At 39.4% G+C, this 144,179-nt stretch overlaps 4 protein-coding genes, 1 long non-coding RNA gene and 1 pseudogene across 6 annotated transcripts; all 6 read left to right on the top strand.

The window, feature by feature from the left end:
- Window positions 1–9,184: 9,184 nt before the first annotated feature.
- Window positions 9,185–10,822, top strand: LOC121318068 (potassium voltage-gated channel subfamily A member 1). The gene has a single exon (XM_041254321.1). The coding sequence runs from the start codon at window positions 9,328–9,330 to the stop codon at window positions 10,807–10,809; it is 1,482 nt and encodes a 493-aa protein (XP_041110255.1). The 5' UTR covers window positions 9,185–9,327; the 3' UTR covers window positions 10,810–10,822.
- Window positions 10,823–68,091: 57,269 nt separating this feature from the next.
- Window positions 68,092–70,209, top strand: LOC121318065 (potassium voltage-gated channel subfamily A member 2-like). Its single transcript, XM_041254320.1, has one exon. It carries the CDS (start codon window positions 68,161–68,163, stop codon window positions 69,853–69,855), a length of 1,695 nt encoding a protein of 564 aa, XP_041110254.1. The 5' UTR covers window positions 68,092–68,160; the 3' UTR covers window positions 69,856–70,209.
- A 3-nt stretch (window positions 70,210–70,212) lies between these two features.
- LOC121318067 lies at window positions 70,213–142,502 on the top strand. Of its 2 annotated transcripts, none has more exons than XR_005950574.1 (3): window positions 70,213–71,121; window positions 129,161–129,274; window positions 138,717–142,502. It is a non-coding gene; the product is annotated as an uncharacterized LOC121318067 (long non-coding RNA). The 2 variants fall into 2 exon arrangements; XR_005950573.1 differs by lacking the exon at window positions 70,213–71,121 and adding an exon at window positions 103,369–104,549.
- On the top strand, window positions 76,246–78,260 carry LOC121318063 (potassium voltage-gated channel subfamily A member 2-like). Its single transcript, XM_041254318.1, has one exon. The coding sequence runs from the start codon at window positions 76,408–76,410 to the stop codon at window positions 78,103–78,105; it is 1,698 nt and encodes a 565-aa protein (XP_041110252.1). The 5' UTR covers window positions 76,246–76,407; the 3' UTR covers window positions 78,106–78,260.
- On the top strand, window positions 88,330–90,472 carry LOC121318064 (potassium voltage-gated channel subfamily A member 2-like). The gene has a single exon (XM_041254319.1). The coding sequence runs from the start codon at window positions 88,620–88,622 to the stop codon at window positions 90,315–90,317; it is 1,698 nt and encodes a 565-aa protein (XP_041110253.1). The 5' UTR covers window positions 88,330–88,619; the 3' UTR covers window positions 90,318–90,472.
- Window positions 101,342–103,204, top strand: LOC121318066 (annotated as a pseudogene).
- Window positions 142,503–144,179: the final 1,677 nt, after the last annotated feature.

The raw sequence follows: 144,179 nt of genomic DNA, 5'->3' as shown, positions 1-144,179 counted from the left end.
TGTCCATTTCACCCCAGCAGCGTCTTCGGCAAATAACTGTGTGGAAAGCAAAATGGTCATTAGGGGAAGCGCCTGGAAAGAAGCGCCTGAGGGGTGTGGACAATTTGACTACAGGTGCAATGGCACAGGAAGTGCAGGTCAGTCTGAAAGCATGGGTTGCAAACAGAGATTTCTTCGTCTAGTGTACTACCAGATATCATGATTTATAATAAAATAGTGTAGTGAATGGATGTGCATGGCAAACATTTTTGGAAATATTTTGTTAACTACAATGACTTTAAGACGGTGGTACTGCATTGTTATTATGTTAATTTTTTTTAATGAATAGAGGTATCCCAATGGCATGTACCAGTGTTCAATAGTTCTTTTAAATGCATTATACTGCCCTTCCATTATATCTGCTAATGGTTCTGATTTCTTTAAGGCAATACTCTGCTATTGTAATGGTAGCCTGTCAGGATGTGAGTGGTGTGGGGTAGAACAGAAAATCCAAACGGTGGTATATTTAAAAAAGGTCCCGTTTTATTTTCACAATGCTCCCTTCTACCATGACTGGTATTGGGGACAAAGCGGTGGTTTGCAGTCCCAAACAAAATAATAAAACAATAACTCCAATATCTAATCAACACATTCACACACAGATTGAGATGGTGGTGAAGTGCAGATGCTTCCAGGGAAAGTCCCGGTGGCTGTGCTGTGGCAGTGCATATGCTCCCAGGGAAAGTCCCGGTGGCTGTGCTGTGGCAGTGCAGGCGCTCCCAGGGAAAGTCCCGGTGGCTGTGCTGTGGCAGTGCAGGCGCTCCCAGGGAAAGTCCCGGTGGCTGTGCTGTGGCAGCGCGGATGCTCCCAGGGAAAGTCCTGGTGGCTGTGCTGTGGCAGTGCAGGCGCTCCCAGGGAAAGTCCTGGTGGCTGTGCTGTGGCAGAGCAGATGCTCCCAGGGAAAGTCATGGTGGCTGTGTTGTGGCAGTGCAGGCACTCCCAGGGAAAGTCCGGGTGGCTGTGCTGTGGCAGTGCAGGCGCTCCCAGGGAACGTCTTGGTGGCTGTGCTGTGGCAGTGCAGGCGCTTCTAGGCTGTTTTCATGATTTCAACTTTAGATTACTGGAACTATTACGTTATTTTAAGTAATATTTCAGACGCTCCAATAAGGATGTCAAACACTGCTAATGATGAAACAGCTGACTTTTAACCCACAGAATTTTTGGTTTTTACAGAAGGTGTGACTTCAACCACAGTTCAGTCAACAACTGCAGTTCAATTGTAACCTTTTGTGTCACTTTGGGATTTCATATTGATTTCATGTGCATCAGTTTCAGAAATGCTGCAGGTGCCTTGTAATGTAATCTAACAGCCAGCGCTCTGCAATATCTGAGGTGCTTGACGGTCTACATGCTGGTTTCTAAGGTGAATAATAATAAATAAAGTCCATGCAGCTTGGTTCTCCCCACTGCATGTTCAACTCTTTTGTATTTTTAATACTGTACTGATATTGACCCACTGCCTTCCCCAGCCTTCACCCTGACACTAATAGATTGAGTCCGTGTCTCAAGTGGCCTAATCTGAACTAAATCCCCTCTGACTGATTCCCATCTTAATAAAATATCAAAGCAATCAAATTAAAAAGGTGATGATTCTATTAGAAATGAGCAAACTTTCCCTACCTGACCCCTTCTGATTTCAGCCCTCAGTGACAGTGGCATATACTGTATATTAGCTACATTGCTAATATTTTATCTTCATGTGTTACGACTATACAAAGGGAGGTACTCTGTGTTTAGGCATACAGAGCACATTTATACAATGCACTATATTTTTAGTAAAGTACACTATGTCCCTTATAAAAGTAGACCACAATATTTTTGCAGTTTTCCCATGATTTTACTAAGAATGTACCTATGGTGTGTCATGTTTAATATGCTTTGTTTTATTTATTGACTATCACTGTTAAAAAATATTTTAGAGGAGTTAAGGAAAAGGATTGAGTAGCTTCAAATGTAATTTTAATGTTTGAAATGGGTCTTTTATGTTGCCTCAATGCTTCTACCTGTCTTTGAGCTTGATTTGTCATACAGATGCCACCACTGGCATGTATTCAGTAATGGAATAGAAAAGCTGGGAAAAAAAAAAAAAAAAAAAAAAAAAAAAAAAAAAAAAAACTTCTCCCAAACTTTAAGTGCTTCATGTGGTTATTGGTTTTGAGCAGACACAGTGATGGTCTGGTAGGTGTGGCTGCCCTGCAGTCTGTTTCTCTGCAGGCCACATGTTCTCTAGCTCCTCCTGCCTGCGTACAGTATCTCCCTGCAATCTGCCTCAACTGCTTGACTCAGCAGCTCTAGTGTAGCTGCGGCATCCAAGATCATCAATCCAGACAGCAATTGTCAATAAAGCCACATCAGTGTGCTCTCTGATTGGATTAGGCACAATACTTTGGTTAAGAGAACCATTAGCTTCTAATATCAATCCTACATTAAAAACATTCCTCTCTCCATCTATCTTAAGGGGTTAGACAAAAAAAAAAAAAAAAAAAGACATGTGATATGCAGCACACACTTGTGTGTATACGGACTGTCCCTCCCTTGACTGATTATTTTCTTGTTTGACACGCCTGGTAGACATAAAACTGCATTTATAAATCACTTTAGATAAGACTGCAGATCTAGAAGCATGGAGACACAACTAGGTAAGCTGCAAAACTACAGTTCACATGGACATTGGTAATCTTTCTGAAGAGGGCTTTAGCTGCTGCATGTAGTATGCTTTGCAATGTCTAGTTTGTTCTTGATTTGAGATGGGGAGACTGAGACATGAACCAACAATGACTTTGACATTGATACAACACATTTTCATTTTGTGTTTTCTTCACTAATCATGATCTGGTAAAACCATCAGAGCCAGAAATTAAGTCTGTCTTATTAGTGAACGAATGACCACTGAAATAGTAGCAATACAGTACGTCTTGTTTCTAAAAATTTGCAAAGACTGCAAAATTTGGGTAGAGGGTAAGCGGGCTGCAGGTATAATTATAACAGTGAGCGAGGAGCAGAGTATTACAGTATCCCAGCTAACATTAGCAGATAACCTGAACATTATACAACACAAGGGTAATGCATTGTTTTTTCTATTGTTTCGTTCCCATGACATTCTGAACACGTTATTAGCTCAATCCGACAAGACATGCAGAAGTCTTATCAAGGCTGTAGGGAAGTCTTAGACTTTGTACCACTGGGAACCTGTTAAACAGACCACCCAAGCGACCTGCATTTCATGACTGTCATTGCACATCTCACAAAATAAAATGTATATGTAAAATCACTGTCTGGGTGAAGTAGAAAAATGGAAGTTTGCCATTATCAGCATATGATTGTATGTACAGGCAATTAATTGGTGGGTTCATAATTCAAGTTGCAAATTATATAATTTTAAATTAACCAATGTTTTTGTATTATTTTCCTTTAATTGATTTGAAATGTAATTAATAATTTAGGTTAGATTAATCTGTCCAAAATGTTATTGAGGAAGAGGGATTTTCTTGTTGTGTGGTGGATTCAACAACTTGCAAATGGTACCTTTTTTTGATAATAGTTACAATGTACTTAGTGTGTACATTTTTTGCATGATATTCTTAACCCTAAACCTAACCCTACCCTAACTTTTAACCTAATCCTAACCCTAACTCCTTTCTGATACAATTGTGTACTTGCATATACCGTGCAAATAGATTTACATGTAAACTACATAGTAACTATGCATAATAACATTGCAATTATGTGTAAGTGCACATGTAGTTAATGCCGGGTGTTTTCATTGCTATTGGATGAAAGGCACAGACTTTATAAAGGGGACGGGAGGAATCACCTGTAAATAATGGCCATCTGCGTTCAAGGTCTATGCTTAGATTATCCTTTGAGTTTCTGTTATGCGCAGGTCTGACTGCATATAAAAGTGGTGCTATTACAGCTGGACGTCCTTTAACTGATCCTCAAACTGGCACGCAAGGCCTTCTATAATCCCAACAAGTTATCTGAGAACAACCTATCCCACCCCCAGTTGCTTTACAATATCTAAACCTGTGCTGGAGTCCTGATGTCTTCAACTGCTTGTCATCGAGGGTAAATTTAACCCTACACACGCAAGCGGGTTGTAATAACCGTACTGGACAGGTGGACAGGTCTATATATATATATATATATATATATATATATATATATATATATATATATATATATATATATATATATATAACGGGAGCTTTGTCGTTTGACTCTACCTTGCCTCTATATACTTTTTGCATTCATGGGTTTTGAAATCCAAACAAACCTAGCCAGGAATAAGGACAGGTGTGGTGTTGTTTTGTGTATGTGTTAAAACATGGTACCCCATGGACTGTGCATGCCGGGGCATGAGCAAATGATTTTAGCTCAGAAAATAAGGAAAAGCATATCTGAATGGGGTACGAGTTTCACAATTCAGCGCATTTATGTGACTTTAACTGATGAGCAACAACTTGGGTTATCTAAAATTGTAAGTATATATGATTTTGTGGGTGATCTACATTTTGTCCTGTTCTCAGTGATTTGTGCAGTCGTCAATCACAGTACTTCCGAATCAATGTACCCTAATTAGAGCCTTATATGGCTGGAGATCTAATTTTAAAAGGTGTCAATGTAACTTTTTAAATTATTACCACAAGAGATGTGCATTTTAAATGCAATATGCCTCAAATTTTAAATAATGGTAATTGCCTTTTATCTATTCATGGCACGCTCTTTTTATTCCAACGAGGAGACTCCCTCAGCCTATTTCTTGCAAACAGACGTAGTAGCGTAGTTCCCAGCAATTCTCAAGTGGAGTCCATTCCACAAGGGGGTTTGTTTGTTTGTTTGATCATAGTATACTGTCGTTGTGCAAACATTTTATTATTCTGTATATTTTTCCTTTTTTGTTACGCATTTCATGCATCAATATTAGCACTGTACTCTTGAACAATTACAATAATTCTCACAACTGATACTATCTCTGGCTTTATGGCATATATTATGAATGTGTGTATGCGTATTTTGGACTGCAGTGAAGTTCAACGAGCGGTCAACATGCTGATTAGGCTTCATAAAGTGAAGGCTCCTGAAAGAGTCAAGAAGGAGGATAATTGATTTGGCATGAAATTTCAATGACTCGCCTTGTTTATGATATAATCACTTTTATGACATAATCTCATGTGAGGGGAGTCAGGAAATATCACCACTGGACTTCCCTGATGAAACACAAATGACAGTGTTATATCATTAGAGCCAGGATCAACTGTACATATTGTAACAGCGGGTCCTGAGGTGGGCTGGTGAGATGGGCGGGGCCAGTGTGCTGACTACTTGTTAACAACCCGGAAGAGCGCACCCCGCAGGTCGGGGCGTGGTCAACGCGCTGGAGTGAACGGGAGAACTCAGCCCGTACTTTTCTATCCAGCGAGGTTACCTGCACTCAGGCTGGGGCCCCGCCACCTTTCATCTAGAGTGTTCCAATCCCCAGACTGAGGCACCTGGGCTTGGGGGACTTCCATACAGCTGTCATTCTGGAACCTTCCAGCAGGGTGAGGTGTCCGTTCTGGATTGGTTGGAATGGGCACTGCCTCCCTCCAACTGTCCTATAAAAGGAGCTGACAGCTGGATCGTGGGGTCCTACTGAGAAAAGGAGAACAGGGTGAAGAGAGAAAGAGCTAAAGAGAGAAAAAGCTAAAGAGAAGAGAAAGAGCTAAAGAGAAGAGAAAGCCGATTAAGGCTAAATCAAATAAAAAGTTTAGCCTTGAAACCTTGTGTCGCGTCCTTCTTGACAACCGCCACAATATTAACGTTGCTTACATCTACATGCTGACATTCCTATATAGAGTGAATAGGTATATTATAAACACTATTTTTTTCTCCAAACTTTATTATCTAGTGTGGCAGAGTAGGGGGAGAAAAGATGTAGTCCAGGCATTGATGCTTGACTACATCCCCCAGAATGCCGTGGAGTTGGCATTTGCCAGGATGGGAAACACCTGACTTTACAAGTTAATTAGGGACACACCATATATAAAGCAGGTCGAATGTTTTAGAGGGGTCTGTGTGAAGGCTGGGACCTGTGTGGATCCAGTCTGGGTACAACCTTTGTGGGCAAAAGGTACCGTGTGTGTTTAGGAATGTTTTTGTTACTGGCAAATGGCTTAGCCATCCAGTGTATTAGTTTAAACCCTTAAAAGTTTAGTTAGCGCGCCAACTTGGAGTTAGGCTTTTGTTTTGTTCATTTGTGTTTGTTAGTAAAAGTGCATGAAAGTGCTAAACATGCAGTTCTGGTGTCTGAGTGAAATATTTCAAGAGCGCAGATCAGCCTTGGCAGGGCTTTACCACACTAGCTAAAGCCAACATAACATATCCAATATCGAGTCCTTGGTATACAGTACACCCAGGCAGAATGCATATACATCTCATTTAATACAATTATTATATATTCTATCCATCAGTTTAAATGAGGGAATACAATCATAATATAGATTCCACAAGCTTAAATCTGCAAATTGTATTAACGTAATGTTAAAATCTGTAGCAATTTATGAAAACAACTAATGGTTCTAAAATGTATATATTTAAAGCAAACATACATCAGTAGCCTATGCAACATTTTCTTGCTTCACATTGTACTGTAGGCTATACCGCTATCAGTGTATATATTGGAAAACAAAATAAAAAGAACTAGTACATAAACTGACACATGCATTAAAAGACTTACAAAAATACAAAAGTACCACTTTTTGACAGTGGACAATTTTCTGACCTTGCACAGGTCACATTTTGGTGTGCCTACCACATTCTGACAATGAATTACATTCTGACAATGATCCACTTTCTGGCCCTACACCTGTATAATTCTTCTACTTTTTCAACTGCATAAGCTGCTCAGCGCCTGATACTAATAAATGCAGATTCTAGTCGCCTTTTGGATTACAATACAGCCCACCATAAAAAGTCACGTCCTATAAGTGGAGTTTGCCTGATGCCACATATGCAAAGTTTCTAACCCGCATTTGTCGGTGGAAATCGATGTCTTGTCTATGACAGAATGCCAGGTACCAATGAGTATTGTCCCGCCCCACACGCACCCCCTATTTTTCTGTACTCTCTCTGCCTACAAATCTCGTGAATCTCGTGGAGTATTAAACAAATTGCAGTACTGTAGCGACAACCCAGTGTTCAATGATGACATCCTAGGTAGACTGCAGTATTAAAATTGTAGACTGCACTACTACTACTACTAATAATAATAATAATAATATGGACGTGGGCATTGACTATGAAATTGTTCCTAAATCAAGAAGAACCGTCTCGTCTCCTGCGCACTGAGGAAACTAAGTTTTACTTTATAACAGGTGCGATAACGTCTCTCTCTCTGTGTGTGTGTGTGTGTGTGTGTGTGTGTGTGTGTGTACAACGAATACCGGAATTAACCCCCCACCTCCAAAACAAACAAACAAACAAACAAAAATGCTATTTATCTTACACTTAACAGCAGTGAAAAGGCAGTTGCTTTGCAGTGGGCTGAAATAAGAGCTATGTGCCTTGGTCACTGCGGTGTTTTGGCTTGCAGAAGTATAAGTAAAGAGCATCCCTCCTTTTTTTTTTTGCCAGCATGGCTGCATAACCCGAGATGCTCGTAATGCAAAACTAGAAGACAATTTGGAATACATCAGTAACCCGCCCTAATCAGACATAACTATTACAATATTTTTCATAATTTAATTGCAATTCCCCCAACCCCACCCCATGGGTACAGAGGCATAGGTGATCACAGGATACCGCTATCCATGTAAACCTGTGCTGTAAAATGTTACAGCACCGTTGCCTTCTGCTATGCCATGTTGTCTTTATATATGAGGTGTAGAAGAAGGCATATGTTACTAGGTCTGTTAGTACAGCCTTCTGCATTGCGTCTAACCCCCCCCCCTAACCCCCCACCCCCCCCCCCCCCCCCCCCACACCCACCCCCCACACCCACCCCCATCTCTCTCGAAATCATGCACTAGGTTTTAACATTACAACGGCGTTTTGTTTGCTTTCCATTGTGTTTCTGTCTTTCTTTTCTTCACACTTGACCTACAGCTCATGTGGTGCTGCTGTTCCTGGGGACGCACGTATCGTATCAATCTGCAACAAACAGGAAAAAAAGGATCTCCAATTTCTGCTGATACTGCAACGTCAACAAACAGCTAGAGTTCGCTTATTGCCCCTTAATGTATTCAGCCTCCCCATTCGCACCATCATCATTTATCCTGCTGTTTAAGGACATAAAGCTACAATAGTGCAGCTGGTCTGCAGTCAATAGATCCTCTGGAATTGTTTCTTTTATTTCTTTCTTCTCGCTGAATATGCTTTCCTATGGCTTGGACAGAGACACGACCCTACAGTTTTTTTTTTTTTTTTTTTTTACCAGTTTTAAGAAGGATTGGGCGCACCGATCAACGTTAGAAACTAAAGACATGTAAATTCCGTCGATGTATACTCACACAATATAGTCTATTAATATTTCAGTAGACCTCATGGACAACGGATTGTAACGTGATAGCCATATAAAAACAGCGCTCGGAGGGTAAAGTTATAGCTTTGGATTTCGGTGCTAGCCGAGTGGACACATTCCTCCACAGACTGACCGCAGGTAAGGGCCATTTAAAAAAAAAATAATAATAAAAAAAATAAACAGTTTTGCTGTACAATTCTGCAGATAACACTCGCTCCCCTAGAGCTCTACTGCTACTCCCGAGCCTCCAACGATGAAGCAGCTATTTGACTAAATGGAAATCTTTGCGTGTGCAGAATTTGTGTAAAGGGAGTGTGGGTGGGCTATTGAAACTGCATGCAGTGTAGGCAGAAAAAAAAACACCGCTCTTTTCTGTAGAATGTTGTGTTTTGTACTCGTATTTTTAAATATTTTCTTTTCTGGCATTTTGTATTCTGCAGCATCCAACTACTGTACTGATTGAGCTCTGGCCACCCTACATCGACAAGCATAAAAAAGAAGCAGTGGAAATTGCTGAGCTGACAAAGATCTCTTATCTTCGATCCATTTTTTTCCTCAAACTGTGACAACAGCAGCAGTATGGTAATGGGCGAGTCAAGGAGAAAGGGTGAGGCACTCACTAGCAAAGCAAACTAGCCCTGAGCCAGGGTGGATTGGGGGGGTGCGGGGGGTGGGGTGAAATAAAAAACAAAACAAAAACAAACAAAACAAAACAAAAACTGGAATACATAAACCCTATTTAGCTCAGCTAAACACAATTCTGCAGTGTTACCAATTTAACAACAGAGATGACAGTGGTAGCAGGTGATAACATGGATGAGACGTCAGCCTTGCCCGGGCACCCTCAAGACAGCTATCAACATTCTGACCTCGATGACCACGAGTGCTGCGAGAGAGTGGTCATCAACATAGCCGGGCTGCGTTTTGAAACTCAGCTTAAGACGCTAGCCCAGTTCCCCAACACATTACTGGGCAACCCCAAGAAAAGAATGCAGTATTTTGATCCCCTGAGAAATGAGTATTTCTTTGACAGAAACCGTCCCAGTTTCGACGCTATCCTCTACTATTACCAATCGGGAGGACGACTGAGAAGGCCTGTGAATCTACCTTTGGATATGTTTACAGAAGAGATCAAGTTTTACGAGCTCGGTGAGGAGGCAATGGAAAAATTTCGCGAGGATGAGGGTTTTGTCAAAGAGGAAGAGCGCCCTTTGCCGGAGAAAGAATTCCAACGACAAATCTGGCTTTTGTTTGAACACCCTGAAAGCTCAGGTCCAGCTAGGGGAATCGCTATAGTATCTGTTATGGTAATTCTGATTTCAATCGTCATATTCTGTTTGGAAACTCTACCTGAACTAAAAGAAGACCCTGCGGGCAGGATACACACTGTGGGGAATATGACCTACTATTACAAACCAAATATCTTTACCGACCCTTTCTTCATCGTGGAGACGCTCTGCATAATCTGGTTCTCTTTTGAGTTGATTGTCAGGTTTTTCGCTTGCCCCAGCAAAGCAGAATTCTTTAAGGACATTATGAACTTTATTGACATCGTGGCCATTATCCCCTATTTCATCACGCTGGGCACTGAGCTGGCAGAAGAAGAGGATGGAAAAGAACAGAAGGGAGAGCAGGCAACATCGCTGGCCATCCTCAGGGTTATTCGTCTGGTCAGGGTTTTCCGAATCTTTAAGCTGTCTAGACACTCCAAGGGGCTGCAGATTTTGGGACAGACCCTCAAAGCCAGTATGCGAGAACTGGGGCTGTTGATTTTCTTCCTTTTCATTGGTGTTATCCTGTTCTCCAGCGCAGTGTACTTTGCTGAAGCCGAGGAGAAAGAGTCTTACTTTTCCAGCATCCCAGAAGCATTCTGGTGGGCTGTGGTTTCCATGACCACTGTTGGCTATGGGGACATGTATCCAGTAACTATTGGGGGTAAAATCGTGGGATCATTGTGTGCCATTGCTGGAGTGTTGACGATTGCTTTACCTGTACCTGTGATCGTATCCAACTTTAATTACTTCTATCACAGAGAGACTGAAGGGGTAGAGCAGGCTCAGTTACTGCGTGTTAGTACCCCCAACTTAGCTTCTGACAGTAATTCAAGTCGTCGCAGTTCATCCGCCATCAGCAAGTCTGAGTATATGGAAATTGAGGAGGACATGAACAACAGTATAGACAATTTAAGAGATGCAAATCTCAGAACTGGCAACTGCACTGTAGCCAACCAAAACTGTGTTAATAAAAACAAGCTGCTGACTGATGTTTAACAAAACAATCAAAAGAAAAAGCACTCACAGCTGGGGAGTCAAGTGACATTGTCACTCTTTGTAGATACTGTACTCATCTTTGAATGCTTCATTTACCTCGTCAATGCATTGTTGAAATGCGATTGTTATGGTCAGTGATTAAAAAAAAAAAAACACACAAAAAAAACCCAAAAAACTAAAACAAACAAAAAACAAGCTTTCAGGATACATGAAAGATTAATATTTACATTTATTTTTAAATGGGATACTTCAAGTAAGCAAAGGATACATCTTTTAACTAGGGTTATTATAAGATGTTGTACAACTCTTAACAGGGACTTCCATTTATTTACTTGACAAACTTGATTATCATTTTTCTTAAAGAAAGAAAAAAAAAAGTTATGCATGGATTACAGTACATTTCAGCAAAGTTTCACAGTGCATCCTAGAATGTGCATCAGATTTTTCAGTTCTGCTGGAACATGCAAGCATCTGCAGTTATCAATCTACTAAGTATGCCCTTGTGATAGGTCACGTAATTACTTGAGATCTACAAACCAGCAAAGCACCTTATTATAAAAATTTTTAAAAAAACCTGACCGGTCTCTTGCTGCAGATCTATGATGTAAGAACTACCAGTCTTCAACTCAAGACATCTGCAATGCTGCTATTTTTCTGCGGATCTTGTAACTCAAATCTTACACAATGGGTAGGCCTACCATAAGGTGCCCGTTTAGATGCAAGGCAGATCAATGGAACTGGTTAAATATAAGCATGTTCTGATAGTCTTCATTTTAATATTGGCATGTGTGAAACATTACCTCATAGAATGGGAAATAGGTTTTCATTTGTTCCTGACTTTTCTCAGTTTATTTTAGTTTTTTTATTATTATTATTTCTCATTTGCGTTCATCAAAAGTGCACTGGTTATTTATTATTTACGTTATTAATAATTTAAAGTATTTAAGTACTGAATGTTAAATTTTATGAGACCAGCAACTTTTGATCCATAGCATGTTCAAATACTCAGCATTATGCCCTATTGACTAAGGTACTGTGTATCTCAGTATATGTAATGCATGACGTCAGTATTAAACCATTTGTTGTAACAGAAGGACTTTTGACAGATCTGATGGGTTTCCTGCCTAGTTTCAGGGAAAATGAGTAGGTTTCTCCTGATTTTGCCTGAACTGTGACTGAACATAACCAATTTCCTTCAAGGGACTACAGACTTTAAAAATTAATATTATCAAGATATAACTATAGTTAGCACTATCTGGTGAAAAAAAACAAAAAAAAACTTTTTCAGTGGTGCTGTGCATGAGCAGTCTCAGAATGTGCAAAGTTAAAACTATGAATTAAGTGATGCATCCACATTGCAACCGGTTTTACCTTTTTTGTTACTGAAGATAAGAAGATTTGAGTTTCCTGAATAATTATTTCTGAAAATCAGCAAAATGATTTTAGTTAGTTGCTAGTGCCTTTGACCCACTCGTCCACTGGATCGTTGAAAGTGCCTCCATGTACAAAAGTTAAACAGGTGCAGTTGTGTTTGCCTGTGATGCACTACAGTATGTGTCACCATTATGTTGTTTTACATTCACTTAACGGTTCTGAAAACACACACCCAAGCTCGTTTTGGAATGTTCAAGTAGGCCTAGAAAAACAAAGCAGTCATAAAGTTGAATTATAAAAACACCCTGGCCTGGACAGTAAATGGTTTACTGGAAATATGGAAAAGCCAATAAGAACTTTAGATATTTAGCTCGTTGCAGAGTCTACCAGCTCACATTCCCACTATACCTTGTAAATAACACTCACTAAAATGTGGAAAACATGTTCCTTTTTTCATGGCCAACCATTTTAATTTGCATTTTACCATAACGAGGCTTTGGATGTCTACCTCAGCACGGTAAAAGAAAAAGACAAAGGGTGGTCAAGTGGTGCAACTGATCCCAAGTGGTGTACAACAAAGATATCCACGTGGTTTTCCTGTTTCTATTTTATTTATTTTTTTAAAACCAAGTCTTTGGATTATCCAAAACTTTAAATTTAAGGAAGGCACTTAAACCAACAAGCATTCATATTCCCACAGCTATGCAGAAACAAGAGCTGACAGTTTTAGAGAATGACTTGATTCAAAGTTGTAACTGTATGGACTTTTGACGATTTGACACAGAGCGAGGAACCTTTTGACTGCTTATAAATACTGCATAGCAGGCAACAGGCATTAACTTCATCATTTAGAAATGATTTAACGATCCATAACCTGGTTGTCCCCGACCTTTCCATGTCAGAAAACAAATTTTGAAGTAGCAACAAAACAAAACTTTCCTTTTAGTTACTTGAATGCTGCACTCCATACAATCAGCAATAACCGATCTGATGCTGTGGGACTGATTTGACAAATATAGATATAGCCACTGGTAATTATGTTCACTTTGGCAACTAGATTCATTAAGTTATTGGGTAATTGCACATTACGTTAGATAATGGACTGGTTATTGTGCATGTGAATAAGAAGAGAGCTGCATGCAGTGTTTTGGCTTGGCTTGCTGAAACCGGAGTGGGGATAGTTAAGACAGAATATTGTAACATATTTATATACAATCTTTACAGTAGGTTAAGAAACACTGGGAACAATGAATAATTCTATTAATGCTAATAATCTGGTGTAGTATAGGCATGTGGTTCTGGTCAATCCGTTTTGCAAAAGATGTGACCGATTGCCCTATCTGCACTAAAATGTCTTGGTATACCTGAAGAAGCACTTGAACGTTGTGTGCACAGCTTTTAGAGATAATGCAATTTAGTACCCTGTACTGATTTTTAAAACTCCTGCAATCACATAGTCTCAGCATCTGAAATAAAAGCTTTCCCTGCTGCAACCAGCACTAAAATGTCTTTTTTTTTTTTTTTTTTTTTTTAACAAACTGTAAACACTTATATATGAATAGGGCCTATATATATGTGAAGCCTTCAGCAAATGTATTATTAAAATAATGTATATTTTTTTAGTGCCAGTGAAAGCTTTCTGCTGCATTACGTGTTTACCAAATATATATACATGAAATAATTAAACAAATAAGTAACGCAACTTTACTTGGGGAGCATTGTTTTAAATATGTGTTTATTTAGTTATGGTATTTCATTGTTTGTAAAGAGTTCTTATTATTTATTTCTGTATGTATGTTAGGCTAAGTTACCTACACAGGTGCACCTCTAATACCGGGTATACAGTATAATTAACAGACACAGTGGTGTTGTTACTAGGCTTACGGTAAAAGAGTTCCTCAGTACATTTTAACACACAAGTCACTCCATAAGTAGCAACAACTCATGTTTAGGGTTATACTGTGCTACTGAACTTTTATTTATTTATTTAGTTTTTTAAAAAATATTTTTCTAATAATGTCATTATTTCAAATTGCACGGTTCAATGGCTACCTTAGAAAGTTCACTGAAAGGCTACTGCCTAGGACAGGGGTCTCCAGCCCTGGTCCCGGAGAGCTACTGTGGCTGCTGGTTTTCATTTCAACCAATCTCTCAGTTACTTCATTGAACCAATTATTGGCTTATTTAGTCAAGATTAACAGGTGTCCAGATGTTTAGTCATTGATGATGTAGAGACACCTAGAAAACCTGCTGGATCAGGGCTCTCCAGGAGAGAGAGAGTAAAATGAAACTTGAAAAGATGTCCCCTCATGTACGTATCATATCCTCTTGAAACGTTTAAAACGCATTATAATATAATAATAATAATAATAATAATAATAATAATAATAAATAATAATAATAATAATAATATACACTAGTAAAAAAAAGATGAAAGGGGTGAATTTGATATGCATTGACAGGTTTAGCACACATTTGACTATCCTCAAAGGTGTCCTTACTATGTTACTATATCTTTATTATGCTGTTTGTATATGCACTTACCTTCGGTGGTTACAACCCACGATTCAGAAACAGTTTGCACTTTTCTATGATATATATAAATTAAAAAATCAAAACAATCTTTAAAATATCAGTTATTGTTTTTTTGCTCTCCAGATGCAATGTAAAGAATCCATTCAACCAAACTTTATATATAACTATGATATTTAACCTAAGATGCCCCCCCCCCACCCGTGGACTTCCTTGTAAACAAGGCCTCGACATTAATGTGTAAATCTGCTGGTTAAATAAATAAATTAAATAAAAAAATAAACAGATGAAGTACAACATGCTTGTAGTGTTAACCTTTAAACTGCTTGTTTTCAATTCTTCAGTACCAATTACAGAGCAGGTTGGTTGATTTCAGAGAGAAAATAAAGAATTAAAGAACTGAAACACAAGCATCTTTACACAGTGCATCGCAGGACACCAAGAGCATTTCAGCATTTCAAAGTGAACGAGTAACTGCTGTATTCATGAAAAAAGGACTTTGCAGGCTCTTATGCTTTCAGGAAAGTCAGTTGCTCATTTGTTCCTAATGCTTTATTTTACAATACATTTTAATTGTGTCTACATTTGAAACAAGTCTGCTATTTATATATGTACTATATGTTGTTGAAGGCATAGTCTACAATCTATGCAATTGTATTTTTTGTTCTGTCACTTTATCGTTTCTCCATATAGAGCACAAATTAAAGAACATTTTTAAGGATCTGATTATTGGGGATTTTCTGAGTGGTTATTTTTGCTTCTCTCTATATATAGGGCAACTTGCACACACAACTGTCAAAAGAAGTCACACACTCAATTTTATTTTTGCCTTGTATGATTTTTTTCTCACCCAAAGTTGCTGAAACAACAACACCTTCCTGCCAGTCATACTTCGAGATTTAAAGATTTACAATGCCATCATCCATCATTGTGTGTGGGTAAGACCACTGCTCTTAATGGGGTGCCATATCCATTCTGTACACCACATTATTCATTCATTCAAAATGCCTACATTTTAAGATTGTTTTTAGTTCAAATGTATTAGGATTTAGTTAATGGCATGCATGTCTGTTTGTAAAATGCTTTAAATACAGCAAAGGAAAATTTAACAGGCAGATTTGTATTCAGATTTGTCATGAGTTATTCAAATATTGGTATATTAGAATGTAAATGAGTACACTGCTTTCAAAATGTAGGTTACTAGGGACCTGTAGCCTACAGAGGTTCTTTCGGTCTTTCCCTTGTTTTGTTTTTGATTTTATAAGAACCATTTTTATCTGTTGATCAACAGATGGTTTATTAGAATGGTTTTAAATATGAGTATATTGAATTAGGGTTTGAATAGGTGTTCTACACACGTAGCATCTAAATATGGGACACATTTAAAACTTTTTGGTTTATTTTTGCTCATTTTGTATAGAATCCTCTGTTGTTCAGCATACAATTTATTTATAGAACCATAAAAACTAAAGGGGCCCATACAGAATGCCTTGGAGACTAATTGGCATTCTTGAAAATCAGCCCCAACGTATTCAGGTCGTTTTTACGGAAGGTTTTTTTTTTCTTTTTTTTTTTTTTGCCGACTGTAGTCTACATTTTTATTTGGGGAGGTTCACACAAATGACTGGCTTGTTACTGTCTGATTAAAAAATGTATAGTCACAGAGTCAGGCCATCAAAAACCGTGTTTGTTTTGATTTCTTTGTCAGGCTGATATTATATACTTGTTGTGAACGAATGGCTAAAGGCGACAGGGTAAGATGTCTGAACACATATCATAAGTATTGAGTAGCCACTCATTCGTATGCCTTCTAATACTAAACGAAGGGAGGGTTCCGGATGTTTTCCGTAGAACAATGTGGTTCAGTTGGGATTTTTGTGTGATTTCGATAAGGAAGTTCTAATTAAGATAAAGAATAGTTCAATTAAGAGTTATATTAAGAACTTGATAACTCAGTTGGAATGAAAAGTGAAAGCCTGATCTAAACTATGTGCCCTCTTTAAACAGCAACAGTCTTCGGTATATTGTTTAGCATTATGAGATGTGATCCGTTATTAAAGATGATACTGCTTATAGAAGACGTGTCTCACACTGAAAACAAATGAATGCAAAGTAGGAACAAAAAACTTCCAGTTAGTGGCCTAGGATTGATACAGATGGAAAAAGTATACCATATGGAAGTCCCATTATAGATGAAACAACTTTCACAGTAAATATCTCACTTTTGTCCATCACACAAGATTCTCATCTTATAGACCCTTGTGTTTTGTATTTCCCTGGATCGCTTTCTCCCCCAGTTAAAGGCTATTGAATCAATACCACAGGGAATGATGCAGGTAGTATAGTGCTGCAGTATTACTTGACTGAATCCACCCCCCAGTTGAGTGATTTAAAGTTGTGTCAGTCTACTCTATCTTAATGCAGCCTGGCTCTTTAGCATAGCAGACACTGATCTGAACCTGGAGAACAGGGGTGTGATCCCCAATCATTATGAGGAGGATGCCAATACACATCTCCAGCAGTTCCTATCATGTGCTTAACACAGAATATATGAATAGCTTTCTTTAGTTTTTTTTATTTTTTATAGCGCCTTTCATAGTGGACCACCATCACAAAGCGCTTTACAGAAGTAGGTGTGAACTGTGCATTATATGCTATCACTTACAATAGGACACTGATTTAACATCTCATATGCAGGATGGAGCACAAGGAGGTTAAGTGACTTTCTCAGGGTCACACAGTGAGTCAGTCAATGGCAAAGAGGTGGGATTTGATCCGGTGACCTTCTGGTTACAAGCCCTGGACTTTAACTACTGGACCATACTGCCTCCTTACAAATATATCCAACCTTCTAACATCTAACATACTGCTCTATATTTTATGTTTGGCAGAAGTAGCCTGAAAACCTACTTCTGTTCTGCTGAGTCCCTTTATTACTCCTCAGTAATAAATCAGCAAGGATGACTTTTTTTTTGTTCGTTTGTTTCTATTTTTAAAAATACCCTACCAGTCAGCACTGCAAGTTCGGATTCCCCTGCTGATTCTTCCAGCAGTCACCACTCACCATTACAGTACTGTGACTGCATAAAAAAGGTAATGTTGATGAGTTTAGATACGGTGGCACTGCCGATATTACATGAATGATTTTTGGTGCCACTGTATATACTTGAGGTAAACCATGTTTTAGACCTGAAACATTGGAGCAGCAATAGTTTTTTATTTGATAATCTCCAAGGTTGCTGCAATAGGGTAGCCAATAGTGAGGCAGATTGGCAGATAACCATGCAAAACCAAAGAACGCATAAGAAACAAACAAAAGCAGAAGCTTAAACACAGTTGTGTTAAAAGCAAACAAGCCATCACACCCTTTCTACTCTTGCACTATGCTGAAAGCAGTCTTGTAAATGTACCTGCCTAGTAAGTGAACCAGTTAACTAAATCACAAATTCACTGACCCAGGTTAAGAACGTGGCTGAAATGGAGGTAATCAGGGAGACCATTTTTAACCCTACCCTGCCAACCCACCACTAAAACACACAATTGTCTTTTTTTTTTTAGCACACCTTTATCCAAAGGTTTTGGGTTAATCAACAGGGAGAATCTAGTTATATTTCCATTATTATGTTAACTGAGACAGAATGGAATATAGGTATTTGTAAATAAAAGTCTGGACCACATTGCTGTTGGCACTGTGATAGGACATTCAGGCATCAAGATGACCCGAGACATGCATTTCATACACAATGCATTCTGGAACTGAAACAGAATTGTATACAGGTTTCAAGACTCAGGGTGTGACAAACTAAGCCCATAGCAATCTAACCCTGATGCTTTCTAAGTAAATTTGCTCCTTTTCACTGTTTGGTTTTCGGGGTTCCCAAAATCCAGTAATAAATGACTTACCTTTTACAGTAACATAGTTATTTTTAAGCCGACTCAGGTTCATGAAGTCTGCTAATTGTGGAGCATCAATGCAACATCAGCAAACGAAACAAGGCTCAATCAGGTCTTACCCAACTCATTCACAGTGTGTCGTCAGCTCAGCTGATTAGAAACGACTCATAAACTGAAAGTGGTGAACCCTGTTGAATCATGAACAAGTTTCATGGTGTACCAATGGCGAACCCCAGTACGCACTCTAAAAGTGGAGTGAGTTATAATGGTATTTTGTGATCCCTGTAAAAATAGACATTGAAAAAGACCAAGCCTATTATACAGTAAGAGAGGGCAAAATACAATTGAATACAGGGCCACCAACAAACAAAAGAAAAACATTCATTCTGTATTAAAGGATGTACATATGTAACTGCTGATTGCTCTTGAATGTAAAATCTCATTAAATAGCAGGTGTCCGACACAATAAAACATTGGTTCAGCTCCTCTCCTCTATTCATACACTGCGAAATTGATTTCAGATGAAACCCAACCTTGTGATTGCACTTGTCATGGCTGTTACAATCCGCTGACCTTCTGTTGCTATGATGATTGTAACGTTGTAGGCCACACTTGTCAGTTCCTAATAAAAAATAAAAACATGCCTTTCCCTTTTATGTTGGTATAATCATGAATACCTTTTCTAACCAGAGGACACTTTTGCTTCACAGTTGCTTTTTTCAGAAAGGTTCATGGGAAGACCTACTTTTAGCCGAGCTGGATTACAGAGCCACATTCCTACCTCAACCTTCCCTTGGTTCTCTGTTATGTAGGCATCTGTCAACAGCGTGGCACGTGGTGAGAAGTTCTAATAAGGTCCAAATATTATCAATATGAGGCCTGAGGGACACACTCAGGAACAAACACTGGCCTCAGCTTAAAGGACTGGCTAACTAGCTATGGTGTTGTAATGCATTATTTATTTATTGTACCTAAAGGTAGAATGGAAAGGGTTTAAACCTATGTATTATTCTCTTACCCATGTCCATTTGTGTTATTTGGTTTCCAATTCTTGTTTTGTTTCTGTTTTTTTTTTTAATCACAAATTGTTTTTGAAAAGTGTAAGCACAAGGATCATAGCCATTTTTAGACTAATAGCCTTTCAGTTCAGTATCTCACAAGGGCTTGTTGCATCATCAATGCAAAACTAAAGGCTAGAAAGTGAAACTAATTTGATCTTTAACATTAAACTTTGCTGCAGACAATTGCGTTGTGATACGCTGCATGGGTTAGCTGCTGCTATTAACAAGATCCAGTGAGTCTGGTGTTTTTATTTATTTATTTATTATTATTTATAGAGAGAAAGAAATACTGTAAAAATATAATATTTCTGTAGTATTGAATCTCAAAGAATGCTCGGTTGTTTGTATTGATTTCATTTTGAGCTTAAACTCTTTAAACAAACTCCACCCTCTGCTGTACTCCACATATCCATCCATTCATTCCCACTGCAATTCTCCTCACAAACACTCATTCCGTTTGTCTTATATAGCATGTGGCCAGGATTAATTGACAATCAATAGATCAATCAACACCTGGCCACATTCCACACCTTTCCAATAAAGTAATTACCCAATTACACAAACCTAATTGCAACTATGTGGCTGTGCAACTGTGGCCATCTTGACTCCAGTCTTTTTGCCCCCTCCTGAGCCAAGGTGGCTTTTTCAAAAATTCCTTTCCATACCTCTCTGTGCTTTACAATACTTACCTGTTTACTTTTATTGGAATCAACTGAAAGGACAGTGTAGGGGCACGAGTCAGTAACCTTAGTTTGTCCCTTTGCCAAGAGGGAATAGTGCTGCATGTGTCACCCGAGAAGCTATCCTACAGCGGTCTCATCCAAGCTATTGGTGCTCTCAAACAACACAGGCATTAACAGAGCCCCAGAACTGCTATTCTGTATTTCCCTGCTCTGCATGCTTCCCCTATTGTGAAACTTTAGACTAATTTCCTAGATATCTCCAGTGCCAAATGGTACCACTCAAAATGCCATTAATATCCTGGCGACTTTCAGCTGTTCTCACAGAAACGCCTTTTCCAGCTGGGTATACAACCTTAAAGGTGCCTCTTTAGCATCACAATGTACGTTTTACAACCTGCTGTGTTTTTATTTTTTGTTTTGACCAGGGTAAAGCCTGTTCATACTGCCACAACTAAATAAGCTGGTATTAGGATCCAAAATAGAGTGTAGGACTCAAGTGAGGCTCCTTTTACCTGCTGCTCAGGTCACACAGCCTTTATTGTAATTTAGTGGCATTTACACTGCCTGGCCTGTAACTATACCTATTATCAACCATCGTTTGAACATCCTTGACATGACTTGGCATAGACTCCTCATAGTGCTGGGAGGTGTCTCAAGGGAAGTCATTTATATTTCAGACTTGACAAGCCTCTCTAAATCTCTTCTCCCACTGTCCACCAGAACTTTTTCTCTTGGTGTCCACTTTCCCTTCGTTTTGCAATGCTGATACACTCTGCTAACGATGTCTTGGAGCGGCCTCCTGCCTGTCCCCATTTCTGGTAGACTGCTTGCAATTGTGCTGCTCCCACAGTGCCACAGTACTGTTCAACTGTACAATAAACTTGGTAAATAATTGAATACTTGGATTACTTCTAGTGGCTGTGGATATAATAATACTGATATCAGCTTAAGACACACACTTGCCTCTCAGCTACAAAGCTTGCTCTTTAGTTGAATGGTAGGATGCTGTTTTTTTAACTATATGGTTTTGCGGTTTGCGCTAAACCTTGCCTTTCTATTTGATTGAATGGGCTGAGATGCCAATTAATTACAAACACAATCCAAAAAGCACAGTACAAAACAAGAGCAGATAGTCTATCAAAACTGAAGACCACTGAGCAACATAATAGAACCTTTACAATTCTCTTAGCGGAAAACACAAAACAAGAACACAGTGAGGCTTCTTCAATTCATCTAACCAGTAATGCAATTATAATAGGACCCTCACTGGTATTGTGACATCAATATAAACATGTCAGATGTTTAGATTTTCAGAACTTTGATACATAATGGGACCATTATTACTGATCTAAACAGTAATGGTATTTAGATCAACTGAAGGGACTTGTTTCTTCATAAATTTTAATTGGAATGCTCTGCAACAATGGGGCCCACACAACACAACATATTGACGTGTGCCAATTCTGAGTTATTTTCCTCAGACTGTATATTGTAGATCAAAACAATGTTGCAGTCTATACCATTACTGGTAAAACCCTGATGATTTATTTCAAACCCCACTTGTGCTAAATATATTAAATATTTCACATACCTACCAAAGTGATGGCGTTCTTACATGGACTGCAATGCTTAGTAAACTGAATCTGCTTGCGTAGTAGTTTGCAACAGCAATGCTGTTATTATATGGTAGTAGCACAAGGGCAGCTATTGGTAGTTTGTTTAATATTATGATTCAAATGGTTCAATACATTTACTCTTACCATTGCTATATGCTTTATTTAATCTACATTTTACTAATAAATCATTTCTTACCTGGAAATTTGAAAATCTCTATACAAATCAGTGGGGACGTACATTAGAGCTGCACCCTTCTAGTGGTCATTTATCAGTGTGAAGCACAAAGCAATAATACATGGTAACCCTAGTTAATACTGATCTCAGTAGAAAGAATGATAATGAATGGGATATTGAACTATGAATATTAAGACTATTATATTATGAAAATGTTGATGAAAAATGTATCTCTTTAGGTTTAAATCCACACGGCTGGTGCCAAAGCCGGGCAAGTGCCCTCCTTCCCTTCACCTTCTATCCGCCCACTCACTCCCCCATCCTCCCTCCAGTCTTGATGAGAAGTGGTCAACCTCTCCTCTTTGCATACCACCCCTTCGTTTTTCTGCCCACTCAGTTATTACATAATCGCTTCTAGTGTGCCTGTGAGACCTGTTTAATAATTAAGAGCACTTTCAGCATTGCATTGTTCAAATGGAAATCTGTGAGCTGATCTTGGTGAAACCCAATCTGATATATATTTACCCTCCCCACAATGCCCTGCTAAAAGCAATGAAATAAGTACATTAAAAAAGATACACCTTTTCAGCCTGGTATAGTCAGCACTACTGTAGATCGGCTATTAGAAAATTATTATATGCTCTATTACTGTACCTATTGTTGCAATATTCAATGTTTTTTATAGTTGAATAAACACTTTTTTTAAGGTAAAAATGAAAAACAAATATCCCAAACACTGCTCTTGTGGAATGTCCAATTTAGGCTGTCCAATTCTGTTCCCTCAACACAGCAATTACCCACTATAGTTCAGGAAAACTAAAGGTTATTGTCCTCCAATCCCATGACAAAAACAATTGTTTCTCTACACTCAGGAGTTTGAGACTGGACAGACTGGGTGTTGGCCCCTGAGGGGCAAAGGCCAGCCCTGCAGGTACTACTTGAGCTTACCAGGCACCTTTGCTAGTAGGGTTCGCTGTAGTGCAGTTAGGAGAAACAGCCCCTGCTGGTTTTGCTTTTCAACCCAGGGGAGCACCAAAGCCAATGCAATGCTCCCTGTGGAATCCCTAACGAAGACTGGGAACTTCACACAGGCTAGACATGTTTGACTCACCCATCACTCCAATACTAAGATATTTAGTTAGTAAGCGGTATAATTGGGGCAAAGCAGGCAACAACTTCCCCCCACCCCCCCATGCACCACACTTCACTAGAGGGGTCCCAATACAGAGCGAACCAAAGGCCTGGTTTCACCTTCAGCCCTGAGCTATATCCCTCTGGGGATCACTGCTCGGATATCACAGAATATGATGTCATGCAGAAAGTTTAGTCTATGATGTCATGCAGTTTGTTTCGTCTATGATGTCATGCAGTAAATAAAAAGCTAGCAGTAGTCATAGAAAGCTCATTGCTGTTGTTGTTATTGTTGGTGTCCATTTTTTTGATTACACTGGTCTTTGTGGATTTAGGGTAAATGTTCAAGGCTTAGAATGCATCATTATTTCTGTTGTTATTGTTTTGTTAACGTATGTGTGCAAGGTTGCAGAGGGCCTGCATTTCTGCTTTACACGTTTTGGGGACGTTTGTTTCTATGAAAGGAGGTGGAATGAAACATACATAACTGCAGAGTGTTATAATGTCTCAGAACACACACACACACACACACGAAAAAAATTCCCCTTCACCTTTTCATTTTGTTCATTATTGCTAAGACCCACAATGCTTAGCTCGGCTTGTTGGTTTTCTGTAAGGTATTGGTAAGTAGAGACTTGGGGACAAATAACACTGTTCTGTAACTTTGTATTCATCCTGCTCGTTTTTTCTCCAGGGTTGGTTAATTGATGCATTTATTAACATTAGTATGCAGCTCCGGCCAAAATGATTGTTATCACCTACAATTTTAGGATTGAGAGATCATTTATAAAACCGATATAATAATTGACTTATTTTATGTAACATTGTGTAATCAAAGAAGCTACACCAATATTGCAAACGTCTACCAGAAGCCATAACAGTAGTCAGTATTTCATGTTAGATTTCGATGTCACATTTTTAAAGTTTTGTCAGTTTTTTGCTACGTATATGGAAAACTACAAAGTAGTATGTAATTAAAGTAACATTATTCAGAAGGTTTCATTCGACTTTATGAAGTAAAATTAGTTCATTCTATAAGGTGATGCAAAACATGTGGCCATAGCTGTGTAGATACTGAGCCATTCCCTTTACCAGTTTTTAGGTATTAATTACATTGAATAAAACCTGTTAATTATAAAACACAAAACAAAGTATTCCCTAATATTTGCTTGTCTACCCTATTACTGAGTAGCAGTCAAGCAATCTGATAGTGTGATTTAATATAGAACCTGTCTATATTAAACCTGTCAGTGTTACTGGATGCTCAGCTAATTGACTATCCAATTGCAATGCTATTATGTCATTGTTGATATAACTTGTTGTAATCCTAACTTGTTGCGTCCTAGTTCATATTGTATTTTAGTAGTATTATTTGCACTTACTGTAAACTATACTGTATTACATATTAAGCTTGCATTGTAACCCTGTACTGTTGTGTAACACTTGTAAGTCGATGTCGTCTGCCAAATAAATATAAATACTAATAATATAACTCATATATTATGTCTTACCGTTCTTTCATCCCGTTGATATAAAAAACAATTCATTTCTTGATTTTCTCTTTGCCATTGCGCTTGATGCCAGTATGCAAAGCATTATGGGGCTTAAAATATGGTAGAATGAACGCCTGTTGTTCATAACAGTGGCTTAGTGGCTTAGTGGCTTTCCATGCAGTTTAGAAACTCCAAAATCTCTCTCCATTCTTGTGAGAATATGACATAGTGCACACATATCACACACATTCCTTACACTACAGGAAGTGCGTGGCCAAAACAGGGTACAGCTAGACAATGGTAGGTAAATCTCACGCTAAAAAGCCATGCAAAGTGACCAAAACTAAAGTGTTTGTACATGGCAACAAGTTCAAAAGCTGTACCATATATTCACAAGCCAATATGTTTTTTTTTTTTTTGGAAAAAAAAAATCACTTAATTCTAACTTCTCATGATTAGACAGCTAACAGTACAGCAGGTCATTGTGTCTTCTAAATGCTTCAATGTTGACTCTAATGTAATATTCTTTCACATATATGTTGAGATTCTTCTGTCACAAGATTGGCAAACAGTTTCAAAAGAGAAAAACTTCCATCTTTGTCATGTGTACAGTTGTCATGCTGATGCCTGTTGACGTTCATCTGCATCATTTAACTATGCTATATTTACATTGAAAACCCCTGGATCATCTTCAATTACAAATTAGGCACTAAAGAAGGCTTTTGTTTGCCTGGGGCTTTTCATTTGAGATTAAAGTTATTCCTTGCCTTGGAAAAATAGATTAGCGTCACTTTTGCAGCAAGGATGGGTATAAAAGAATGTCATGCAGTCTTTTGCCAAGTCGTTTTTTGTTTAAAATGCCACTGAGCTGTTAGGATTGCTTTGCTTGACACTACTAAAGGCTATGACTTTATGATTCAAAGCCTGATAAATGATAATCAGTTTATTGTTGTGAATTAAATACTGTTTTATCAATTACACATTATAAAAATGAATAACCTTAGCGAGACATATGATTATTGTGTGACATGCTTTCATATAACTAATCATAATCAAAACAAATATGTCAGTAACATAGATGCCTTGCTATGATCATAAATTCAAAACAAGTGCCAGTGCTAGTGCCAAGTTTCATCACCACTATAAGAATTTTTCCTGATATGGAAAAAACAAAAGTGTTAAATACATGTACCTAGTGTATGTACGACCATGTAATGTAATGCATCTAAACCAATACCAAATATTAGGTTGCCGTGTTATTTTAAAAAGCAGTTTTTTAGCACCTAAACTGTGGAATAATGTACTACTTAGACAAAGAGGAATTCAACTGAAAATACTTGTGGGACACATCCTCTTTTTTATAATGTATCTAGTACAAAGTTGTCTGGAGGTCACCTTCAAGCCTTTAAGATATTTATGTAGAAAGAGCCTTTTGCATTGGCCACCAAGGTTAGTCAAGGACTGTGAGATAACTGTGAGCCCAAATCTCTCCTCCCAGGACAGCATTTGTGAACTTGCCAAAGAAAGAAATAAGCACGCTAGGTCCCTGCTGGTGACAGCCGTCCCTTAGTCAACAAAACATGCTTCCTTTCTGTGTTTGTGTGCTAATTATGCCAACTAGTCTGCTTGCCAGCATGTGTTCAAGTTACCACCAGTTACCAGTGATCTTCATTATGATCGTAGTCACGGTTTGAGACAGATGGTATACAGCTGTAGTGGGTAGTTTTGGAAGTGGTTGTTTCCAGCCTCTTCACATTTGATCTCTCTGTATTTTTTCAATCCTTTGTTTCAGGTAGCTTTGTGCTTCTGAGGTCATTTCACCTGAAGAGGTAAATTGTACCCACCACATTAACGTCTTCATACCTCTCATCAACCAACCAGCTGATTCCTCTATTGACTGACATGCTTCAACCCCCATGACACTGCTGAGTTGAAGTTGCCAAGGAAGTGAAGCAGTAACAATCTTCCTGCAAGAAAGGCAAGCAAACTGAGAACTTACTTTAACCTTAAGGAGTATCAACGATCGTGTTTTAAAACGAACATCATCTGCAGATTAAATTTAATTTAATGCACTGTCTGCAGACTATGTATTTCTGCGCTGCAAATTCTGGATTAGTTACCTATTATGAAGGTAACAAAGAGTGACTGGGCATTAACTACTGGAGAAGTGAATACCAAAGTATAGTTTTAGTGTCTGGTTTCACAGACCTCGATTAGCACCAATGTTAGACCGCAATGCCTTACCTAAGGTATTATTAGGTAGTTCATGATTAGTGCTAATTGGTGTCTCTGAAACCAGAATGAGAAAACAAGGGTATTATGTGAGAAAAAGGTATACGAGACAAAACTTTAACTCATTTTTTACTAAAACCTTCTGAGTGTTTACCTGTTTTAAAAATCACAGTGCAAGGATATTGCTGACCTGGCTTTAAAACTTGTTTTGTGTAAAGATTGAAAAGTGCTTAGAAATCAGCTTTTGAGGGTATTTTATACAGCTAATGGTGCGATGAACCTCTTGGCTGAATGGCCTCTTCTATTCCATATTTTTATTTTTCTCATGTTCTTGTCTGCTCTGGTGATTTTCTTGTTATTTGTTTTAGCAAACTCACAGTTTTGTTTGGCTAGCATGACATTAAACAATGAAGCGTACATCATCACAAAAAGCTAGATGTTTTTATTTTCTTCTTTTGTATGAAATGCTTGCCACCCAAGCGCTTTTTCTCAGCAGTTTGCTGACTCACGTCTTAAACTGCCAAGCTTCAGCTTACCATCCATATGGCAGACCGGCTTGCAAACAATAGAACTACCTGTGGGGATATATGCAGAAATGATTTTGTCTATTCACACAGTCTTATATTTTTTATATGCTTTACTACACTTTGCTATGCTTTTACCATGTGAAACTTTTATAAGGTTGTCCCAGAAGTCAATCAGATGGACCTATCAAATTCCACTGTGTCAGAATAGGTTAGGTTTTATATTGCAGTTCAGGTCTGGACACTGTATGATGCGATTTCGGACTCCTTCAATCCTATAATGGAATAACCTGGAACATTAAAAGGGGCCAAGTTTCATGAGCTGCCCATAGCGGTTTTAAAAAAAAGAATAATTTAGGGGCTGGTTTGGGAGAGCACCACATGACTTGCAGAAACTTAAGATCCCAAGAATCAGCCATGCATTATTACATTAGGGAGGGTTACAGGTGGGGAAAATGTGAGAAGCATCATATGTCACCTGAACTTCAGGTTTGGCGATACTTTGCATATAAATATGACACAACAAGAAACAGGACACTTGGATAGGTAGGAAAGTACTAGCCATCCTAGCAGTTCATTTGTGAGACAAGAGGCTAATCCAAATTCAATCTTCTCTGCTACAGTGGACCTGGACAGATCATACATGCTCCCAAATGAAATAGCTTGCACCCTGAAACTGAGAACATCTACATGATAATAATGTAATGCCTGATTGTGACAACAATCCTCTTATATGACGGAGGATAGGATAGAAACTCAAAAACACAGCCACCAATTGACAGTCAAGAAAAGTACAATTCATACAACACGTATTTACACATTGGTGAAATAAACCCAATCACCTGGGTCATATTAATATATAACTGGCGCAGAGTAAGAGGACTCAGAGCAAACCACGTCAATCTCTCTTCAGTGCTGCCTGCTGGAAATAAATAAAGAGACTAAAATATTTCAGGGAATGTATTATAGCTGTGTCAATACAATGGTCGAAGTCATTTCAGCCAATCAGAACACATATATCTATTCATTTAGCAACAGCACAAATCCAAAAATTAAATATAATCTCTAAATGTAATTATAGCCATGTAGTTAATGCATACTATATATACATTGACTTTTCCACATTTTATTGTGTTACAACATGGAATCACAATGGATTTAGAAGTTTTTGCCACTGATCAACATAAAAAAGTCCATAATGTCAAAGTGAAAAATAAAATCTACAAATTGTTCTAAATTAATTACAAATAAAAAACAGAAAATAATTGATTGCATAAGCATTCACCCCCTTCAGTCAATATTTGGTAGAGGCACCTTTGGTAGCAATTACATCCATGAGTCTATTTGGATAAGTCTCTACCAGCTTTGAACATCTGGGCACTGCAATTTTTGCCTTTTCTTCTTTGCAAAATTGCTCAAGCTCCATCAAGTTGGATGGGGACCTTTGGTGAACAGCAATTTTCAACTCTTTCCACATATTCTCAGTTGGATTGAGGTCTGGGCTTTGACTGGGCCACTCCAGGTCATTGACTTTTTTGTTTTTAAGCCACTCCAGTGTGGCTTTGGCTATATGTTTGGGGTCATTGTCCTGCTGGATGATGAATCTTCTCCCATATCCAAGGTCTCTTGCAGACTTCAGCAGGTTTTCTTCCAGGAGTTCTTTGTATTTTGCTGCATCCATTTTGCACTCTATCTTCACAAGCTTTCCAGGACCTGCCCCAGTGAAGCTTCCCCATAGCATGATGCTGCCACCACCATGCTTCACGATAGGGATGGTGTTCTCAGGATGATGGCTTGCGCCAAACATATCGCTTAGCGTTGAGGCCAAAAAGCTCTATTTTGGTCTCATCAGAACATAGAATCTTCTTCCACTTGGTCTCAGAGTCTCCCACATGCCTTCTGACAAACTCTAGCCGAGATTTGATGTGAGTTTTTTTCCCATAAAGGCCAGTTTTGTAAAGCACCCGGGCTATTGTTGCTGTATGCACAGCAGTGGAAGACTGTAACTACATTAGAGTTGCCGTAGGCCTCTTGGTGGCCTCCTTGACTAGTGCTCTTCTCCCCCGGATATTCCGTTTTTGAGGACGGTCTGTTCTAGACAGATTCACAGTTGTGTTATATTCTCTCCATTTCTTAATAATGGAGTTTACTGTGCTCCGGGGAATATTCAATGCTTTGGTAATGTTTTTATGTCCTACCCCTGATTGGTGCTTTTGAAGAACCTTATTCCGGATTTGCTTTGAATCTTTGCTTCATCTTCATGATGTAGTTTTTGTTAGGAAATGTACTAACGAACTGTGGTACCTCCCAGAGATAGGTATATTTAACCTGAAATCATTTGAAACACCTTAATTGCACACAGGTGGACTCCATTCAACTAATTATGTGACTTCTAAAGACAATTGGTTGCACCAGAGCTTATTTAGGTGTGTCATAGCAAAGGGGGTGAATACTTATTTTCTGTTTGATATTCGTAATTAATTTAGAACAATTTGCAGATTTTATTTTTCACGTTGACATTATGGACTTTTTTGTGTTGATCAGTAGCAAAAACTTCTAATTGAATCCATTTTGATTCCATGTTGTAACACAATAAAATGTGGAAAAGTCCAAGGGGGGGGTGAATACTTTCATATATATATATATATATATATATATATATATATATATATATATATATATATATATATATATATATATATGATTATTATATTTGTTTTATCGCATCTGATATGCATACATATCGCAAAAGGGGGGATGACTTATACAATGATTTTCATGGTAGTTCAGATTTACAGGAATTTTTTTATGAGCCGTGTATATACTTTAAATCCTTGGTCATGGCTCTGGGGTTAATAAGGGACACAGCAGGTCACAGAGACCAAAGTCAGGCCTTATGGTGTTGATATCTAGCTCTGTATCAAACACTCACCCTCTCACCTTTCACAGACACCAGATTTTAACACTGAACATTTCTATAAAAGCGTATCAGTTGCAGATACATGATAGCTGAAGCATTGCCTGGGTTGTGTATCGTTCATGTTTTCACATATAGCCAGTTGAACAATCATGTTGATTTAATGGAGCTTCAGATGAGTCATGTGCTTTGTTTGTAATATACTTGTCTAACAAACAATGACAAATTACTGCCTAGTTAATATATGCATTTTATATCCTATTTTTTGAAAGCAGAAAAAAAAATCATATTAATGTAACAAAATGAGTTACAAAACACTTGAGAGTGCTTAAGAGAACTTATATATACATATATATAACTTAATTGTTTGGTTTTAGTTCTATAAACTGAACAGGTGTTTTACCACTTTAAAAAAAAATAGGAGTTAATTAAAGACTGGAGTGAAAAAAAAAAGTATTTGCATTTTATACATGTTTTCTAACTGCTGTACACCTACATGAACTTCTGGTTGTGCAGTTGTGCTTGTTTTCAGACTTTTGGGAAACAGCTTTTCTCCAGTGAAAAAGAACAAGATTTAAGAACATAAGAACATAAGAACATAAGAAAGTTTACAAACGAGAGGAGGCCATTCGGCCCATCTTGCTCGTTTGGTTGTTAGTAGCTTATTGATCCCAAAATCTCATCAAGCAGCTTCTTGAAGGATCCCAGGGTGTCAGCTTCAACAACATTACTGGGGAGTTGATTCCAGACCCTCACAATTCTCTGTGTAAAAAAGTGTCTCCTATTTTCTGTTCTGAATGCCCCTTTTTCTAAACTCCATTTGTGACCCCTGGTCCTTGTTTCTTTTTTCAGGCTGAAAAAGTCCCTTGCGTCGACACTGTCAATACCTTTTAGAATTTTGAATGCTTGAATTAGGTCGCCACGTAGTCTTCTTTGTTCAAGACTGAACAGATTCAATTCTTTTAGCCTGTCTGCATATGACATGCCTTTTAAGCCCGGAATAATTCTGGTCGCTCTTCTTTGCACTCTTTCTAGAGCAGCAATATCTTTTTTATAGCGAGGTGACCAGAACTGCACACAATATTCAAGATGAGGTCTTACAAGTGCATTGTACAGTTTTAACATTACTTCCCTTGATTTAAATTCAACACTTTTCACAATGTATCCGAGTATCTTGTTAGCCTTTTTTATAGCTTCCCCACATTGCCTAGATGAAGACATTTCTGAGTCAACAAAAACTCCTAGGTCTTTTTCATAGATTCCTTCTCCAATTTCAATATCTCCCATATGATATTTATAATGTACATTTTTATTTCCTGCGTGCAGTACCTTACACTTTTCTCTATTAAATGTCATTTGCCATGTATCTGCCCAGTTCTGAATCTTGTCTAGATCATTTTGAATGACCTTTGCTGCTGCAACAGTGTTTGCCACTCCTCCTACTTTTGTGTCGTCTGCAAATTTAACAAGTTTGCTTACTATACCAGAATCTAAATCATTAATGTAGATTAGGAATAGCAGAGGACCTAATACTGATCCCTGTGGTACACCGCTGGTTACCACACTCCATTCTGAGGTTTTTCCTCTAATCAGTACTTTCTGTTTTCTACATGTTAACCACTCCCTAATCCATGTACATGTGTTTCCTTGAATCCCAACTGCGTTCAGTTTGAGAATTAATCTTTTGTGCGGGACTTTGTCAAAAGCTTTCTGGAAATCTAAATAAACCATGTCATATCCTTTGCAATTATCAAATATCGATGTTGCATCCTCAAAAAAATCAAGCAAGTTAGTTAGGCACGATCTCCCTTTCCTAAAACCATGTTGACTGTCTCCCAGTACCCTGTTACCATATAGGTAATTTTCCATTTTGGCTCTTATTATAGTTTCCATAAGTTTGCATATAATAGAAGTCAGGCTTACTGGTCTGTAGTTACCTGGTTCAGTTTTGTTTTTCATGAGCTTTATTGAGTGGTTTGAATAGCCATGTGGTTACATTGTAATGACTGGGTATTTATGAATAGTTTAATCCCCTTACATGGTAACCTGTGATCCAAAGGTCAACTCAATGATTAAAGAAAGTTTTCATGTAACCAGAAGCACGTTTTGCAAGGTAAGGTAAGATTGCATAGCTGACTAGCTGACCTTGCTAGGAGGTCTTAACTTACCAATGATTGTGTCACAAGTTGATGTGTCTATACATCCTGCAAGGCCAGCTAGTAAGTGAATGCATTTTGCTTTGTTCTCAGAAACACACATTTATAGCTGTTTCAGAAAGGGGGTAGTTCTAATAATGTATTTGAAGCTCTGGCATATACTGTATGTTACTGAGACCCCTCACTTGTTGTCTCTCATATACAAAAGCACTCTGTTTCATTTAGGGGACTGATGGTAGATGCTTGGTTGACAGGTGTTTCCTCATCTAAGACAGTCCAAATTATTGATGTTTTAGAAGAAGAAGAAGGTGGCTATTGTGGGCAGTTCAAGGAAAAAGAAGCAATAATCATTGTAAAATGTTCATGTATCCCTCCAGAACTATTGCAACACCGGACACACTTGTCTCATTCAATTGGTGCAGCCCTGACTGCTGATAATGGCCCACAGCACATTAACAATGTAATATTTTTTTTCCTTGTATTAGGAAATTTAGAACATTTGTGGCTTGTTTCTTAAGTATGTGTTTTTTGTTTCTTCTTCTCCATCTTCTGAAACTACTTATGATGATGAGGATGGTGTAATATAAGACCAGACCTACTGAAACAGAAGCAAGTTATGGAGATATTGATTTACAAGACTGGACAGAACCTGAAAATGATATACAGTAAAGTAGCATTAGTGTCACTCCACTGAACTTACACACTGAACTTTGGCTATTGTCTAAATGCTAAAGTTGAAAAGATCCATGGGGACTTCTCAACACCTGTAGTACCATGTGATCCTAATGCTGTTACTGTTACACTGGAATACATTTTCCATGGTCTAGTGTTTCTCAAAGCTTTTAGTCTGCTATTCCTTTGTCAAACCGAGGTAGTAAGATTTTTATCAATTAAAAGGCTCTGTAGTGTGATACTGTGACACAGAATATATTTGAGGCAATATCAGCTTTACATTTTGAGAAGCAGAGCTTTAATGCCATACATAATTATTTCACTGATAAGCAATTAACGATTTATTGAAGTTCAGTTGCATATTAATATAAGGTCAATTGACATGCAATTCGGTCGTGTGACAATATAAAAAATGACAAACTAAAACTTAATAACCTTTAACTAGCATGCAACAGGGGGATGTATTACGTGTGTGGGGTTGTCACTGAATAATCAGCACTGGGTGTTGATATGCCACACAAGCACGCAGATTTAATAACACACATGCTGCCACTAGGGTACCAACAATTGGTAGCCCTAGTGTCAGATTTAATAAAGAAAAGAAAACAAAACAAAGCTAAAACCCTCTCTATACTGGTTGGGATCAGCATCCCCTAAACAAACCCACTGCTCTTGCTCCCGAAGTCCCGGCCTCCCAGCGACTATGAATTGTTGCGACAGTCCTGGCTGAGCAGAGCCTCACAGGCTCCATAACTTGCTCCTGCAGAGTGGACGCTCTCCTCCTCGATGTAAACAAAGTGCCCCTCTGTGTAGCATGGCAGTGCAGTCATCTCAAGCTGTGGCACAGAATCCACAGATGCCCTTTGAGCTGTGGCGCAGCATCCCCAGGCACGGGGATGCTTGCACACATCTGCACAAGAACCAATATAGCAATATAAACCTTAATAAACATACTCAAAATAAGTATGGACTATGAGTGCAGAATTCAATGACATATATTAGAAATACTACAAATCAGCTATTTGGTGTGTCTCAAGGATATCAGCAGTCTGACAGGTCATTTAATGCCTCCTCTCATTTCTCAGTGAAAACAAGTGCTTCAAATTCTGCTTCCTTTAGCTAAAATTACTAGAGGAGAAAAGAAATCTTGGGAAAAGGAGCTGACATGCTAAAAAAGCAAACAAACAGAAAACCAAAAAACATGCCCTTGCCTGAAGCTGGAGAGCCTAGGACATGGGAGTGCACTATAAACAGTTTGGACGTAACTGTACCTTATTCTGACACCAAGAAGACTACAGAACATGTTGCAAGATCAATGAATGACTAAGCAATACGTTCTAGAAAAGTTACCAGTGCAGGAGTTGATTTCTTATCTGTGACAAGCTTGCAGCAAGCTTCAATATATTTCATTTCACTGAAGTGTCTTGATAGGAAAACCCCCATGAGCCACCATTGGGCAATTTACAGATCTGTGCTGCATGAAAGGGAATGAGACCAACTAATTAGTGATGTAATCTGGGGGGGGGGGGCAGTTGAAGGATTATGATACATGTAAGTCATTGGGACTTAATTCAGATGACAGGGGATACAGTATATGTTTAAGGATGGTAAAGAGGTCATAAAGCAGCAGTGTCCCAGATTTCTGTTTACGTATACTTCCACACATTTTGTGCACTCAGAGCAGATTGATGGTCTAGTTTGTTTACATTCCTGTATTGGGGTACGCCCGCCCCAATGTTTATTATTATTATTGCTGTTGTTGTTATTTGAATGTATTTTGTTTGTGCTGTTGTTTTGGGTTGGCAAGGAAGGGTTAATTGCCTTCCCTGCCAAAGATGTGTGGCAGCCGGGCAGGGTGAAAGCCCAGCCAGCGCATGGGTGTGTTGTGTAGGAGTATTGGGTGGTAGGGAGGGAGTTCAAATCCTCTCTGCAAATGTGGCTGGAGAGTGATCACGGGTGTTAGTGAAGGAGTGCTGAGAATTAATGTCGGTGAAGGTGAAGGTGAGGGTTTTGTGTGCTGAGTGTTTCTATAAGAAATATTGTTGGGGTTTATGGGAGTTTTTGTGAAGCCGTATATTGAGTATTTAAAACCGACAGCTCTGTCTAAAACCACAGTATTTTAAAATATGTATTCTGTTTTGTTGAAACTGTTTGTTTGGCCCTTGTGCCCGTTTGTTTTGTTTTGATTATTATTTATAATTAAATAACAAGCGCATTTGATTCTCAGCCCTGCAGCACTGAGAGTCTGTGTATTTCCTGGTCTGGTGACATCACCACCAAGGTGCCTTGTCACAATTCCCCAAAAGCACATTTATAGTGTTGAAAGAAGCATACCAGTGCACCTGCATCATAGTAAAAAATAAAACTGGTAAAACTGCAGAACAAAATGATACCGTGCTCCCCCTGTATAAGTCAACATGCTCGGGGATGCCTCATAATGCCATTCCACAAGCACTTTCATTTTCAGTTTAAGGCGGAACACAAATAGCATGGTATCAAATTATTACAGTAGAGCTAACTTCTGAAAACTGGAAAAAGGTACCTAGGACACAGAGAACCTAAGAGCCTGGGTAATGCTATCTGGAAATTTTTAAAGAGATAGCTTTCATTCCAAGTTGTGTAAACCAAGAAACATTAGAAGAGGTGGCAGTGGTTTGTTGTCACAAGAGGCGAGACGTTTGGAGTTCCTCAGAACTGCTGTAAAGTAATGAGCAACTAGCCAACAGTATCACAAGTTCATTGACCCGATTACTCTTGCCAGCACTCCAGTCATGCTGCTATGGTTTCAGGGGTCCAGATAATTGAGTTTCTGATGTCTCTTAAACCATCCTGACTTCCTATGAAATCCGTAAGAAAATAGTTCATGTATGAATGACTGCCCAATCCTATTATACTTGATCACAAAGAGATGGCTCAGAAGTGATTTCTGTGAAGTGCTCGTGTGCATTCTGGTTCCACTGACCATCTTCTGCCTGGGGAAAGCCTTACTGACAGAGCTAAGAGCCATGTGGAGAACATGGATACCTTGGGCAGTGGGATCTAAGACTAACGTGCAGTTATGCTGGTGTCTGAAATTAATTAAAGCTACAGTGCCCAACAGTCCTATTCAATTGGACATATATAGGGCCTTAGGGCCTTTTCTAAGTCATGACTGTTGACTGTTTTTTAATTTTTCTATAGAAAAAATGAAGTTTAAATTTAGTTTCTTTATCAACAGGCCAGAAAAGTTATAGGCATGCAAAATGTTTATCGTGTGCCTGTTTGCTACACCCATGAGTTGGCCTTCTGTGGATTATACTGACTACTGCAACTCTTTTTTTTTTTGATGTGGTAGATATATACATTCAAGATCATCCATTTTTATATTAATGAATGCCTGCATCTCGTGCACAGCAAAGCGAAAGGAAGCGTGTTTGCAAAGTGGCAGACCACCAGATGGTGCTGGCTCTTACTTTTGTAAAGACAGCTGATCTAGCCTAAGTTACATGCTGTATATCTATGGCAATAGATCTGAACTGAAGAGCAGCTCCTGAAGTTTATCAGAAGGCACCTTAATACAGACTGATCCAAAAATAAAAAAGGGCAGTAATTAACTAGGAGCAGCTAGTCTTCAGCTCACTCCTTCAGCATTGTACCACTCTGTAATATTAGCACTCAGAGTTAATTAACCATGTGAGACTGACTTCCACAGCTCCCACTATGCAATCAATTACAGCTTTATTATCAGGGGTTAATTTGTGCTGGATCACACCAGATCCTAAATCCGGTATCTTTGTCTGACAGGTGAGAATTATTTGGAAATGAACCATATGAAAAAAAAACACTATATACATAACAATAACAATAATAATAATAATAATAATAAAAAAAAAATATATATATATATATATATATAATATATATATATATATAGTATATATATATAGGATATATATTATATATATATATATATATATATATATAGGGTGTTTCTGTTCCATAAATTGAATGAGGAAACTGTACCGTACATGTGCTTCAGACCCTCTCCTTTAAAGTGACCTACATGCTGAACAATGAGAAAGAAAATTACTAGTTTGTTTTTTACACCCCAAACGACCAAACGCTAAAAAACCAGCACTCTTAACAATTCTACAGTCCTCCAGATTAGTCGACCTGCCACTGGTATTGTTCAAACCTGAAGTGTTTGTCAAAACATAGGCAACATGTAGCTACCTAACCCAAGCAAGGTACCAATTCCTGATCCACAAGCAACTATATATAGAAGTTACTGTAAATTAAGGTCAGTACATTAGATCTTTAAACAAATTAACCCTGGAATATTATGTTTAGCTAAATTCAGAACTCTATGTCAGTCAGATAAGCCACATTATGTAACGGGTAGTGCTTTGCAAACTTTAACTTCAGTAAAAACCTTAAAACACATACAGCAGTAATAGTGTGTAATCCATTATATAACGGTGACAGATTGCTGCCATGATAGTTGCCTGCCTAAAAATAATACTGTACATGTTATTTCAGGATATGTTATTAGCCTCAAGTTGACATTGTTAAGGTATGGAACACAGAAGGTCACAGAACTATATGATGCACACAGTAGAGCCTCTGATCTGTGTAAATACATTGGTGCTTACCTTGAACACAAGTGGAGCTCAGTGGGTAACAGATGCTGCTTGGACATTATTGATTATTGGAAGCAGTGCCCTTGCTGAATAGCTGGGCATGTATTGGCCTTTTTATACCACTCAAACTCCTTACTTAACAAATATCTTGATATCCCTGAACAGATAATCATTTCTTCTTTATTCATTTTTAGGAATGTAGAATGACTAGGGTGGCATATTTAATGCTTAGTTTTTTCTCACTCTGTCCCCTTTCTCACTACATGTCTTGGGTTCTTGGAGTATATCATTCTCTCCTCTTTAAATGTATTCAAAATGAATTAAGAATAGGTTACAGCCATATCCCAAATATTATCAACTTACTACCAATGCAGAATGACTGTGTGGTACAATTGCTCTTCATTTTACCCCGAAACATGTTTCTTCAGTAGTGACTTCCACTTCTCAAACGGGTCCAAAAATGTACACAACTTTAGCCACATGTATACAGGTCATAAATATCCAGACAATGTATGTTTAGAACCAGAAATCTAAAAATGGGAGTTTTTGTGCACAAAAACAAAGCAGCTCTGTTGGCATCCCTGTTGGGCTATGTGGCATCAGATTGAATGCTCTGTAAAATGTAAATCGTGATACACTGATGTGCCCCTTTAAATGGTAAAGAAGTGAGAAATCATTGAAACTATCTGAACATTCTGTGAATTTCCTGTGTTTAATGTAAGGCTTTTTCAAATTCTCGCCTAGCCCGAAATACCTTCATGTCTGAGAATCATGATAATAAATCATGTTTTTTCATGACTCAGAGAGCAGTTGTGACCTCAGGCGGATGATCTTGTTTTTGCATGACTTGTTTCTGCTTGAAAAGATAAACGAAAACTGATTCTAAATCATAAACTTCTGCTAAAAGTGGCACTATAATTTTGGTGCTGTTGCATGGAATGCCTACTAACACACATCCAGTAAAGGGGGGCCAACTCTGTTCATAGGTGGAGTTCCACTCCTGGTAGGCAATCATTTCTAAGTATATTAATTCTTGGAAAAGGTATTTCATCGCCCAAATACTACCTGTCGAGACCTGTAGTTTTACCTGCAGCTTTGTTGCTCAAGATTTCACCTGCTGAGATCTGTAACTGCTGTGTCTGTTGGACAGTATAAAAAGGACCAGGGCTGCCTCAGGCATAATGGGCTCAGCTGCAGAGGCTTGCTTTTCACTGACAAGCCAATCTGTTGACTGTGTAAACGGTAACATAGCAAATGTTTTTTCCGTAATTTTAATTGGCATAAAGAACTATCTTACTGAAATGGAATTACTCAATTATTGAAGTTCACTTACATGTAACTGGACATGCAAAAGGGAAATGTAACTGTATGAAAATGATAAAATAATATTATTATTCCAATATATATATATATATATATATATATATATATATATATATATATATATATATATATATACATATATATACACACACACACACACACATACACATTTCATGCTTTCATCAAAGAATCCTTCATTTGCAGCAATTACAGCCTTGCAGACCTTTGACATTCTAGTTGTCAATTTGTTGCGGTAATCCGAAAAGATTTCACCCCTTCCTTCCTGAAGCACCTCCCACAAGTTGGATTGGCTTGATGGGCACTTCTTACGTACCATACGGTCAAGCTGCTCCCAAAACAGCTCAATAGGATTGAGATCCGGTGACTGTGCTGCCGCTCCATTATAGACAGAATACCTGCTTCTTCCCTAAATAGTTGTTGCATAGTTTGGAGCTGTGCTTTGGGTCACTGTCCTGTTGTAGGAGGAAATTGGATCCAATCAAACGCCGTCCACTGGGTATGGCATGGCATTGCAAAATGGAGTGACAGCCTTCCTTCTTCAAGATCCCTTTTACCCTGTACAAATCTCCCACTTTGCCACCACCAAAGCACCCCCAGACCATCACATTGCCTCCACCATGCTTGACAGAGGGCGTCAAGCACTCCTCCAGCATCTTTTCATTTGGTCTGCGTCTCACGAATGTTCTTCTTTGTTATCCGAACACCTCAAACTTAGATTCGTCTGTCCATAACACTTTTTTCCAATCTTCCTCTGTCCAGTGTCTGTGTTCTTTTGCCCATCTTAGTCTTTTCTTTTTATTGGCCAGTCTGAGATATGGCTTTTTCTTTGCAACTCTGCCTAGAAGGCAAGCATCCCGGAGTCGCCTCTTCATTGTTGACATTGAGACTGGTGTTTTTACGGGTACTATTTAATGAAGCTGCCAGCTGAGGACCTGTGAGGCATCTGTGTCTCAAACTAGACACTCTAATGTATTTGTACTCTTGCTCAGTTGTGCATTGCAGCCTCCCACTCGTCTTTCTATTCTGGTTAGAGCCAGTTTGCGCTGTTCTGTGAAGGGAGTAGTACACAGCATTGTACGAGATCTTCAGTTTCTTGGCAATTTCTCACATGGAATAGCCTTCATTTTTCAGAACAAGAATAGACTGATGAGTTTCAGAAGAAAGTTCTTTGTTTCTGGCCATTTTGAGCCTGTAATCGAACCCACAATTGCTGATGCTCCAGATACTTAACTAGTGTAAAGAAGGCCAATTTTATTGCTTCTTTAATCAACACAACAGTTTTCAGCTGTGCTAACATAATTGCAAAATGGTTTTCTAATGATTCTGGGACTTTACAGCACATTCCGTGTTGTTGCCATCAAAAAGGATGGCGACCATTTTTTTGTGAATTACGCCCTAAAGGTAGAATTGCCACGTCACAGAGTGAAGGAACGCCGAAGGAACACTCGGACCTATCTAACATCCCCCAATTGACCACACTCAAGAGAAAAATAATCTGCATTTTGGTGCAATTTACCTGCTCGATGCTGGACATCAAAAAAGAAGGGCTGCAACGTCAGGTACCATTGCGTTACCCTGCCATTCTTGTCCTTCATAGTGTTCAACCATTTTAAAGGGGAGTGGTCTGTGACGAGCATAAAGTGACGTCCCAGAGATAATATTTTAATGTTTCCATGGCCCATTTTACTGCTAAGAATTATTTTTCTATCACAGAATATCTAGTTTCTCTAGGGAGAAGCTTACGGCTAAGAGGTATGTGTTCTATGTTATCTTTCACCTGAGACAGAACCGCCCCCAAACCTACCTCAGAGGCATCGGTTTGGAGGATGAACTCCCGACTGAAATCCTGCACAATAAGTGCTGGGGCCTGACTAAGGCTTGTTTCAATAGATTGGAAGGCCCTCTGACACTCTGATTAAATCATTCAACCAGCCCACCCATATGTGGATGATAAATTGAGGTTTTAATTGAGCGAATTTTAAGCAATTTGCATAGCTGCTGCAGACAATCAGACATAAAACTGGTACACTGATCACGAGAATTTCTTTTGGGATTCCCACCCTTGAAAACATTTTTGCCAATTCTTCCGATTTTGTTCTAGAGTGCATAGTGCATAAAGGGACTGCAAAATAGCATATTAGCATATAGTAGCATAATCCACCACCACTAATATGTACCGGTACCCAGTTTCACTTCCTTCCAGAGGTCCCACCAGATCTATGCCATTTCGCTCAAACAGTGCAGAAATAATTGGCAGTAGTACCAAGCGAACAGTGCAAACTTGTTTCAGGGCTGCTAACTGTCAGTTAGGGCATTCTGAGACATATCTTTGAACCTGAGTGTAGAGCCCGGGCCAATAAAACCGGGCCAGAATGCGCTGCTGGGACTTTTCGACCCCTAGGTGATCTGCAAAGGGTAAGTCATGTGCTAATCACATACTTCAACCCGAAAGGGCCCAGGAACAACCGACTAAGTTAGGCACTCTCCGGTTCCATCTGCCCAGGTTACTCTATAGAGTAAGTCCCCTGCTACAATAAAGTACGGAAACGTCTCAGGTTGACTATTATTTAAATCCTACCCCTCAATGGACCTGATTTGCTCCCTAGCAAATTTTAAAGTGGAATCATTCTGTTGTTCCAATACCAAATCAATATCTCTGTTCCACAATTCAGGAACATTGAGAGGAGGAGGAGTCTCTACCATGCCTCCGTTACCAGTAACTCCACCCCTCAGGTCACACTGAATGGCCATTATCTTGCCAGACCATTTAGTACTTTGGCTTACAAACCTGTCAGTTCCTTCCCTTAAACGAGTTAATGTACTTTCATGACGCTCTGCCCTACGCTCACAGCGTGTCTTTCATAGGCGGAACTGGAAATAAAACAGCTCAGATTGGAGTGGGAAAATTTTGCCAATTGTTTTCTCCCACTCACGGTTGCATTGCTGACTTGGAGCTATAGCCACTTCTCGACCTAGTATTAAGTCAAAGAAGGGCCAGTCTCTTCCTAGCAATACTGGATACGCCAGCGTTTCTGCATCAGCAACTTTAGCGTACGCTGTCTGACCACCAGTGGTGATCGTAACTTTAGTGATAGGGTGCGTCCTAGTTTCGCCATGAATACAATCAATAGCCACCTTGTCTTGTGGCTCCCAGTTTACACCCTTGAACACTTCTTGCCTAATTAACGTCTGCGCGCAGCCAGAGTCCAGTAACGTGTGTGTTCTCCAATTTCCGACCTGTATATTAAGACAGTAAGGGCCCTTCCAGCCTACCCCATTTCCCTTACCTCCTGTCAGAACCCAGGTCTTGACAGCGCTGTCCACCTCCATACTGGGACAGTCACAGACTAGGTGTTCAGTTTCCTGACAGCGGAAGCACCTGGGGGTAGATGGCTGTGAAGAGGGAGAGTTGGAAAGTGGCATTCTGTCCCGTTGGTCTGAGACCAGCGGGTTTGGGGGTTTTTCTCTGGCCCACCGGGTTGCCAACCGCGGTCTCCACTCTCTTGGAGATGGGTTGGACCCTCTGGGCTTAGCTTTGGAGTCAACTGATTCGGTCCAGGTAGATGCTTTTGGAATCGGCTTGACAGTCGGCAGGTCAAGGGGTCCCGGGGCAGCATCTTCATATGCCTCAGCCAAGGCAATGGCTTCCTCAAGGGTTGTCAGGTGATGTCAGCGAACCCACTCACGACTCCCGTCATCGAGGACAGTGGTTAGTTGCTCCACAGCGATGATCTCGGCCACCTCCTTGGCAGTTCTCTGGTCCGCACGCAGCCAGCGGGAGCACTGATCCCAAAGGTAGGAACCCACCGCTCTCAGCCACATCCCCTCCGGTCGGTGGTAGTTGAAGAAGAGGTGGCAGTAGGTTTCTTCAGTAATCCCCAGCCTTTGGAGGATGGCAATCCTTACCCCTCTAAGGGGTATGCCACATCAGATTGAATGATCTGTAAAATGTAAATGTGAAAAAGATTGCATCATTGATATAGGTTTGTAAGGTTTAATATAAATAGTGATGCACTGATGTGCCCCTTTAAATAGTAAAGAAGTGAGAAATCATTGAAACTATCTGAACATTCTGTGAATTTCCTATGTTTAATGTAAGGCTTTTTCAAATTCTCGCCTAGCCCGAAATACCTTCATGTCTGAGAATCATGATAATAAATCATGTTTTTTCATGACTCAGAGAGCAGTTGTGACCTCGGGCGGATGACCCTTGTTTTTGCATGACTTGTTTCTGCTTGAAAAGCAAAATGAAAACTGGTTCTAAATCATAAACTTCTGCTAAAAGTGGCACTATAATTTTGGTGCTGCTGCATGGAATGCCTACTAACACACACCCAGTAAAGGGGGGCCAACTCTGTTCATAGGTGGAGTTCCACTCCTGGTAGGCAATCATTTCTAAGTATATTAATTCTTGGAAAAGGTATTTCATCGCCCAAATACTACCTGTAGAGACCTGTAGTTTTACCTGCAGCTTTGTTGCTCAAGATTTCACCTGCTGAGATCTGTAACTGCTGTGTCTGTTGGACGGTACACAAAGGACCAGGGCTGCCTCAGGCATAATGGGCTCAGCTGCAGAGGCTTGCTTTTCACTGACAAGCCAATCTGTTGGCATTTATCAGACTGTGTAAATGGTAACATTTTTTTTCCGTAATTTTGATTGGCATAAAGAACTATCTTATTGAAATGGAATTACTCAATTATTGAATTATTGGACATGCAAAATGGAAATGTAACCGTATGAAAATGATAAAATAACATTATTCCCAAGCATAAAATTATATATATATATATATATATATATATATATATATATATATATATATATATATATATATATATATATATATGATTGTCACAAATAGCTGAGTTGGGTGGAGGCATAAAATAATGAAATCCAGACAATGGTGTGATAGTCCAGAGTTTCTTTTCTTTTCTTTATTCCTGTCTACTGGCAATAGAAACCAGTAAACAAAAAAAATGTCCAAACAGAGGAGAAACACTAACTGAAATGTGGAGAGCCAAATAAATAAACAATAAAATTATCCAGGCTCTGAGTGGTTGCTCTTGCCTTCCCGACCTCATGGTTGCTTGTCTCCATTTTAAGGCAGTTTGTTCAGGTCTGCCAAAAAATCACAGTTAGCATTATTTTTATAATGGACAAAAAAAAATCTCTCTGCACCTCTCCCATACTTCTCTGAAGCTTCCAGAACCAGCATCAACTGCTACAGCACAGCCCCCTTTATGTGCTGCGGAACACCCCCTAATCAGTAGAACACCAATCAGAGATCAATGTTTTAATCGCCTCCCAATTCTGGGACTTTCCAGCACATTCTGAGTTGTTACCCTCAACAAAGATGGCAACTGTCTTTTTGGGACTTCAGCCTCAAAGGTGGAACTGTCATGTCACACCATCTCTTTTGGGGCTTTCTAGACTGGCTCACAGACCCCTGGCGGCTGGGAGGGTGGATTACAGCACAGGCTCGCTTTACCTAATATATATATATATATATATATATATATATATATATATATATATATATATATATATATATATATATATATATATATATATATAATTGTGTAGTTTTGGCTATGTGCTTTGGGTCGTTGTCATGCTGAAAGGTGAACTTCCGTCCCAGTTTCAGCTTTCTTGCAGAGGGCAGCAGGTTTTCCTCAAGGACTTCTCTGTACTTCACTCCATTCATTTTCCTTTGTATCCTGACAAGTGCCCCAGTCCCTGCCATTGAGAAACATCCCCATAACATGATGCTGCCACCACCATACTTCACAGTAGGGATGATGTTCTTTGGGTGATGTGCTGTGTTGAGTTTGCGTCAATCATAACGCTTTGTATTTAGGCCAAAAAGTTCAATTTTAGTTTCGTCAGACCACAAAATGTTTTGCCACATGACTACAGAATCTCCTGAGTGTTTTTTTGCATACTTAAAACGGGATTCAAGGTGGGCTTTCTTGAGTAATGGCTTCCTTCTTGCCACTCTACCATACAGGCCAGATTTGTGGAGTGCTTGGGATATTGTTGTCCTATGCACACTTTGACCAGATTTGGCTATAAAAGCCTGTAGCTCTTGCAAAGTTGTCATTGGCCTCTTGGTAGCCTCTCTGATCAGTCTCCTTCTTGCTCAGTCATCCAGTTTGGATGGAAGGCGTGATCTAGGCAGGGCCTTTGTGGTGCCATACACCTTCCACTTCTTAATAATCGTCTTGACCGTGCTCCAAGGGATATTCAAGGCCTTTGATATTTTTTTTATACCCATCCCCTGATCTGTGCCTTTCAACAACTTTGTCCCAGAGTTCTTTTGAAAGCGACTTGGTACTCATGGTTGAGCCTTTGCTTTGAAATGAACTATCCAGCTGAGGGAACCTACAGGAACTACTTAATTTATCCTGAAATCATGAGAATCAGTACAACTTAACACAGGTGGAGGCTACTTAACTTGGTGTGTGATTTTGAAAGTGATTGGTTAGCCATCAGTTAATTTAGGATTGCTATTACAAGGGGGGTGGACACTTATCCAACCAAGCTATTTCAGTTTTTATTTTTAATTAATTTTCTACAAATTTCTAATATATATATATATATATATATATATATATATATATATATATATATATATATACACACACACACACACACACACACACACACACACACATATATATATATATATATATATATATATATATATATATATATATATATATATATATATATATATATATATATATATATATATATATATATATATATTCATGTATAAATATATATATATTAAGTATATATATATATAAATAGTAGTAAATTACCAATATAAAGTCCTAATAAACATATTAAACATTCATATGGACGATGAACACAGACTGGCAATGGCAAACCAAGGGTCAATACACACAAGCACCCATGTTGTATATATCTTTTGACTGTGTATTAACATGTCATTGAACAATACATGTTTACTTGCATTTCAATTAAATGCCTTTTTGTGCCACTCAAAAGGAAGCGATACCCTTTTTATTGTAAGATTCCCGGAACCAGTGCTGCACTTACAATGAGGCAGTAGCTGTACAATGACAATGCAAGGACTCTGTCACAAAGGGCAGTGCTGGCACAATGGCATATTTTGTTGTACCAAAAAGAAAAAGGACACACTACATTGCTGATGCCAAGGTATCAGTTCCAGAGTCATACAGTATCGGGAACATTTGTATTGCCATTGCTCATCATACTGTGTTCTGCTAATGGTTCCGCTTGTGCGAAAAGAACAAGCCTGCATCAGCATTTCAGGATGGCAGCTCCATCATCATTAATACTAAACTCTCTACCCAGTGAAAGCATTCAGATGAAAAAGCCTTTTCAGCAGCTGGCTTTACAACAATGATTGGTATTGACATTTTTTAGTATTTGTTTATTTTATCTCATGGATCAAACTGCTTCATGTAACTTTCAAAGCACGTCAATAAATATAAGAAGCAGCTGGTTAGCTAAGGACTGGAAACAAGGTGTTGACAATTTCACTCTGCAGGTAAAATTTAAAAAAAAGAAAAATGCAACGCTATCTCAAGGCTTGCAAACAGTATGGTTTAACTTGTGCATCAGATATGATTTTTTTTAAATGAAAATATATGTAATGCGTGCATTTTGCATCAGAATATGAATGCAATTATTATTTTTAGAGTGACTTCATGCATTAATTTCTGATTCATTCTAGTTGTTGGGGTGATGATCCTGCATTGCTGAATAAAATCCATTAATGTTTCTTGCTATAAAGCCACCTTCTCCTCAACACTACTTGAATGCAGGTAGCTGTGGCACAGTACAAAGCAGCTCTTTGTAATCAAAGAATGTGTTTGGTTTCAGAGCAGACACTCAATGACGCTCCTCGAGTGACACACATTCTGTTTTGATAAGCGAGGTTACATTGAACAAGTCATGCTGTTGTTGTTGCTTTGAATATTCCGAATGTAGCAGGTGAGATCATTTTATTAATTGTTATCAATAACAATTATTGTTACGCTGTTCCTAACAATTTGCACATCTCTATATAAAACACGGCATTTTCATTTCATGAATTAAGACTGCTGTGGTTGCTTTGGTTTATTGTTTTTGATCTCTCTGCTGCTCCTGTGAACGATAAGATAAAGATCTATCGCTTTTTCTATCCTGCTTTGTTTATTTGTGTGCTGGTCACTCCTGTTTCTAAATGCTTTTACCCTTTTTTTTCTCTTAGTATTAACTTTCGTTGAATTTCTAGGCGCATTTGTGAGTTTCACTGTAATCAGCATTACATCAGCATTGTCTCTCTATCAGCATATGTTCCCTAGCTACAGAGGTAACCAGACCTCTGTAACCCGATCTCATTGACCTTTCACGCAATCTACTGCCGACTATAAAACACTCCCATTTTATCGAGACGGTCTCCTTTGAGTTTGTTTGTAGTTGCTGCCATTTCCTTATCTGCTATTTTCATTCCTGGTTTGACCGTTTTTGCTTATCGACTACCCTTCTTTGATTATTCCTACCTGTTTCTGTCTGACGTCTCTCTCTCTCTTCGGATCTCCCTTGCTAATGGATTTACGACCATTCTTTTGGAATACCCTCTTTTGCTGTTTTCCTGGAAATGGAATCGCCGATCACAGATCTTCTTCCATCCAATTTGGAAGACAGCCCCCCTGATGCCGACGGCCCAGCCCTGCCATGGGAAGAGAGTTGCTCCCTGCCGGCTGGCGGCAGAGCGCTTTGGTTTTACTGCATCTTGTAAAGTGCTTTGTGATGGTGGTCCACTACGAAAGGCGCTATATAAAATAGACTGATTGTACTGAGTGACATTTAGAAATGGAGAATAATAATTCTTTGCTTGTTTGTGTTTCTGAGGTGATGGTAGATGAAATGACCCAGTGTGAAGTTACTGTCCCCTGCTGTACCTCAATGAGTTTGGCGCTCTGTTTGGACTGAACCTCATATCTGGCTGTGTTTAATACCAACAATACCGATATTAGTAATGAAAATTATGAATAATATTAATACTACAAGCCTAATAATAATACATTAATAACTGTAAAACAGCTCTACATTTTTTTTTAATGAAATTAAATGATACAAATTCAAAAACAACAATTTCTACCATCTTATTAAGCCAATTAATACATAACTTCATAAGTCGAAACCAGTTCATCGTTCTTGACAGACGTATCTGTCAATCCTGCCTGTCATCTCCACTTGTTTCCTGCAGGTGGCCATTCCGTTCGCTCACTCTGATCACTGATGAGAAATGCTCAGGAGTGCCCCGAGCGGCTCAGCAGGAGCGGAACTGAGGAAGTCGTTAAGTTGATTCTTTTACTGAGCTGCTCACTTAACGCACCCACTGCAATCTTTTTTTGGCTTTCTGTTGCGGCGCTTTCACAACTAGTGAGGGAGAATTCAACACCCCAAATTGTGACATCTAAATACTGCAGCCTCGTCTTGTAGACCTACGTTAACTTATTCATATACATGACTAACTGTCCTAAAACATGTATCCAAATATATTGTACCCTGCTTCACTCATGCCAAAGGTTTTAATTCCAATCACAATCTCTTAGATGCCAGTATAACACCAAGTTCTAAGCCAGTTTGCTATCGCTGCGAAGCTCGCACACGTCAACTTTTCTATCCATTCCTGCAGTTTGTTGTCACTCGAAGGGATTCTCAGGAGTTCCCCCTCCTGCCTCAACCTTTTGCCTACCTATATCAACTGACATTCTTCAATTTCAGTTCATTCCAGGTGCATTGTTAAATTCATCTGTGCTCTGCCCAGAAGTGACAGAAGTCGGAAGTGACATCACTTGGTGCTCATAAGTGAGGGGAATATAGCAACAGTTTGGTGACTCAACATAGCTGACAATAATAATGGAAAGGTTGCTGCTGCGGCATGCAAGGCTGTGGTTGACCTGTGTGAGCTGAAAGCTTATTGGGACGAAGGTTTAGTTAACTTTAACCGACTAAGTAGGAGCTAGTTTGTTATATTAAAATATAGAAAACAGCTAGTCTGAAACTCTAAAGGTGAATCTATTAATGGATACACTTTCAAATACAGTTTGCCCACTTTTCGCAACTTTGTAACATATTTGTTCATTCCATCAATGTGAGCCGTCAGTCAGATACGGTAGCCATGTTCTATGGTTATCAATAATAGACAATATACTCAGACTGCTCCTGACCAGATCAATAGGTTTTGCAGCAGCCTCAGAGCAACTCATTCTTCATCTTCTCAGATTCTGCAGTGGCCTCAGATCTATGCATTCTTCATCTCTGTCCAAAGACAGCCTCATCTCCAGCTCCATCTAAACCACTTAACACTCAAGACCAATATCGACTGCATTCAGCAGATCTCTGCTCTCTACAGCAGGTCACTACACACTACTGACAGCACTCCATTATTTATTTCCTCAGATCTCTGCACTGTTCAGCAGATCCCGCCCTCTAGTATTTATCGCTCCTCCCTACAGCAGATCTTGGCTCCCTCTTCATATCTGCTCACTATTGCAGCATGCAAAAGTTGATTTAGTTTACTGTTTAAATCTGCAACTGCACTCCTCCAGACCTTGCAACGCTCCAGCTTTCCTCCAGTATGCAGATAATTTCTGCAGTCAAGGCTAATGCTAATCCCCATCTAATCAAAATATAGGGTGCTTGACATCCTCGGCAATCTATTCATATGTCCGCTCATCCTCTCAAATATTACAGCTCTAATACATATTGAGACGTGATACGAGACTGGAAAGCTCTCTTGATTTATGAATTAAGGCGGTTCACTATTAAGAGAATGACTGAACGATAGGGATATGGTAATTCCAGCTGGATTGGACAGGAGCGTGATGTTCTTTATGCTCTGCGAAGTCATGTCTACCTCATCTAGGTGTCCAAATACAGCAGCAACTTCGGCAAGTCAGGATCCAGACCAGCTGTCTGCTACAGAGGCCTGGGGCGACATCTCCAGTACAATCTGGCCTCAGCTTCTGCTGCAGCTCGGCCCACAACAGTGACACTCTGTATCACTCCTACTAAGACGTCAAATCATTGAGGGGTCTCCAGATTCCACCATCTCATGCCAGCCACAGCCGCTCACCTGCTGCCACCTCCTCGGTTCTACCAATTTAATCATGGATTAAATGCATCTCTTTCTAGACTACTACAACCCATCCAGGATTATATGTCTGCAGCCCTGGCTCCTGCTACCAATTCGTCATATCGTACTGCATGGAATGTGTACTCTCGATTCTGTTCTCAACAGCAGATAATCTCGGTGCAGTTCAACCACACCAGGATCCTGACATTCATTACTCACCTCCGAGACAAGAGCCACCTTCCTCCTTCCTCTATTCGTTCCCTTCTGTCCGGAATACAGCACCACTATCTTCTTCAGGGCATCCCGGTGCCCACCCTCCTCTCCTTGCCTACTGCCAGTCTGCTCCTCTGAGGAATGGAGAAATCCCTCCCTCCTGTATATCCCAACAGGTTGCCAATCACGATGGACATACTCTTCAAAGTGGTCTCCATCCTTCGAGGATGCTTCAGTTCCTCGGATGACATAGTGATGGAAGCTACCTGCATAACGGCATTCTTCGGATTCCTAAGATGCAGTCATGAGTGGACAGGGGTGGGGGGGAGGGGGGTGGGACCCCCCCCCCCCCCCACCTCCAACTTCCCATCATCAGGAGTTCAAGTTGGAGACCGTTACTGCACATAAGATCAACACTTCATACATCCTGAGATCATCAAAAAAAAAAAAAAAAAAAAAAATAACAGATCAACTTCGCTCTGGTCACTGTATTCAACTGTAAGATTAACTCTCCTTTATGTCCCTACAGCTCTCTAGCAAAACTCCTAGCAGTTAACAACCCCATTAAATCATTACAAAAAACTGGTTCTCCTCCAATTTGTCATTCCTCATAACTACAGCAGGACTGCCACAACAATTCTTTACTCTACACTCCTTCACAATCAGAGCGGCAATTTCCTCTGCAAGAGCAGGCCTTAACCAGCATACTATAAAATCTCTAGGTTGCTGGACAGCGTCAGCAGTCGAATCATATATTCGAACAGTTCCCTTGGATATTGTTGCTGCCCAACAATCCCTTGGTAGCTTGCCCAGAGTGGGGGCACCCTCTCTGCCGGGACAACCAAAGGTTTCCACCTAAAGAAGGTGGTTTTTCCTCTCCACTGCGCAGATAGCCTTCCTTTAGGTTGTCAAGTTATTCTGCTATGTCTTGTTTGTGTTACATCCTAGAATGTTGTCGGGACACAGTCTTATCCCCCCCCCCCCCCAACCCAACAGGTGCAGAGGGCTGGTGGACCAACTTTTCTTTTTTTGGGGTGGGGGGGGTAGTGATAGTGATCACACTTCCTCTAGCCTCCTGTGGCATCCACCATTATCATCTCCAGGCTCTCTAGCCAACGGGACCCCCGGCCATAAATAATTCTGTCCTGTAGCAGCTCATGCTCTATAATGCTTTTATTCAATCTATCGTTACTGTCTTTCCAGTCTTATTCATATAACTGTATACTAACCATATATATTTCCTATTCAGGGTACCTCTAAAGCAGATGCCAACCTAAACATTGGGGTCTCTCTATCTATTCTTTTCCTTTTCAAGAGCACAATTGCGAGTCCATACTGCCCTGCCAAGACCGGTCATCTATCCTCTTCCCCTTATGTGTTTGCATCCGCATTCCAGGTTGCTGCCACGGCTCTCCAGTGAGTAGGGGACTAACATTTTATGGTTTCCACAGTCATCAAGGTTCCCGAGACTTGCTTTCCTGTATTCAGCCTCCATCAGATCACACTGCCCCCTGGTGTTTGTATTTTTGAGCACAATTAAGATTTGTTGGCACTTGTGTTGTTCTATGTGTTGGTTGTATTTTGTTTTCTTTCCTTGAGCACTTTTCCCTCCAGGCACAGTGACATCTGAGAGGGGCTGCCCTGATGTTCTTGTGTGTTAACAAACTTACTGTTGCCTTTCTATTAGGGTGGACCTACTGTATCATAACAACTGTTAGCGAAGAAGATATGTACTACAAAGCAAACATTTGTACAATTTCTGTTGCTTTCTTTTTTCATTTAATTGGAAGGGACTCAAGCAGGGATCACAATATAGGAGATCTGGTATCTTGGAGCTCCCCTTGCTCCTGGTATAATTGAGATGTGGCGTAGTCAAATCAATAGTCCTATAGGCTGAGTGCCACACACAATTCAATGACAGCTGTATTTGGATATCCACCGGTGCAATTTTTATTTGTTGTAAAGTGCCACACTAATTGGATAATACACTCTTAAAAAATGAACCAGCCACCCAACTACAGCATTCAATATGGCAGACCAAAGCAAGTGTTGTAATGATTTATTTAGAATATAACTATACCCACGGCCCTTGATCTCACCTTTCAGTCTGAACGAAGCTACTTTCCTTATGAGGGTTAAGATGACTGACTTCAACCATGGCTAGGTGTACACTACGCAGGAATATAGGGGGAGAGGCATGGGTCAGTATGGTTCTATTCTTTTCCACCCATAACGCAATCCAAAAACTGAACAGTAAATAAGTCATAATAATCTAAAATTCACTCATATTTTATCCTCATCATTGACAGGTTGCAACAATAACCTTTTTGAGAAGATTTTTATAATCCCTTTTTTCTCATATACCACTTTCTGGTAACGAATGCCTCCTAATTGGGTACACAGCTGGATCCCTCTACTGCTTTGGACACTAGATAACATTTGTTAAATGAACATGTAGCATCCAATTCTCAAGTCCTGATTAACTCTGACAGTCCAGGAAATCTATCTGTCCTTTAGAAAAACAAACAGCTGCTGCTAAAAAGTTCACAGCTTGTATTATCTTTGGAGGAAGTACAATGAGGGCTATTGCCTTTCTGTATAGAGATTCACTTCCAGGATTGACTTGCAGGAGGCTGTGGAGTGAATGTGCTGAAAGGCTGTTGATGTGCAACCCAGACAGAAAGATTTCAGAATGAAAGGTAGCTCCAAGCAAAGCGCGACTCTTATAACTGGTACTTGGGCTCGGGGGGGTATACGTAATCTATTTGTTTTTCGGTTTCATCGCGCTTCAGTCCATTTATCATCAGCTTCTTCTTCTAACAGATGTGGTGATTCCAGTGGTGGTATTGTGAGCACTGCAGGGATGTGCCGTACTGTAGACTGTCTTTAAAAACAGCACCGAAGACTGGAGCTTTGCTACCATAAATAAGGGGGTTTGTGCGCAGGAGTGATAACCAAGGCTTTAAAATCCTTATGATTTTGATGAGATATGATGAGAAATGCAACGTTATGGGTCACATGTTTAAATTGCTGCTTTCTTGTCCTAACTCACTTCCTGTGGTGTGGGTACAGGGCCAGATTGTATATCAGTGGAGTGAATCTGGCCTGCAGCACAGGAAGTGAATAGCTACAACAATATAGCAGCCACTTGTTATTTATCATGTAAACACCTGCATGTATATTAAAGCTAAATAAACAAGCTTAAAAAAATAGCTTCTGCACAAGAAGAGGACAAGTGATAATGTTGCTCATGCTAATACTCGGTAGCAGAATGGATTTTAAAGTCTTGGTTATCAATCCTTTAACAATCCTTAGCAAACGACCTTAAATTGAAGTGCTTACAATTATGTTAAATGTATTTTGCACTAAAATTCCATGGGGTTCCTGATTACTACATTCTCTCATAGTTAGCCTCCTGTGCATTCCACATCTTCAGAGAACAGACCGTGTTGACCATTTATGTTCTGTTAAATCCCTCAGATAGCACGTACCAGTTAATTCAGTGTGTGTGTGTGTGTGTGTGTGTGTGTGTGTGTGTGTGTGTGTGTGTGTGTGTGTGTGTGTGTGTGTGTGTCTATATATATAAATTAAAAAAAAACCCATAACTCTTCTGCTCTGACTGGAATGCAAATCAAACCTTATTAGTTTGCAGAGGGAGTTTTTGAAAGATTTTGTCTGCCAAGGGCAGTTACGCTTTAGAAATGAGTCATAGCACTTCAAATTAAATTAAAGCAGATGTTCTTTTTGATACATTCACTACAGAGGTAACACCAATTGCCCTTAAAATCTTCCTGTCTGTACATATAAAGCTACAGTTATAACAGCAGATACTTCCTCCTTGAAAAACTTCTCTGGTTATAGACTGCGAAAGGTTTGCATGTGTAAACGTTAGATAGATTGTTAAAGTAATTATAGCTAACTAAATATTTCCATATATTTTTTTCACCATGTACATCCATTTGTTATATAGGTCTGTGACAAAGTGCCCGCCCCTGTGTATATTATCTGTTTTGCGTTGCGTGTGGTGTGTTTAAATGTTGTATAGACATTGGTACACGGGATATAAACGGGTCTGCGTAACACGAGTGTTTAAAATGTATATTTGTATTTAGGCACGAGGATTGCACAGCACTTCACGTGCAAGTAAAATGTAGTAATATGTGAGCACGAGGAATTGCACTTTATTAATTCACGTGCTGGGATTCAAGTGAATAATTAATAGGTAATTGAATCCCAGCACAACAGTATATATAGATGCACGTTGTCACATATTCGCGGTTGGGTGTTAGGTGAGTGGAGAACGGGATAGGAGACGGAGGTAGAAGTAATAACAAAAGTAATCGTTGGATAGAAGCTCACCGTGTTTGTTTTGTTTAGTCCGTTTTGTTTGTCTATTTATTTTGGTGAATGTGCCGTGTCCTGTTTTTGTATTGTTCCAACCGTTTATTTTCTGTCTGCCTGTTAATTCATTAAATGCTGAGCCAGACCATTCGCTCAGCTCCACCAAACTCCACCTCTGCCTTTGTTTATTTTCCTGCTTCTGGTCTGACGCCACCCACTACGGCCGTCTTTGTGACAAGGTCTCAAGTGTGCAATTTTGAAAGAAACACCTGTTACACTTGGTTAAATAAATCTCTGGTTGAAAATTGTCCACACCTCGTCATTGGCTTCTTTCTGTCAGTAACTAATCAGATGCTTCCCTATTGACTGTCGTACTTTAGCCAAGTAACTTGCTTTGAAACAGGTGAAATAATAATAAAAAAACTTTCTGGAAGGCAATGCAAACCAAATGAGAACTTCCTTTAACCTAGTGTAGTATTGGGTAGCTGTTTAAAAATGAAAATATATGTTTACTAAAAATGTTACATTTGAGACTTATGTAGCTAATGGAAAGGCAAAATGGGAAAGATTTATGGAATAGTTTTGTCAGATGCAATTACTTTAATATTAAGTTCATATTTATTATTGTTATTGTAAGTTCTCTGTCAGCCACCAGTTCGGAGGTATGAAGCAGCGTAATTGAAAGATCACCCACTGGCAGATCTGATTGACAAGAAACAAATAATCTTGGACAAACATGTGTGTTTGGGTAAAGGAGGTCGACGCAAACAACCTTGGGAAGGGGATTATAGAGTTTTGAGGGCACAAGTAATGTTTTTATTAACATGCCTTTTTCAGAGTTGAAAATTGTCTACCAAAAATAGACTCTGGCTGAACTCACATTGCAACTCATTATGTTACAGTGTTGCCTTTCAGATTCCACAATGAGCTTTCCAAGGACAGATCCCACTATTTGTGTTACTTCTAAGAACTTAATCATCAGGTGTGCACCTAACACACACACAGCACACACACAGGATCTAAATGTTGCTGCAATTTGACTGTATAAAGTTTTTCAGGTAGGTTTTGAAAACAACATAAACAGTATACCTACTCAATTTTTTTCTTTAGATTTTATTTTAAAATTTTTGGAACATAGTATGTGCTATGTTATGGGGGGGTCAAATAATAAGGGGGTCAGCTAATGTTGGCAGTCGGTCCCATTTTAGCAGCCAAGAAAGGTTGGGCCTAGTTAATACTTAAGCTGTGTTTCCACATTCATCAAGCCAGCCGCCAATCACATGGTTTAATAGTGTTCAATTTCAACACAATTTGTCCTAAAATCTTTCGCTATTGACAGTGTAGTGGCAAGTTGCATACACATCACGAGAGTCAAAGTGAAAGTCTACAAAAAAATATGAAGGGTCTTCACCCCTTCAACTGTCAAAATGAGTGAAAGAAAAACGTTGATGTGAGAAAACATAATAACTTACTCAATGTGTCTCCAGCATGGGGCTCTAACCTGCTGTGTACACTGCTAACCCTCTTTGTGACTGCCATCCTTCTGCACTGATTAAATAGGGTTCTATCCCAGTGAGGATGGAGAGTCTCCATGGTGCTGCAGAAAGTGGTTGGTGCATCTGTACAGGGCACCCTAAACTCTTAGCCAGAGCTGAACCAATACCCAGCATGATGCGAGTCTGCACTGTGCAGCTGGGTGAGTGCCGTCCTTCAGAAAATGATAAACTGAGGTCCGGTTTAGTCTGTGAACATTATAGATCCCATTTACGTCTGTTGAAGACGAGTAAGCAGTGTCATGGATACACTTTATTACACATCGAATAAATTCATCCCTGGTTATTTCTTATAATGAAATAAGGCTTCGACATCGCTGTAAACGAAGTCTCTTAATTTCACGAAATACAAGAAAGATGCAGTGGAAGGATGTCTGTAAAAAACAGTTTCCACCCCAGTGTTATGTAAGTAGCTTCTAGCTGCAGGGCGCTGCCTCGGGTTACTGGGAATGAGTCTGTACTTACACTCCTTTGTTATTGCCTGTTTTGTGTGGTCTGTCTGCATTCTAGACAGTTTAGTTACTGTACACTGGATGTATGTCTGCTGATGTTTTTTTTTTCTGCCTGCCTCCTAATAAAACTATTATGATTGTGTGGCCTGTCCTTGATATAAGTTCCAGAATTGGGAAGCTGTCCTATTCTGGGCTGCAGACATCTTTACAGTGAACAGTTAAAGGTTTTACTCTGAATGCCAAGATCTATGATGTCAGTATTGTATGAATTTTTCTTGTCCTGAAATTAATCATTGGCTTTATTTTCTGTTATGTATTATAACAGATCAAATATACCGAAGCTGTGTATTTTTTTTTTTTTTTTTTTTTTTTTTTTTTTTTTTGTTTTTTTTCTGCTCGGAGGATTATTTTCTATTAGGGTGTTATTTTATCTTGTGGGTTCTGGTGACATTGATAAATGATTCAAACATTGATAAATGATTGCTGTAACTACTTATTAATTTCTGTTGAATGTACAAAATTGATTGTGTTGTTATTATTATTATTATTATTATTATTATTATTATTATTATTATTATAATAAATAATAATAATAATAATAATAATAATAATAATAATAATAATAGTAATAATAATGGGCTCTTTTCACTAAACTGTAAGGGTTGTTTTAAGGAGTGATTTGGTAAATCTCATTTAGACTAATCACATTTACAAATCTGTTTTCAACTGTTTTAGAGAGGATTGGAAGTGTATTCTCATTTTTCCAAGCACTGTTAAATCTAAGAGGAGATTTTCAACACCCTCCAAAATAACATTGAGCTCTCAAAGTTATTTGAAAAAAAAATCCCCAGCAAGATTAATACAGTTAAATGGTGACAATACATGGGTCACATGAACACTTTACAGTGCAACATTGCTAATTTACTAACCTTTTCTTTTACTTTTTATTAACATGTTAAAGCATAGTTCCCAATGATTGAACAAATATGGTAAACTACGTCTGTACTAGACTAAATGTATACACTTTGATATATTTTCACTAGGTTTTACTAGACCACAGTAAACATGTATAATGGTTATATCATTATATCCCATTGAATTAAATAAGAAAAGATTGGTCTTCATGTTGTTTCCATGCACACAACATGCATTTCCCTCATACCAAGGGCGTTTTCTATGCTATTAATTGGTAAATTTGGCTTTGGCCTGGACTCTCTTAACATACAGTACCCACATTTCATCACATATTTCCACAGTCATACAATCTCAGATGTTAATCCCACTAGCCTTTCTTAAGGGTGGAGCAGTTCAATCTGTTCTGTGATCTCTCTATTCGTCTATAAATTCTGCTATTCCTGTAAATTAAGGTTAACATTGGTGTCGTTTAAATTAGCTTCTGTAACGCAACCTTTAGCTACAGGTCCAACAGTGCCCCTTAGTGGAGCAGAGTTGAACACTGCTTGGACTGTGCTACAGGATTCCAAACACCATGTGGGTCAGCAGTGTAAACTGCATATTGGAACCACATGCCACATAAACCATGTGGCGTAGTTCAGAAACTTCTGAAGAATGGGAAATATTTTTTCCATGGCCTACCAGTGAGAGATCCTGGGATCATAGCAATAAGAGAGAGAGAGAGAGAGAGAGAGAGAGAGAGAGAGCGCTAAACCATGCTCCTTACAACCTCAAATAGTTTGAAGGAATCAAAAGAAATCTATCATGTGGTATTTAAAAATATTTTAATAGTCTTGCATCAGAGGGTAATAGTATATTATTCTATTGTTTACAGCTCAGAAAGTGCAGTCGCAGCAAACCTTACTATGTTCCTGTCAACTAAATCACTATAATTAATTTAATATGATTTATCAAATACTATGATTTCGGTATCAGGCTTCACTGGAGATGTATCCCAGGATGACAGCAGGTGCACAGGCCTGGAAAGTGTCGTGCGTCTTGTATATTTTTCAAGATTGAATGGGCTGCAGCGTTATAGCAATTGTGCAGTGTAAATATTTTGAAAATTAAACAAGTGTCTCTGTAGAAGCAGAAACAAGGGGATCTTCCTGCCACAGCATGGTTGCTAGGGGGGCGACAAGTGCATTAGCCCTCAGGGTTATATAATTTCTGCTAATATAATAGTCTAGAGTTTTGAAAACAAGTAATGTACTGCTTTAATAACCAGGTTACATGAGTCTAAACTATGAAAGAACCAAGGAAAATATTTCAATATGAATCCCCATTTGGTACATCCTCAGTATTTATCTTGCTAAGGCAAACCTATAAGTCACTGTGCATACAACCCTAAAAGTGTACATTTTGAACTAGATGCCTGACAGCTGGTTTTGTCACATTTTAATCAACTGAAGAGTTGGCAAAGGCCTTTGGGTTTCTGTTCCATGGCATTAAAGAAACAATCTACTTTAGGTTGCCTTGACTTTAACCACATATACAAAATTGCATCAGAATTGGGTATAAATGAGACAACAACATCACTTTAAAAGAAGAAAAAAACTGATACAGGGACTGGGAGGCAACATTCTGGCCAATTCATGCATACTGCTCATTAAAGCCTACTTTCATTTGACAAATCATCTTACTCTGTAGACACTACCATCTGAATGACACAAATGATCAGTATTTAGGTGATTTGGGATTTATAAGGGTCTACAGCATGCCATTATACTGTATAGGCCACTGTGAAACATGAACGAATAATTTCAGATAATTCAGAGCCCCCCCCCCATACTTAATGTGACATGAAGTATTTTTCCTTTCTGTTACAAAAATACAATGGGCAGTTTAATTTAATATGCTAACCCTTTTGGCAATTATTCTGTATCGGTATAGTCTGATAACCTGACAGCAGGGGATGCAAATTGGAAGTCTTCTTTTCCCTAGTTTGGTACCAGGGATATTTCAAAACTGCACCTGTGACGTATTGATTCAGAATGGAAATGCATGACAGGTATGATTTATGAAACAATTTCATTAGCGTTAATCATAAAGTTTGTATTATTTCTGCTGTAGCTGTAGTTTTGAGTCAAGCTCAGGTCACTTCCTACATTTCCTGGGTCATTTCACCTTGAGAGTTGTCCCCAGCCCTTCACTGGCCTTTACTGGCTTCTTTCCTGTCAATAACCAATCAGCTTGACTGAAATGCTTTCAGCCAATAACATGCTTTGACCCAGAAGACACTACTGGAGTGAAATGGCCAAGGAAGTAAAGCAGTAACAGACTCCCTGGAAGGCAAGGCAAGCAAACTTCATTTAACTTCGTGTAGTACCTGATGTCTGTTTTATAATGAAAACACAAGTTGTGAAAAAAAGCTCTAACATGTGCTTCTTTAAAAAACGTACATTTGAGACCTATGAAATTTATATAAGTGTAAAATGAAACTCATGGAATTATTGTGTCAGCTACAATTGCTTTAAACGTAACAGGTAAGTCAATATAATATAATTTTTTTTTGTATTAATAAGAATTGATGTAATTGATTATTATTATTATTATTTATTATTATTATTATTATTATTATTATTATTATTATTATTATTATTATTATAATAATAGCTGTAAACAAATACATTTTACAAATACCACCTGGTTCACATTTTTTTCAATGAGCAGAATAATATTCTGACCGCAAACACTGTCTTAATAGAACACCATGATGCAAAACAGCAGTGCATTTGCAAATCACAGTAAGCAATCTGTTATCCTTGGAGTAGCATTCTGCTGGCATGCATTGGAAAAGGGAAACCCTCTCAGCAACTCCCCCCCCCCCCCCCCCCCTTCACTGTGACTGCCTGCAATTGCGGTGTCATTCCCAGACACAGGAGTTTCATTCTCAGATCATGTTGTTGTTTTTGGCTTGTGGCTGATGTTGCCCTGTCCAGCCTATACAGTTTTTACTACAATAGATGGTTTCTCTCTAGAATAGCATCGCACAGCATTAGCATGCTGGGAGTGAGATCAACTCATCATTTATTCTCCAGCCCCTCAATTGTATCACATTGTGAAGGACAGATTGAGATACTGTTCCACCGTGGATCATATTTAAATTACACCACTGCTTCATTGCCACATACGATATCAGTGATACAGATCTTTTCCACAGAGCCATCTGACTTAATGTTTACAAACCATTCAATCAGAAAAGCTGACAACATTTCTAATTTGATTGAAACCAATTGAAAACGATTTGAAATTGCTGCCATCGCTTCCAAAAACTTATTGCACAATGGCATGCCTGGGGAATTTGTTGTTTTACCCCACCCTGACTTTTAGACCCCCTGCATAAAAAAAATCTTGTTCTGAGTAGATTAACAGATCAACACACAAATTGTTCTAATGAGAAAGTTGTAGTGGGATCCCCAAAATGGTATCTGCAATACTGAGTGGTATCTGCAAGACTTTCTTCTGGAGGGGGTATGTCCATCCAATAGACCTGGCAGAATCTCTGCATGGAAATAACAGCGCAGTGACTGGTTAGCAACAACAAAGGTGCTTTCACTTTTAATTGTGTTTCCATTTTAAGCATGTCTAAAAGGGATATTTATTGTAAAGTGTTAGTAAATATTTCAGCAATCTCAAGTTTAATATCTGTGAAACAGTTCTTCTTTTGTTAATAAAAACCAACAATAGCCTGGAATGGAATTCAGGAATATCAGGCTTGCTTTTATTCATGAAAACATAATTTCTGAAGAAATAAAAAGCATTATCAGTAAAACGTGAATACAGAGTGTTTTGTGTTAAATATAACAGTACGTTATATTTGACTATGAAACTGTTCTATTATTTTATATACGGGAACAGTTCTGCTTTATTTTCATAAAGCAGACTTTTAAAAAATATTCCCTAAATAAATGATGAGTAAAATCTTCATTGTGTTCATTTTTGATACACAGCTGTATTCTATGATTCTCTCAGTCAAGTGTTATTGCAGGAGTTTAGTTGGCTCATGGTTATTATGGAACACAGATAGGACATATGTGCTCTATCCAAAATCCACCTTGCCTGTGACCCTTGACCCCTCTAACGTCAAATGTAAAACTAGCTTATAACGCCTTACAGTGCACATAGGGTTGTGGGTATTATCTAACACATTTAGGAACCCATATGTGCTCTATTAAAAAATTACCTTTGACCTCGCCTTAAGGTTAAATGTAAAAAAGGCTTATAATTCCTTAGTGTGTAGTTTGGGTCATGGTTACTGTGGTATTTAAAGCTCTAAAGTATTGCAATTCTAATTATTATTATTATTATTATTATTATTATTATTATTATTATTATTATTACTAATACTATTATTTGCAGGAAATTCTTCTAAACCCCAGTGTCAACATTTGGTTTGATATTGAACCAGTCATATAGGATTGTTTATAGTGTGTTTGGTATATTAAAAGCAGAATACACAAGATTTTTTTTGTATTAAGTGTGTATGATGTCAATTAATCAAATGGTTAAAATAGAATCTGTTCTATATATTGTACCGCTAATCCTTAGAAAGCGTGCGCCCCTATGCCTTGATAAAAGCAATCATAGCCCCACCGCTAAGCCCTACGTGAAGCTGATTTGATCTCCCTAAGAGACCACATTTCCACAACCACCTCTAATTTTCTGCGAGGATTAATACAATTTAGTCACACAACCTGAACTATATAGCTTACTGTACCATCGTTTCTTTTTACAGAGAAAACAAAATCCACACACGTATAGTTAAAGATTGATTCACTCTAAAAACGTTTTGCTAAATTAACCTCGAGAGGTCGTTTTTTTAAAGAGATTTGCATTTGCATTTATGATTTTAAATAAGTATTACAAATGATTTAGAATGAATACCTTAAAAAAAAAAAAGCTCAACGTTGGTTGGGTCTAATACCATAGTGTTATTTATGAGTGCACATGGGAACAAAATAAACGGCTCTTTAACTGCTTGATTGGAAAAGTACACAAGTTGATCCCATGGGAATGTATAATCCAGCTGAGAGAGCTCGGGTTTCCCACGCTGAATTCAACGGCAGTGACATCTGTTTTTTTTTTTTTTGCTTTTTATAAACTCGGCCAGAACCTTTCACATACGTATTTTTATTTGAATGTGCAACGTGAAAAGAAAGTTTGAGTATTTGAACAACTCAGTATCAATAGTATATATATACCCCCCACCTTTTTTAACCTATAACACAAATCTGTTTTGGTGTATTAACACATACAAACCTGTTATGTACTGTGTAACACTATGGGCTGCACGTGTAAAAAAAATAAAAATAAAAAATCATTTAAATCACAATTTTTTTCCAGATTGAACCCCCCAAAAAGATATTTTTTTCCAGATTTAGCTTAATACATGTTAAAAAAAAACATATTTAGAAGTTTAGAAATGTGTACTTTCAGATATAATTGATAAATAAAGATTTACTTATACAAATACTAGTTCATTTTTTTAACATGGAATCTGATACGTTTGCTTGTTAGGGTGACATTGTATCACTCATTTTATTTTAGAATATTCTACTAGATATATGTAATATATGTGTATCATTGTAGTTTTCAATATTATACAATATTCTTTCTCAAGACAATATTTTAGACAAACATTGCATAAATACTATGGGTTTTAATATTGGCATTTTCTTTTAATCAATTAATCACCCCATCTACATTTCCATTACATGAGAGTAGATGTTAAACCTTCATGCTCGGCTCTCGCCATGATAAACACCAATTAATATGTAGATTTACAGTAAACTAATGTGATCCATCTACATCCCCATCCATTTGCATTTTTTTCCATCTGATGATGTAGATATCATTCTGCCTGGTGTTGATGGCTGAAGTGTAATGCTGGCTCCAGGGATCAGCCACAGTGTGGTCTCCCCAGCACGTCAGCATGACAACCGTCTGGCTTGAACTAAGTAGGGTACATCTCTGGGGTCTTCAAGTGGGCACCTTCCGTCCTCTGTGTTTCATTGACTAGCCCACGACACCTCAAAAGATCTCGACAGTGATTCTGGCGTCCCAGCATCACACCCCTCCGTCCCCCACTCAACTCAGCCCAGCTTACTTACCCATGCATCAGTGTTGCTTTCTTTCTATTGTGCTTGAGATCCTCAGCCAGAATCTTTCCATCTCAACCACAGCCAGTTGCTGCTCCTTTCTGCTGCTTTAGATAAGTTCTTCACTGTGCGACGTATCTTTTGGCCACTGAACCTGACATCTCTGAAAAAACAGATTGTAGAGTGTGCCACAAATCTTCGACAACCCCCTTCCACTGGGTAAACCCGGACTCTCCATCCTCGCTGTTCTGCTTCAGCATCTAGTTGAGCATACAAAAGTTTCTTCCTCTCATATGCCTCATCCACAGCATCCTCCCATGGCACTGTTAACTCTACCAGATGAACAAGGCATGCTGATCCAGAACACAAGACAATGTCTGGTTGAAGGTTAGTGGTGGCAATCTCAGGTGGAAAAATAAGCCGTTGACCAATATCTGCCAGCATTTTCCAGTCTTTAGCAGCTTTGGGTTGTCTTGGGTGAGGCTTGGTTTTAACACCTTTTCTTGGTGGTTGCTCTCCTGGACATAGGAATATTATTTTTTCTGTGTAATGCTTTGATGGAACTGGTGGCAACTTATTGGTCAGGTTACACTTATCTTCCAATGCTTAGGCATTTATAGTAAAGCAATATAATGCTTATATTGCTTTACTATAAATTCCCACTTTGCTGAGGCAGCGTGGAACTCCCAACCATTTCCTGATGTATGAACTGATTAAAGCTTCCAGCTTCACAATTGTTGTCAAGAAAACCTTTTACACAGTCAGTGGCCACAGCAGCCTTGGCAGTAGACCAAAGTGAAAGCACCAGAGTTCCAGTTTGCCTGGTAAAGCACTGCTGTCTATGATCTTCCACCCTTCCACTGCTTGTTGTCTAACTTTTCCCACACAAACTGTGTCCTTTTGATCCCTATCGTACATCTCCCTAGACTTTTCTGTGGCTTCCAGACACTATTTCTATTGCCTCACCATTAATGTAGAACCTTTTATCTACTACTTTACCTTTAATTATAGAGATGCTCCTTCATTTAGTGGGCTTTCTTGAACCGTTCCCAAATGCGCTTCACCACCTGAGCTGCCTGATTCTCCACGCCCGGAACATGACGGAAACTCTGAAACCGCCTTCGCGGTTGTTGCTGCGTGGGCTGGCTACAGACACGTCCACCTCGCTGAGTGGCAGTCAGGGCCTAGGAACTGAGCACATGCCTGTCCTCCTGAGGGATATTGGTCCCACAGGCCTCATAAGCATGGAACGCAGCCCTACCCGTCATAGCGCGGGGTAGAAAAACCACTGTGCGCACCGAACACCGTGTGCACCAAGCACTGAGCACAGTGGGCACTGAGTGTCACTTAGCACCAGGTCTAGCAACCAAGGAGCACCGTGTGCACCGCTTGCACCGAGCACCGTGCGTACCGTGCAGCACCGTTGTAACATGCACCGAGTGCACCGAGCACTGCGTGTATCGTGCAGCACCGGTATACCGTGCACAGCTTTTACCACGCACCGCGTGCACCGAGCACCAAGCTACCGCTTGCACCAAGTACTGCGTGCACAGATGTACCGAGTACCTGCATCGCCAGGCACCACGTGCACCAAGTGCACCGAGTATCGTGTGCACCGAATGCACCGAGTACCGTGCAGCACCGGTGCGCTAGCCTGTATCGATACAGCAAGACAATGGGCACCGAAGTAGCACGGGCAGAGTATTAAGCACCGCAGTATTAAAAAACACTGGAGCAGCTGTGCACTGCGCCTACCCTGACCGCGTGGTCACATGCCTGAGCAGCACGTAGCGTACAACAGGGGGACAGGGCTGAAGCCGCGGCGGGTGATTGGTTTACACACACAGTAACACAAAACACTTTTAAAATAAAAAAACAGTGAAAATATTACAGGGTAGATGGGGGAGAGCACACTGTCTGTAGATTGAGCCGCCTGCACCAGAGGTGAGGGTTCCGTGCAGACCTCGTACGTCTCAACAGGCAGTTGGTGGGCTAACTTAACAACAGGGACAAGGCAAGCCCGGCCCCATGGAGTAACAGTGCTCTCTGAAGCAAGAAAGGGTGAAAAACAGACACAATTCTTAACAATAATACTAACCGTACTAAGACAGACAGACAGAAAGAAGCAGCCTGACACACGGAGCGAGCAGGTGCTGATAGTCAGAAATAGAATAAAAAGGCTACGAATTTTTAAACCACTGATTCCGGGAAAAGCGGCGAAGGCCAGCTTTCAGCACGAAGTGCAGGGGAACTAGCAGTAGCTTACGCAGCACTTTTTAGAAGAAAAAAGGGTCAATGCAACACAGACATGTCTTACCGTACCAATCGTGAGAAGCAAAAGAGAGCGAATCTCCCCTGTGTGATGGTTAAGTACCCTTGGGAGGTGGGACAAGGGGGTCACCGAGGGGTGAGGGCGGCAGCTTTGATAGAAAGAGCTCAGTGACTTCTACCAATATTCAGGAGTGTATCCCATAACGATGTGTTGGTGGCCATCTTCGAATTGAAAGAGAACTGCTTGCAGCACGTGCTGCAATTCATTTTTACTTTTGAGGTTCGATTACTCGCTCAAGCTTCAATTTACAGTCACAGTCACAATAATAATAATAATAATAATAATAATAATAATAATAATAATAAATAATAATAATAATAATGTTGTATCCCACCGGCGTAATGCTTCACATCCAACTCGCCGCCGTTTGACGCTGCGCTCTTTTTACACAAGTTACAAAATCCCTTTGTAACACATTCATATGATGCAATGCAAACAACTCAATCAGATAACACGACCTAAACTAGTAGAATATGCTGTTGCACCGCGAGACAGTACAGCAGAAAAGTGTACGAAATTTCCTAACATTTTACGCCTCAATTTTACAACGTTTACTGTACAAATCTGGACAAATGGCGTCGCGACAGTACCACAATCGGGGTCGGGGGACAAAGACCCTAATATCGGTACGATCCCGATTTTATCGGGACGTCTGGTCACCCTAGATGTGCAGCACGAAATAAAACAAACAGTAATTCTAAGTGTCTATGTATATTGCGGCTAAGGCATACGCAGTTAGACAGTAAAAATTGGGAGACAACTCCAGGAACGCGATATATCCGAATCCGCAGTATAACGCAGGATATTCATAAAACGCAACAACATGCTTATGTTTATGTAACATTTTTAGCATTCTTCATAAGAACTCAAATAATCATTTATATATTGACAGCAACGTCACGTTGTTAAAGTATTGACTGAATTAATTTACATTTTAAAGAATGCAGGTGTATGTCAACAACAACAACAACAACAACAACAACAACGACAACAACAACAAAAACACCTAATTATCTCTAGGGTATAAAATAAACACGTGGATTCGAGCCTGCAGCTTTCAAAGATGACAAACAAATGGTGATGTTTTGTTGTTGTTTTTTTTTTTTGGTTTGTTTGTTTTTTGTTTTTGTTTTTTACAAAACCAAAAAATAATACTAGTACAAGGTTCAGTGGAAATAGGGATCCCGTAACTCATTTAAAAACATTTCGTGGTTGTAAATCCTTTCATGTTTTTTTAGGAAAGAATAAAAAGACCTTATGGTCGACTAGACGAAGTGGTTAGACCACTACGTCCTGTCTTTGCTTCCACCCACCCATTGCGCAATTTCCCTCTGGATTGCGTGTCGATGCGTCAGCGTGAAAAGGGGGGGGAACACGCACAACACAAGACTCTCCCTTTTTTAGTCTACGCACTGTCAACCCCCTTTTAACTTGTTTATTAGTTCGAGAGAAGGACCGTCGATAAATTTCAGTCCTTATTTTAGTCATCCGAGTCTCCACTCCTACCTCTTGTTCCACAATAAGTAAAATACTTTTGACGTCCATAAAATAATCCATTACTTTTCTCATCCGGGTCTCCACTCTCCTCTTGTGGTGTTTATTCATTTTATGAAATACCCTGGGTCCCAGCTGTGGTCTTTTTTTTTTTTTTTTTATATATATATATATATATATATATATATATATATATATATATATATATATATATATAGTTGTTAATATAATTTCGAGTGGAGTTCTGGATTATTTCCAGTTTAATCTGGTGCTGATCTCTTTATCTGAAGAAAGCGCGTTGCAGTAGGGGGAAAGTGCTGATCTAACTGCACAGTTGTGTGTTTATGATGAAAATGTAATTCAGAATGGAGATAGCGCTGGTAACTTTTGAAAGCCGTGGTTCTACTGCCATTGTGAGCGCAGGCAATGCCAGTGGAGGGTGCGCAAGCTTTCTGAATCCCCCCCAAGCGCCTTTTGCACAATCTCAGCTGAACGAGGTCTACGGCAAAGAGATGAACTCTTGCAACAGCCTGCAACAGGACTCTTGGAAAGTGAACGACATGAATAATACTTGTAGCAGCAGCGAGAATGCCATGGAAGCTCTGTTGAGGGCGGATCACAGCCCTCATCTTTTAGATGAAGACACTTTGGATATGGACGGTGAGAACAGCGAACGGGTATTAATTAACATTGCTGGACTCAGGTTCGAGACTCAACTGGGAACCCTGAACCAGTTCCCAGACACTTTGCTCGGCGACCCCCATAAAAGGATCAAATACTTTGACCCCCTCAGAAACGAGTACTTTTTCGACCGGAATCGGCCCAGTTTTGATGGGATACTTTATTTTTATCAATCAGGTGGGAAAATAAGGAGACCTGTGAACGTCTCCGTAGATATATTTGCGGATGAGATCCGTTTTTACGAGTTGGGGGAACAAGCAATGGAGAAGTTCAGGGAGGACGAGGGATTTATTAAAGAGGAAGAGAGACCTATGCCTAAAAATGACTTCCAGAAAGAGATATGGCTCATCTTCGAGTACCCGGAGAGCTCCAGTCCAGCACGGGGGATCGCCATTGTGTCTGTTCTAGTGATCGTCATATCCATTGTAACCTTTTGTTTGGAAACGCTGCCAGAGTTTCGAGATGAGAGAGAGCTACCGCTGTCTGTCAGTGGAACTAATACTACTCAGGCTCCTCCACCGAGTAGCACATCAGACCCTTTCTTTATAGTTGAGACTACCTGTGTGATTTGGTTCACGTTTGAGCTTACTGTAAGATTTTTTGCTTGCCCCAGTAAATCGGCGTTTTCCAAAAACATGATGAACGTAATAGATATTATGGCTATCATCCCCTATTTTATCACCCTTGGCACAGAACTAGCAGAGCAACAAGGCAACAACGGGCAACAGACGCTGTCACTGTCCATCCTAAGAGTAATTCGTCTGGTCAGAGTGTTTAGGATCTTTAAGCTATCAAGACACTCCAAAGGGCTACAGATTCTGGGTCAGACACTGAAAGCCAGTATGAGGGAGCTTGGTCTTTTAATCTTTTTTCTGTTTATCGGCGTCATTCTGTTCTCCAGCGCTGTTTACTTTGCAGAGGCAGATGAGCCCGAGTCCCATTTCTCCAGCATCCCTGATGCGTTCTGGTGGGCTGTGGTAACCATGACGACCGTAGGGTATGGAGATATGCGACCTATTACTGTCGGAGGGAAAATTGTAGGCTCCCTGTGTGCTATTGCCGGCGTGTTGACCATTGCATTGCCAGTACCTGTCATTGTGTCCAACTTCAATTACTTCTATCACAGAGAGACTGACCAGGAAGAGCACACCTCTCTTAAGGAAGAGCCAGATAGTGGCGAGGAAAACCCTTGCAGTGACTTGAAGAGGAGCCGCAGCAACGCCTCTCTTAACAAGTCTACAGCCCAACTGGAAATCAGTGATGGGGTCAACAATGGACGGTCAATGGAAAAAGCAAACCTCAAAGCAAATAGCAACATGGACCTTAAAAGGTCTCTTTATGCGCTTTGCTTAGACACAAGTAGAGCGACAGACCTCTAAATCAAAGTGTTTGTTCGGTTAGGTAGATATCAATTCTAATATAGACAGTGGTTGCTGTTGAGAGCTTTCTTTTGTATCATTTGATGTCAAGACAATTTAGACTGCATTTAGGCCTATGCGTATATATATATTGCTCAGTATGATCGATCAACACGTTTATTACCATACATGTCGTTTGTAGACTTTTTAACATAAACTACTTACGTATTTGTAATGTATTACGTTTACAGTACAGATAACCGAAAATATTCAATACTGTTACAATACTGGGGTTTGTGACGTTGAGTACAATATGCGGTGATATTAAAAAAAAAAAAAAAAAAAAAAAAACAAACAAACAAAAAAAACAGTATTTTGAAAAACAATGTAAGACTATATTTTAGATAACCATGGTTTGATTTTGAAAGAAACACAGATTCATTGTTTCATTCTTTTTAAACAAATCCAAACTATAAACTGGGCCAGTAACACATAGCACGCGTATCAAAAAAAAGGCTTTAATTTTGAACAAGGAACAATTTTTTTATGTTTAATGTGTGGAATTTGGTGCTGTGAGGTTAAACCAGTGAACACCATCCATTGTTTCTTAATCCTTTCTTTATATTTATATTTGCGCCTTAATTTTATTATTGAATATCAGGAACACAAATATCTATTTATTTGTGAATATCCCGTTAAATATTAGAACTACCGCGGGTACAAAAGGCTAGTGTTGCTATTCTCTTTTGACATCCATTCATATCCAAAGAAGCCTCTACATGCAGCTACTTGGTTTTCGAGAAGAACCATAACAGATCGTGTAGTTTTTTTTTTTTTTAAACCCACATTGACTGTATCGATCTGTGGCAGAAAAGTGTAACACGTGTTTCATCAACATTCAAAACTCGAATGGATTTTTTCTTTGTGTTAGCAAACCGATATTCTGAACAATGTAAAGAAACGCATCATGCAACAGTTAACGTTAGAAAAACACCCAGCAGCAGATGCATATATGTTTTAAATACAAATTACTTTTCTGTCAGATTCACCGGGTCTGTGTTGTATCCTTTTAATGGCAATGACATAAGAACCTCCTGAGGCAGTTATCAGTAACATCTCCCAGTGTTTTCAATGAGAAATCTATTGACAATTGACTGCGTTAAAGAACAGAGGGAATCTGCCTTCATTCCTAGAAGATAACCAACGAAAGCATTTGCAGACCAGGAGGTCAGTTCATGGAGTAAAATAAGGAAGCGAATCCCACGAGAAGAGCCCCAGAGACGAAAGGTCAGTGTCTATATAAGTACCCAACTGCGTTTTTATTTACCAGCATTTACCGTGCATAGGAGTTCATCTATACCGTAAATTAAACTGTTCACAACATAACAGGTCCTATATAGGTATACCGATTACACTCATATTGATCAAATAAAACACAAACACAGAACTGTCTAACATTTTGGGGAAAGGGATAGTAATGACCAGGAAGTTCCTAAATAGTTCAATTTTATTTTCTAAAACTGAGATATTAAAAAATTAGTAATGAAAATTGAAACATTAAAGAGGAATATGTGGGTTCAATTGATTCTGCGTCAGTATTTTGCGTACATTATAAATATGTCGCACATATAGACACAACACTGTACAATTTGACTGTATTTGCTTCTACCAAATAGTTCAGAATACCGTCGTCTGTTAAATGCTGTTAATAGCCTTGCACGGGATGCTTCTCCTCTAAATCAGAGGAGACATACTGTGAGCATACTGCAAGCAGTTGCCAAAAGAGAAATGTTTATTACATTGTTACAGACCTTGAGTTTAACCCCATTCCTTGACCAATCTGTCCTTGTGCAACCTGGTCTCACAGCAACAACGTTATCATGCTAACGTCTGACTAGACTCTGAAACGTTACCTACATAACGTATTTCAGCGTTTTTACTGCATCAAACAAAATGCTTTGCAGGAGAAATTGTTATGTTTTCAAAACGTAAATCCCAATTGTTGGATTTGTACCTTGGTGTTTTAAAATGTATTTTCCAATTGTTGCATTTATACCGATTATTTATTTGTGATTTATAATGACAACTTTGTTTGCTTTTAAACCAATTAAATTGTTGCAAAAATACTATTCTTTAGTCCATTCATTTTAATTCCGTACATGGTCTTGTTGTACTAGTGCTAAAATATACAGTGCCTGTTTTCTTTATATATTTACATGAAACCTCGCTTAATATCATTTTAGGAGTGTCAGCACTGTTCTTGCATCCAGAGCGCGTCCGCTGATGAAAACAGTATTCGGTTCAACAGGGACAGTCAGTAGCTTAAAAATAAATGAGCTAAATGAATAAAAATACTGCTAAAAACAAAACAGAATTCGGTTCAACAGAGTCCTCCGTGTCTGTCTCTGTAGTTTGAAATTTGAATGTGTCGCCCGTTTGCTCTGCAGCGTTCAGATGAAAAGAATTGTGGGATCGAGTCATAGAAGCAAAGGTCAGTGTAGCCAACTCCACAATGCAGGCAGTCGCTAGAGAAACCACACAAAGCCGCTAGATGTCGCTAGACCATTTACCACGCCTCTTGGAATCGCTTAACCAGAGTAAACACCAATATAAACAATATCAAATGTATGAATGATGGTTGATCATTTTTAAACGTCATATTTATATTTGTCTGGATTATTTATAGGGATAATCTACAGTTAGTGTGATGTAATTGATTTTATTTTAACATTATACATCACTTACCACTGATTTAATACATTATGTTTGTTTTAATAACCGTGTAACAATTTTTTTTTTTTTTTTTTTTTTTTTGTTCCTGGGTAGTAAGTGTTATTTCCTAATTGCTTATGCCTCAAAAGTATAGAAAATGGCTATTATTCCCCACAACTTTGCTTTTGTGACCAGGACAGTAGCAACTTTTCAAAGCTGCGCTGGGTCTGTGTTTTACCAATTTCCCTGCTACATTTGCCTTTGGGACAGTGGACAATTGCAGTACCACAGGCGGGACTGGCCACAGCGGACCGAGTTCTCTGTGGGGAGGAGCAACGTCAAGTGGGAGCCACTGGTGGACCCCCGGAAGGTGCTGATGCCACCACTGCACATCAAATTGGGCCTTATGAAACAATTTGTCAGAGCTCTAGATAAGGAGTCTGCAGCCTTCAAGTACCTTCAAGAAGCTGTCTGAGGCAAAGGTCAGTGTCTTCGTACACATCCTGGAGTGCAATGAATTCCCCAAGGAAGCTCACTAGTAAGGAGAAAGCGCTTGGCTTTGTCGCAGTGGTTGGGCTTCCTGGGCAATGAAAACTATGTGGAGCTGGTTGAGACTCTGATGAAGAACTGTGGCACAATGGACTGTAGGATGTCCCTCAAAGTCCATATCCTTGATGCTCATCTTGATCAATTCAAGGAGAACATGGGAGCGTACTCGGAGGAGCAAGGCGAGCGCTTCCACCAGGATATACTGGACTTTGAACGCCGCTACCAAGGACAGTATAACGAGAACATGATGGGAGACTACATTTGGGGGCTGATTCGTGAAAGTGATTTACAGTATAATCGTAAATCCCGAAAAACTACTCACTTCTAAATCTTTTGTAGTCATTTTTGTATTACTTTAGTTATAAAACATGTTAATTTGGATTCATATGTTGTTTTTTTCTGACTTTATGTGAACAAATTTTGACAACGTCCCACTGTTTTCTCATTGGAAATAGGTAAATTTCAAAATATCACTGTCCTGGTCACAAATTTCAAAGTTTGTGGGGAATAATAGCCATTTTCTATACTTTTGAGGCATAAGCAACTGGAAATAACACTTACTACCCAGGAACAAAAGTACTGTTTTGAGTTTAGCCATATCTTTATTTCGCTAACAAGAGGGCAGCAGTTGTAGTTATTTGCACTACGATTAGCAGGTCACTCGTGATCTCTGGTTCTGTAGCAACTTTTCAAAGCTGCGCTGTGCTGTGCGGGATCTGCACACATTTCTGTGGGTGGAGTTGAGTGTTGTCACGCAGCAGCCCTGGAAGAACGTGCATCTCTGCGATTATGTCCAGAACTGTGGAGATCTGTGCAGAACTGCAGAAATCTGCACTAATGAAGAGTGCTCACCACTGTAACTTCATGACGAGAGAAGCGTGGTGTATTGAGCTGAGTGTGACTTATGTTGTGATGATACAATGTGGCGACTTCTTTCTCTGAAAATCCCTGTTGTTGGCATGTGAAAGTCTGCGAGATTTGTCGCTAGTCGCTTTGACAATGTTCGCTAGGGTCGGTGGCGGGGCTGGACGCCCATTATATGGGGTGAGGCGATCGTGGTGGAGGGTTTTGATTCCGGATGGAAAGTTGCACCCGGTAGACCATCGCACCCGCTAGCTGTAGTACAGGACATGGTCCCACCCAGCTCTTTCGCTGCGCTCATCTTTTGCAGGAGCCCTTGAAACGGCTGACGCTCGCTAGGGTCTGGGCGATGGTGCCTGCCGGCTGTCGCTGCTCTTGTGCTCTGCTGTGAACTTGCTCTGGGCTTGCGCCGTCTGCAGGAGCCCTTGAAAGGACTGGCGGTTAAACGTGATCCTTGCCTGGATAGTCATAATCGCCAGGAAGTAAAAAATAAAATTCCAGCCAGGTCTTAATAACATAGGAAAAACCACTGTTCTGAGCTATGACAAAATGTTGGGTCTCTCCGTCATCTTTCTAGATTTCTTTCTCACGCAGCGCGTTTTGCTACAGCACGAAGGTAGACTAGATTAACCGATCAATGATTTTTTAATCGATTAACACCCACAGGCATGATTAACCTTTAATCGATTAAACCCCGTAGTAACTAACAATCATTTTTTATACTTTACTTTTAACGTTTAAATATATATATATATATATATATATATATATATATATATATATATATATATATATATATATATATATATATATATATATATATATAGATTTATAACAGATTATTAGATGATGCTTTACGGTCTCCTACAGCACAGACAGTGTAGTATGGAAAATGAACCACGTCAGACCAAATGCTTCCGTCATCATAACAATCAAATGTATTAGATTCTGAGGTAAAAACGAACTAGTACTTGTATACAGTAATTGGATACCCTCTATGGCTTCTAAATGATCTCGTTCGCCTTCCTCTCCCTCCCTGCTTCAAAACTTTCAGTTTGTATCCAATCACAACAGTCTCTCAGTTGAAACCACACCCCTCTTACGCCACCAGCCTCATTGATTCGCGTCTCGTCACGATATGGTTAAAAAGAAGGCTCCACACCTCTATACATAGAATGCTTAGTGAAACGCTTAAATGAGCGGGACTCAATTGCATGTTAGCTTCAGGTTTAGCTTGCAAAATACACGCCGTCACACAGACATACATATACGTGTGTGTGTGTGTGTGTGTGTGTGTGTGTGTGTTTTTATTTTTAAATTCCCTGTGTTTTTTCACAGATTTATTTTTGGATTCCCAGATTTAACTTGTCAGCTAAACGTTGACATGCGAAGTGTACAATCTTGGAATAATTACATGATTTAAATCCAGAAATTAAAAAGAAAAAAAAAATCCTGATAAAATATTTGTGTTTTTTTTTTTTTTTGTTTTTTTTTTTTTTTTTTCTTTGTTTTGTTTTTATACTTGACGCCCCATATAACACAAGTTTCTATTGACCAGATATAATCTGTGTGATTTTCTGACCAGTAGATCTTACTGCTTATATTTAACTAGGCTACCCACATCCAGTATCAGCATCTTTAATTTTTCATAACGTAATCACGCGGTTATTGTCGGTGCTAGTTCCAATCTCCTTCAGGGGTTTCACGTTTCTTCAGATTACTGACAGTGCTAAATACTATAGGCTATCTCATACAGAACAGAATATTGAATGACAAGGCGACGACAAAACCGTCTACATGCAAGCCTGCTTTGTGTTGATTACATTCTAACATAGTGCAGTAAAGGTGTGGTAAAATATTAATAAAACACAACAGGCTTATGTTTATGTAACATTGACAGCAACGTCACATTGTTAAAATATTGACTGAATTCGTTTATATTTTAAAGAATGCAGGTGTATGTCAACAACAACAACAACGAAAAGAAAAACACACCTGATTATCTCTAGGGAATAAAATACACACGTGGATTCAAGCCTGCAGCTTTCAAAGATGACAAACAAATGGTGATGTTTTTTGTATTTGTTTGTTTGTTTTGTTAATGTTTCAGGTTCAATTAAAAATTGTATCCCTGCATGCACGGAGCGCATTATTGTAAAGCACCAGGCATTTTAGAAAAGAAAGAAAAGATGTATGGGATATATTAAAGTGGAATTACAGCTGTCTTTGCTTCCACCACCCATTGCGCAATGCCTGCTGGATGAAATGCGTGAAAATTGTTGTTGTTATTTTTAAATTATTGTTATTATCATTTCGGGTGGAGTTGTGGATTATTTCCAGTTTAATCTGGTGCTGATCTCTTTATCAGAAGAAAGCGCGTGTGCATTAGAAGGAAAGTGCTGATCTAACTGCACAGTTGTGTGTTTCTGATGAATATTTAATGTATTTGGAATGGAGATAGCGCTGGTAACTTTTGAAAGCCGTGGTTCTACTGCCATTGTGAGCGCAGGCAATGCAGGTGGAGGTTGCGCGAGCCTTCTGAATCCCCCCCAAGCACCTTTGGCACAATACCAGCTGAACGATGTCTACGGCAAAGAGATGAACTCTTGCAACAGCCTGCAACAGGACTCTTGGAAAGTGAACGACATGAATAATACTTGTAGCAGCAGTGAGAATGCCATGGAAGCTCTGCTGAGGGCGCATCACAGCCCTCATCTTTTAGATGAAAACACTTTGGATATGGACGGTGAGAACAGCGAACGGGTATTAATTAACATTGCTGGACTCAGGTTCGAGACTCAACTGGGAACCCTGAACCAGTTCCCATACACTTTGCTCGGCGACCCCCATAAAAGGGTAAAGTACTTTGACCCCCTCAGAAACGAGTACTTTTTCGACCGGAATCGGCCCAGTTTTGATGGAGTACTTTATTTTTATCAATCAGGTGGGAAAATAAGGAGACCTGTGAACGTCTCCATAGATATATTTGCGGATGAGATCCGTTTTTACGAGTTGGGGGAAGAAGCAATGGAGAAGTTCAGGGAGGACGAGGGATTTATTAAGGAGGAAGAGAGACCAATGCCTACAAAAAGTAACTTCCAGAAACAGCTATGGCTCATCTTCGAGTACCCGGAGAGCTCCAATCCAGCACGGGGGATCGCCATTGTGTCTGTTCTGGTGATCGTCATATCCATTGTAACCTTTTGTATGGAAACGCTGCCAGAGTTTCGAGATGAGAGAGAGCTACCGCTGTCTGTCAGTGGAACTAATACTACTCAGGCTCCTCCACCGAGTAGCACATCAGACCCTTTCTTTATAGTTGAGACTACCTGTGTGATTTGGTTCACGTTTGAGCTTACTGTAAGATTTTTTGCCTGCCCCAGTAAATCTGTGTTTTCCAAAAACATGATGAACATAATAGATATTATGGCTATCATCCCCTATTTTATCACCCTGGGCACAGAACTAGCAGAGCAACAAGAAAACAACGGGCAACAGACGCTGTCACTGTCCTTCCTAACAGTAATTCGTCTGGTCAGAGTGTTTAGGATCTTTAAGCTATCAAGACACTCCAAAGGGCTACAGATTCTGGGTCAGACACTGAAAGCCAGTATGAGGGAGCTTGGTCTTTTAATCTTTTTTCTGTTTATCGGCGTCATTCTGTTCTCCAGCGGTGTTTACTTTGCAGAGGCAGATGAGCCAGGGTCCTTTTTCTCCAGCATCCCTGATGCGTTCTGGTGGGGTGTGGTAACCATGACGACCATAGGGTATGGAGATATGCGACCCATTACTGTCGGAGGGAAAATTGTAGGCTCCCTGTGTGCTATTGCCGGCGTGTTGACCATTGCATTGCCAGTACCTGTCATTGTGTCCAACTTCAATTACTTCTATCACAGAGAGACTGACCAGGAAGAGCACACCTCTCTTAAGGAAGAGCCAGATAGTGGCGAGGAAAACCCTTGCAGTGACTTGAAGAGGAGCGGCAGCAACGCCTCTCTTAACAAGTCTACAGCGCAACTGGAAATCAGTGATGGGGTCAACAATGGACGGTCAATGGGAAAAGCAAACCTCAAAGCAAATAGCAACATGGACCTTAAAAGTTCTCTTTATGCGCTTTGCTTAGACACAAGTAGAGCGACAGACCTCTAAATCAAAGTGTGTGTTCGGTTGGGTACAGTAGATACCAATTCTAATATAGACAGTGTTTGCTGTTGAGAGCTTTCTTTTGTATCACTTGATGTCAAAAAAGTCCATAAAACTGCATTTAGGCCTATGCCTATGTGTGTGTGTGTGCGTATATATATATATAAAAGAAATATATATATAAAAGAAAACAAACAAACAAAAAAAACTGTATTTTGAAATTAACTTTATATTTTGTAACAGATGGGGGGGAAAAAAAAATTAAGACTATATTTTAGATACCCATGGTTTGATTTTGAAAGAAACACAGATTCATTGTTTCATTCTTTTTAAACAAATCCAAACTATAAACTGGGCCAGTAATACATAGCACCCGTATCAAAAAAAAAAGGCTTTAATTTTGAACAAGGAACAATTTTTTTATGTTTAATGTGTGGAATTTGGTGCTGTGAGGTTAAACCAGTGAACACCATCCATTGTTTCTTAATCCTTTCTTTATATTTATATTTGCGCCTTAATTTTATTATTGAATATTAGGAACACAAATATCTATTTATTTGTGAATATCCCGTTAAATATTAGAACTACCGCGGGTACAAAAGGCTAGTGTTGCTATTCTCTTTTGACATCCATTCATATCTAAAGAAGCCGATACAAGCAGCTACTTGGTTTCTACAGATTCTGTATATTTAACAGTGTACTCAACGTTGTGTTTATTTTAAAGAGTTTTCGAGAAGAACCATAACACTTCGTGTCGTTTTTATGTTGCAGTATTTTTATTTTTTTTTTTGTAAACCCACATTGACTGTATCGATCTGTGGCAGAAAAGTGTAACACGTGTTTCAGGAACATTCAAAACTCGAATGGATTTTTTCTTTGTGTTAGCAAACCGATATTCTGAACAATGTAAAGAAACGCATCATGCAACAGTTAACGTTAGAAAAACACCCAGCAGCAGATGCATATATGTTTTAAATACAAATTACTTTTCTGTCAGATTCACCGGGTCTGAGTTGTATCCTTTTAATGGCAATGACATAAGAACCTCCTGAGGCAGTTATCAGTAACATCTCCCAGTGTTTTCAATGAGAAATCTATTGACAATTGACTGCGTTAAAGAACAGAGGGAATCTGCCTTCATTCCTAGAAGATAACCAACGAAAGCATTTGCAGACCAGGAGGTCAGTTCATGGAGTAAAATAAGGAAGCGAAACCCGCGAGAAGAGCCCCAGTGCCTACTGGCAAAGACGAAAGGTCAGTGTCTATATAAGTACCCAACTGCGTTTTTATTTACCAGCATTTACCGTGCATAGGAGTTCGCCTATACCGTAAATTAAACTGTTCACAACATAACACGTCCTATATAGGTATACCGATTACACTCATATTGATCAAATAAAACACAAACACAGAACTGTCTAACATTTTGGGGAAAGGGATAGCAATGACCAGGGAGTTCCTAAACAGTACAATTTTATTTTCTAAAACTGAGATACTAAAAAATTAGTAATGAAAATTGAAACATTAAAGAGGAATATGTGGGTTCAATCGATTCTGCGTCAGATAGAAAATAGTTCAGAATACCGTCGTCTGTTAAATGCTGTTAATAGCCTTGCACGGGATGCTTCTCCTCTAAATCAGAGGAGACATACTGTGAGCATACTGCAAGCAGTTGCCAAAAGAGAAATGTTTATTACATTGTTACAGACCTTGAGTTTAACCCCATTCCTTGACCAATCTGTCCTTGTGCAACCTGGTCTCACAGCAACAACGTTATCATGCTAACGTCTGACTAGACTCTGAAACGTTACCTACATAACGTATTTCAGCGTTTTTACTGCATCAAACAAAATGCTTTGCAGGAGAAATTGTTATGTTTTCAAAACGTAAATCCCAATTGTTGGATTTGTACCTTGGTGTTTTAAAATGTATATTCCAATTGTTGCATTTATACCGATTATTTATTTGTGATTTATAATGACAACTTTGTTTGCTTTCAAACCAATTAAATTGTTGCAAAAATACTATTCTTTAGTCCATTCATTTTAATTCCGTACATGGTCTTGTTGTACTAGTGCTAAAATATACAGTGCCTTGTTTTCTTTATATATTTACATGAAACCTCGCCTAATGTCATTTTAGGAGTGTCAGCACTGTTCTTGCATCCAGAGCGCGTCCGCTGATGAAAACAGTATTCGGTTCAACAGGGATAGTCAGTAGCTTAAAAATAAATGAGCTAAATGTTTAAAAATACTGCTAAAAACAAAACAGAATTCGGTTCAACAGAGTCCTCCGTGTCTGTCTCTGTAGTTTGAAATTTGAATGTGTCGCCCGTTTGCTCTGCAGCGTTCAGATGAAAAGAATTGTGGGATCGAGTCATAGAAGCAAAGGTCAGTGTAGCCAACTCCACAAAGCAGGCAGTCGCTAGAGAAACCACACAAAGCCGCTAGATGTCGCTAGACCATTTACCACGCCTCTTGGAATCGCTTAACCAGAGTAAACACCAATATAAACAATATCAAATGTATGAATGATGGTTGATCATTTTTAAACGTCATATTTATATTTGTCTGGATTATCTATAGGGATAATCTACAGAGTTAGTGTGAAGTAATTGATTTTATTTTAACATTATACATCACTTACCACTGATTTAATACATTCGTTTAGTTTTAATAATTGATGTCGTTCACTTTCGCTAACAAGAGGGCAGCAGTTGTAGTTATTTGCACTACGATTAGCAGGTCACTCGTGATCTCTGGTTCTGTAGCAACTTTTCAAAGCTGCGCTGTGCTGTGCGGGATCTGCACACATTTCTGTGGGTGGAGTTGAGTGTTGTCACGCAGCAGCCCTGGAAGAACGTGCATCTCTGCGATTATGTCCAGAACTGTGGAGATCTGTGCAGAACTGCGGAAATCTGCACTATATGAAGAACGTCACCACTGTACCACTTCATGACGAGAGAAGCGTGGTGTATTGAGCTGCCTGTGACTTATGTTGTGATGATACAATGTGGCTACTTCTTTCTCTGAAAATCCCTGTTGTCGGCAGTGAAAGTCGCGAGATTTGTCGCTAGTCGCTTTGACAATGTTTTTGTTGCTAGGGAAACCCAAAAGTCGCTGGATCTAGCGACAAAATCACTAAGTTGGCAACATTGGCAAAGGTATATTTTAAGTTTTAAAACAGCATTTCCCACAATTTTGTCAACGTCCCAACCCTGCCTACTGGCTGAGCGCCTCTGAGCAGACAGGGGCGGGAGATTCAAATTTCAAACTACAGATAAACACACGGAGCACTTAGTTTATTTGTTTTTAAGCTACTGATAGTCTGTGTTGAACCCAGTACTGTTTTGATTTTAGCCATATCTTTATTTTCATCGGCAGAGGCGCTCTGGATGCAAATACAGTGCTGACATGTAATTTAGTAAAATTATATTAAGCGAGGTTTCGGATAAATATATAAACAACAAAGGCACCATCACAAAATTAGTTCAGACCTAACTACGTCCAGCGTTAATGCTTTAAGTCTGCTGTATATAATACCCGTGCCCCACCTTGTGGAGAGTCCCTTTCAGGTACCAAACTGGGGGGGGGGGGGGGGGGGGGGGGGGGGGGGGGGTGAGGCGATCGTGGTGGAGCACAACCTTTTGATTTCGGATGCAAAGTTGCACCCGGTAGACCACCGTACCCGCTCGCTGCAGTACAGGACATGGTCCCACCCAGCTCTTTTGCTCCGCTCATCTTTTGCAGGAGCCCTTGAAAGGGCTGACGCTCACGGGGTCTGGTGGGTGATGCTGGTGGGTGAGTCTACCATTATGGTACATTTTGCAACATGTGAAAAAGGAAAAACAAGAGTAAATATTTTTTCAAAATATTTTTTTTATTCAAAAAATAAACCTTCAAATATACAGAAACTGCTCTTTGCAGAGCTCAACAGCAAAACACCCAGAAGATTTATGCTAAAAATCCACATGTAAACAGTATTTTTGGTCAACTCCGTTACTGACATGTAGCATACTGTTCAGCAAAGTGTGTCTACTGTTAAATATCTAATTCATGGATATATGGCAGTTCATGTGTCCCTTATCTTGGTTTAAAAAAAGCTAGTTGTTAACAAGTAAAGAACTTATGTTTAAAATCTATTAAGACTGTTGATCTGCAGAAATGATTCCGAGGTATTACAATTTTTATATGAAAGTCTTACTATAAGGTTCATTTCTATAATCTGAAGGGCACTGTATCATTCAGTTTGATTTTGTTTGTAATCAACTCAAGCTATCTTTTCTCTAAACTATACTGAATACATTTTAGACTAATAAATTCAAAGGTAACATAGCTGACGTGACAGTAACATAGTTGACCGTGGTAACAGAATTGACAGGATGGGGGTTGGGGGGTGGGGGGGAATCAGTGAAATAAAAATGTTCATTTCATAAATTGTCCCATTTTTAAAAACAACATTTTGTATCAAACATCTTTTAAAATATAAAAACAATTTAACTTTTAAATTCAGCAATTTAAGAACACATTTAAAACTTATGAACATTGCAAACAAATGTCGTGACTAAGTGACTGAGACTTAGAAGTACTAGGATGCCACAAAAAATTGAATATGTGCCTCATATAGTGTATCACACATTACGCACTTAGTGCAAACTAAAGCTGCTTAACAAATATCCAGGAGTATTTGGAGGTGGGGTGGATGCTGTATGTGTTTAGCTTGTGTATAGAGGCTCCTGCAGTCATGGAAACTCATGGATATTATTATAGCTTACAAATCAATGACGTGCTTTACACTTCTGTTATTTTGGACCATACTGCAGTCATAGGCTTTGGTGGTGGAATCATGCATATCACATCATCATATAAGTACCACAACATATCATCACGATTGGGCCAATAAAATCTGTTGGACCCAACACGATGCATGCACTTCACTTGTACATGTGTTTCATTAGTCTGAAGAACAATTCCAGGATACAGCTCATTTCATACTTAAAGACACACCGTTTCCCAAGGACATCTGGATTTTGCCGTTGAATGTCCCAATCAGCAGGCTCTGGAGATTCAGAAAGAGGTTGAACTGCAAAGCTGAAGTTTTGTGTATTGTAGCATTGACATTCTAGCACTTGTTGTGTTGAGCACAAACAGCTGACATCTCGATATGTAAGCTTTCCTGGAGCAAGCGTGATGAGCTGATGAATTTTCATTGTTGAAGGTACAATTGGAAGACCTGTAGGCATTTATTTTGTGGCTTTGTCTACAATATCATTATCCACGTAGAACAACTTTACAGTTGTACCTGCATGACATAATGACTTGAACAAATGAGCAGCACTTGGTATATCCCTTCCATGACTGACTAACCTGTCAGCTGTTCTTTTCAGAACACCACCTACTCCATCCAGAGCACCTTTGCCATGGCTTGCCTCAAAGAAGTTCCATGTTCCTGCAGTGAACCCTCTCTTGTGTAGTTCAGTGCTAAAAAGATAGAAATTTCCCTTTTGCCTGTGTTGTGTGCATGGGCCATCACTGAAAAAGTGAACAGACACAAAGGGATACACTTCTTTCAGATGATCTAGAACAGGAGCAAGGTATTCCCATATTGCTGGAGGGCCCTTTTGTTTGGATGGAGATATTGTACTAAAGCAGACATGCTCTTTTCCACCACGATACAGCACTCCAGTATGTAGTGTAGCATGTTGTAGAGATGAGGCAAAGTGCACTGCTTGAATTTCACTACAGAACTTGCAAGAACAGTTTTCTGAGAAGTCGATATGAATCAAGCACTCATGTGCTGACATGTTTTTCTTCAGTTCATGGTGGTACAAGAACTGTTGTTTTATGTTGAAAAGATGTCTTCTGAACTTTTGGAGTTGGTTTTGAAACATCTCAACTAGCTCCACCATGGCACTTTCCATTTCTTTCTTTACTGTGACTTTTACAGGGACCTGTTCCTTTACTTTATCTTTGTTTTTTTTTCCTTTAGCACTGACTTGGCTGTTCACTGCCAGTATGATACATTGGCCTGTGGATCATAGGTAGAAGTAAGTGGAAGCTCAGCATCTTTGCATTGGGCACATTCACCATACATACATGTTTTCGAAGCAGGGTCACAGCAAATCGATTCAGCCAAGCATTCCAAGTCAATACTATCGAGAAGTTTAAGCTGATGCAGCTTGTCTGCAAGGAAACCAAGATTCTCATGAAGTTTACAGAGACTCTCAATCAAAAATTTCTCGATCAAAAATTGTTGGATGCACAACCCAAAATGGTCGCATGCGGCAGAACAATGAATACGCGATGGTTGCAAATGGATTCTCCAGAAGGAATTTTCTGTGCAGATTCTTCAATGTGTCAGTTAGGAAGCGTTTTTGCATATTGTATTTGTTCACTGTAACGGTTTGTTTCATGCTTGCAGTTATAAGGCTGATATCATCTCTGACGTAAAAGACAACAACTTCCCTCTAGTTCATTGGCAGCTGTTCTGAATTTTCCCAGAACAAATGTTGAAGGTTCCTGTTCATTTTCTAGGCCCCTACAAAACTGCTTTCTGAACCCAAAGGCTTTCTGAGCACATTTCTGCAATCTGTACTTTAGAATTTTTCCAGTAATGATTTTTGAATTATGTTGCTTATTCTTTTCTTTTTTGGAATTGCAATATTTCTGTTTAATGTCTTCAATTAATGAATGATGGAAGACAAGGGTTTTACGGAGAGTATCTGGAACTGAAAATCCTCTTAGCAACCTATTTGTTTTAGATCTGGGAGAGTTTGTTTTTTTTAACAAGCGTTGGTGCCTTTTCTTATTATACCTGTCTGTAAGTCTCTGCTGTCCTTTTAGAGAATTTTTCAATCTTTTAATTTCTCTATATATTTGACTGTTTTCCCTTCTTATTTTTCTTCTGCCAGATAGCAGTTGCCTGTAAATAAGCAAAAGCAAGATAAAAAAAAATATGTTATTTTGTAAACAATTACTTAAAGGTCTACTGAGGAATATTAACACTAACCACTGATTCTTGTTTTTTTTCATGCAATCTTAAATGTTTCCACTTATACTGTATGCATTTATTCTCTATCTAACCTTGACAGTCCAGGCTGTGGACTCTGCTCAGGGCTCTGTGGGGGTGTTACCAGAGATGCTACTCTTTTCTTCCTTTCCCTAGACTGCTGTTGAGCTTTTCTCCAAAATTTGCATTTTCTACGCTTCTGCCTGTCACTTAGCTCTGCCACTGACTTTACTTTCCCTGCTTCTTTTTTTTCTTGCCATGTCTGGCGCTCCCTTTGCAAGTACTGCTCTCTTTTAATGGGATCGGCATCACGGCGAGCACGATCGCGCCATTGCTTTTCTGCAGCAGAAAGTAACATTTTATTCTATATCTGGCTGGGAAAAAAATAAGAATTTCCTTACTGGTCTTTATACAGTTTAATTACAAATCCAGACAAAAATTTATGTTAAATATTGTAACAAAGTAATCTTATTTGTATATATTTTTTTAAAATGTCAAATCTGTTACCTTCAGTCAACTCTGTTACTTTAAATGGGTAACATTGTTGACTGGTAACAGTGTTGACATTTATCACTTATTCGGCCTTCATGCGCCATGTGGAAAGCAGCCTGAAACCACATGTTGTGATCTTAGTAGAGGGCTTTATAAGCAATGTAAAAGCGTTTTGGTTTTTTTTTTATGGATCAAACTATCATAATTACTTTTAAGTAACATTGTTGACGGTTAGATAATATACTGTCTACCCAACTACAACTTAAAGTGAAAAATATATTCACAGATGTTTAGAAATATACCTGTAATTGTGCCTCTTATCTTATTCCCTGTAGATGAGGTCACATGCTGAAGATCTCATGGTTTTATGATAAACCATTATTTTGAGGGGGGATTTCTCCTCCAGTAACAGGGTTGACACTGATTTTATGGACAACATTACATATGAAAAATTTTAGACTGTAGATACATTTTAACTGTAAAAATACATATAAATATATACATTTGTACAAATATGTTCTAGTTTGTTTTCTATGATAATGGCTGAATTGCATATATTTTATACAATTTACTTTAGTTTAATTCATTAATAAATTTATATATTAGCCTATAGGGACATCACCAAAACATGCATATAGGATATATTATATTAATTATTTGCTCAGTTAAGGCTTTATGTTATATTATTCAAATTTAAAATATACAATTAGCATTGTATTTTACAATGGACATTGGTTTTGTAATTGTATTTTAGAATTTACCCAAAATATGGCCCAGGGACATAAAATGTACCCTATTTGTAGAATCACCCTGGTGCCTGTCACTGCTCTTTAGCTCCATTCATCTTTTGCAGGAGCCCCTGAAACGGCTGACGCTCGCTAGGGTCTGGGCGATGGTGCCTGCCGGCTGTCGCTGCTCTTGTGCTCTGCTGTGAACTTGCTCTGGGCTTGCGCCGTCTGCAGGAGCCCTTGAAAGGACTGGCGGTTAAACGTGATCCTTGCCTGGATAGTCATAATCGCCAGGAAGTAAAAAATAAAATTCCAGCCAGGTCTTAATAACATAGGAAAAACCACTGTTCTGAGCTATGACAAAATGTTGGGTCTCTCCGTCATCTTTCTAGATTTCTTTCTCACGCAGCGCGTTTTGCTACAGCACGAAGGTAGACTAGATTAACCGATCAATGATTTTTTAATCGATTAACACCCACAGGCATGATTAACCCCTTGGGTAGCTGATCATAAACCCCCATATAGTAAAGCACAACCAAATATTGGTATACGTTAATTTAACGTTAAAATTATATATATATATATATATATATATATATATATATATATATATATATATATATATATATATATATATATATATATATATATATATACACACACACACACACACACTTAAATTTAGACAGATTATTAGAGGATGCTTTACGGTCTCCTACAGCACGGACAGTGTAGTATGGAAAATGAACCACGTCAGACCAGATGCTTCCGTCATCATAACAATCAAATGTATTAGATTCTGAGGTAAAAACGAACTAGTACTTGTATACAGTAATTGGATACCCTCTATGGCTTCTAAATGATCTCGTTCGCCTTCCTCTCCCTCCCTGCTTCAAAACTTTCAGTTTGTATCCAATCACAACAGTCTCTCAGTTGAAACCACACCCATTTTACGCCACCAGCCTCATTGATTCGCGTCTCGTCACGATATGGTTAAAAAGAAGGCTCCACACCTCTATACATGGAATGCTTAGTGAAACGCTTAAATGAGCGGGACTCAATTGCATGTTAGCTTCAGGTTTAGCTTGCAAAATACACGCCGTCACACAGACATACATATACGTGTGTGTGTGTGTGTGTGTGTGTGTGTGTTTATTTTTAAATTCCCTGTGTTTTTTCACAGATTTATTTTTGGATTCCCAGATTTAACTTGTCAGCTAAACGTTGACATGCGAAGTGTACAATCTTGGAATAATTACATGATTTAAATCCAGAAATTAAAAAGAAAAAAAAAATCCTGATAAAATATTTGTGTTTTTTTTTTTTTTGTTTTTTTTTTTTTTTTTTTTTTTTTTTTTTTTATACTTGACGCCCCATATAACACAAGTTTCTATTGACCAGATATAATCTGTGTGATTTTCTGACCAGTAGATCTTACTGCTTATATTTAACTAGGCTACCCACATCCAGTATCAGCATCTTTAATTTTTCATAACGTAATCACGCGGTTATTGTCGGTGCTAGTTCCAATCTCCTTCAGGGGTTTCACGTTTCTTCAGATTACTGACAGTGCTAAATACTATAGGCTATCTCATACAGAACAGAATATTGAATGACAAGGCGACGACAAAACCGTCTACATGCAAGCCTGCTTTGTGTTGATTACATTCTAACATAGTGCAGTAAAGGTGTGGTAAAATATTAATAAAACACAACAGGCTTATGTTTATGTAACATTGACAGCAACGTCACATTGTTAAAATATTGACTGAATTCGTTTATATTTTAAAGAATGCAGGTGTATGTCAACAACAACAACAACGACGACAAAAACACCTAATTACATCTCGTGAATAAAATACACACGTAGATTCAAGCCTGCAGCTTTCAAAGATGACAAACAAATGGTGATGTTTTTTGTTTTTGTTTGTTTGTTTTGTTAATGTTTCAGGTTCAATTAAAAATTGTATCCCTGCATGCACGGAGCGCATTATTGTAAAGCACCAGGCATTTTAGAAAAGAAAGAAAAGATGTATGGGATATATTAAAGTGGAATTACAGCTGTCTTTGCTTCCACCACCCATTGCGCAATGCCTGCTGGATGAAATGCGTGAAAATTGTTGTTGTTATTTTTAAATTATTGTTATTATCATTTCGGGTGGAGTTGTGGATTATTTCCAGTTTAATCTGGTGCTGATCTCTTTATCAGAAGAAAGCGCGTGTGCATTAGAAGGAAAGTGCTGATCTAACTGCACAGTTGTGTGTTTCTGATGAATATTTAATGTATTTGGAATGGAGATAGCGCTGGTAACTTTTGAAAGCCGTGGTTCTACTGCCATTGTGAGCGCAGGCAATGCAGGTGGAGGTTGCGCGAGCCTTCTGAATCCCCCCCAAGCACCTTTGGCACAATACCAGCTGAACGATGTCTACGGCAAAGAGATGAACTCTTGCAACAGCCTGCAACAGGACTCTTGGAAAGTGAACGACATGAATAATACTTGTAGCAGCAGTGAGAATGCCATGGAAGCTCTGCTGAGGGCGCATCACAGCCCTCATCTTTTAGATGAAAACACTTTGGATATGGACGGTGAGAACAGCGAACGGGTATTAATTAACATTGCTGGACTCAGGTTCGAGACTCAACTGGGAACCCTGAACCAGTTCCCATACACTTTGCTCGGCGACCCCCATAAAAGGGTAAAGTACTTTGACCCCCTCAGAAACGAGTACTTTTTCGACCGGAATCGGCCCAGTTTTGATGGAGTACTTTATTTTTATCAATCAGGTGGGAAAATAAGGAGACCTGTGAACGTCTCCATAGATATATTTGCGGATGAGATCCGTTTTTACGAGTTGGGGGAAGAAGCAATGGAGAAGTTCAGGGAGGACGAGGGATTTATTAAGGAGGAAGAGAGACCAATGCCTACAAAAAGTAACTTCCAGAAACAGCTATGGCTCATCTTCGAGTACCCGGAGAGCTCCAATCCAGCACGGGGGATCGCCATTGTGTCTGTTCTGGTGATCGTCATATCCATTGTAACCTTTTGTATGGAAACGCTGCCAGAGTTTCGAGATGAAAGAGAGCTACCGCTGTCTGTCAGTGGAACTAATACTACTCAGGCTCCTCCACCGAGTAGCACATCAGACCCTTTCTTTATAGTTGAGACTACCTGTGTGATTTGGTTCACGTTTGAGCTTACTGTAAGATTTTTTGCCTGCCCCAGTAAATCTGTGTTTTCCAAAAACATGATGAACATAATAGATATTATGGCTATCATCCCCTATTTTATCACCCTGGGCACAGAACTAGCAGAGCAACAAGAAAACAACGGGCAACAGACGCTGTCACTGTCCTTCCTAACAGTAATTCGTCTGGTCAGAGTGTTTAGGATCTTTAAGCTATCAAGACACTCCAAAGGACTACAGATTCTGGGTCAGACACTGAAAGCCAGTATGAGGGAGCTTGGTCTTTTAATCTTTTTTCTGTTTATCGGCGTCATTCTGTTCTCCAGCGGTGTTTACTTTGCAGAGGCAGATGAGCCAGGGTCCTTTTTCTCCAGCATCCCTGATGCGTTCTGGTGGGGTGTGGTAACCATGACGACCATAGGGTATGGAGATATGCGACCCATTACTGTCGGAGGGAAAATTGTAGGCTCCCTGTGTGCTATTGCCGGCGTGTTGACCATTGCATTGCCAGTACCTGTCATTGTGTCCAACTTCAATTACTTCTATCACAGAGAGACTGACCAGGAAGAGCACACCTCTCTTAAGGAAGAGCCAGATAGTGGCGAGGAAAACCCTTGCAGTGACTTGAAGAGGAGCCGCAGCAACGCCTCTCTTAACAAGTCTACAGCGCAACTGGAAATCAGTGATGGGGTCAACAATGGACGGTCAATGGGAAAAGCAAACCTCAAAGCAAATAGCAACATGGACCTTAAAAGTTCTGTTTATGCGCTTTGCTTAGACACAAGTAGAGCGACAGACCTCTAAATCAAAGTGTGTGTTCGGTTAGGTACAGTAGATACTAATTCTAATATAGACAGTGTTTGCTGTTGAGAGCTTTCTTTTGTATCACTTGATGTCAAAAAAGTCAATATAAACTGCATTTAGGCCTATGCCTATGTGTGTGTGTGTGTGTGTGTGTGTGTGTGTGTGTGTATATATATATATATATTTAAAAAAGAAAACAAACAAACAAAAAAACTGTATTTTGAAATTAACTTTATATTTTGTAACAGATGGGGGGGGGAAACAAATTAAGACTATATTTTAGATGCCCATGGTTTGATTTTGAAAGAAACACAGATTCATTGTTTCATTCTTTTTAAACAAATCCAGACTATAAACTGGGCCAGGAATACATAGCACGCGTATAAAACAGAAGGCCTTAATTTTGAACAAGGAACAATTTTTTTATGTTTAATGTGTGGAATTTGGTGCTGTGAGGTTAAACCAGTGAACACCATCCATTGTTTCTTAATCCTTTCTTTACATTTATATTTGCGCCTTAATTTTATTATTGAATATCAGGAACACAAATATCTATTTATTTGTGAATATCTCGTCACCTATTAGAACTACCGCGGGTCCAAAAGGCTAGTGTTGCTATTCTCTTTTGACATCCATTCATATCTAAAGAAGCCGATACAAGCAGCTACTTGGTTTCTACAGATTCTGTATATTTAACAGTGTACTCAACGTTGTGTTTATTTTAAAGAGTTTTCGAGAAGAACCATAACAGATCGTGTCGTTTTTATGTTGCAGTATTTATTTTTTATTTTTTTTTAAACCCACATTGACTGTATCGATCTGTGGCAGAAAAGTGTAACACGTGTTTCAGGAACATTCAAAACTCGAATGGATTTTTTCTTTGTGTTAGCAAACCGATATTCTGAACAATGTAAAGAAACGCATCATGCAACAGTTAACGTTAGAAAAACACCCAGCAGCAGATGCATATATGTTTTAAATACAAATTACTTTTCTGTCAGATTCACCGGGTCTGTGTTGTATCCTTTTAATGGCAATGACATAAGAACCTCCTGAGGCAGTTATCAGTAACATCTCCCAGTGTTTTCAATGAGAAATCTATTGACAATTGACAGCGTTAAAGAACAGAGGGAATCTGCCTTCATTCCTAGAAGATAACCAACGAAAGCATTTGCAGACCAGGAGGTCAGTTCATGGAGTAAAATAAGGAAGCGAAACCCGCGAGAAGAGCCCCAGTGCCTACTGGCAAAGACGAAAGGTCAGTGTCTATATAAGTACCCAACTGCGTTTTTATTTACCAGCATTTACCGTGCACAGGAGTTCGCCTATACCGTAAATTAAACTGTTCACAACATAACACGTCCTATATAGGTATACCGATTACATTCATATTGATCAAATAAAACACAAACACAAAACTGTCTAACATTTTGGGGAAAGGGATAGTAATGACCAGGGAGTTCCTAAACAGTACAATTTTATTTTCTAAAACTGAGATACTAAAAAATTAGTAATGAAAATTGAAACATTAAAGAGGAATATGTGGGTTCAATCGATTCTGCGTCAGATAGAAAATAGTTCAGAATACCGTCGTCTGTTAAATGCTGTTAATAGCCTTGCACGGGATGCTTCTCCTCTAAATCAGAGGAGACATACTGTGAGCATACTGCAAGCAGTTGCCAAAAGAGACATGTTTATTACATTGTTACAGACCTTGAGTTTAACCCCATTTCTTGACCAATCTGTCCTTGTGCAACCTGGTCTCACAGCAACAACGTTATCATGCTAACGTCTGACTAGACTCTGAAACGTTACCTACATAACGTATTTCAGCGTTTTTACTGCATCAAACAAAATGCTTTGCAGGAGAAATTGTTATGTTTTCAAAACGTAAATCCCAATTGTTGGATTTGTATCTTGGTGTTTTAAAATGTATATTCCAATTGTTGCATTTATACCGATTATTTATTTGTGATTTATAATGACAGCTTTGTTTGCTTTTAAACCAATTAAATTGTTGCAAAAATACTATTCTTTAGTCCATTCATTTTAATTCCGTACATGGTCTTGTTGTACTAGTGCTAAAATATACAGTGCCTGTTTTCTTTATATATTTACATGAAACCGCGCTTAATGTCATTTTAGGAGTGTCAGCACTGTTCTTGCATCCAGAGCGCGTCCGCTGATGAAAACAGTATTCGGTTCAACAGGGATAGTCAGTAGCTTAAAAATAAATGAGCTAAATGTTTAAAAATACTGCTAAAAACAAAACAGAATTCGGTTCAACAGAGTCCTCCGTGTCTGTCTCTGTAGTTTGAAATTTGAATGTGTCGCCCGTTTGCTCTGCAGCGTTCAGATGAAAAGAATTGTGGGATCGAGTCATAGAAGCAAAGGTCAGTGTAGCCAACTCCACAAAGCAGGCAGTCGCTAGAGAAACCACACAAAGCCGCTAGATGTCGCTAGACCATTTACCACGCCTCTTGGAATCGCTTAACCAGAGTAAACACCAATATAAACAATATCAAATGTATGAATGATGGTTGATCATTTTTAAACGTCATATTTATATTTATCTGGATTATCTATAGGGATAATCTACAGAGTTAGTGTGATGTAATTGATTTTATTTTAACATTATACATCACTTACCACTGATTTAATACATTATGTTTGTTTTAATAATTGATGTCGTTCACTTTCGCTAACAAGAGGGCAGCAGTTGTAGTTATTTGCACTACGATTAGCAGGTCACTCGTGATCTCTGGTTCTGTAGCAACTTTTCAAAGCTGCGCTGTGCTGTGCGGGATCTGCACACATTTCTGTGGGTGGAATTGAGTGTTGTCACGCAGCAGCCCTGGAAGAACGTGCATCTCTGCGATTATGTCCAGAACTGTGGAGATCTGTGCAGAACTGCAGAAATCTGCACTATATGAAGAACGTCACCACTGTACCACTTCATGACAAGAGAAGCGTGGTGTATTGAGCTGCCTGTGACTTATGTTGTGATGATACAATGTGGCGACTTCTTTCTCTGAAAATCCCTGTTGTCGGCAGTGAAAGTCGCGAGATTTGTCGCTAGTCGCTTTGACAATGTTTTTGTTGCTAGGGAAACCCAAAAGTCGCTGGATCTAGCGACAAAATCACTAAGTTGGCAACATTGGCAAAGGTATATTTTAGGTTTTAAAACGATAGGTTGCGGATGGACAGGACTGGCGGCCAATCGTGAGCCAGTGCGTTGACTCCTAGGGGGCTGTCGGGATCCCTCACCGAGAACCACAGGGGGCAGTGTGTGGTCTCTCACGAATCGAAGAGATCTACCTGCGCTCTGCCAAACCATTCCCAGATGCGCTCTACCACCTGAGGGTGAAGACGCCATTCTCCTGCAAGAGGACCTCCTCTGGATAGGAGGTCCGCTGCGTAATTGACTCTGCCTGGTAGGTGAACCGCGTGCAGAGAGGTCAAGAACGGCTGTGCCCATAGCAACAGCTCTGCTACCATTCAAAGAAGGTGGGGGGACCATAGGCCTCCCTGGCGGTTGATATACGCCACAACCGTGGTGTTGTCCGACCACACCAACACGTGCTTGTCTAGAAGCACTGACAAGAAGTGCCGGAGGGCAAGGTCCACTGCTCTGAGTTCCAGAGCGTTGATGTGGGCTGACCTCCATGGTCCTGACCACACTCCGCGGGTCCCTGAGCCATTCCAAACTGCTCCCCAACCTTGGTTGGAAGCGTTGGTTATAACCACTTCCCTCCAGAAGATGGGACTCAGGCGAACGCCTTGGTGGATGTTTACTGGAACCTTCCACCAGTGTAGTGCTTCCCAGCAGGTTCAGGATACCGTCAGCCTGCGGCGTTTGTCTCTCCACGGATGTAACGCGAAGGCATTGAACCAGGCCTGTAGAGGTCTCTGGTGTAATAAGCCCAAGGGAAGGGCTTGTGAGGCGGCAGCCATCAGCCCCTGCATGCGCTGACACAGCTCCATGCTGATTGTTTCTCTCAACCTGAACAGGGAGAGACACCGTTCCAGCGAGGCAACTCTTTGTGTCGACAGGGTCGCTTCCATGGATACTTTGTCCAGATGCAACCCCACAAACTCAGTCTGTTGGCTTGGCACGAGGTGGCTCTTCTCTGAATTGACCTTCAGACCCAGCCGCTGAAGATGGTTCGTAACCATCACTGTGTGCTGTGCCAGCTGCTCCTTTGACTGCACGCAGACGAGCCAGTCATCCAGATAGTTCAGAAGTCGGACACCTTGAGCCCGCAAAGGGGCTAAAATGGCTTCCATACATTTTGAAAAGGTTCGAGGAGCTAGAGACAGACCGAATGGGAGGACACAAAACTCGTACACCCTGCTCTGGAATGTGAAACGCAGATACTTCCTGTGACCCGGGCAGATGGGAACGTGAAAGTACGCATCTGTCAGGTCCATGGTGGTAAACCAGTCGCCGTGTCGTACTGACTGGATGATGTGCCTGTGCGTAAGCATCCTGAACGATAACCGCCGTAGGTATCTGTTCAGTACTCGCAGATCTAAAATAGGGTGGAACCCGCCGTCCTTTTTGGGCACTAGGAAGTATTTGGAATAGAACCCCTAGTCGATCAGAGCAGGGTCTACTTGTTGAATGGCACGCTTCCTGAGCAGTGCCTGTATCTCCACATTCAGAGCTGAGGACTGAACCACGTCCTTCACTGCAGTTACGACCACCCCCCTGAAGGGGGGAGGCTTTAACCGGAACTGAAGGGTGTACCTAGTGGAAATGGTCTTGTGCACCCAGATGTCGTTGGTGCACTGTTGCCAGAACTAGAGCTGTGGAACAGTGTAGGGGTGGGCTAATAGCTGCCTGGGTGTCTCAGGGCTGCGTTGGCTGCTCACGCTCACAAGGGGCCTGGCCAGAGCCACGAGGACGTGACCTGCCATCTCCTCTAGGGCGCCATTCTACGTGCCGCGGTTTTGTAACCCCAAGCCGCACTGATAGACCTGCGGGGGAGGTCTTACCACCCCGTGGTTGCGCCTGCTGCTGTAGCGGTGTCTTGCGCCAGGGCTGTCCCTGGGGCCACTTTGGCTGGAACTGTTTGCTTGGCCACATCTTGGCCATTTGCTGCGACACCTCTCGTTTCTTGACGGAGTGTTGTAGCATCTCCTCTACTGCCGGACCAAACATGTGTCCAGGAGTGATTGGAGCGTCCAGCGAGGGGGCCTTGTCAGGCTCCTGCACTCTCGCCTGCAAGAGCCAGAGCTGTCTTCTGGCCACCACCATTGAAGCAATGCTCCTGCCCTGAGCCCGCGCGTTGAGCTGGGGGCTAACCTTACCAGCAGCTGGCTGACCGTGCCTAGCTCGCTTCTGAGGGCTGCAGAAGGGCACTCTGGAAGGTTTCTAATTAGTGCAGCCTGGTAGACTGTCAGTAGACTGGCTACATTAAACAGTCTGACTGCCTCCGTTGCCACAGAATACCCTTTCATTAGGTGTATCTCTGTGGTCCTGCACTGTTTATTAGGACACGCTGGGTCCTTAGTAAGCCCAGACAGTGTCAGCGTTTTCACCAACGAGGCGAACGCAGCATCCACCGGTGGAAAGGACGCTAGGCCAACCTTGCTGGCCCCCTGCATAGTAAAGGCCGAAGCCTTGTGAGATGTGGCAGGAGCAGAGGCCAGAGCCCCACAAGTAGACTGCACCTCTTTAACAAAGTCCGGGAATGCTGGGAGCATCCTGGACTGATGGGACTGGGCCGAAGGCGACTCAAACAGAGATCGCCGTGGAAGCTCTGTCTGGGGCCAATCAATACCCAAGTGGCGGGTTGCTTTGTCAACCACAGACCTCATAGGGTCATCAGTGTCCATCGGCTCGAACTCAGCATCCTGGTCCGAGTGGTGGGAGGCTACCTCATCCTCTACACTATCCCCTTCCAGGATGTCAGAAGCATCTCTGGAGATGGCATCTATATCCCAGTCCTGCTGCGGCTGTATCGGATGGGAAACATCCGATAGAGGTTGTGGGGGGGCCACTGGTTGGCTGGAGACAGGTCCAGTGGGCTGCTCTGGGGCTCGAGGCACTGCAGTAGCCAGAGACATAAGCAGTGACTGCTGTCCCATCATGACCTCCATGAACTGAGTCATCTTGGAGGTTAATTCCGCCACCTCAGACTTGTCAAGGCACCGCCTGTCTCGACGAGGGGAACGAGAGCGTTCCCTATGACGAGGCGACCTGGAGCGCGACCTAAACTCCCGACGAGGGCATGCCCTAGAAGGGGAGGGGCTGCTAGCCCGAGCACATCTGGTGGGGCTGGGCTCGTGGAGAGCTGCAGTCTCCCTGGTGGCGTCGCAGTGGACGACGGCGGGGCTGAGAAGGTGTGGGAAGATCCCGGTGAAGGGGAGTGCCCAGCCACTGACTTCTTGGCCCTTTGTCGAAGGGTGCATGTCTGAAAGACTGCACAGAGACTGCAAAAAGCCCTATCCGCCAGCGCGGATGTGGCGTGCTCCGGCCGAGACATGCCACGCACTCCTCGTGAGGGTCACTGGCAGGCAGCTTAGCCTAGCAGGACGTGCACCTGTGAAAGCCCGACATCTTGTGCGAGCACGGCACTGTAAACATTGACCGAACGCCAAGCGTCGAGTCGAGAACGTAGAACAGCAAGTGGCAGAGCGCTGATGTGTCGAGCGTTTAGCGTCAAGGTGTCGTGCGTCGAGCGCATGGCGTCAAAGTGCCGAGCACGTGGCGTCGAAGCGCTGAGCGTCGAGCACGTGGCGTCGAAGTGCCGAACGTCGAGTGTCGAAGCGCTGAGCGTGTAGCGTCGAGGCGCCGAACGTTGAGCACGTGGCGTCGAAGCGCCGAGCGTCGAGTGTATAGCGTTGATGTCGAGTCCCAAGCGTGGAAGCGCTGCACCGAGCACGGAAACGCTACACCGAGCGCCGGAGCGCTGACACCTCACAGAGCGAGTACCGAGCGTCGAGACGCTAGCACAAGACGCCTAAGCATCAGCTGTCCCGCAGAGCGGAGACGCTGGTGCTGGTACAGTGTCTTATTTGGTGTTAATACCTACCTAGGTGCTAATGGGAGTATGTGCTTGGTGGTCATCTTCTTTTTGGTGAAAAGGTTTTTGTTTTGTTTTTTATTATTCTGGAACGCTGCAGTGAGTGCTTGGTGTACTGTAGAAGGGACTGTAGGGCAAGCCATACAGCTACCACGCGGTGGAGAACACACAGCAGTGGAAGATTCTAGAGGGCTGCAAAGCAGACTCCACACACACACACAGTCTAGCCAGGCAAGACTGACTGCAATATGCGCATGGCAAAAGCCAACGACGCGCGTCCTAAAATATATATAAATCTGAAACAGAAATATATACAACCCAAAAACACACAATATAATAATAATATTTATAGTAATATTATACATAAAAGGAGAAGACGGAGACCACGAGGTTAAACAAAAATGCAATGCCGAAGCAAAGCGTGAAGGATATATATAAAGTAATATATAAAAAATATATAACACAATTATATAATCCAATAACCAATAATAAACATACTGAAATAAACTCAGAGAAGGGGCCAAAACCAGCTTCTCAAGCCTAAGCTTTGTGAGTACAATCAGTACGAGCTCTAGTACCTACCGCTACCGATGCTGAAGACAAAAGAGGAAGAGAGTCTCTGCGCGCTGGCAGCTTGCGCAGAGGCCTATCGGCAGCTTTGCTATAAAGCTCAGCCAATCCCTACTGCCTGAAGGCAATGTCCCATACGTTGATGGTTATTTTCGAATTGAAAGGGAACAGCATTTCCCACAATTTTTTTCAACGTCCCAACCTTGCCTACTGGCTGAGCGCCTCTGAGCAGACAGGGGCGGGAGATTCAAATTTCAAACTACAGATAAACACACGGAGCACTTAGTTTATTTGTTTTTAAGCTACTGATAGTCTCTGTTGAACCCAGTACTGTTTTGATTTTAGCCATATCTTTATTTTTATCGGCAGAGGCGCTCTGGATGCAAATACAGTGTTGACATGTAATTTAGTAAAATTATATTAAGCGAGGTTTCGGATAAATATATAAACAAAAAAGGCACCATAACAAAATTAATTCAGACCTAACTACGTCCAGCATTAATGCATTAAGTCTGCTGTATGTAATACCCGTGCCCCACCTTGTGGAGAGTCCCTTTCAGGTCCCAAACTGGGGGAGAAGGCTGGTGCCGTCCACATCCCAGGGGGAGTCGTGGTGTGGCTGGAGGCCCATGATATGGGGTGAGGCGATCGTAGTGGAGCACAACCTTTTGATTCCGGATGCAAAGTTGCACCCGGTAGACCACCATACCCGCTCGTTGCAGTACAGGACATGGTCCCACCCAGCTCTTTCGCTCCGCTCATCTTTTGCAGGAACCCTTGAAAGGGCTGACGCTCACGGGGTCTGGCGGGTGATGCTGGTGTCTGTCACTGCTCTTTAGCTCCATTCATCTTTTGCAGGAGCCCTTGAAAGGGTTGACGCTTGCTAGGGTCTGGGAGATGGTGCCTGCCGGCTGTCGCTGCTCTTGTGCTCTGTTGTGACCTTGCTCTGGGCTTGCGCCGTCTGCAGGAGCCCTTGAAAGGACTGGCGGTTGCCCGGACTTTGGAGGGGTAGGGGACTGGCTGCGATGGCGGCCACTACTCTGGCTTTCCACCAGTGTTTCAACCCTGGCCGCACAGCTTCCAGGAGCCCTTGAGAGGGCTGGCACGTACCAGGGTTCCTGCGAAGACTGGTGCCTGGTTCATCTAGAGAGAGCGGCGGGCCTGCTCCAAAGGTCACCGTCCCTTTGCCAGATCTTGCCGCCCTCTCGCCTCTTGATGGAAGTTCAGCCCCAGGATGCACTGGTCCTGAATGTCAGCTACCCAGACCTCCTGGTCGAAGGCAGTCTCCCCAGGCGCAGCTGCAGTAGTCTTCCTATGCCCGCTGGGTTTTCATCTCCAGGTCTGTTGCTAAACGAGCCAGGGGCTCCCCTTCCATCCGTGCTCACCTTCGGAACCTGGCTCGCAGCAGCTCTGGTTCCTCTGTACTGCCGAACTGGCGTTGGAGGGTGGCCACCAGGGTAGGGTACTTGCCCATCTCTTCCTCAGCCAGGTTCAGTAGCACTATCTGGGCCTCCCCTCTCAGCGCTGCCATCAGTTGTTGTGCCTTGTTTTCTTTACTCCACTTGCACAGCTTCCCCAGCACAGTTAGCTGCGTGTGGAAGGCCTCCCAGCTTGTGGTGCCATCAAAGCTGGGCAGCTTTGCGCCCCGCTGTCCTGCAGCACTGCCATTGCCATTTGGCTGATTGGCCCATGGTCTTGCTTGATTTCAGACATCTGGCACTGTGCTTTGCAGGACTCAGCTGGGCCCTATGCACTCTGTCGCCGGTAACCACTGTCTCTCAGCACGGCTCTTGAGCTGTTCCGTCATCCGGGCGACCTCCTTGAGTCCCTGGAAGTGCTGCCCATCTCTCCATCTCCTAGCCACTCCTGCTTAATGCTCCTGCTTGATGCTCAATGTTTTGCAGGCAAGCAGAAGAAGGGAGACAACACGTTGATTCAGTTCCAATGCTTTATTTCAGGACGCTGTCTCTCTCAGACCCCCACTCAGAACCCCACTCACCATTGCTCTGACCGCTTCACTGATTTCTGGAACAACCACACATAATTGGTTAAGCGGGTAAAGGAGCTTACACACATCCCATTGGTCCTAGCCGCTTGAATACATATGTGTGTGTGTGTGTGTGTGTGTGTGTGTGTGTGTGTGTGTGTGTGTGTGTGTGTGTGTGTGTGTGTGTGTGTGTGTTTTTTCACAGACTTATTTTTGGATTCCCAGATTTAACTTGTCAGCTAAACATTGACATGCGTAGTGTACAATAATTACATGACTTAAATCCAGAAAAAAGAAAGAAAAAAAAATTCTGATAAAATATATATATTTTTTTTGTTTTGTTTAATTTTCTTTGTTTTGTTTTTAGACTTGACGCCCCATATAACACAAGTTTCTAATGATCAGATATAATCTCTGTGATTTTCTGACCAGTAGATCTTACTGCTTATATTAACTATGCTACCCACATCCAGTATCAGCATCTTTAATTTTTCATAACGTAATCACGCGGTTTTGTCGGTGCTAGTTCCAATCTCCTTCAGGGGTTTCACGTTTCTTGAAATGACTGACAGTGCTAAATACTATAGGCTATCTCATACAGAACAGAATATTGAATGACAAGGCAGACGACAAAACCGTCTACATGCGAGCCTGCTTTGTGTTGTTTTACATTCTAACATAGTGCAGTAAAGGTGTGGTAAAATATTAATAAAACACAACAACAGGCTTATGTTTATGTAACATTGACAGCAACGTCACATTGTTAAAATATTGACTGAATTCGTTTATATTTTAAAGAATGCAGGTGTATGTCAACAACAACAACAACGACGACAAAAACACCTAATTACATCTCGTGAATAAAATACACACGTGGATTCAAGCCTGCAGCTTTCAAAGATGACAAACAAATGGTGATGTTTTTTGTATTTGTTTGTTTGTTTTGCTAATGTTTCAGGTTCAATTAAAAATTGTATCCCTGCATGCACGGAGCGCATTATTGTAAAGCACCAGGCATTTTAGAAGAAAAAAAAAAAAGATGTATGGGATATATTAAAGTGGAATTACAGCTGTCTTTGCTTCCACCACCCATTGCGCAATGCCTGCTGGATGAAATGCGTGAAAATTGAACACGCACAGGGACGCCCTCGCAGTCCAACCCCCTTTTACTTGTTATTATAGAGAGAAAAAATAAGATTGCTTGACAGTTAGGGAGAGACATTTTCAAAGGGTTCCCTGGCAGCTATTTTGACGTCAGGAATGATCATTACTTTCTCATCCGGGTCTCCACTCGCCGCTTGACGTGTTATTCAATTTATAAAGACCTGGGTGTCTGTGCTGGTCTTTTTTTTTTTTTCAATTAATAATAGTTGTTAATATAATTTCGAGTGGAGTTCTGGATTATTTCCAGTTTAATCTGGTGCTGATCTCTTTATCAGAAGAAAGCGCGTGTGCATTAGAAGGAAAGTGCTGATCTAACTGCACAGTTGTGTGTTTCTGATGAATATTTAATGTATTTGGAATGGAGATAGCGCTGGTAACTTTTGAAAGCCGTGGTTCTACTGCCATTGTGAGCGCAGGCAATGCAGGTGGAGGTTGCGCGAGCTTTCTGAATCCCCCCCCCCCACTCCCCCCAAGCACCTTTGGCACAATACCAGCTGAACGATGTCTACGGCAAAGAGATGAACTCTTGGAAAGTGAACAACATGAATAATACTTATAGCAGCAGCGAGAATGCCATAGAAGCTCTGTTGAGGGCGGATCACAGCCCTCATCTTTTAGATGAAGACACTTTGGATATGGACGGTGAGAACAGCGAACGGGTATTAATTAACATTGCTGGACTCAGGTTCGAGACTCAACTGGGAACCCTGAACCAGTTCCCATACACTTTGCTCGGCGACCCCCATAAAAGGTTAAAGTACTTTGACCCCCTCAGAAACGAGTACTTTTTCGACCGGAATCGGCCCAGTTTTGATGGAGTACTTTATTTTTATCAATCAGGTGGGAAAATAAGGAGACCTGTGAACGTCTCCATAGATATATTTGCGGATGAGATCCGTTTTTACGAGTTGGGGGAAGAAGCAATGGAGAAGTTCAGGGAGGACGAAGGATTTATTAAGGAGGAAGAGAGACCAATGCCTACAAAAAGTAACTTCCAGAAACAGCTATGGCTCATCTTCGAGTACCCGGAGAGCTCCAGTCCAGCACGGGGGATCGCCATTGTATCTGTTCTGGTGATCGTCATATCCATTGTAACCTTTTGTATGGAAACGCTGCCAGAGTTTCGAGATGAGAGAGAGCTACCGCTGTCTGTCAGTGGAACTAATATTACTCAGGCTCCGCCACCGAGTAGCACATCAGACCCTTTCTTTATAGTTGAGACTACCTGTGTGATTTGGTTCACGTTTGAGCTTACTGTAAGATTTTTTGCCTGCCCCAGTAAATCGGCGTTTTCTAAAAACATGATGAACGTAATAGATATTATAGCTATCATCCCCTATTTTATCACCCTGACCACAGAACTAGCAGAGCAACAAGAAAACAACGGGCAACAGACGCTGTCACTGTCCATCCTAAGAGTAATTCGCCTGGTCAGAGTGTTTAGGATCTTTAAGCTATCAAGACACTCCAAAGGGCTACAGATTCTGGGTCAGACACTGAAAGCCAGTATGAGGGAGCTTGGTCTTTTAATCTTTTTTCTGTTTATCGGCGTCATTCTGTTCTCCAGCGGTGTTTACTTTGCAGAGGCAGATGAGCCCGAGTCCTTCTTCTCCAGCATCCCTGATGCGTTCTGGTGGGCTGTGGTAACCATGACGACCGTAGGGTATGGAGATATGCGACCCATTACTGTCGGAGGGAAAATTGTAGGCTCCCTGTGTGCTATTGCCGGCGTGTTGACCATTGCATTGCCAGTACCTGTCATTGTGTCCAACTTCAATTACTTCTATCACAGAGAGACTGACCAGGAAGAGCACACCTCTCTTAAGGAAGAGCCAAATAGTGATGAGGAAAACCCTTGCAGTGACTTGAACAGGAGCCCCAGCAACGAATCTCTTAACAAGTCTGATGGGGTCAACAATGGACGGTCAATGGAAAAAGCAAACTTCAAAGCAAATAGCAACATGGACTTTAAAAGGTCTCTTTATGCGCTTTGCTTAGACACAAGTAGAGCGACAGAACTGTAAATCAAAGTGTGTGTTCGGTTAGGTAGATATCAATTCTAATATAGACAGTGTTTGCTGTTGAGAGCTTTCTTTTGTGTCACTTGATGTCAAAAAAGCCCATATAAACTTCATTTAGGCCTATGCGTCCATAAATATATATATATATATATATATATATATAGATATATATATATATATATAATATATATATATATATATAATAGATATAACGCGTCACTCTAGATCGATCAACATATTTATTACCATACATGTCGTTTGTATACTTTTTAATATAAACTACTTACATATTTGTAATGTATTACGTTTACAGTACAGATAATCGAAAATATTCAATACTGTTACAATACTGGGGTTTGTGACGTTGAGTACAATATGTGGTGATATAAAAAAAAAAAAAAAAAAAAAAACAGTATTTTGAAATTAACTTTATATTTTGTAACAGATGGGGGAAAAAAACAAAACAATTTAGGACTATATTTTAGATGCCCATGGTTTGATTTTGAAAGAAACACAGGTTCATTGTTTCATTCTTTTTAAACAAATCCCGACTATAAACTGGGCCAGGAATACATAGCACGCGTATAAAACAGAAGGCTTTAATTTTGAACAAGGAATTTTTTTTTTATGTTTAATGTGTGGAATTTGGTGCTGTGAGGTTAAACCAGTGAACACCATCCATTGTTTCTTAATCCTTTCTTTATATTTATATTTGCGCCTTAATTTTATTATTGAATATTAGGAACACAAATATCTATTTATTTGTGAATATCTCGTCACCTATTAGAACTACCGCGGGTCCAAAAGGCTAGTGTTGCTATTCTCTTTTGACATCCATTCATATCCAAAGAAGCCGCTACATGCAGCTACTTGGTTTCTACAGATTCTGTATATTTAACAGTGTACTCAACGTTGTGTTTATTTTAAAGAGTTTTCGAGAAGAACCATAACAGATCGTGTCGTTTTTATGTTGCAGTATTTTTAATTAATTTTTCTATCACCCACATTGACTGTATCGATCTGTGGCAGAAAAGTGTAACACGTGTTTCAGGAACATTCAAAACTCGAATGGATTTTTTCTTTGTGTTAGCAAACCGATATTCTGAACAATGTAAAGAAACGCATCATGCAACAGTTAACGTTAGAAAAACACCCAGCAGCAGATGCATATATGTTTTAAATACAAATTACTTTTCTGTCAGATTCACCGGGTCTGAGTTGTATCCTTTTAATGGCAATGACATAGGAACCTCCTGAGGCAGTTATCAGTAACATCTCCCAGTGTTTTCAATGAGAAATCTATTGACAATTGACAGCGTTAAAGAACAGAGGGAATCTGCCTTAATTCCTAGAAGATAACCAACGAAAGCATTTGCAGACCAGGAGCTCAGTTCATGGAGTAAAATAAGGAAGCGAAACCCGCGAGAAGAGCCCCAGTGCCTACTGGCAAAGACGAAAGGTCAGTGTCTGTATAAGTACCCAACTGCGTTTTTATTTACCAGCATTTACCGTGCACAGGAGTTCGCCTATACCGTAAATTAAACTGTTCACAACATAACACGTCCTATATAGGTATACCGATTACACTCATATTGATCAAATAAAACACAAACACAGAACTGTCTAACATTTTGGGGAAAGTGATAGTAATGACCAGGGAGTTCCTAAATAGTTCAATTTTATTTTCTAAAACTGAGATACTAAAAAATTAGTAATGAAAATTGAAACATTAAAGAGGAATATGTGGGTTCAATCGATTCTGCGTCTGTATTTTGCATACATTATAAATATGTCGCACATATAAACACAACACTGTACAATTTGACTGTATTTGCTTCTACCTAATACTTCCGAATACCCTCGTCTGTTAAATGCTATTAATAGCCCTGCACGTGATGCTTTGCCTCTAAGACAGAGGAGACATATTGTGAAGCTCTTATATAGCTCAAAAGCAATGTATATATTGGGCATACTGGAAGCAGTTGTCAAAAGAGAAATGGTTATTACATTGTTACAGCCTTTGAGCTTAACTCAATTCCTTGACCACCCTGAGTTGTATAGTATTGTGTTTTTGAATAAAGTGCGGTTCTATTTTAATTCTGAAAATATTATTGTTTAACTCTATCGTTTCCAGCTTGGCGCTGTTCTTTCAGAACCACGCATTACCTGGCACTGCGGCGAAGAGCAAGTGTATCAAACTTGTAAAAGTCATTTGATTACAATATGTTGTTGATATAGGGCAGTTAAGAGACTGAGATGCATTCGTCTATGCTGGCACATAACCTACATATGCATGGAAGACTGAGAATTATATTATTTGTTGTGGGTAAAACACCTAAAACTGTTTAATCAAAGCTTTTTGGATGTTGCCATTTTTTATGACACAACGTGAAAGGGTAGCAGCGTTTAGGGCATGTTCAAAACGTATATACCGGTGGTATTTTAAGGAACATAGTTGTTGAGGACACTAAGATTGAAAAAGAGAAAACTACCACAAAAGTATTCAATCGTTTTAATTCGTTCATGCAATGGTAACACCGTGTAACAATTTTTTTTTTTTTTGGTTCCTGGGTAGTAAGAGTTATTTCCTAATTGCTTATGCCTCAAAAGTATAGAAAATGGCTATTATTCCCCACAAACTTTGCTTTTGTGACCAGAACAGTGATATTTTGAAATTTACCTATTTTCCAGAACATTCCAGATAGATTCAGTGCTGAGTAAACTTGGAGTAACTTCTAGAACTTTCCAGTAATATAAATAGTAGTATAAATACAGGGGCCTTAAGCCCACCAGTTCAGTTTAGTTCCAGCTGCCTAAGTGGATACATATCTGCATTTTTCTGAGATGGCATCAAGAGGCTGCAATGGTGGCATTCCTGATGGGTCTCCAAGGCGGTTTTACCAAGTTTCCCTGCTATCTTTGCCTTTGGGACAGCAGGGACACCAAGGCGCACTACCACAGGCGAGACTGGCCACAGCGGACCGAGTTCTCTGATAAGGAGTCGGCAACCTTCAAGTACCTTCAAGACTTCTTCCCTAAGCTGTCTGAGGCAAAGGTCAAAGCCGGTGTCTTCGTCGGACCACAGATAAAGAAGATCCTGGAGTGCAATGAATTCCTCTGGAAGCTCACTAGTAAGGAGAAAGTGGCTTGGAACAGCTTTGTCGCAGTGGTTTGGGGCTTCCTGGGCAATCACAAGGCCGAAAACTATGTGGAGCTGGTTGAGACTCTGGTGAAGAACTACGGCACAATGGGCTGTAGGATGTCCCTCAAAGTGTATATCCTTGATGCTCATCTTGATAAATTCAAGGAGAACATGGGAGCGTACTCGGAGGAGCAAGGCGAGCGCTTCCACCAGGATATACTGGACTTTGAATGCCGCTACCAAGGACAGTATAACAAGAACATGATGGGAGACTACATTTGGGGGCTGATTTGTGAAAGTGATTTACAGTATAATCATAAATCTCGAAAAACTACTCACTTCTAAATCTTTTGTAGTCATTTTTGTATTACTTTAGTATAAATACATGTTAGTTTGGATTCATATGTTGTTTTTTTTTACTTTATGTGAATGAAAAGACACAAAAGCGCCCGTTTTCTCATTGGAAATAGGTAAATTTCAAAATGTCACTGTCCTGGTCACAAAAGCAAAGTCTCTGGGGAATAATAGCCATTTTCTACACTTTTGAGGCATAAGCAATTAGGAAATAACACTTACTACCCAGGAACAAAAATTGTGTTACATAGTGTAATCATTTCTGAGCATTAACAGTTTTCTATAGGAGTAAATATGGAGCTCAGCGGTGTATATATAAAGTTGCTGTAGTAATTGAGGGGTGGTATTTATTATGTGTTTCCTTACAAAGAATCCCATAATATTAAGGTCATATTAACAACTAGGAGCACATTTACTACAGCATGGCATTAACACAGTTCTGCTGCCAGCTGGCATGTTGCAGTTTATAATTATCTCTTTGATCTGTATCGTTGCTTTAGTTAAATTGCATTGTAAAGAGCAATAGATACAACCAGATAATGTAGTCATTGGTTGGTTTTGTGCTCAAAGGGACAAATAATAATAATAATAATAATAATAATAATTAATTATTATTATTATTATTATTATTATTATTATTATTATTATTATTATTATTATTATTATATTCGTGCACAGTACAAGATTACCTATGATTTAACAACAAACATCTCAGAATAAGTGGCCCTTGAGTTTTAGTTTTATCTTGCAAGGTATATTTGTAACAGTTTAATCATATTTAGGTGCTAAATATACACACGTGTGTGCATGCATGTGCTGTGTGTGTGTAGAATATATGTTAAAAGCTAACCCCCAGTCAGACTGAGTGAGTCAATCTGACAAGACAGGGTCCTTTCTCTGTTCTCAACAATTTCTTACTCACAGCAGCTTAATCATGTTCCATCACTCTTAACTCGTGTCACATCGAATTTAGACACGCAAGGTAACAGCCGCAGAAAGCTCAAGAATTAATCACTTTCAAGCAACGTGTTATATAAACAACCGAATTTCGAGAAAGTGTCGTTGGATTGAAAAAAAAAAAAACCACTTCACCTTAGCTTTAAATACATAAATAAATACATAAATACACAAATAAATACATAAATAAGCTAGTTAAATAGTCTTTAGTTCTTGGCTTACCTGTAAGAAGGCTTGGCATTTAGGGCTGTGATTAAAAGATTAATTTCTGAATGCACAGGTTTAAATGATTGACGAGACGTGTACCCAGTGAAAGATAAGAACATAAGAACATAAGAAAGTTTACAAACGAGAGGAGGCCGTTTTTGCCCATCTTGCTCGTTGGGTTGTTAGTAACTTATTGATCCCAGAATCTCATAAAGCAGCTTCTTGAAGGATCCCGGGGTGTCAGCTTCAACACCATTACTGGGGAGTTGGTTCCAGATTCCCACGATTCTCTTTGTAAAAAAGTGCCTCCAATTGTTCTGAATGCCTCTTTATCTAATCTCCACCTTTGACCCTGGTCCTTGTTTCTTTTTTGTCAATACTGTGACTAGCGGTGGTCTCACTGTTCTTCTTTTACTTTCAGTGTGTACAGATGGACAGACTTACTACAGACTCTAGTACAGTCCCTATCGACTGAGACCCGTGTCAACACAAATAATTCCCTTTACTCGTGCTGTATCTTGCTCCCTTCACCTCTAACCAGCTGCTCTCCCTTTTCCCTGCCGCAGGCCCACCAATCCCTGTAGTCCACCAGCCTGCGTACCAACCTGACCTGATATAACGCAACCTAACCTCGACTACGAGGAGGTCTGACTGGTCAACTATGTACAAATCCCACCCCCCATTGGCGTGGACAATACACAAACCATGAACAAGACACACAACACACAAAAGTCCATTCAATTAGGCCAGGTCGCTACACTGCCCTCCCGCCCCAGTACCTTGCCCCTGAGGGAGTGGAAAGCCCCAGAAGCGACTTGGTCTCCGACGGAGTCTCCAAGGCTGGGCAGGAGTCTTACTGGGCAAAATGGAGGGTTGGACAGGGGTGGTTAACTGGGGCCCCGGCAGGGGGTCTGAGAATGGAAACGGGGTAGGGACATGGGCGAGGGGTGCAGGAGTTGAAGAGGGAGATGATGAGACCAGGGCAGGGACAGGGTGTGGAGGTAGAAGAGGGAGGGGAGGGTATCTGGGCAGAGGAGGCCCTTCTCAGATAGGGGGCCATCCAGTCATGGTGGAGAACAACATGGCAGCCCTGGGGTGCATGATGATGTGGAAGACCACCTCACCAACCCACTCCACCACCTTGCAGGGACCCACACACTTGGGGGGTAAATGTCTGGGTTGTGGCCTGGTGTCCTGGTCAGCGTGCCTTCCTCCAGCACTTCATCTACAACCTTTGCTTGCTTCAAGGCCAGTTCCAACGAAGTGGGTGCACTCAGCCGCACATGTTAGCACAGGGACTTGGGGGTCAGGCCCCGGAGGAATGCTTCAGTCGCCAGATCCTCTTGGGCCTCAGCTGTGAAGGTGGGGTAGCCCTTCTGGGTGAGATAGCGCACCTCCACAGCAAGCACAGCCAGCTTCTCCCCGGGTTGTCGGCTGCAGGACGCTCGGCGCTGGTGCAAGTTGACCGCAGGCTCTGCGCTCCCAAATCGGCGAACCAGTGCTGTGAGAACGGCCTGGCTGTCTGCGAGTTTGGCCTCATTCAGGTCCAGCAAGGCCAGTAGTGCCTCTCTTTCCAGGGCCATTGTCAGCCGCACGGCTCTCTCCTGCTGGCTCCAACCAATTGCCTGGGCTACAATTTGGAACCTAGCCCGGTAGGCCTCCCAGTTGGACTGTCCATCATACCACCCGGTCTTCACCTCCACACTGCAGTCTGTCGCCCCCCTCTGTACCCTGGCCTGCTCTGGGTCTTCCCACTCAAAAACAGTCTTTCTGCTGCTGGCAGAGCAGCGGCCATGTTGGGTCCTATGTAAGCTCAATTCGTCTAAGCATGCTATCACAGTCTCATATGCAACTGTTTGTTTGCACAAAGCCTGCTCTATTTCTTCAAACTCCTCTGCAGTTAAACATCTTGTTAACTGCAATAGTTTCATCTCGCCATTCCAGTTATTTTACCGGGCTTTCTGTTCAAAATCCTTCTTAACGCTCTCCCAGTTTCGCTCACCTATCTCCCGCAGTGCTCCAGAGGCCATCTTGTTTACATCCTCTTCAAAATGTCCGCATTTCCGCTCTATGCCCTCCGGCTTCTCTTCCGGCGTAACCCACATGCTGTTGCAGAGTGGCCATTTTGCTTCTCGCCCCATGCTTTCCCGCTATCGCCTCACTGACCTCGTTTCCTCATTGCCACAGCTCCTCCAGCGCCATGCTCATGCTCTCGCCTCCCCTCTGTGTCTGGGCACCGCTTCAAAGTGCTCCGCTGCCTGTTCCATCTTGAGACCGGCTGCGTGGATTGAATCCCATGCCTCTGACACCAATTGTAAAGAGCAGTGGTCTCACTGTTTTTCTTTTCTTTTAGTGTAGACAGACAGACAGACAGGTTGGTTTGAAGTAACTCTGGGGTTTTGTTGCCCTTTTACAACACTAGTACAGTCCCTATCGACTGAGACCCACGTCAACACAAATAATTCCATTTACTCGTGCTGTATCTCACTCCCTTCACCTCTAACCTGCTGCTCTCCTCTCCAGCCCTTTTCTCTCCCGCACGCCCACCACTCCCTGCACTCCACCAGCCTGTGTACCAACCTGACCTGATGTAACGCAACCTAACCTTGGCTACGAGGAGGTCTGACTGGTCAACTATGTACAAATCCCACCCACCCCACTGGCGTGGGCTTGCCTCACAATACACAAACCACGAACAAGACACACAACACACAAAAGTCCTTTCAATTCTGCCAGGTCACTACAATACATTTTAGAATTTTGAATGCTTGAATCAGATCGCCGTGTAGTCTTCTTCGTTCAAGACTGAACAGATTCAATTCTTCATATGACATGCCTTTTAAACCTGGAATAATTCTAGTCGATCTTCTTTGCACTCTTTCTAGAGCAGCAATATCCTTTTTGCAGCAAGGTGACCAGAACTGAACACAGTATTCTAGGTGAGGTCTCACTAATGCATTGTAAAGTTTTAACTTTACTTCCCCTGATTTAAATTCAACACTTTTCACTATATATCCAAGCATCTTGTTGGACTTTTTTATAGCTTCCCCACATTGTCTAGATAGACATTTCTGAGTCAACATAAACTCTTTATCATAGATTCCTTCTTCAATTTCAGTATCTCCCATATGGTATTTATAATGCACAATTTCATTGCCTGTATTCAGTACCTTACACTAACAAAATGATATAAATAACACAAAATATGTAAACAGCGTCAGCTCATATCGAAGTTTGATGAAAATCCACATTTGTTTTATAGATATATCTGTATGTTTTGTTTTTCTTGTCATAAAATCTGATTAATAGGCCTACACTTTACATCAACATGGATATAGTATTGTCTAGTGCATGGGGGAAGGCAGCAGCAGAGCTGGTAGGTGACATAATCACACACAAAGACATAATCCCTATATACGCTCTTTGCAAAGGAGCCAGCACTTTTGTACAGCATTATTGGCGCTAAGCTTTAGTGTAAGAGCTCCCAGGTTCGCGCCTGCCCACCGCCTGTGTGTGTATTGCCTTGCCCTGTGTGATGCACCTGTCTGCGTTAACTGAGATTGCTACATTATATACTCTCGAACAAAAACACTAGTTTGTGTTTAAAATCTGTTGCATTAGACTTGTTTTAAATATGGTTTACAGTATAGTATTTCAAACAAATACAAGCATTAAAACAACTGTACAAGTACATGCACAAGTTCACATATCTTTGAAATTTGTCACGTTTTAGAAATGAAAATACTGCTACCAAAATCAGTGTATTGTATGTGTGACTACCATACTCTCTTTTTTTGTGCCATGCTATCAGATTTCCTCCTTTTGTCCCATTACTCACATTTGCACATAAACACGTCATGTAGACACACATTTTGACGAAAGCCTTCGTCAGTTTTAATTTGATTCTGGGCCGAATGCAAATAACTTTTAGCTGGGAAAAAAAGGGTTTAGAAAAATACAAACTGATGTCATAAACAGACTGCGTGTGCATCCATGCCTTGTGAAGATAGACATTCTATCTACACATTGTTCTCATTCAGAGTGAATTTAAAATAGCCTCACTGAGGTGATCATTTTCATTGTGTCAGACAGAGCTTTTGATTTAGCATTGTTGATGGGGTAAACACATCAGAATTCAAATTGCACTATTTATTGCATACATTTCTATTTTACTGCTATGCTTTTCCCCAGAGAAATGATAATTGTATTGGGCCTTCAGTTTGTTACAGAGCAGTGTTACCTCAGTATTTACGATTAGGTGTCTGACATTATGGATGACTTCTTGATTTTCTAAAGGTGCTCTGCTGATTTTGACAAGCAAGCAAACATTACAATTTCGTTATCAATTTTGCTCAGGGTGGCAAAAAGTTCAAAGGGAAGCACATTTTTAGCATAGTAACAAGCCAAGAATAGGCTTGTGTTGACAAAATCCACCGATGAATAGATCTCGTTTAGCCTGGTGCCACAGTTAATTATCAATTCACAGGCACTACTGTGGATGCACCGTCTCTCTGACAACCTGTACAAAAGGACTGCTGGGTCTAGTGAACACACGATGAGCAGTACAGGAGGTATAAACACAATGCTCATTACAGGCTCCTTTTTGTTTTCTGAAGAACATTAATGTACTGTAACCTATTATTGAGCAAGCCTGCATAACCTCATCGCCTTTGCATCATAAAACTAATCAGTCTATCAGTAATTGGGAGGGAGTTTCAACTGTAAACACTAGGACTCAGACTGGGGCAAGCAAAAACATCATTGCTTCTTCATATGAAGCAGCTGCTTAACTCAGTGAGACAAGCATGGTCAACAGCACTGTGTTTGAGGTAAGAATTGATTGGTGCAAGTACTTGATAAGTGCCATTTTTTTTTTGATAACTAGTAAATAGCTTATGGAGCCCCACTTTTACAGCATAAAAACAAACAGGGCTGATTTCAAGTGGCTTTCAAATTGGTCCCAGTGACAGGACACTTGGCATCTCACTTTATGAAGTAAGAACATTTACCAGACTTAGGGACAACCCTAAAGTATACAGATCTCAATAAAAAAGCACCAGTAGATGTTCTTACCTTAAACCAGTAGGAACCATTTATCAGCTTTGAGGCTACCCCTTCTTTAGGAGATATGTCTCCAAAACATTTGTGTGCTAAACTGAATGTATTAGCTATAGAACATATTCCCTTCAACTGAACTTGCTGCAGTCCAGCTGTTTCACCAGACAGTGTAAATAAACACCAGTGCCATGTGTTCATTATGTCAAAATGCCAAAACAGAACAAACAGTTCATGATCTCATGCCACGGTGTTGGCCATGAATATTGCATTGTAGCTGTGAATTTGCCCCACCCCCACCCCACATTTTTAACCCTAAATCCAGCCTATGGTTAAAGCTAAATGATTGCAATCACAAATCGTTTTTAAGCGTTGTCCTCCAGGTCACATCAACCACCATCACAATGAGCAGTAATAGGGCACGTTGTTTTAGTCACCGCTGCAAATGTATTGGTGAGCAGAAAGTACCTCCACCGGTGACTGGATTCTAACAGTTTGGTGACATTAAATATGACGATTAGTACTAGAATTGTTCAAACGTTATTTGTTTTAGTTTTTATTTTACAACATACTGTCTATATAAGCATGGTGTAGAGTGTACTTCCTAACAGTTTTGTGCACCCATTAACAGTACGATTTACTACTGTCTATCTAACTAGATAATATAACAAAGTTTTTTTTTTGTGGATATATTGGCAATAAATATACCCAAAACAAAAAAATGTGATATCATACTTTGTTTTTTTTATTATTGTGTACAGTATTGTTATCTGTTAAAACCAAAAATAAAAGAATTAATGTAGTTAGTGTGTGTGTGTGTGTGTGTGTGTGTGTGTGTGTGTGTGTGTGTGTGTGTGTGTGTGTGTGTACGCGTTTTTTTTTTTTAAAAGAATGAACTCAATCGCTTTGACATTGTATTAGATTAGGTCATAAAAATAGCATCAACTTAAATTTTTTGTTTTATAATTTGAATATTTAATTTAAAGGTTGAAAAGTTCCTAATTGAATGGGATTTGGTAGGACTTTTATTACTTAGTGATTTACAGTATCCAAGTCCACTATGTGTTTCATTTAGTGTGACCACAGTCCACATTAACAGATTGCATGGGGGCGTCCATGTTGTCTACTTTGTTTACAGTGAATCTCATCTGATTTTTTTCTCGGTGAGTCTGGTGGCTCATCGATGAGTTTATTGACAGCCGTATTTCAGAGGTAATTTATCTGTCTGTTGAGTGGAGCGACAAGTTAGCTGATTGGAAATTTCAATCTGGTGAGAGAAAGGCTCCTGCTTTCTCTGAAATACCTGGAATTGCAGAGCAGATTAGGCCATACCCATCTGGACACCTCCTGCCAGGATGGGAAAAATGGTTGGTCTGCTACTCTCCTGATCTGCCAGCAACAAAACATTGTGAGACCTGCCAGGGCTGCTCTCAAGGAAGTCCCATTATCTGGTTTGTTATATAGTTCACACAGAGCATCTGCCACTTTCACTAAAACAGGGGTCAACAGCTGCAGGCCGTTAGTACCACAAACAACTGAGCTGACACATTTACATGTATCTCTCTGTAGCAGCACTCTGCCTCTGAGAATGTCCAATGTGGTCTTGGCAGTCAACATGGCAAAAAGTGTGACACACTTTACAGTTTCACAGTATATCTAGAGAACTACCTATCCAATAGGACAGTCTTCAGCACAGGCTGGTGGAAATAACAGAAATCAGAGGTATTTTGAGGGGCTCTGTCATCTGGCTGGCTGCCCATGAGCATGACCATTCCTTTTGTAATAAAATGGATGCACACTGTAGAAGCAGAGCCTTTTATTGTCCACCACACAGAATGAAATTCCCTTCAGCAGCAGTGTAGGAGGTTGTATGCATCTTTTCAGATCTGGAAAAACACTTATCCAATTAAAACTTTCTATTAACATTATTTGACTTACGTTATTGTTGCATTAGATTCGGGAGATATACTGTATGTGGATGTCTGTCTGTACATCTACTCGTCACACTTTTTTGTGTGTATCTTGAGAACACAAATACTTATTCCACGTACTGCAAATTAGTCTTTCTCATATACTTTACTGTTATACCAACACCTTATTTGCTTACCTAATAACATATAGGCCTTAAATACCACTTATTTAATTTTCATGAAACTATCCCTTGCCCTTTCTTATTCTATACCATTCTGTGCAGTCTGCTGAGATACGTCATGGTCATAACCTTTTTGGTAATACTTATATGTAGCTTTGATTTTGATTTGATGGCCATGGGGATGTGTGTTACAGATATATTTGTTCTTAGTGCACAAGAAAGCAATGCAGATGAATAGTTAGGGATTTAAAGAAAAACCTTGTGTAGTTGCAGCTGTTGAGAAGCAGGGTTGCCTGTTGGTGTTTTAAAGGATTTTAAAGATGATTATATAAACAAGATGCTTAAAATATCCCTACATGTGTTCACATTTCCCCCAGAAGTTATACACAGTAAGTTAAATATGTGATGTTTCTTGTTATTAAACATTTTTAAATAATAGTTGTGCATTGATCTTGGTAAAGGCAGAGGGGTTTGGAAATCAATGCACCTTGTCACAATAAAAAAAATAAAAATAAATATGAGTTTACTACTGTCAGTGTTTTTTCGGTGCTTGAATATCATTTCGTGTTTTGAGGAAAGCCAGTTTACCAGAGTGCTCTTTAATAACCAAATTTATTTTAAAAATTATCTTTAGCATCCACTATGTGAACATTACCCAGAGTTCAGCAAGATAAAACTTGGATTAGATAACTCGTAGACTGTACCAGAGCTAAATCTAAATAAAGGTACCAGCCTAAACTTTTTATGACCCAGTTTCTTGTTTCATAGCACAGAGACTCTATTCTTTCAAGTATGGGGATTAATGCTGTGTTACCAATGGTTTCTCTGGTGCATGTATTTCCAGGCTGATTCAGGTTTTGGGTTTGCATTGGCTTTGGTTTGTTACTCTAGTGTTTAGCATTTCTAAAAAGCTAAGCGTGTTGTACAGATGCTTTTAGTGGTGACTTTGATGTGTCCTGGACTGCTGACATCCAATCATTTATAGATGAGGCCTTTGTTTGACAGAAATGAGGTAGCCTGAATAATGGAGGCTGTAAAATGTTACATTATCCCATTCAGCAGGGGTATAGTGGAGACACACGTGCGTATAGATGTAGTTTCACACTTACATTTTTACTAGAGAACCTGTTAGCTGTTTATATACAGAGGTGTCACACTTGTTGCATATGCTGGCATTTTACAACACTCAGATCTTGCTTATGAAATATCTAAGCAGCCCTGTATAGATATTCATACATTTTTCAAATATGTGCACATGTGCAGTGGTACCCCAAATAATAATGTTTACTGACATCCATTTACTGCTATTATTTTTTTTTTATTTTCTGCAATAGTGACTGACAAGGCAGGTGGACTACAATTGAAGGTATTACACCCAGTGCTTCTGCTGAACTGGTAAAAAGCTACTTTTTATGATAATGACAGCTCTAATATTGTATTTGCAGCCACAGTTGAAGAGATTCAATGCATTCTGTAAATTTAACACCATTAGAATGATTCTTTACACCACTGTTAGGAGTTATAATATACATTCCCAGAGAGAATGTAAACAAATAGTGATGTCAACAACAACCGCATTCTAACAGCCTTGAATATACAGCAGATTGAAAATTGAAAATTATTGTGATGCACTGTCTGCAGCTTGAATGGCAATTATGCAGCTGAATCCAATCGTTTCATTGGTTTCCATGGTGACCTGGGCAATGCCTTGTTTTGTTGTTGAGGCCTTGAAGCAGAGGGAAGAATGTTCTGCGTGTAATGAACAGAGATAGAGGATGGATGAGAGAGGGTGTGCTGTTTTATTATCGTGGATCAGTAGCAGGAGGCTAGTGGAAGCCTCTGCTAAAGAATCACTTAAGCTCATTCCAGGCTATTTCACTGGGCATTGCATTGATCTGACAAACAGTGACACTAGAAAGACAGACCCAAAGATTCATATACTACCATGCTACAGGGAACAGTGAGGACCACAACTGGACAAACTCCAATTAATTCCTAATGGGAAATAAGCCATCAAGCCATTTATTCATCCAATTATGCAACTGTGACCAGGTTTACAATACAAGCAATCCCAAGCCTGTTTCACTTCTTTAAGTAGGAAAATACAGTTGATTGAAAGAAAAAGCACAAACATGGGCTATTCATGAAAATATTGCTTCTAGCTCTAGATTCCCCCAATCATTAGGCAAAGAGAGTTGAAAGATGGGATTTTAACATTCCTCATTTCAGTCATTAATAACTATTTGTAACATAGTTATATTGTTTTTCCTTGAAATAATGTGACTTGCGACGTACTAGTGATTGATGTACTAGCTTATTGCATTGCGTCAAAGACTTACTGGAATGTACTGGAATAAGCATCGGCCGAGGGCAACATAACAGCAATGTATAATATTTCAAATATGTCACGTTGGTAAAGCTGGGAGAACATTTGCTTCTTCAGGCCCAGCATGTGTTTTCCCTTTCTACCTGCTGCTATACAGGAGACTAAGCAAAGCCCAGTCTATATCTGAAACTTAAAGCTGCCCACATGTATGTTCAATTTTACACTGAAATAGATTCCTTGGGTTCTGTTTACTGCATTCCTTTATAGTTAAGCATTGTGTGTTCTCAACCTTATTAACATTTGAGCTTTTTTGTATTCCCCATAGGTGCACTATTACCATCTTCCTCATTCAAGCCTGCTTGTTATTACGTCACTGAGAGTGACAAACAGGAATTAGAGTTGTTAGTTTTACTTTCATTTTCTACACGTTTAAGATTTGGTATTGTGGGAATGTTTATAACCAACCCTTTTTCATGAAGTACCACAGTATATATTGCATATAAAACTGTAGGTGTACAGCATTTAATTCTATGGAAAAGTGGAATTTGATATATGGGCTTTGATATATGGGTAATCTTGAGAAATAATATTTACTACACCTTTAATTCTGTACCAAACTCTGTTTCCTCCTTCCTTCACTACTGGATTGTAATTGCCAAGTGATGCAAAGCAGGGCAGATGTGAGTCCTTGTGCCAGGATGCATGTGTCACTTGCATTGTGACATAAATGCCTCATTTTCTGATTCACTTTGACTTAGCAATTGCATTATGCTACAAACAAGCCCGAAAAGATAAATTAGCCTGACAAACCATGAGTTCAGCTTGTAGACAAGGGTAAGCTCTTGGGGCAATATAGTAAGTGGCTAACCAGAGATATATTTGCAGTTTTTTCATAAGGTCTTATTTCTGAGGTTCTGAGTAGGGAGGTCATTACTTTACCCTCGCTTTAAAATCTTCTCCTCGAAAAGGGTTTGATTTGATCGATTTAAATCTTGCAGGGATCATTCACAGCTGGATTCTCTTTAAATCAAAAGTAACAGGGAATCTACCTAGATTGCATCGTCGTCGTCGTTCCCCACTTTTCATTTTTACTTCATTATAGTTAACATTGTCCATAGCAGGCATTATGTGTAAAATAAGTGACCTTTTTTTTCATTGAGGTCAAGTATCTAGCAGGAATTCCTGCCATGTAATTCTTCAATCAAATAAAGTAAATGTATCTGCAAAATAAATGTATCTGCACAGATGAGAAACATGGATGATTTTTTTAAAGAAACACACTGTGCTTTAAGAAAAGAAAAACAAAGATGTAATGTATTTCTTCAGAAATCCTTCTTACCTCATTAATTGAAAAACTCTAACTAACAGCTCTAACGCTTAGTTTGGTCGATAACAGTGTTTATTTCCTGGGTTTATGTTCACAACAATAAACATCTGATGGGAGCATCCTTTTCATAGCCTGCATTCCATGTGATGCTACCCCACCCCCCCTCAACCCCTTGTACTTTCTTGTGTGCAGCAAGCATTATGTTTGGGCTGGGTCCTGCCACTTCAGCAGCAATATAAACAATAGTGACTATCATGTGATCAAGTCACCATGGCAACATTCAATGTATAGATGACTACACCATTATAAGTAAATTGAAAGAGGCATTGAATCAAACAGTGTGGTAACTACCCAGACAAGACATAGGAATACTTGCTATTAAAGAGTTTCTGTGAAGAGCAGCAAAGGTGGGATTTGAACTGGTGACCTTCTAATTACAAGCTCTGGACTTTAACCACTGGACCACACTGCTTCCTTGAATTTTTTTTCTAGTGGGGAAACTGGCACTGGACTACAAATTTCATAATTACCGTGGTAGGATATTTACTGGAATGTATTGCTTCTTTATTTACATATTCAAGTTTACTGTAACAAAACTTGATACAACATCAGCATATTTTCCAGCATTTGACGTTGTCATTCTTTGGCAGATTTACAGGTGAACAGCAAAAAATAAATAAACCATAGCAGGATCTCATCCACGCTCAATTGTTGCATTGTATCATGATGAAGAGACACTTTAATGGAGGTGGCTATACTGAATACATTTATAGGAAAGTGCAATCTGTACATTCAACACATTGAAGAGCATTATGGATGGGATCTCAAGTGGAACTCTTGAAACTTTGCTCAAGCTGAAATAAATTTAGATTTCTTTCCAAGCAGGCTTAGAGGTTTAGACTTTCCATTTCAACAGTACTGCATTCATGCCCAGCTCTGAAGGCGAGACTAAGGGATGCATGCACTATAGACAGGGTTGATCCTAACTCAGACACAAAAGACTTTTGCCCAACTGCACATAGCTATAAATAAGACACTAGTATTCATATATAAAGGAATTAAGCGAGGCTTCAGTATTCATTTTATTATAAGTGCTAGGACATGATCACTGCTCCGCCTGGGTTTTTTTGTGCTTTACCTTACATGAATGCTGAAGCCATCTAATTAAGACAAATAGCTTGTTTCACAAACCGATGATTAGAACATTTCTTGGACCACCTTACCATGCTAATCCGGATCTATAAAACCCCCTGTAAAAGTGTTTAATCTATAAAGGTACCCAATCATTTTTACTTTGCTTCAGATAAAACTCACTCCAATCAGGATGTGATTAGATACCGGGAAGCAGCAGTTTAAACTTTAAATCTATGGCACAGGATTTTAAAAAAAAAACAGTGTTATTGTATTGAACTCGTAGCATAGTAACAAGAGCTTTGGTAGCAAGTGATTTTCATTAAATTAATCTGTTAATGCTCTGAAATTGAATCGGTGAGGTCGTTAATGAAAGCATTTCTCGTTAAAAATCTTAATTGTCGCAGATCACCTACATCACTTCCTGTCTCAATGACTAGTTAAGGGGAACTCGTTAATTAAAATGCATGTAAATGAGATCAAGAACAATGAATGAAAACATAATTCGCTGTTATGGAAACTACTAGCCAAGGACGTTAAAAGCCAAGGACGTATTGCAAATCCACAATCACAAAAGGAAACTTTATTGTAATATCTAATATGCCATTTTCTATACCAAGATTTCAGTTGTATAATTCAAATAAAATCTACTGTAGAGGTCAGCTATCATATAATGTACATATGCTGAATTCAAATAGGCTGTACAATTGCATTGATAATTTCTTGGTAGTAACATTACACTTCATGCTAACAGTATATCATTTTAGCAATACAACAAACATTCTGTAAGCTTACACATGGTTAAAACAAGTGAATACATTTCCTTCATAACCACAAGTATAGAAAAGGCTAAAATATTTTCATAACTAGAAATATTTAATTATTTAGGTTGTGCGTAAGAAATTAACTCTGGTCCTGTACACTCTCTGTATTGCCAGCTGTGGTCTACTAAATTTCTGTAGACCACGGCTAGTTGTTTCAAGTTATACAGTATACTGCTTTGTTAATTAAAACCCTCCTTTTCCAAGTGAAAATTAACTCCTGATAAATTATGACAATTAACACGGATTTGCTTTTAATTTTTACTCAAACAAAAGAAATAGACGCACTGCTCATTAAGACAGTAACATTATTTAATAATTTCGGCAATCACATCAGGACAATTATTTAATAAAGAAATAGGCATAACTACTGCTTGAAAATGCCAAAATCAATGATGCATTCCAATTTCCTGATTAATACTGTTATCATTTATGACCTTTTGAAAATCCTGTCCATGGTGTGGTAATTGAACAATCAAAAAATCCTGGAACACAAGAGAATAACAGCAAGGCAAACAGTTTCAGTGTAACACACAGAGACAGTTCTTTCAGCACATCTATTCATTCTGTGACTTGGATTAAATCACAATCTTAGTACCGCAATTTCAACACAAGAGTCTCTACTGCACTCCTTTAGCCATTGTGGTGCTATACATTTCAGTTCAATCCTTCATGGCAATAGTTTAATCACAATTGTTCATTTAAACTTATCTGCAGCGCAATTATTTATTATCCATAACTTAAAATACTTGTCATACATTTTAAGGCAAAACTACCCAAGTAACTAAAGTCATAGAGTCAACTATTTTGGGTTATGCCTTCGTCATGGTTAACTGGGAGCTTTCCAAAGAGCCACTTTTGGAACTAGCTCCTGGGAAATTTAAATGTAGTCAGCTCCTGGTGCCTCTGGTGATAAATCACCATTGAGTGTAGGAGAAGAGTTATATTCTGCCTTGCAGTTAAAAGGGTACATTAAAGACATGCACGTCTGTTGTGGTTGGGTGCTTACATGCAGCTGTTGGGTTATTGTGCAGGTTTTCTGTCTTGTACATTACTCGCATATCCCGTTAACAATCTGGTGCACTGATGTACTGCTGCAGCATGATGCTCGTTCTTTGTGAAAATAGGTTTGTTTGATCCTTTAAGCTTTTGTGATTTATTTGATTTGCATTTTGAGGAGAGTTCCAAGTATATTCACACAATAGTTAATCTCACATATACCTTTCTTTATGTTATACTATTCTTTTTTTAATATATATATATTTTTTAATATATTTAAAAGTGGATGCAGTGCATCTATAGCTAAATGATAATAACACAAAGTTAACATACTGTATGTGAACTTTATTGCATGGTGGAAGCAACAGCCTGGTCCTATTTTATTGTGGGTATTTTTCTTTGCATGAGATTTTTTATTATAATGAACATAGCATGAAACTTGTATATATATATATATATATATATATATATATATATATATATATATATATATATATATATATATGGATAGCATGCAAAATGAACGTGTGAAGGAGGTATTAATACACACCATTAATACCTCCTCGTGGAAAGCACAACTGTAAGCAAGCTGTTATTTTAAATTTTTGTGTCTAGCTATATAAATCCCAGGGGGAATTTATGGATTATATTACTTATATACAGTATAACACACAGAGCAATGTCCATGTGTCAGCAGTAGAACCTATCATCATAAAACAATCCACGTTCCTAATGCTCCTAGCATAGATTCATTATTATTATTATTATTATTATTATTATTTATTATTATTATTATTATTATTATTATAATTTTTATTATTAGCGGTAGTAGTAGTAGTAGTATGTGGCTCTTAAATCTAACCAGTGAAACCGAACAATGTTTTAAATGTCTGTTTGTTTCCTGAGCTAAAAAACATTAAGATGCAATGATGTATAACCTAGGGCATGCCCACATGTCTCATAGACTGATGTAAGCAGGTTTCAAGAGAAAGCTGGTCTCTCAATAGCTGAAAATCTGAAACTAACTTCAAGGAATAGCAAACAAACACCAATAAGTTATATTTTAGTGTACAATTTTCAAGCCAGGCGACTGTTTGCTACTTCTTTCAAGGACCCTTTGTTATCTGTGTTTGTATTTGATAAATACACACAATAACGTAACAAATCACCTTTTAGAGTGACATACAGATTTTGAGGCGACTCAGGGTTTTCACAAAAGCATTAGTAAAATATGTTCATTGTGTAACAGGTCTCACTTGCCCAGCTACTTATTGCGGTAACATTCGATTTAGTTTCTGAATAGCTGAAACCTAGCCCTGAGTGTTACTGGGCAGAGTTACTGAAAGAAGCTGCATGCCAATTATATATTAACGTCAGCCTTGCCTGACCTGCTTAGCGAACCACAAAGGCACATCACATGATTCAGTGACCTTTCAACCCTGCTGGCTCCATAGTAACAGCATGGTTAAGGTGGAGCAACTAGGAGTCTACTGGCATGGATTCAAATGAAATATTGGTGATTTAAAACTCAGAATCACTCAGAATTTGCAAAAGCAAGTCAAGTCAGCTCTCTCTTGTGGGCATTCTTTCATTGAATGCATGCAAAAGAAAAATTGTAGTTGCACCGCATTAAGTACCTGCCTGTGATCCATTGAAAAAAAAAAAAAATCAATCAGGAAAGTTGTGATTACAATATGGGGCAAACAAATAATGCAGTACTGGTGTCATAGTATGGTAGAGCATTTCATGAAGAAAGCCCCTTATGTAACCATCAAAAAAGAAAAAACAACCTCATGTACTCTATGACACATGTGTTGTGCTGTAGCACCTTCCCTGCAGCTGGTAAACAATATGTGAGCTGAATGTCGTCCACCGACGTGGCTCTCTGCTGCCATCTACTGCCTATAAGGAACAAGCACTACAGTGATTCTGTGAATTTAGGCTGATTATGGCTATTAAGTATGCCTGTTGTATTATTTTGTGCATTCTGAGACCGTATGAATTCTAGTTCAGTAGCAATGTCACCCCTAAGATCTCTAATTACTGTTCCTTTCTAAGGTGAGCAATTGTATGGTAAGATCAGTATGATCTCAGGATTTGTACTATACTGCTGATGATTTGACAGAAACCTCTATGCTGACTCTGGGTCTGCAGCAGGTTATATTTTAATTTGATAGCTTGATTGACATGGCTGTGATGTATAGTGCCCATGTGGGATCAGAAGGGGGCGTATATGAAACAGCGTGCCAAGGCTCTATTTTCAAGCAAGATCAAAAAGCAGCTGGTAAGAAACAGTTTAGTTGAAGCGCTGTGACAGGTTGCTACAGTATACAGCAGCAATCTTTGGGTTGACTGGACATTTATGAAAGATTGTGACCTTCTTTGTTTTGTATTTAGTGCATTTTAGTTAATATCTTGTGCATTTCACAGTTAGTATACAGCCTTCCCTTGTTGGGCAGCCCCAGTTTAACAGTGGAATGAGGATTACAGGCTGGGTACTATAGCAACAATTACAGGCTGGTAACTACAGCAAAGATTACAGGCTGGTTACTACAGCAAAAATTACAGGTTGATTACTATAGCAAAGATTACAGGCTGGTTACTACAGCAAAGATTACAGGCTGATTACAATAGCAAAGATTACAGGCTGATTACTATAGCAACAATTACAGGCTGGTTACTACAACAAAGATTACAGGCTGGTTACTACAGCAACAATTACAGGTTGATTACTACAGCAAAGATTACAGGTTGGTTACTACAGCAAAGATTACAGGCTGGTTACTACAGCAACAATTACAGGCTGGTTACTACAGCAAAGATTTCAGGCTGGTTACTACAACAATAGTTACAGGCTGGTTACTACAGCAATGGTTACAGGCTGGTTACTACAGAAAAGTCAAATTTGGGGCACAGTAGCAAGTTTGTTTTGGGTTGTGTTTACCCATCAGAAAGATACAGCTGCTTTTCATCCCTCCCTTACCTCCGCCACTAACCCAGGCTGGCCGGAAGGTATATCCTGGCAGACAAGCTCTTTGACTCTGTTTTGAAGTGGTACAGTCAGGGGAGATTACATTTATAACAGCCTTCTCTTATCTTAATAGCAGAACAGTAAACAGACAAAGCTCTATGAGTTATTTAACCTCCCGAGATTAAAAGTGGTTTTGCTGGTTTAAAGATAAAAGTGAGAGAAACATTTCTGAAAGGGTGATTAAAGCAACACCGCTTCACTGAATGTGTACAGGAAGCAAGTACATGTACTGTATGTACAGTAACTCCATTGGCTTTATACAACTTTAAACATTTGCTGGGCTTTTAATTAGCAGAATGACTTTCTGTTGATTTAATTTGGAATCTGCTCCATTTAAACTGCAGATTCACTTGCTGTGATACAGGTTTTGGGCATCCCAATAGAAACATACAATTCCCTTTTTTCTGCAAATAGACTATAGTTAAGTCAAGTGGGATCTTAGTACCTGCTGCACAGAGAGCTACCACAGTGTTGTTGGATACATGGGCTTCATTTTTATATATTGCAATCAGAATACATTTTGCAGAGTAACATCCTTTTACTGAATTCAGTTTCATTACCATACTATCACAGTTTACTGAATTAGGTTATGGAATACATAATGTCGCATATGGTATTTTGTAAGAGACAACCCTTGATCTGGCAGAGAGGTTAAGCTACATTTTAAACAGATGATACTGCACAAGTAAGTAGAAGGGTCCTTGGTTTTTGTATCTGAAGTGGTTTCAAGTGTGCAGTAATAACATCACATACTAGCAGACAGTAGCCAGCTATGAAGCACCCTAAAATCATACTAATAATTATTATTTAGGCCTTTTTACACATTGCTTTGCCACAAATAAAAATGCATTTCATCCTTTTTTGCATGCACTGTAAATGGGATACTTAAAGGTTTATTTCAGACAGTGTGTGATTGACATTGATAGTTGAGTTGATGGTTGTGTTGAATTCATTGGGCTGCGGTTTGCAAGGAGCCTCACAGCTGGCCAATCACATTAGTAGAAACCAAATGCATATTCATGAGTATAAATCAGAACACAGCCAAATAGCCAATCAAATCGAGTGGTCAGCCGAAAAGCTTGAGCTGCAACTCTCATTGGTTATTATATGATTACGCAGTTAAACTCTCTCCGTTTTGTCAACTCGCTTTAACTAGTTTTATTGCTGAATGTCATTTTATAATTAATATCACACTTATGTATGCAAGCACTTGTCTTCTTGGTATTTGGATAATTAGGATTAGGATTTAAAACTAAGTAATATTTCTTATTTTCTTTTAGAACCTCAGGTACTCAAAATTAATTATCTTTTATTCAGAAAAAAGACTGTTAACTGTTTAAATAAATAACATATAATATCTATAATATCATATCTTTTTTTCTACAATTACAAAAGCTTTGGGGGCAGGGAGGCGGGGGGGCACGGGCAGGTGCCTCAGTCATTTTTCATGGCAGGCTGGCCCTGTTTTTGTTTTCACTTTCTAATGGTAGAATATATTCTAAAAATAATATCTATAAACATATACAACATATATGAGCGGAGTGCCTTTACTGGATGCGCCACTCGGGAGCCCCCTTGTTTTTGTACTATTAATGGGAAATTTTAAAATATATGTACATTTTAAAATATAGTTGGGGGTGGGGGCACAAAATATATTTGCTGTGTATTGTCCATTGTTTCAGAAATATTCAAGGTAAGGCCATTTAAGTACTGTTAGTTATTAAAATATTTGGTGAAAAAAATATTATCTAATACATTATTTAAAAGTATATAGAGTTCAAATATACTGTAAATGTTTTTGAAAGGGATTGCATTGTACGTTTAAGCCTTAAGAACGACTTTTGCTATGACTTTAAGTGAGTACCATTCCAAGAGGAGTCAGGTTGTTTGCAGTATTCATTTGTTATGGTTCTAAAGTCTTTAAAACAGTGCTATAAATGGAAATAAGGCTACATTTAAATTACCATTGAAATTGTAACTGTAGCAAAGACACAGATTTAAATGCAGATGAAAACCTGGGTTAATGTCAAGCTTGTTTTAAACAGAATGCTTTCCTGCAGCTTGCCTCCTTCGGCTTGGAAAAAAAATAAATAAAACTGCTTTGTTTAAAACTAACATGTTCCCAGTAAAATTGCCCATACTTGCTTTGAAATCTGCCTCACCTTTCTGTAGATTTGCTGGTACAGTAATTATGCCTTCTCCGTGACCAGCATGCTGCTTTTTGGAACGCCATTATGGTTGCATTGCACTCATGGTTGAGTGATTGCGTGCTTCTGGTTGTAAGTGGGGGGTTCGGTAGACCGGTCTTCGGTGTTCGTAACTCTGGGGTTCTACTGTATTGCAAAGGTTGTGCTGCCTTCATCCAGATGCTACAACAGAAGTAAACAGTAACTCCAGTATGTTCTACTGTACATCGCAATGGATCTTTTGCAAATAGGCTACTAAAAAAACACAATTTAGTTCATCACAAGATTTATTACGTCTTATCGTAGGGTAGGAGGAAGAGTATCCATTTTCTGACTGATTACCCCCTCAACAGCTGTCATTTATGGTGCTCTTGTAAACACCCAGACTGAAGTGGAGTACAAGAGTTGATCAACATTTATCATGGTAAAGTTTTATAAAGGATTCCATTCAACTTCATCTTCTTTCCCTCCTTGCAAACATGTAGACGGTACAGAACAAAATAAACAGCAGCTGTAGAACCACAGCTTTAAATAAGACCAGTCATTAGAATATGAAAAACGGATAGGACCTTCAGCGGAAGGGTTCTCAGTGTGAGCAGATGTTAAAGTTATACAGAGCTGTCCATTTGGTTCTATTGCACAGCTGATTATTGAGCCAGGACCGGGTTGCAGCAGGGGTTGGTACAGCACAGAAGTGTGTAACAGTAAGTTAGATTGGTAACAAATCTCATATTTCTGAATCTGCATGAAGTTAAACCTTTTTTTTTTTTTTTTACCAATTGCAAAATCATCCAAACTCCAGTTAGGTGCTAATCTGATCAATTCAAGTGGTGTCAAATTAAATTGCGTCAGTTGAAGATGGTCAGGACATTTTCATGTCAACAACTTCCACAGTATCACTATGTGAGTCACACAATTCCTGGTTTTCAAGAGAAATATAATGTCGCTGTTAATTCACCAAAGACTGTTTGAAATATAAAGGTTGCTGGTCATGGTCTTACAGTTATGTTTTCTGTATTTCTAAGGGGTCAACGGTAATACCCTCTTTTAAGTTCAGCCAGTTGTCCCTCCCGTTTTGGGTTACTGATTGCACTATGTGCGCATGTAGAGGTGAGCTCTTGGCAGCACTGCAATGTCATTTTAAAGTAGGATTTTGGGACGAAACAGCAAGCTATGATTCTTTAGGGGCTGTAAATACATTTACACACAATTAAAACGTGAGTGGTGTGCTAAAATAGCATAAAGCTCACAGCTAACCAGGAGAGCAAAGTTCTACACGAGACTGACCTTTAACCTTTTTGCTATGTCCCTTAGTGTGCCACTCAAAAATTGCAACTGTATCATATCAAGTTATAGAGAAAAAAAATACAGGCAATATTATAAACTTTACTGTAGCTTCTGGCATTTTCTTTGCGTTATATTACTGTATATAACAATGTCTGGTGGCTTAAAAAGAAAACAAGTTCTGGACTGTATGGGCTGAAATCCCTTCTCTGTCTTGTAGCATGTAACATGTAACATGAAAACCTGTGACACATTTATCTATGTCTAAATTTGTGAAAGAGAAAAAGTAAACAAAACCCAAATATGTAGTAACAACTAATTGCATAGACACACTAATCCTTAAATAAGCATTCTAATGACTTGTTACTATGTTTGTATAAATAAATATATATATATATATATCTATATATATATACTATATATATATATTAGAATATCATATATACTATCTATATATATGTCATATAATATCATAGTTATATATTATTGTGTCAATCTAAAAGAACAAATAGCTCAATGTTTTATCGAGTCTTAGGGAGGGAAACACAAATAGCTCAATCCCTCCCAAGTCTACCAAGGATATCAGGATAGGATGTTTAATCTTCTAGCGGCTGGGGGGGGGGGGAGTGATTCTGATACTGGAAAATTCCTCCCTTATCACACTATATATACTGTAGGTAAACAGGCTGTAATTCTACTCCCAGCACCTGCATGTGGAGGAGGCCTCATACTGTTATTAACTTTAAAGTCATCAAAAAAGGACCCCTGTGGATATTGAATCCTCAACAACCTGCAAACACCAGCGTAATGCAATCTGACCAAGCATATTCAATCCTGTTTATAAAACTAAACGAGTAGCATGGGAGACACAATGTAATATAAGTATTGGAAGTACTTGTCAATATTTAACAAGGTGCACCAGTTGCATATTTATAATATTAAATTACAAAACTGACAGGGGTTTCTGAATGGCTTGTTTCAAGATGAGAGACATGTAGGCTTCAGGCCCAATTACCCACCAATAGAGTTTGTTGTGCGAATGCTGTATGATTTACATCGTGTTTTTAAACTGGGCTTCTGAACAGTAGTGTCAGAATATCATAAATCCGTGGTGTCATCACATTGAGTATTTATGACTCCCCCACTGTGTTTTATTAGAATTCTGTGTCTTGAAAATCCAACGCTGAAGCCAGAGAATCACCCATCGATGAGCAAGACAACACAAACACAACAAAGGACACTTTGATAGGACATCCCCAGTACGTAAGACAGGTAGGAGAATCACAATACTCTAAGATTAAAGACCTATTTATTTTAACAAAAGTTATTCCCTATATTTTATAAATATATAAAAACATTGTTAAAATGTGTATCTAGGGGTTGTGTGACTTACTGTAGTCATTAATCTTTTGAGCTCTGCTCTCATTATTTAATGTTAGCTCTTACCTTCTTGTTGCTCTATATTTAATACACCCCTGAACCGTGCTTCATAAATAGCCTGACTGCTTATTCAGTTGAAATGAATTTGTTTAATTAGCACAATATGGAATAATTTCTAGCTAAAATAATGTTTTTGTTTCTCCAACTCATGTATAGTACCGTACATTGTATGTAATTATTTATTTTAATAATCTGTTTTAATTTTTAATAATAAGGTTGGCATCATTCTTAGTTGGTTTTTAAACAATTGTGTAAAGATGAATATTAAAAACCTTCAGCAACTCTCTGCATGGTTTTTGGTGTCACTGTATTTTTTTTTAAAACTGACGTTTAGAATACAACAGCCCAATCATATTGCTTAATATGGTTTATAGAAAAAAAAAACCTTTCAGTCCTCAAATTGAATACTACCGGTCGTTCAAAAAGATTACTTGATGGAGAGAAATGATAAGCTCTATATCCTACTCCAGTGACCTACATACAGTAGCAGCAGTGTTAAAATGAACCAGGCCAGTATCATCTGCACTGCTGTCGAAAAGACAATGAATACTGCACAGCAGCAGCAGTGTAGAGTGCTGGGGCCCTCTGCTGGATATTTACATTAAAAACCATGAAATATCTGTCCAAAAACATTTCACATGTACAGTGCAACAACAACCATGTTAGAGTAAAGGGACCGGTCAAGTTAGATACAAAAACAGGTCATGCCTTTAATTGTTTAATTTAGACATTTAATATGAAAATGTTTAAATTAAACAAGACACAAGTGGCAGATTTGTCACATTTTTATTGTAGAAGGAACCAGTAGAAACCATGTTCATTTACAGTCTGTTTTTTTCCTCTTCAAGGAGAGCATGAATAAAAACGTGTTTTCACCTTGTACTGCCTTCCTCTCCTATTATACCAACAGATAATAAAACATTGTTTTGTGTGATATGTTAGTGTTTGAAGTTATCCAGTAAAACTAATTTAAATGGCATTGAAACAGCTGGGATAGCTGTGGCAATCCCCTAGGTTTCCCATGAAGTTTGGTCCTATATAGATAGTCACAGTAGTTTTCCTCACCCTTTACTCTAGCTTGCCTGGTGAGACTACCATGACTCTCAATAAACTGTCTGTCAAGACCTTCAATATCACTTTAAATGGTCAGAGGAGGAATTATAATAATAAACAGATCTGACTATATGAGTACTTTGGCAAATGAACCATTTCTGGCTAATAAAATACAATGAAAATACTGTGTTCATTTATATATATAAATATAAATATATATATATTTCAGCCAAACTTTCAGTTTCAATGGCTTACCGCAAGAGTTTCAATGTGAACCTGATGAAGACACGTTAGTGTCGAAATACATTGTTCGTTTGATTTACAAAGAAATAAATAGATTTTTTGTTGAAGATTACAAATGAACAGGAGTCAAGTATTTAATCCTTTTGAAGCAAAATGACGAGACCATGAATGTCCCTATGGAAACTCTTTTGGTAAGCCATCAAAACTGAAAGTGAGCTTTTATGAGCTTTTGTATTGCTGTAGAGAATCTACATTCTCTGCATGTAATTACCTTATACTGGTCAGCACCTCTTCAATATTAAGCATTGTAGTGCACAAATGACCTTTCTTGTTTATATATATTATATATAATATAATATATATATATATATATATATATATATATATAGGATATATATATATAGATATATATAATTAATGTCAGCTTGGCTATTTTATATATAGTGTATCTTTAAATAATACATTGTAAATGTGGAGTTTAAAATATAATTGTTGCCAATATTAAGTTAACTTGAATTATTCTTTCTTTTTTTATGAGAGCAGGGTATTGTAGGTGATGTTCACAAGTAGTCATGGTATTTTATTTAAACAAATATAATATGATCCAAGCATCAACCCCAGGGGCTCTATTCTTGTGCCTCATGCTGTTGCATATACTGGGATGGCTTACATTGATCCAGCTTAATACTGAAGGGGATGCAATCATTCATAAGTGTGGGAGTCATGCAATTCTTTGTGTGTCCACTGGCACCAGTACCATCTGTTGTTATAGGACAGGATTAACTTCCTGGAAAACGATAGATCTCATACCTCAACTGCATTACAGTATGTGCCTTAGGCACTGCTTTTATATTGTGGAACTTCAATACAAAGATTTTTTTTAATTAATGTATACATTGAATACATTGAGAATGTATTGCCTCCTTTTCAAATGTATGCAAATAATTTTTGTGAACAAGCCATGTTTGGGGGAAATTGCAAATGTTATGATTATTTATTTTTCCATTTGTAACACTAGAAGCCAGTCGTTTCAAGGGGACTGGTTAGTGAGTCATCATTTCATTTTGGTGGACCGTATGCGGTACAGATGACGATTAAAGGGGTAATGTCTGTCCTTGGCTGGGCAAGGAGTTCCACTTGAATAGCATTGTGATCGAGCCTGGGATTAGAGGGGAGTCACCATGTTTCAGTGTTAAATGAGTTGTCATGGACATGGAGAATCACATACTAAGAATGCTAATTGGGAAGTGAAACTGAGCCCCTGGTGAGTCAGAGGGCATTGGAGACCCAGAGTAAGTGTATATCCGGGGATAGGGTGTGTGTGTGTGTGTGTGTGTGTGTGTGTGTGTGTGTGTGTGTGTGTGTCTGCATATCTTTTCATGTATGTGCTGGTGTGTGTGTGTCTGCCTATCTCTGCAAGTGTGTGTTGGTGTTTGTGTGTGTGCATGTGTTCAAGGGTCCTGGTCCTTCTGTTATTTTTGAGGACAGTATTTTAAAAATGACCCCACTAAATGAGTGCTGAAAAACTTACAGTGCATGGACATCGCCAACTAGAGCAAGAATTATTTTGCAAATGTTGGTGTGTTTTAAGATATTATAGAAGATTAAAAGATCTATTGGAGTATATGTTTGAAAATTGAAATACTGGAAATGGATTTGACATTCATTTGTGTAATAATTTGGTCAAACTAGACAATAGAATGTATAATTAACCTTGCTATTTATGTATATTTTAATTGAAGAGGTTTTAGCTAATTAAATCTTTCCCTGCCTCTTACTGGCTGTGCTCTTCTATTATAATTGTACTGTTTATATACTTCTTCTAATTATAATATATATATATATATATATATCCATATTTGTGAACTTCTTTCCTGAACTACTCACATGAGACTTGCATAGTGAATGGAAATGTATGACATTTAAGAATTTTGGAATTATTTCATTATCTATAATATAACCCTTTTAGCAATAATATCTAACTTACCACTACTTGTGGAGTTTGTATTAAATATAGTATCAGTAAGTATGTTTTTAGTGCCACCCTGGTAATGGCCTGTGGGAAAATCTTTAGAAGACCAAGATGGTCTTGGGAACCACTGTGCCGAGTAATTAAACTTGGCATGACTGGGTTTCAAGTTCTGTCAAAGGCAGTCCTTTTTAGGTCATATCTGACTAAAAATAAAATCTTAATGTGTTAATTTTGCCTTATTTAGTAAAAAATCCTTTAGAGTCTTAATGAACTCTCTTGACTTTTATAAGATTCTCAGTTTACTGTTTGATTGTTTTGATCATTCATCCTGGATCATTCAGGGGATTATTACTGAAGTCACTCCCCACAGCTTGTATTGTATATTTGTGAAGACTTTCTTCTGGGTGTCATACTGAAGCATGTTTCTGTGCAAGTAAAAACCTCTGGACTTGCTTTTCTGTTTTCTGATTCAGTAAAAGTAGATGATTTAGAGGGTTCTTTTTAATTTAAAACACAACTGTGTGCAATATGGTGTTCAGTAAAATTTTGTTAAGGTGCTCTTGTAGGTGAGTGAAATGGCTAGGGTAGACCTAAGGCACATGGATACAAACATTAAAACATCTTTAACTGAGTTTTAAAAAAATAATTTGCAACAATAAGCAGCATCATTTACACTTTAGTACCAGTAACACATCTTTACTCTGAGAAAGAGACAGGGTTAGAAAACTGACTGTATCAGTATTGGATCCTGCTTTTCACCTGCTAGACCTGAATACTTACGTCACTTACGTGAGTATCACCTTTCGAGTGAGTTTTGTAACAACAGCATTGCCTGATGAAAAGGACTTGGAAGTTAGGTGCCCTGTCTTTTGTTATCAAACTCTGTCCTAGAAATCTCCAGGCGTAATCTTTCATAGGTCATCTTGACCTGGCAGACAGCAGGGAGAGACTGGATCCATTATTACACTGTGTAGTCAGAGTCAAACATTAGCCTAAATCAGGAAACAATATGCAGATGAACCCATATGTTAACAAAACTGATGGAAGTGGCATGTTCACTCTCTTTAATTTCTATCCTAAACAGAAAGGCTTGAAAGTACAGCAGCATACAATCTTAATACAAGTGTACAGTAGTCTGTGTGTCTAGGAACCTCCTAAGAGAACACTTTGGCTTAAGAAACAGCCTTGTGGTGAAACGGAATTGTCTCATTGTAAATGCTCCGCCTAAAGGAACAGGAACTTCGCTTCAAAGAGCACCTTTTTGGCACTGATAGAGATTTGTTGCTAACCCATTGAAAACTGATACAGCACTGTTTTGTAACCTGATAACTCATCATTATCAAACTCAAATTCAAATGGTTTATTTAATCTTTTCAAAACGGTTTCATCATTGTGAGAGTAATCTATAGCTTGTGTTGCAGTTTATCCTGGTTCACCGCTGAAACCCCCTGGCGACTCGGGGAATGGAGGCTGAAACACACGTCCTCCAAAACATGCTCCTGCCAATCCCTCATTTTTCGCACTACGGATCCACAGCAAAATCACTAGACTGGAGGACAACACAGATCTGAATGGCTCCACTGCAGACCCACAGGCACCCTGTCAGCCACAGGAGTCGCTGGTATGTGGTGAACTGTGGATTGCCCTGCTGATCTAAGCCCTCCCTACCCAGGCGATGCTTGGCCAATTGTACGCCGCCCCCTAGGAAGCCCTGGTCACAGTCGGCAATGACATAGCCTGGAACCTGTGATCTCCAGGCTGTAGGGTGCATCCTGCACTCCACGCGGAGTGCCTTTACTGGATGTGCCACTCAGGACCTCCCTGTGCTGCATTTTTTAACGTGTGTAGGAGGTACCATGACATTATAATACATTAACAGCAACAGAAAAAAAAAAGTTCCGAATGGGGTCATTTGTAATGTAATTGATGTTCCCAAATGATAAATACAACTTAGTGCTATTCTGTGTTTTAACAACTCATTTACATGGAGTGGATGTACTATACTAATGCTACAAGAGATACATAACTAGGTCTGAATTGAATCTGCAAGTGGGGGCATCAGATAAGGCATTTCTTACCTGTTTTACCCCACTCAATACCTTGCTTATTATCCACCACAGGGGATACAGAACAGGCGCACAAGTCACACTTTTACAATATCTACAGAAGAGATTCTAATACATGTATTTATAGATAAGGTATCTCTGTGGAACTCTACTGAAATGTGCATACTATATAATGGTATAATAATGTCAACCATAAGAATATATATGCTATAGACATCTTTAAAGATCTGCTGACTATAGAAGTTTCATATTGCTACAGAATATATTAAATAATTCTATAGCTAACTGTACAGAACAGTATGCTGATATGTATCTTTTCACATTATTAGCCAACAAGGCATATGCGGATCTACAAAGAGGTAAACATGGTCTTGACTATATATTTTTACAGCATTTTGAAGCTTGTGGTGTCCTGACATTGTGAAGACTAGTGTACAGTGTGTTGAGTGATGCCAAGAATAAAGAGCTTTGTGCTGGAATGGGCAGTCAGTGTTTTCTCTGGGCATCCTATTCTTGACTGCTGCCCTGCATGAACCCAGCAGGCCTCGAAGGATTTTTCCTTTCCTTGCACTCTCTCTACATGAATCGGGATGAGTTTTCGTTCAAGCTTGTCAAACACTGACTTAAGAGGTCTCTATCTTTAGTCAGACAACACAAAGCGAGTCAAGGATGAGGCATGCCTTTGGTTTAGGGTGGATATGGGTTACTTGGAACAGTACAGAGCATAATGGGCCTCGTTAAAGTGATTGTAGCTAACTAAAAATAATTTATATTACCTTTCGTTATATACAGATCTCAAATGTCAAATTTGTTGTAGTAAAAAAAATATGGTACTACACTTGGTTAAAGAAATCTATGTTTGCAAGCCATGCCTTCAGTTAGTGTTGATCTTGCTGGTTCATTTCATCCGTGAGGGCAAAATTGTCCTCACCTCTTCAATGGCTTATTTTCTGTAATTAACCCAGCAGTTGCTCCCCTATTGACATACATGCTTTGAGTCGGCAGCATGCTTTGACTCAGGAGACACTGCTGAGGTGAAATGATTCAGAAAGTGCAAGTGTAACAGGTGTCCAGAGAAGGCAGCATAGAAACTCAGAACTTTCTTTCATTTAAAGTAGTACCAGGTATCATGTTTTAAAATGAAAATGTTTGCTGTAACACATGTTGATTTCCAAACTGATCTACAGTAGTATGTAGACATGGAAGTGCAAGGTAAGAATTATGGAATTATTTTGTTAGCTACAATTAGTCCAAGACAGAAACTGCAGGATGAATTTTACTGGGCTTGTTAAGGGGTGGTTCAAAGAGATGATTTAATGCATTTAATTTGTACATTTACTGTGTTCTCTTCATTGTAGGTGATGCAACCTTGCTGCTGTTTGTCATAATGAATTATGAATTTGAATTAGGTAACAAGGAGTGATTGCTAGGGAGTAAAATGGTGTTGTGTATGTGAAAACTACAACGTTGACAAGTTGGCTTATGTGATCAGTAACACAACTTTAAATAATGTAACTCACGAGTTCAAGTTTTATGAACAGTGCCCTGAATACTGCTAAACTGGGATTGCTTTTTTAAACCTATCCAAGCATAAGCTAAGTTGAAATAAATTACAAATGTCACAACGGTCTTGCAGCAAGAAAGAGCCTGTAACACTAACAAATCCTTACATAATTACCAATTAGTCAGAATTCATGAACCAATAACATTACATATGGCCAGATGGCTTTCTGCTGAGTAGTCAAAGTTAAAACTCAACATGTTGTAACAGCAGCAATTTTATTTAAAAGGCTTAGCAACACTGAGGTGTCTGTTACCATTGCAGAAGGACACACATGACATCAAGAATGAAACAAGCAAATAACGTGCTGAAGTGCTAGGATAGGTCAATAAAATAAAGGTGTTATAGAGATCCTAAGATTGAATTGAATTTGAGTTAAGCTCAAAGCAAATATCAGTGTGTTTACTTGAGACTGGCCCAGGACTGAGTGACACAGGTTAGGAGTGAGATGAGCTTGCAGATCACTGATGGAAAGAGTGCAATACCTGTGCATTGTCTATAAAGGACTTTGAAGTCAATTTCTCAAATGTGGTATTTAATGACTTAACTTCTAGGCCTTCATTGGCTGGTACGAGAAAGTGACTGCTATCTTTTATATGCAAAATGAATCTGAGGTCAGACCCAGCCAAGCTTCCCTCAATCAGGCAGGGAAGTACTGACAACAACCTCTTTACGAGAAAAACAAACAAACAAACTGTCCTTAACTAGCCCCAAGATTATTACCTAATCAATGGCAAAACTCTTTGTCCTGATGCTTGGGAGATGAAGGGCTAAAGAATCAAACTGCTTAGCTCCTTGGTGGGCAATCACCCAAGTAACTCATTGTTAACAAGCTGCTACAGTGATTTAGATCTGGACACACAATGCGATGTCTGTGAGAGCTCCCCTACTTTTTCAGGTTAAACTGTGTCAGCCAAGTGAGGCCATGACTCCAATAGCAAACAAGCAGTGTACTAAAGGGTTTGAAAAAAAATAAATAGACACATGCCATGCGTTCCACACACAGTGCTGAGGGCAGACAAGTTGGATGTTAATACACCCCATCTTATTTGCAATAAGAACCTAGGGGACATGAAATGTGAAAGCTTCTTGCATAATTAGCAGGTTTCATGAATACACGTTCCTCTTGAAAGAGATTACAGTATTTTGAGCAGTGTAAAAAATATACAGTGAAAAAACAGATGCAATAGATTAAAGGTAACTTGTGCCATTAACCTAATATTTTTTTAATCAATTGAATCCTCAACTTAAAATAACTACTTGTTTTTGTAAACAATTTAGTATAATGAGTGACCAATTCCCTACTTTAATACATCAGTAACATTTGTGTATTAAGAAGTGGTAACCATTTTTTTATAGTGCAATACATTTTCAGTGACACAGAAGTATTAAGGGATGAAACTCACATTTTTAAAGCAATGGACAGATTTCCTACGGACGAATACCACACCACTAATACCGTATAGTATCAATTATTTTAAAAGTACCTGGGAAAAGTGGTATCTTCTTTGCAAGCAAGCATTACAACACAACATTCATTAAGGAAATATTGATTGAGCACTTAGCAGAAAGAAATTTTAACTGAAAACTAGTAAGGCATGTCAGCGGTTTTACCATCTTCGAATGGATATGGGAACACATTGAAAAGTATTACCATGGCTATATCTGTGATTTAACATTTTCTCCCTGACCAATAGTGAAAAGTATAAGTATTCTGTCTAAAACCCACAAAGGCTTGAGATCATTAGGGTGTGGTCACGTGTGGGCAATAAAGTTGAAATTTCTTCATGCAAACTGCAGAATGAAGTCATGTGACACACATGGCCTCAACATAAGTTGTTTGTCTCTTAGTTGGTCGTAAAATGGGTACACGAAAATACTGGAGGCATGATAACGGGCACCTGAGTATCTTTATCCCAGAAATCACTGCAAAAGGGTCTTATTTCAAGCCCTATTCGCCATGCAGCGCCACCCTGTGACATTCTGTTCTTTAGCCAGGCCCATACTGATTCAGAATAATCACTTCAAGGTGGCAGTCACACTTAAAATACAATATGGCTTTTCTCTGGACAATTAAACATTGTACCTGTGTTGGCTAAAAGAGCAATGCTGACAACTAGTGGACACAAAGTGAAAATAATTGAAAGCTGACAAAATGATAGCAAAGAAACTTAAAAGAAAAGTTTTTACCAGAAAAAACTAGACGTCTTTATTTCATTTTTTTGGCAAAGTCTACTACTTATCCTCTACTAAACACAGCTATGTTTCATTGCATGATTTGTTTTTCCAGATCCTTGCTGATCTAACAGAATAGTTCTCACCTACAATCTGTTCCCTGTGGATGTGTATTTTAGTTAAAACTTGTTTCTTCTTTTTCAGAATTTGTGCCTAAAGAAGACTTGGTTCATCTAGCAAATGTTAAGAATTCCCTTCGTCAAAAGAATCACAGCTCTTTTTATGTAAAACTGTTATTTTTAGCTTGTTTAGACAAATCTGTGCCTTTGTCTTTATATATAACCACCAATTACTTAGGGTTTACTATTTATTGCTTTCTAAACAAAAGGAAATGCAACATATTGTTGTTGTCCTTAGGAATGCACATAGTATCACAATATGATCCTAATACAGATTTAATAAATACAATGTGGCAGCAAAATCTGATAACTATAAAGATTCAAAATAGTTCATTTTATGATCAGTTGTAAACTATTGTACCTAATCTGTAAACTGACTGTTCGGCATTTTATTTATTTATGTATTATTTACTGTATAGCATAGAATACAGAATATAATAGAATCTCTTTCAATGTTACAAATATCTTGTGAGTACAGTATGTTTGTTTTAATAAGCAAAAGTGTAATGGAGGTTAAATACAGGTCCTAATACATCACAAGAGCTTTTAGAGTTACATTGCCATGTTCATTTTTTTTTGTTCTATAATATGATTGGGTGATGTCTGTTTTATCCAGTCTTGTATCCTTTACACACTACTTTTTCTTGAACCTGTCCAGTTTGTTTACATTCCTCAAAGGACATTTCAGCTGAAGGTAGATACCTGGCCCTCTTGAACTTTGAAACAGGTACAGAAATACGCTCCTGATTCTACCTTCAGCAGTAAGAGGTTATATTGCAGCAGCTCCGGAAGCTAAAACATACATTTTAAAAGGTTGGTTGCCTTTTTCCCAAAATGTGTTTTGTGCTGATGCTGTATATTGCAGAGTAAACACAAACAGAGCTGATTTTCAATAAGATTAGTGTGTGTGTGTGTGTGTGTGTGTGTGTGTGTGTGTAAAACCATATAGGGCACAACACCTTTAAAAGTCAGTTTAATACATTTAAAATTACAGAAGCAATACTGAGACTATTCATACTGGGAAAACTACTGTATTTCTAATGTAAATTCAGGTCCATCAGTCTCTACTGCTTGAAAACAACGCAATGCTGCTAATTGACTGTTTTGGGGTTTCTTTTCTTTTTTTGGAATGTGTGTGTGTGGGGGGGGGTTGTTCTTAATGAAAACTTAAAAAAAAAAAAAACTTGCTAACAATATTTGAACTAGTTATAAGCAAACTGATAAGAAATGTGAACTACATGAACTAACATGAAATCTTACATGACCTAAGAGACCAGTTTCTGTTGATTGTGTCTATTTAATTTACACCTGTGATTGCATATCCTGTGGGCTTAAAGTGAGTCTGATGTATCTGTATTTAATTGTGTTCCATTTGTAGAACTTGCGTTGTTTACACTTTCATTAAAGCATCTGGGATTCTTCAAGGCCAACATCCTTCACTTACTATAAGAATATAGTCTTTTTAAAGCTGCAGTGCCTCACAACCATGTTTTATAACTTCAGGTACTGTATAGTAATGTACATTCACCAATATCTTTGTCTTCTCTGCACTCTACTTCATAGAAACAAGACTTTGTTGACTATCCAGTTTGTCTACCTTCCCCAAACATAATTTCAGCCACAGGCACACAAGCTGTCACCTCACAGCTAAGTCTGTGTAAACTAAACAGGCATTGCAGCAGTAGCAGGTTATCTATGATAGAAATGAGATCTTCAATCTATGTAACAGAGCAGGAATTAAAGGGGATTTCTATTTATTCCAGATAGTGTTTTTGTTATACAGATCTGATATTATCAATGTGGGCATATAATGTAACAGTGTTATGGGACTTTACAGCTTTAAAATAATAATAATAGATTTTAATTTAGATCAGCTTGATATTAGAAATGGTATACTGTAACATGCCAGATTCCCGAAGCTACCTTCCTCACATCCGTGTTGCTTGTGTAATATCAAAGTAAATATGTAATATCGACAGAGTTATCCAATGGAGGTGCTGATGTTATATATTACTTGTTCCTGCCTACCAGTTGTTCCTGTTAATGTAACGTATGTATGTTTCATACAGAAACAAATCTCTAGTTTGAATTGGTTCTTAACCTTTTTGTTGCATAGTGCACTGTGGCAGCTCCACTGCCGCTAATTTCTGTATTTAAACCTTGTGATACTGTTAAAGCATTCCCAACTTAATGTACAGCATGCTTGTGGAAACTTTGTTTATGGCCCATTCCATTTTCCCAGACAAACCTGTGAACTGCTCTGCCCATGCACACTGTATCATGTTAGATTTTTTACTAGTATAAACTGGATGTTTATACAGATATAACTGTGACTCTAAAATGTATTAAAAAAAACCACAGACTACTGAAAATAAACCATCACAAGATATTCTCCATACAATGCATTAAGTGTAAAAAAATAAATGAACAAATAAATAAATACCTTACCTGGTTACTTTTGGAATAGGCATCAGAATTGCTGTAAATATGTCAGTTATTGCTCCAGTGAGCTCTGGTGGATTATCACTTGGCCTTACTCACAGCCTGGCACTGCCTTGACATGGGTTTAAATATTCTGTATGCCTAGTTCATGATCCCTAATGTGAATCAGAGTCTTCAGGAGATTTGTCTTTCAACCAGGTATCTTTGAATCTACTGAGTTTGCCTACAAGAGGTGGTCAAAATTCAAACACACTACAAATTTAATTGATTGGCGTTTCAAAGTTTCAGAATTTGTAACAGCATCACAGATTTGGCCATTTCTGTTCATATGCTGCATGAACTGATTATTCGGGTATTTGGATTGAGTTCTCCAAAGAAATCAGGCGCTGACAATCAGTGAGGGTGTTGACTGGGTTAATATATCATTCAAAGTGAAACTAGTGAAGAAAGAGCTGCTTGGCTTTGTGATGATCGTTGCTTTTCTTAGACTGGAGAACAGCAAACCACACAAAACCAAGCAGCTGTTTCTTCAGTTGTTTCACTTGGAATGGTCAATTAACCCAATCCGCACCAATGACCCTCGTCTGTGGAGAGCTCATTCCCAATAATCCAATAGTCGGTCCGTGCAGCTCTAACTGAGGAAGTGTAAAGTTAGCTGGATATTTGTTCATCTTTATTCTATTTTGACCACTTCCTGGCCACATCCCAAACATCGAAAACTGCAACAGTCTTTGGATAAAGTTATCGTTTTTCCAGTAATCCGATTTCTATTATTTCTCCCTCTTTGGTATTATTAAACCGGACAGTCACCAGTGTTTATCATTTTGTCCTCACAGCTGTATTAAATATGAAACAAAATTATCAGTAAATGGTTGATTAATTACAGGTTAGGAAACTCGTTACATGTCCATTTCCATTTTTGTTTTTTTTTAATGGGTTTGAATTTTGACCATTCCTTTAAGCAAATTCTCCATCTAAAGTACTTTCTTAAGAAATACAATGCAAGGCGATGCAGTATTTATGATGGTAAACTGAACACAATTAAATAGTTAAATAGTTAAATAGCTATTAAATAGTTCTAAACTTAGAACTAAATACACCCATCATGTTCAAAAAGAACTCTGTACCATAATAAAGAAAACCAACATCTCCAACTTTGCACGGTCTCCTTCATCTAATTTAAGTTTTGATAAAACATTAATTTGTCTAAGAAATATAACCTGAGCTCAGATGAGAACATATAGTGTTTAATGTGGCTGAATCCTCCTAAAATGAGTCACAGTCTGAAAATGTGTCCAGCAGCCTCAGCAAATAAATAATGGAATTGTATTTTTATGATCATTTGCATATTCTCAATGTTTTCTGTCAAATAACAGTGTGATTCTTCAATAAAATATCATAAAAACCTTGTGTAATTGTGTCACTGAAAATGAAGTTTGAAAAGGAAAGAGCACTCAATTCATCCACTAACAGCGAGGTTTAGACTGAGTGCAAACTGGTTGAGGTATTACATCCCTCCCAGACTCCCAGTATGTATTAAAAAACCCTGGAGAAAAAAGCAAAAGAGTTTACGATTGCATCATTATTTTAGGCTTGTTTACTTAGTCAAAGCGTTTTGATCTAGAAAAATGTTATCTATTAACATAAATCATACCACTATAGAATAATTAAATAGCAAATTATTTGTACTGGTAGATGTTTTCATGCTGTAGCATCAGTAAGTGTAATGCATTCCAGCATTTAAGTAAAGTAACTTTCTCTCCCAGACTCACATTTCATTTTTGCTTAAAGAGAATATATGAGTAGTTCAAACAGGGGTTGCACTAAATTTACACAATCAGAAATATGCATTCCAGCATTATAGTAATTATAGTCCATACCTCATGATTTGCTTACTGATTTCCCTCAAGAATAAAAGTATATGATGACGAGATATCAGTTGCTGTCACATGTACAAATGCTGTTTCTAATCAAAAAGCAGGGATGATACCTATTTCCTGTAATGACCCTTTCAACAAGACAGGAAGGAGAAAAGGATTCAGATGCCTCAACACAAAAGGAAATGTGAAGCAATCAAGACGTGAACATAGATTATCTAAAAGCATGTAGGTTCTTTAGTGTATAGTTATAAGGTAGCACATCGTGTAGTTTGTGTATTTTTTTCTTTAATAACAGGAATCCTGATTTTTAGCCATTAAGTACCATTGGGATACCATATTGATACCAAGTTATCACAGCATTATCTGCAAAGTAACAGATCAGGCTGGGAAAACATATTGTACAGTAGAAAAGAAGTGGGAAAGAAGTCCTACAAGCACATTATTTTGTATTGTTTTTTTCATGAAATGCAAACATAGAAAACGTATATCAATGATACAGTTGACACAGTTGACCACTCTATTCTCCTGTCCTCCCTTGCTGACCTTGGACTCTCTGGTACTGCTCTTGCTTGGTTCTCCTCATATCTCTCCGAGCGCATGTACTGGGTGTCCTGGTGTGGCTCACCCACTGCCTCTTGTTCTTTCGACAGGTGTCCTCCAAGGTTCAGTCCTGGGACCCCTCCTGTTTTCTCTCCCGCTTCCTGGGTCCTCTGATCTCCTCCCATGGCTACTCGTATCACTTCTATGCTGATGATGCCCAGATCGTCCTCTCCTTTTCCACCTCTGACTCCGACATTTCCTCCTGTATCTCTACCTTTCTCTCGGCCATCTCCTCCTGGATGCACTTGCATCATCTCAAACTCAACCTCTCCAAATCAGACCTTTTCTTCCCCCCTCTTCCTCCCCCACCACCTCTCCAGTCATCCTTGACCCCTCCTTCTCCTATTCTCAGCACATCTCCACTCTGGCATGCTTCTGATGTTTCTTCCTCAGCAACATATGCAGAATTTGTTGCTTCCTCACCGACTATTCCACATTGCTCCTAGTTCAGGCTCTGGTACTGTCCCGCAATTGTAAGTCACCCTGGATAAGAGAGTCTGCTAATTAATTAATCAATTAATCAATCAATTAATTCATTATGCCCTATTAATTAATTAATAATAATG

The sequence above is a fragment of the Polyodon spathula genome, chromosome 7 (assembly GCF_017654505.1).
Source record: "Polyodon spathula isolate WHYD16114869_AA chromosome 7, ASM1765450v1, whole genome shotgun sequence".
Classification (NCBI taxonomy): Eukaryota; Metazoa; Chordata; class Actinopteri; order Acipenseriformes; family Polyodontidae; genus Polyodon; species Polyodon spathula.
Note: the sequence above shows the minus strand (reverse complement) of the source record. Positions and strands in the feature narration are given on the sequence as shown.

Excerpts from the sequence above, each read along its gene's own strand:
- LOC121318068 (XM_041254321.1), top strand. The coding sequence starts at position 9,328 with ATGACAGTGGTAGCAGGTGATAACATGGATGAGACGTCAGCCTTGCCC.
- LOC121318065 (XM_041254320.1), top strand. The coding sequence starts at position 68,161 with ATGGAGATAGCGCTGGTAACTTTTGAAAGCCGTGGTTCTACTGCCATT.
- LOC121318063 (XM_041254318.1), top strand. The coding sequence starts at position 76,408 with ATGGAGATAGCGCTGGTAACTTTTGAAAGCCGTGGTTCTACTGCCATT.
- LOC121318064 (XM_041254319.1), top strand. The coding sequence starts at position 88,620 with ATGGAGATAGCGCTGGTAACTTTTGAAAGCCGTGGTTCTACTGCCATT.